The sequence below is a fragment of the Pygocentrus nattereri genome, chromosome 18, assembly GCF_015220715.1.
Source record: "Pygocentrus nattereri isolate fPygNat1 chromosome 18, fPygNat1.pri, whole genome shotgun sequence".
NCBI lineage: Eukaryota > Metazoa > Chordata > Actinopteri > Characiformes > Serrasalmidae > Pygocentrus > Pygocentrus nattereri.
Window position 1 is genome coordinate 33,734,939 of NC_051228.1, and position 144,179 is coordinate 33,879,117.

At 39.2% G+C, this 144,179-nt stretch overlaps 4 protein-coding genes across 6 annotated transcripts; 2 read left to right on the forward strand and 2 right to left on the reverse strand.

The window, feature by feature from the left end:
- The first annotated feature begins 5,160 nt into the window (after window positions 1-5,160).
- LOC108412265 (myb/SANT-like DNA-binding domain-containing protein 2) lies at window positions 5,161-11,030 on the forward strand. Its single transcript, XM_017684218.2, has 4 exons — window positions 5,161-5,622; window positions 7,118-7,373; window positions 7,844-7,907; window positions 9,203-11,030. Exons 1-4 carry the CDS (start codon window positions 5,173-5,175, stop codon window positions 10,056-10,058), a joined length of 1,626 nt encoding a protein of 541 aa, XP_017539707.1. The 5' UTR covers window positions 5,161-5,172; the 3' UTR covers window positions 10,059-11,030.
- Window positions 11,031-16,859: 5,829 nt separating this feature from the next.
- esama (endothelial cell adhesion molecule a) lies at window positions 16,860-86,302 on the forward strand. Of its 2 annotated transcripts, XM_017684214.2 has the most exons (8): window positions 16,860-17,116; window positions 17,201-17,376; window positions 76,558-76,697; window positions 77,226-77,424; window positions 78,664-78,819; window positions 78,959-79,081; window positions 80,222-80,351; window positions 83,132-86,302. In XM_017684214.2, exons 2-8 carry the CDS (start codon window positions 17,307-17,309, stop codon window positions 83,592-83,594), a joined length of 1,281 nt encoding a protein of 426 aa, XP_017539703.1. In that variant the 5' UTR covers window positions 16,860-17,116; window positions 17,201-17,306; the 3' UTR covers window positions 83,595-86,302. The 2 variants fall into 2 exon arrangements, with proteins under 2 accessions (XP_017539703.1, XP_017539702.1); XM_017684213.2 differs by having other exon boundaries at window positions 16,860-17,376.
- On the reverse strand, window positions 86,132-114,507 carry fez1 (fasciculation and elongation protein zeta 1 (zygin I)). 2 transcript variants are annotated; one of them, XM_017684216.2, is made up of 10 exons: window positions 114,214-114,507; window positions 107,529-107,895; window positions 100,002-100,053; window positions 98,118-98,204; window positions 94,504-94,669; window positions 91,605-91,879; window positions 88,899-88,979; window positions 88,683-88,758; window positions 87,323-87,388; window positions 86,132-87,005 (listed from the first exon to the last, which is right to left on the reverse strand). In XM_017684216.2, the coding sequence occupies exons 2-10, from the start codon at window positions 107,843-107,845 to the stop codon at window positions 86,989-86,991; spliced, it is 1,137 nt and encodes a 378-aa protein (XP_017539705.1). In that variant the 5' UTR covers window positions 107,846-107,895; window positions 114,214-114,507; the 3' UTR covers window positions 86,132-86,988. The 2 variants fall into 2 exon arrangements, with proteins under 2 accessions (XP_017539705.1, XP_017539704.1); XM_017684215.2 differs by having other exon boundaries at window positions 100,002-100,101; window positions 114,214-114,506.
- An 11,147-nt stretch (window positions 114,508-125,654) lies between these two features.
- On the reverse strand, window positions 125,655-135,874 carry vps26bl (vacuolar protein sorting 26 homolog B, like). The gene is made up of 6 exons (XM_017691337.2): window positions 135,397-135,874; window positions 133,518-133,674; window positions 133,144-133,308; window positions 132,261-132,436; window positions 131,414-131,556; window positions 125,655-128,348 (listed from the first exon to the last, which is right to left on the reverse strand). Exons 1-6 carry the CDS (start codon window positions 135,617-135,619, stop codon window positions 128,214-128,216), a joined length of 999 nt encoding a protein of 332 aa, XP_017546826.1. The 5' UTR covers window positions 135,620-135,874; the 3' UTR covers window positions 125,655-128,213.
- Between the last annotated feature and the right edge of the window lie 8,305 nt (window positions 135,875-144,179).

The window sequence follows — 144,179 nt, forward strand, 5'->3', positions numbered from 1 at the left end:
CACATTTAACCCATCCGTGAAGTGAAAAACCACATACACACATAGTAGGGGCAGTGAGCGGAAGGTTGGGTTACAAATATGGGGGTTGGGTGTCTTGCTCAAGGACACCTCAGTCATGGATTGTCAGCACTGGGGATCGAATCAGCGACCTTCGGTCAGTCACAGGGACAGTTCCCTAACCTCCAGCCCACAAAGGTTGCCGGTTTCATCCCCTCGGCTGACAGCCCATGACTGAAGTGCCCTTGAGCAAGGCACCTAACCCCCAATTGTTCAAGGCAAGTGTGCTCACTGCCCCCTAGTGTGTGTGTTCACTAGCGTGCATGTATGTGGGTGTTTCACTGCACGGATGGGTTAAATGCAGAGGTCTAATTTCACAGTGTCAAATGGTTCTAATAAAAGATAAAAAGAAATAGTAGATTCATTTCATTTTGGTCTTTCATAGACACTGATATGTTGCAGTATCTGCGAGGCCCTCAAAACCAGCTCTTCTCATCACAGCTGCCCACCAAGGAAAGATCTTCAGTCCTTAAAGGTTACCTTGTCTCTTGATTTCTTATATCTAACCTTTAGCAGACACAAAACACATGGAAGTTGTCAGTGCACACTACACACATGCACGCACACGGATATATTGGGCCAGGTCGTGACCTCTGGCCTTATAAGAGCTAACTGGTGGACAGCTGGTGAAGCCGCCGCTGAATTGAGCTGTACTCCCTCTAGGATGACAAATGACAGTCCTTCACCTCAAAAAAATGAACTCAAAAGCACTATTACACTCCTTAATTGCCACATAAGGGAAGTGCATGCAGGGAAAGATCTGTTACCCATCACTCTACCCACACAGCAGCTCGAATGTGGCCAACTATTATCTAACTGAAATACTGATGAGCAACACAGAAGCACATTTATACAAAGCACATAAAAACACATTAGCAAAATATTCATTCACAAGTCTCGGAGTAAAAAGTGATATTATAGTGATTCTTCAGAAAGATATAAGAGCTATTAGAGACTAAAATGTATAACCTTAAAGAGGAACCCTGCCGCTTTTTTCCAAATTCTTTATAGTTAATTATTTTTAGGATGTATACAAAGTAATTCATGTTGGTTTGATGTGAAATGATCAGTTCTAGAGAATCTTAGTCCGAATTGTTCACAGTAGTGTGGATAGGAACCAGACGTCCAAAGCATTTGATACCTCTTAAAGCTACAATAAAAAAAGTTATTATGAGAAATGGTTATGAATATGTTGCCTGATGCCTGAGACATTGTTTTAGGATAAGCTTTTAACCTTGAGCTTTTTTTTGTTTCATTTATTCATGGTGTAGTGGTACACGTAGTAGCTTTACCAATGTTTCACCATCATCAACATCACATGTAAAAAATATGAAGAAGCATTTCATACCAAAACACTGTGAATGATTTTGTTTAGATCTTAATGACTAAATTATGCAGAAAATGTTGTAAAGTCGGTGGAATCCCCCTTTAAGTTGTAAAAGTTGACAGTAACGTTATCGGGTATTTTATTTGTATGAAAAGCAATGAATGGAAAGATGTTAAAATATGAAACTGTTCATTCCAAAGAGCTCTTTCATAAAAAGTAAATGAAACGTCTACACATATCTGTAAACAACATTTACTGCTAGTTGTAGGATGTTCTACCGAAATGCACCACAGAGTGCCACAGGAAGTCATTCTTACCTGTAGCCATTAAACTCTATAACTCCTCCCTCAATATACAATAACTCAGAGGTGCAATCATTTCAACTGTTTTATACAGCATGTTTCATATTTATTATCACAGCCACTGCCACTTACTGTATTTGTAAGAATTTAAACTTGTACATATTGGAGCTACTGGACACGGAGCTACTTATTGCAGAGACGGTACTGATCTCCTGCTGTCTGAACTGTGCTGAACCTCATCACTGTATCTCCTCTCACTGTGCGATATACTACAACTATTACTGTAATGACACTTTTCACTGTGCTCTTTACACCACAATACTGATGCAACTCAAAGTTGTCATGTCTATAACATGTGCTGTTAGACTACCTCATATCACAATACAGCTAATCGGCCTCATATGCCATGTAAATATGTAAATATATATACTTTTATACTTTATTGTATTTCTCTTGCCCTGCGATGGACTGGCGACCTGTCCAGGGTGTATCCTGCCTTCCACCCGATGACTGCTGGGATAGGCTCCAGCAGCCTCTAAAAGACAGGAGGCTGAGCTGGAGGTGGCGGAGATGAAGATGCTGAGATTTTCGTTGGGAGTGACAAGGATGGACAAGATTAGAAATGAGCAGATCAGAGGGACGGTGAAGGTGGAGTAGTTTAGAGATAAAGCCAGAGAGGCCAGGTTGAGATGGTTTGGACATGTGTTGAGGAGGAATCGTTTATATATTGGTCAAAGAATGTTGGAGATGGAGCTGCCGGGTAGAAGGAGAAGAGGTAGACCTCAGAGAAGGTTTATGGATGTAGTGAAGGTGGACATGGAGATGGTTGGTGTAAAAGTAGAGGAGGCAGTGGATAGGGCAAGATGGAGGCAGATGATCCGCTGTGGCGACCCCCAAAGGGAGCAGCCGAAAGAAGAAGAAGATATGTCTTGCTACTGAAACACTGCAATTTCCCCCCGGGATCAATAAAGTTCTATCCATCTATTGCAAATTTCTCTTTTTTGTCTTAAATTATTAAAGTGTTTATTCTTTTACTTAAATGGTTGCAACTGTAACAACTGCAATTTCACTCTGGGATCAATAAAGTATTGATTCTGATTCTGATCCTGCCAGTTTAATGCTGAGTTTAATGCCCACCTCACCTGCTGCTTGCAAAAGAGATTTGCAGCGCCGCCTAGAGGACAAAGGGCGAAATGAAGTCAGAATCTTCACTCGGTTAATATCAAAGCAATGAAAATGAGAAGTAGGCTACGCGTGGCCGTACAGCCGGCAGATCTAGTCAGTCGTCTCACGGCTTCGTTTTCATGTTGGAACACTTTAGGAAGACCGAGTAAATGCCACACCAAAGCTTCACTGCTCAGCTTTCTCCAGCTTCCCAAAGCCGCCGTGAGCCTCTGACACCAATTTCTGCGGAAGTGATGTTTGACTCGCGAAAGAATCGTTCGTCGGAATCGGTTCTTCTCGACTGTTCGAACCGATACACAAACCCAAATAACTGTGAGACCATCTTTCTTTGATTATTTTCATCTCATAAAATTATAAAGTAACTCAAGATAACAATTAAAAAAAAAACCTCTTAAAACTGCTCGCGCTTTCTGTCTGTAGGTGGTAGATTCACTTCTTTTGTTGTGCTTAAGTCCAGTGGTGGACAGTAGCTGAGTAACTGTAATTCGTTACTTTGTACTTAAGTATTTTTCCGTGTATCTGTACTGAAGTTTCTTCATTCTGGGCGACTTTTTACTTTCACTCCACTACATTTCAGAGTCTAATATCCGACTTTTTCCTCCTACATTTTGAGAAATCTGTCGTTCCTTTTGGTTTCTGTGTGTATAAAAACGTAACATGTCAAAACAAAAGAAGCGCAAAGCCAGAGCACCAATCAGGGCCCAGCGGTCACTTTGTTCAGAGCTGGTTTTGACCTGTTGGTCATACCGACCCAGTGCAGCACACGGTTCAACGTCAGCGCAACAGCGTAAAACTTTGGGAGAGTCTGTTCAACATAAATGATGAACTAACCTAACTTTGTGTAAATAGAGCACAATATAGAAATATGTCCACATATGCAGTCGAGACTGATGCAGCTTTTTTCTGAATTTCTACAAACACCATTTCATTTTATAGTAAATTAGTTTGGGCTGGTTTATGTTTATGAACAGAGGCCTACAGATCAACATAGTAAAGGAGCTCATCTGTGATCCTGAGTTTAAAGCCAGTTTTTATTCAACTGAAACTTGGAACTAAGTTGTAAATAAATCTGAAACTGAAACTTTGCTTGTGTGTAAAAAGTGATTTCAGAGCCACTCGGTTCTCCCTGATGGAAACCGTTTACCTTCAGTGTTTTGTGCTTATGATCATTTTAATAGACGTCAGCGTCACTAATTAATGACGTTCTATTAAAAGACTGGTTTACCAAGAGAAACGCTGGAGGACTTTCACCTGAAATGAGTTCATGAAGCCAGTCTGGTTATAAAAATGATAACAGGACATCAGAGCCAGAATTACTCTTTTAGTACTTTTACTTTAGATACTTAAGTACATTTGAAGGCAAATATTCTTGTACTTTTACTCACGTTGAGGTCTAGAGTAAGGACTTCTACTTTTACTGGAGTGATATTTTAACTTGGGGATCTCTACTTTAACTCAAGTACATGGTTTGTGCACTTCATCCACCACTGCTTATGTCACTGCGCTTACTGGCACTGACTTCATAGGACACTGCACACTGTTCCAGTGTTCCACTCCACCTCTGCTCTATTTACAATTCACTGTGCTATTTGTTCTCGAGTGTGTATACATTCTTTCTGTGCAATAATTCTTAAGATGCGCAATATTATATAACTCTATAAGCTATCCAAGGAATGTGGAATAACAACACTACCCCACTTGTCTATTGTCTGTTTAGTATATATAGTTTTATAGTGCTTTTTCCTTTTTATTATTTTAAATCTGCAAATATATTTTTGGTTGGTTAGTGTAGTGGGTAACACCTCTGCCTTCTACGCTGTAGAGTGTATAATAAGAGTCCTTGGGCAAGACTCCTAACACCGCCTTCGCCTACCTGTGTAAAATGATCAAATTGTAAGTCGCTCTGGATAAGAGCGTCAGCCGAATGCCGTAAAAAAAAAAAAAAAAAAAAAATATATATATATATATATATATATATATATATATATATATATATTAGCCTTATGTTTAATGATTTTGTGTGTTGGATTGCTGCTCCATTTCACTGTGCAATGACAATAAAGGCATCTCATCTTATGTCAGTCAGACTGCTTAGATAAGTCAGAAGCCTCCTTCGGGCCTAGATCTAAATGAGAACCGAGCTGGGCTGCGGGTCCGTGGGATCTGAATCGACCCTTTGAATCACTGAAAGTTTTTCTTGTGAATTGAATCGAAGTGACGCGTCACCAGGACGGTCGCGCGCGCCTACGTCACCCTTTCCCCCCTCCCCCTCCCTCCCCTTAGCAACAGAGCGACAGCAAGATGGCGGCCCCCAGTAACGCGGAGCGCTCTCCTGAGCCCTCGGCGCCGCTGAAGGCCCCCAAAACGGAGGCTCCGTCGCCGGATTCGGAGGACCTGAGTGACGGTAACCCGTACCACTCGAACTCCTCCACGCCCAGCCGCTTCTCCCCTCTGAACGTGGGCGTGTCGGCCCCGGGGGCGTCGGGCCGGAGCGGCGCGGCCTCGGCCGCCTCCAACAGCAACAGCTTCACTGTGTGCCGCGGCATGTCGTGGACGCCGTCCGAGACCAACGCGCTCATCGCCGTGTGGGGCAACGAGAGGCTGGCCGAAGCGAGGATGCAGCAGCTGGAGGTGGCGGGCACCGTGTTCTCCGGGAAGGCGCCTGGACCAGCCATGTATGAGCGGGTGTCGAGAGCTCTGGCGGAGCTGGGCTACGAGAGGACCCCGTCTCAGTGCCGGGAGAGGATGAAGGTAAAGCGGTGAAGCGTCTTCCTCGCCACGGAGGAGCGCCGATGCTTTCACTCCGGTGCTCGGCTGAGTTATGCAGCTGGATCACCGGGACGCCGGAGTCCAGTCATCATCTTAGCCAGCTTTGCCTCGTGTTTTGCTGCTGACTGAGCGGGAGGCAGATTTGCCTTTCGCTTTTCATTAAGCTGAAAGGAGCGAAACGCAGCGGCAGTGAACGGTGTAGCGTGTTACTAGCGTGCGGTTAGACCTCCTCTGAGCCGAGTTACCTTACATTACCTGGCTGTTTTATAGTAACTATTTCTGTTTATTCAGTTCGATGTACTTGGGCGAAATTTTGAAGGTTTTGTACTTCTCAAATAATAAGACCTCTATAAACTCGGATGTAGTTCTGGGGACAGAAACCCACTTCTCACTCAGCTCTTTTACAGTCGTTCAGTTTTAGTTCCTAATTCCTTTTCCAGGTTTAATTCCGTTCTCCTTATTTGGCCACAGCATGTCAGCTTTGCTTTTGCTTTAGAGCTTACAAGAGTAGGACAGGGAAACCGTCTTCTGTGTAATTACAGTGTGACTAATGTAAATAACATTTTCTTTGTATTTAAGTTTTTTTTTTGGACACATACTTGGCATATATTGTTTTCATGGTAGATATTTATTTCATGTTATTTCACTGAAGTAGTTATACTTGTCCTTGAGGATACGATTAGGCTACACTACCTATGTCTGGGGCGGCACAGTGGTGGGTAGCGCTGTCGCCTCACAGCAAGGGGGGCCTGGGTTCGAGTCCCCAGCCGGGCGACCAGAGTCCTCTCTGTGTGGAGTTTGCATGTTCTGCTTGGGTTTCCTCCCACAGTACAAAGACATGCAGTCAGGCCATGCTACATTGCCCCTATGAGTGTGTGTGTGTGTGTGTGTGTGTGTGTGTGTGTGTGTGTGTGTGATTGTGTCTGTCTGTCTGCCCTGTGATGGACTGCCGACCTGTCCAGGGTCCACCCAAAACCTTTTTTTAATAAGTTGTGCCATCTATGTGGTCTAAATGTTTGTAACAGCCCTTACATGTATGTAAACAAGGACAACAAATGCACAAGAGACTGATGGTATAAATATATCTGGGGTCCTTCCTCCAGTCACACAATTCGAAGTGGCTACTGGAGACGTGTTCGAGACCCGTGGAAATGGCAATTGTAGACGCTTATACATCTTGCTGTCCACTCGCAATCAGATCACTTGAAATGGATGTTAATGCCAGACGTGAACAGGGCCTAACTGTCTCAGGCAGCTGGTTGTAACACTGTATGTGTTTAAAATAAAAACTTGCCTCCATCAGTAACATAAGTCAGTGCCTCTAGGTGAGCTGATCATTTGCTCATTGCCACAGCTGACATAATACCGTGTTATATGTGTGCATATGTGCTTGTGTAGCAATTTATATTACTATATTACTTCATGGCATCCTAATACAGTGCTACCCAAATCTGACAGTTGTCATTGTTGTCTGCAGACCCTGCGGCGTTGCTACAGCCGTGTGAAGGAGCATGGCATTGGGAAGCGAAAGAGCAGCTACTCCATTGAGCAGCTGGAGAAGGTGTTTGGGCAGGGAGGCTGGGACTCCCAGAGCTGCCAGCCGGTCCTGATTAACAGCAGCGGTCTGTATCAGGAGATGGAGTCAGATGGCAGCACGATGGAGGACTACCCACAGGAGGACTGGTGTAACCAGGACCTGTCTGCTGTTTTCCAGGAGGGAGAAATAGAGGCCGGTGAGCAGGCACAGCTGTTGTAGTGCTTGAAAAGAAACACTGCTGACCCTACTGTTGAAACCAGAGTTTACCAGATCAGCTAAAACTGAGCTGTGCCTCTAGAGGGCAGGAGTGCCTGTGAAGATACATATAACACAATTACTGCCAGTGGGCACACAAAATAATACATGCCTGCTCCACATATTACACTACGCCTAGTTCTGTGGGTGGCTGATGCGATATTGCAACAAGAGATTGGAGTCTTTAATAGAATGATTTCCAATTAGACAAGGCACTGATTATCTGATTATTCTACTTCTAATCCTTTTTTTACTTCAAGGCTTATTGCCACATTTAAGGTACTAATAAATAATCTATATCCCTTTTAATTTTATTATACCATAACAGCCAGTCAACATTTTGAAGTATTTTTTAACTACGGATGTATATTTTTAGTGTTGATTTAAAGTTCACCTTTTTATTCTTCACAGAGGAGATTCAGCTTCCAAAGAACAGAGTTCTACAGTTAAGGCCAGAGACTTCTGAGCAGGCCCAGTAAGTGCTGATGTGCACTACATTGTGATGTCAAAATAAAGAGGATCTCTTTCCTCACTAGTGGAAAAAAAAGAATACCTTTGGGAGACTTCATCATTGTTTTATTCAAACTTAATTGTACTATTGTTTTGGCACATTGTATTTGCACCATGTTGAATACTTTTGTATATAATCTGGTTTCCAAGAAAGTTAAGACATTGTGCAAAATGTAAATGAAAAGGCAACAGAAAAACAGTGCAAATAATTAACTGTATTTTATTCAAAATAGTACAAAGACAGAGTTGAATTTGAATTTAATGGCAGCACCACATTAAAAAAAGTTGGGATCGGGCAATAAATGATTGATAAAATTGTGTAATGCCAACAAATAATAATAATAATAATAATAATAATAGTAAACCTGGTTGTTAATTGGCAACAGGTCAGTAACACCCAGTTGGGTGTCAAAAGAGCATCACAGAGAGGCTTTTCAGAAGTCTTTCCGAAGTAAAGAAACCATATATAAACTGGATCCAGAAACGCTGGCGCCTTCTCTGGGCCCAAGCTCATTTAGGATGGACTGAGGCAAAGGAGAAAAGTTTCCTGTGGTCTGATGAGTCAAAGTCGCCGTGTCCTCCAGGCTAAAGACCACCCAGCTTGTTATCAGAGCACAGTTCCAAAGTCAGCATCCGTAAGGATATGGGAGTGCATTAGTGCACATGGCACTGGTAACTTGCACATCTATGAAGGCACCATTAATGCTGAACGATACATATACAGGTTTTGGCAACATATCAATGTCAAACCACATTCTACACATTATAACAACATGGGTCTGTAGTAAAAGAGACCAGGTGCTAAACTGGCCTGCCTGCAGTCCAGACCTGTCATCACTGACAACATTTGGTGCATTAGAAAATTAAGAATACAGTAAAGGAGATCATGAAATGTTGACCAGCTGAAATTCTATTTCAAGCAAGAACAGGAAAATATTACAAAATTACAGCAGTTAGTCTCCTCCAGTTCTCATACACTTAGAGTTGATGTCCTTGTCCCAGTTTTTTTCTGGAACATGTTGCTGCATTAAATTTAAAATGGGCATTTACTTCTTAAACAATACAATTTCTAATTTTTAGTGTTTGATATGTTGTCTTTGTACTATTTTTAATTAAAAACAGGATTCCCATGATTTGCTTATCATTGCATTCTATATTTATTTACATATTGTTTATTCATTTATTAGTCCTATTTTGATGAGTGTTATGATGGATGACATTTTGGCTTGTGTGGTTTTACTGTTGTGTGATTTGCTGCAGGCGTCAAGAAGTGATGCGGAACGTGATGCGCATTCTTGAGTCTGTAGAGGTCAAATGGGAGCACTTCCAGACCTGGACGGATTTCTCGCGGCTTCACCTCTCCAACAAGCTGGCCATCTTTGGTGTGGGCTACAACACTCGATGGCGCGAGGAGATCCGCTACCACTACGCAGAGATCAGCTCTCAGGTGCCTCTGGGGAAGCGCCTACGGGAATACTTCAACCCCGAAAAGACAGAAGGAAGGGTCATCATGACCAAGGTGCAGAAGATGAACTGGAAGAATGTGTATTATAAGTTTCTAGACATCACAATCAGCGAAGCACGCTGCCTGGAGCTCCATATGGAGGTGGACTGGATTCGTATTGCACAAACCAGCAGTTCAGGCTGCATCAATGGCTCACAGTACCTCTTGCCAGGCGGCATACCGAAAACATACGGCCTCTATGCTATTGGGTATGAGGAAAGGACAGGAACTGGTATCTCTGGTGCAGAGGATAACGGTTCCTCCTCTGGAGAACCAGAGACGGGCGAGAAAAGGCGAAATAGTAAGTCAGCCAAAGTGACTTATTGCTACCTCGGCATAGCGGAGGACCGCACACTGCAGCAGAGTTTGGTCCAACACTTTCAAAGTTCAGGCAAGTACTGCGGTCGCGGTGAGCCATCCGCCGTTACCAAGTTTCTACAGGAGAACAGCTCTGGCCGGCCCAAGGATGAGGCCTCCTCTTCTTCCGGTTTACCCATTTACATTAAATTCATTGAGGTGGAGCTGGACTTTCTCTCTGCTGGATCCCTGGTGGAATGTTTAGAAATCGCAGTCGGGTATCCCTTAAAGTTCAATAAGAAGGACAGCTTGTAACTGCATAATTTCTGTTGACTTGGCCTAAAACATGTACTTGACTAAAGTCTGTGTTGCACAACCATGTTAAAGAAATCTAGACACTAGTCACCTCGTAATCTAGACTTTGCAGTCAGAAGAAAAAACTGGTTAAGACACTGTAGAACTCTGACTGAGGAAAATCTAGCTTGTTTCAGTCTGGTCAGTCCAGTTGTGTTTTCAGTCTGGTTGCCTGGGTTGAAAATGTTCAGGAAGGCGGATTTTTCTCCCTTGCAGTATCGCTTTATCAGGGAGCCTTGGGCCTTTTCAGGTTGAAATAAGGGAGAGAGTGGCATCTCGAGGATGCCCTTTCCATTTTAAAACTGCCTTTATTTTTGTCTACCAATGCATCAGAAGTCAAATGATACAAGTGTATGTTGGGACAAGGGCACTTTTAATTTCCCATCAAAAACTGGGAAGAAATGAACTGAATATAAAGTTTATCGCTACAGAAGTCTATATATATATTTAAGAATATTGATGTTGTCAAGCATTCCAGCATTGAAAAGATGCTTTCAGAGTATCAATATTTGTTTATATTTGTTTTTATTTGTGAACTCACACGGTGTCTTTATGTATAATTGTTTCCAGATCACAGTATTGTTTACATGTTTGGGAGGAAAAAAAAATAAATGGGGCACTATTCACTCATCTGCCATTTAATAGCGATGTGAACAGAGAAAGTGTTTCACCGATATTTTTTATTCTTTATTATTATTCAACGTTAAAACAAAAATTGATAGGGATGCACCACAGATTTTTCTTAAAGATACAATAAGATTAAATTCAGTTAACCATAATGTCAAAATATAGCTCATTGATCATTTCAGTGGTGATGATGCTGAGAAATAGTTGAAAAGATAAAAGATGCTGTTTCCTTTGTTTTCTTGCACCAGTCATTGCTGATGAGTTCAAACAGCATGTTCAAAGAAAAAAATAAATCACTGTAATTTATTCTGTGTATAATCTAAATGGTTTTTGGTTTCAGGTTTTGTTCCAGGCTTCGGATTTCCTCAATTTTAGATTTGGCCAAGAGTTTGCATTTTAGTGCAAATCATTACGCCCTGCTTCTTAGACTAGGCAACAAGCCGTCTGTGCGATGTCTGTATTTTATTCTCTTTATTTTCTTTGCTACTATTTTCTTAACACTTTCTTGCTATTTGAGATTGGCAAAGTTACAAAAGGGATTTTTGGGAAACTGCTCACTTTGCAAATATTGTTTTCTTCAACATCCTACCAAGAGATGGCAGTAGAAACCCAGAAAGCCAGATGTGTTGCGCCAGTCCCTGTGAACAAATTGTGTGTAATGTTACATAGTGCAGTAGTGAATAATTAAGTAACTGTACGTATGGCTGCCTATGGATCGGTGTAGTGTGTTAAATGTGCCTGTCAACCTGTCAGAGTGCAGCTTCATGGATCACAGAAGTGTATTAATTGAGCCCAAAAGGCCTGTAGAGCCTGTGCACTTTCATGTATGATTCTGGTCAGTGTGATGTTATACGTATATGTTATACACCCCTGATGTAAAAGTGACCGAAAGCCTTGCAGACAGAAAATGGAGGCAGCGCAGATCTTGCTTCAAACACGTGCGAAGAGAATGAATTATTAAAACTAAGAGTCTACTTTCCCTACTAACTGTACCACATGAGGCGTGAGGTAACTGCACTGCCCAAGAAAAAGTTCACAGCTCTCCGAGAACGCAGGAAACGATTGTATTACATTGCATTGCGTCCTGTATTGAATAACGGGTTAATAAGACTTTTAATGCTGAAAGTTAGATCGAGTGAAAGTTTTGACATTTATCAGGCCTCATTTTACAAAAATAAATATACCTTAGCTTTGACTGTGCAATTCCTACAGATGTACAGGGTGTCCCAAAACATTGACATTCTTTCATAGTCTAATAACATTGCCAATTCTCCCTCAAATTATCTCAAATATTAACAAAATGTGTGAAAACGAAGCAATTTTGTGTGTTAGAATAGGCTCGAACACAGTCAACCAAGAGTGCAGCGCGCATATTTGAGAAAATTCAGTAAAAATGCACCAACTGGGAGCACAGAGTGTTTGGCAGGAGTTGGACTACCGACTTGACGTGTGACGTGTTAGAGGCGGTGCGCATATTGAACGTTTGTGAAGCTTTGTGAAATCGGTTATAAAATCTACATCACTCAGATTTGTTTGAATTTTGATCTTTCGTGTGTTGTTGAACATGAAGCCTATTTAATTTCGTTTGCCTGCACTGACATGTAGTTACTCAGATATTCACGTCTCAAATTATGCCAATTTCTTTGGGACACCCTGCATATCGCTGTTGTCGGAAGAAAACCTTGCATCTCCAAAATAGTAACTTTACAGGAGAAGGAAAAAACATACTTTACTTTCAATGTAAGTCAATGGAACCAGAATTTTTCCTATGTCATTTTGGGTCATTTCTTTTAGGCCATTCATCATAAAATTTACAAACAATGTAAAGAGTAACAGATACTTTCAAATGATGCCAAAAACTGAAAAATGCCAAAAATGGAGATACAAGGTTTTCTTCCGATGTTCGAATGATATGGTGCTGTGATATGGCCTGGCATCCTTTGTATTGATGGTTCATCTGTACTTGCACTGTAAAACGGTTGTGTTTTCCTTTGCTCAGACACACACGCACAGAGGCAGGTGATCGGTGCCGCTGCTCTGGACTCTGCTTCAACATTACATTGTGAATGTTTATGACTGGGAAGAACTGGGAGTACAAACACCTAAATGTCTCTGGAGTAATAAAATAGACAGAGGTGCATGTTCAACACTCTGTACTGTACCATTCACATTAAACATAGCTTGCAAATTCACACATATGCAGAGGTGTGTAGTGACTAGTTAAAAGAGGTGGTTCTTCAAGGGTTCTTTAGTAAAGAAAATGGTTCTGTAAAAAACTTTGTACACTCCAAGAACACTTTGCATGATTAAAGGGTTCTTTGCATCATGGAAGGGAGGGGTTCCTCAGCTTGATGGAAGAATGTGTTGTAGATGGTTCTTTGTACAACCTTTTTGAAAAGGGTTCTATATGGCACATAGAGAGCACCCAAATGGGTTCTTCTATTGTTACAAACTTGACGTCATAACAACCGGAGAACACTTTTGGCTGCTCTATAGAACCCTTAGCGAAAAGGTTCTGTGTAGAAACATCAACACATTCTCCATCAATTCTTCATTAATCCTTCATGATGCAGAGAACCATTTAATCATGCAAAGAGTTCTTTGAGTGTTCAAAGGTTCTTTATAGAAGCTTCTTCTTTACTAAAGAACCTTTGAGAACCATCTTTTCTAAGAGTGTAGCCTAAACCGAGTAAGTAAAAGTATTGTTACTTCAGTGAAAGTACCTTTCCAGAACAACTTAATTGAGCAGAAGTACAAAAGTACGAGCTCAATAAACTACTTACGTGCTGCGTTACTTACAGCATTGCGCTGGACCTTTGTAATAAATCCAGCATCTGCCAGCGTAAAAAAATGAAGTTTTTAAGTTCTATTCTTCTGTTTTATTGATTCTTTTGGTCTAAAATAAAATGGTAAAGCCCAACAGTCAAATGTGTGACCAAATACAAAGCAGTACAGAAGCTGTTGCCAATGTAGCATCATAAACACACAAAAAAGCAATTAATAACAAAGAAATAATAATTAAAAGTAAAAAAATGTATTTCATCACAAACGTGCTTCAGGATTGGTAAAAAATATCATTTGAAAATTGGGAAAATACAGATCCATCAACATTTAATTCAGTAGAAATATACATGTAACTGCATAACCTCTACCTATAGTGACCTTTACTAGCAGCTGCTATTTAAGCAACAGAACACGGAGTTCGTCGTCACAGCTGCGATGTTATTCGGCATTTATAAAACAGTTAAGTAAGAAATTAATAAACTGAGCCATAAATATGGCATTTCATATGTTTTAATATTCAGTTCCTTCCGCCAAATTATAGCTCCTTAACGAGCAGCTTGTTGCTATGTCAGAGTAAGGAGCTCCGCCCACTCGCTGCTCAGCCGGCAGTTTGTTCTCCAGCTCCAGACAGACTGACGGACAGTTTGGGAATTTAGCGTCGTCTCATCTTCAGAGTCGGACCAAATCGGCTGTCGGTCAAATGTGATCTTGAAAGTGTCCGTTTTCTGTTTGTGATCAAAGTAAGAAGTGAAAACGTTCAAATGGCTTGAGCGTCTCCTACAGCTGTCAGAGTCGTTGCTTAGCAACGGCATCTCAGCGGAGTGATACAGTGTGAAAAAACGTCATGTTATGGCGAAATAGCAGAAATTAGAACGCTTCTCAACCAATCAGCTTGCGTGACCGGAACTAATGTATAATCCGGTGTAAAGTACATAGCCGACTGACCCTTCTGTGTATTGTCAGATGATAATATGTTCACAAATGCACTATTTTTATGAGGAAAGGCATTTACTTCTTACTCAGTTCATCACTTTTTTGTTGTTCAGTGTTTAATTCTGTTGGTTCAGCGCCTCGATTTTCGCTAGTTGCCTTTTCTTCCGGTTGAGTCCTTATTTACTACTTTTTTCCAAGAGGAAATTCGGAGAGAATCGGTTATATGTTCTAGGATACTCTACCCACCGCTGCACTTATCCGTTATTAAGTTGTTACTTGGCACCTCCCTGTCAGCGCGAGTCTCCCGCTGTGTGGAAGCTGTGTGAAGCCTCACACAATTTTCTGGTGAACATAAGCCGGACCCGGAGGCACATTTTCACCCACATATTGCTTTCCTGTCACTCTCGGCTCGCTCTTCGTGTTTTCGTGAGCTGCTCCTGAGGAAGTGAGTAGCCTACATTGCAGACACGAGCTGAAAAGCTCGAGGTATTAATCGCAAGACGGAGCTCATCCGCCGCTAATAACCGGCCGAATCACACCGCATCAGCCTCAGCGCTGTTTCCATGGGAACCAACCAGCCTGGGGGCGGAGGACTGAAAACACAGCCGACCGAGTGTACGGCTCCGCAGCCAATGAAGAGGCGCGCAGCCATAAGCCCCGCCCCCTCGTCTGCTTTATTAGCTCAGTATTTTCCAGTCTCGCTGCTGGAGCGTCTCTGCAATGTATATTTCACTACTCTCCCTGCTTTAACCCTCAGGGAAGGGTTCTGTGATGAGCGGATGGGTTCAGCCAGGTGTGATAGAATGGAGAAAACACTAAAGTGTGCAGTACCAGGTTTTCCGCTCTGGAGCTTGTGTAGTCGGTGACAGGAGCGCAGGGACAGAGCATCAAAGTGTTGATCCTCACTGTCAAGATTTCTGAAAGCAGAGCAGAGGTTGACTAAAAACAGGCTCAGAAATAGGCCTAGAGTTTGCAGCGAACAGTCTCATTGTTATTATTATTATTATTATTAGTAGTAGTAGTAGTAATAGTAGTAGTAGTAGAAGTAGTAGTAGTAGTAGTAGTAGAAGTAGAAGTAGTAGTAGTAGTAGTAGTAGAAGTAGTAGTAGAAGTAGTAGAAGTAGTAGTAGGAGTAGTAGTAGTAGAAGTAGTAGTAGTAGAAGTAGTAGTAGTAGTAGTAGTAGAAGTAGAAGTAGTAGAAGTAGTAGTAGTAGTAGTAGTAGTAGTAGTAGTCGTAGAAGTAGTAGTAGTAGTAGAAGTAACACTATTATTCTTGACAATAAAATCACCATTATTAATGTTAGGTTATTTTCAGCTATATTATTGTTATTATTTACATTTATGGCATTTGGCTAAAGCTCTTATCCAGAGCGACTTACAATTTGATCATTTTACACAGGTAGGCCAAGGCAGTGTTAGGAGTCTTGCCCAAGGACTATTATTGGTATAGTGTAGGGTGTTTGCCCAGGTGGAAATTGAACCCCAATCTATAGCATAGAAGGCAGATGTGTTAACCACTACAGTAACCAATCACCATTATGATTTCATTTGAGTTATTATGATTATTATACTATATAATATTATTATACCATTATTATGATTACTATTATAACTCCTACTATTTCCGTCATAATACATCATTATTTATAGCATATAGGCCTAAAGGTTTTGTTTTTCAGTGTCCATCTGAAAACATCTTCCTTTTTTGGGCAAAATGTCTGGAATAGAGCTATAAAATGAGGTATTATTTGGGTGGCGTATCATTCTCAACACTGCAATGACACTGACATGGTGGTGGTGTGTTAGTGTGTGTTACGCTGGTACGAGTGGATCAGACACAGCAGGGCTGCTGGAGTTTTTAAACACCTCAGTGTCACTGCTGGACTGAGAATAGTCCACCAACCAAAAACATCCAGCCAACAGCGTGACCACTGATAAAGGACGAGAGTATGACCTACACAAAGGATGCAGCTCAGATCTGATTTAACGTCTACAAGGTGGACGGACAAGGCAGGAGCGTCTATTAGACTGGTGAGTGAGTGGACGCAGTGTTTGAAAACTCCAGCAACACTGCTGTGTCTGATCTGATCCACTTGCACCAGCACGACACACACTAACACCCCACCACCCAAATAATACCTGCTCTGTGGTGGTCCTGACCACTGAAGAAGGTGAAAAGGGATGAACAGTGTGTGCAGAGAAACAATGGACTGCAGGCTTTAATTCTAGAGCTGTGAGGTATGTATAATTGAGGCGCCCCTTGTGTATGTGATTTTTTTTTCCCCACCCGTTTTCGGTGTTAGTAGTTCAAACTCACGAGCAGCCCGCCAATCATAGCGCAGAGGGGCGGGGCTTGTGTGAATACAGGTGGTGGTGGGGTGAGCGCGCAGGCCATATTCACCTGTAGAAGAGGCGGTGACGTGTCACCTATTGTAGAGGGGAGGGGGGGCGTTTCTGTTGCAGGTGCAACAGCCAGCTCAGTCTAACTGTACCGAGCAGAGCGAGTCGCTGTGGTCGCTCCAGCTCCGCTCACCTCGCACAGAGCTCAGCACGAGGTCGAAGTGCAACCTGAAAAAACTCGCTCACTTTAAGTCCATGGCACTTCGAGAAGTTTCCGTCTCGCTGTGTGGACCAAGGAGTCGAGCGTGAGTCCCGAGTCGTTTCCAGCGCTGAGGGTCAGTGCGCTTTTTGAAGAGGGTCGTGTTTGTAGGGAAAGAGCACTTGAAAGACGCCGCTAACCGGCTCTGCCTTCGCCACAGGCGGTGCGTGTGTAGATAACGGGAGTCTTTCAGAGGACTAAGAGGAAACGTGAGGAGTCAGAAGCGAGAGAAGAGAGGAGAGCGGACAGGCTTCGTATGCTGAGGAATGGAGCTCCGAGTCGGAGAGAAACTTGGCACCTTGCTGCCAGCTTTCACGTTTCTGTGGCTTTTCTCAGGTAGGTTAGCAGAGAGCACTGTTTACTACTTTCAAGCCTGCCTTTGTACCGAGTATCTTCAGTAGGCTTCTGCTATTTTAGTGATTAAGTGGGTCGTATTTTACTGGAGCAGCATATTAGCATATTAGTAAGTTTCAGAATGACGAATAAACATCCACAGTGATTAAGTTGTGAAGTGCAAGGCGGTGTTTTTAGGAGAAAATTTCAGAACACCTGCTCTTTCCCTCATTTATTCTCAAACCAGGTAGGCTTTTGTGTGGTAATGTTTTGAATTGAGTTGGGACGAAGCCTTTTTGGTGCAACATAGAACAATTTTCCATAGGGTTCTGTACAGAACCACATAAAACACAGCTAAAATGCCATTTCACCACGCAAAGAACCATTTAAGAATGAGGTGGTTCTATATCAAACTCGTGGTTCTGAACTGAACAGTGCCATTGCCTTGACTAAAGAACCCTTGAAGAAGTGTGTAGTGGATCTTGTGTTGCACCAGAAAAGGTTCTATGACGTGTAACAATGCCGGAACCCATAGAACCCTTTTTCATCATGTTTACATGTACATCAGGTTTTCCGTCATAGAGAAAAACCATACGGAGAACCATTTACGCATTCGAAAGGTACTTTCATTGTTCACGGCTCTATGCATATTGACATTACATTGCTGTTTCCTTTACTAAAGAACCCTCAAAGAACCTTCTTTTTAAGTGTGTAGTGGATCTTTCAGTCACATGAAAACTCCCCTTTTGTTATGAGTGACATTTAGAGATACACCCTTGATGAAAAAGGTTCTGTATTGTGGCAGACAGGGTTCTATGACTTGTAACAACAGCGGAACCCTGTTTTAGTGCTGCGTAGAACCGTTTTTCATCATGTTTGCATGTGCATCAGGTTTTCTGTCATAGAGAAAAACCATACAAAGAACCATTTACGCACTCAAAAGGCACTTTCAGTGTTTACGGCTCTGTGTGTGTTGCCATTACTTTGCCGTTTACTGAAGAACCCTTGAAGAAGCACTTTTTAAATGGGTGCATTGAAGTATGACTTGAGATGACCATGTAAATGGGGTCTTTCCAAGCTGTGCTTTTTCACACGCACACGAAAGTATTACACATGTGTGTGTTTTCCTATGCATGAGAGAACTGTGTCACTCTCTGAGCTCACTTGTCTGACAGTGTATGGCCACCTGAGCTGTAGGCGCCCTCATGGGAAGCCTGTTTCCAAAACACGCCAATGTACAAATGACCAAAGCACTATATCATACTAGGTTTCATGACGGTGTGGGAAAGAACTGCTTAAGAAGTCATCTACAGAGCCTGCCTGAAGGACATAACACAGTGCACTACCATTTGAAGCTGCTGAGAGTCATTACAGTGCAATTGAGTGGCTATTGTTCATTCTTCTGGGCTCAAACGCATTGAATGTTGAGTGTTTAGTAGGTGGTAAGTTGTATCTAAAGGTCTAACTTTGGCTGCAGTTGTGCACTGACGCACACTGAAACCTGCAGGTGTGTCCTCCTGTGTACTCTGCTGTTATTGCAGAGGAAACACGAGAGAATAGTGTTTTGTGAAGCAGGGGGAAGGCAGCAGAGCCTTGCCGTGATGAATGTAGCGGTGCAGGAAATTGGTGGAAAAATGGCTGGCTATTTTTGATTACGAGATGAAGTAATGGCTTTTCAGTAGCTCAGAGAGGTGGGGAAAGCTCGCTTCTTGTCGCGTTTCTTTTAGAGCATCATTTCAGTTTTTTCGTCAGAACAGTTTCAATAAGGCAGCTGACGCCTTATTTATTACACACATAATAAGAAGTTGCTTTTAATTGTTCAGCTTAATCTCTGCAATCTGCACATGAGAAAACGATGCTGTTGTAATTTTCAGTACATTCACACAGTTCCTTGCTGTTACTGATTGGCAGGTTTCTTCCTGTAATTCTTTTGTTTACATTTTAATTTAAACCGAAGTTGCAAAGTTCTCAACAACAGCCCCCCCCATTTAAATTACACATGTGGTGTTGGGCTGAACCTGAGAGGAGTAAAAGTGTGGAGGTGCTATGTCATTCACTCTGTTCTCCTCCTACATGGCCTGCTGTTACAATATGTGTGTTGGGGGGGACCTCATGGATAGGCTGCTGACTGGCTACAGCTGCTAAAGGAGAACCCAACGCTGGCCACTTGTTATATTTTAAACATCTGGTATTTTTGCATAAATTGTTGTGGATGTATTAATAAGCAGTTAATTAATAAGTATTGATCCAGCAGACCACATCAGCACCACATAAGGGTTAATGATGTATTTGTAACTTGCCATAAAATGCATTCAGGAGTTCAGTACAATGCTGATGCTAAGCTATCACTCATGATCATGTTCACTACTGAGCAGACTCTCATCAGAATCATGTCACAAGTGAGTTTAGTAAAGCTGAGATTAATAACTGGATCACAATATTGATTTATCAGTCTACTCAGGCTTTAGGAGGAACAGGTGTTTATAAAGTGGTTGGTGTAGTGTAGTGGTTAACACCTCTGCCTTCTACGCTGTAGACTGAGGTTCAATCCCCTGCCTGAGTGAACACCTTACGCTATACCAATAAGAGTCCTTGGGCAAAACTCCTAACACTACCTTCACCTACCTGTGTAAAAAATGATCAAGTTGTAAGTCGCTCTGGATGAGAGCGTCAGCCAAATGCTGAAAATGTAAATGCAGTATTTGAGTTCTTCTTTAGAAAACGTCTATACACACACTGATTTTAAAATAGTTAAAGGAGAATTCCACCAACTTGTTCAAAGTGTTGACTCTGTTACCAAGATGTGAGCAGTGTCATTGAAAGTGGTTTGATGTTAAATGTTCCATTTTAGAGAAACTTAACTAGTTAAATGTTTTTTCAGTGGTGGTGATAAGAACCAAGGGTCACAACGCCCACATTTTATTTAGTATCCAACATAACCAGTGAACCTACACTTGACTTCTTGAGTTTTTACATGTAAAGTTGATGATGGTAAAAATCTCAAAAGAAAAATATTTTCATTGAGAACTCTTTTGCCTTCCAGGGTCCCCCCATGTAACTGTCTGCCATAAAATTTATTTTTACAAAGCGGTTAAGACCAAACTCCCCTGCCATTAAAAGGTTTGGACACACCTGACTGAATATGCATTTTTCACAATCTTAGACATTCTGATCTAAAGACTAATGTTTGAATTCAAATCAATAATGACATTGATGCTTATGGACTATTTCTTACATCGAAATGAAAAACACATCATGCAGAGAGTAAGTTATGGTTTTGGACTTATTTTTTGGATGGAGATTTTATTCCTACAGCAATGGAATATATAAGTATAGGTCTTAGCATATGTGTATTTTCCTCAGTCCTACTGGAAGAAGTTGCTTTAGGAAATGCCAAGAGTGTGTAAAGCCATATCACGGCAAAGGGGCTAATTTCTAAAATAATAAAAAAAAAAGGAATGTAGTTGTTTAGCACTGTTTTGGTGTCTGAATAATTCCATATGTAATTGTTTTGATTGTTTAGTTATATTACTGTAGGTTGCTGTTTCCAAACCTTTGACTGACAATGTCTTGGGCATCAGTCAGTGCTTTTGTAATCAATTTTAGGGTTTTTTTTGTGATGTAGCTTTTAAAGGCGGTTAAACTCTTCAGACATCAGGTTCTTATCATCACCATTGTAAGTAATTCTGCCTTGAAGAGCTTCCCTGGAGTGGAGCGCTTCACAGCAAACCACTTGAAATGTATTTGTTTGCATCTTAACCTTTCAATCATATAGACATTTTGAAAATTGATGCCATTTCTCTTTAGTAAACAATCATTGAGTGTGTTTCTTTTAAAGGTGGTATATATTTTTAACATGTAGTGGGAAAGTATCCTCAAAGTGTTCTCCTAAAGCTTTAGAAAGTAACTATTCTGAATACTGCCTTAACAGACACTTCATTTCTGTGACTATATATTCCCAATACTTGTATTCTGTTGCATCACAGCATTTATGGTTGATTACCATTGACAATAGTTTTAACACTTTTCCTTTTACTTAGTACAGTCACAACAGTTAGAGGTTAGACTAAAAATGCTGGAATATTCCTTTAACAAGATTTAAAAGGCCTATAAATGATCTCACACTGTGTATGAAGAATATGAAATTGTTTTGGTAATATATGTAGACAGATGGATGATAAATTCAAGGTGCGGCCATTCTCAAGGTAGCTCACTGAATAGAGATGTGTGTGTGTAGTGTGTGTGTAGTGTGTGTGTAGTGTGTGTGTGTGTGTGTGTGTGTGTGTGTGTGTGTGTGTGTGTACGCCTGATAAGGAAAAGTAACATGCTTTGTGTTATCTCATATACTATTTGCATTCATGGTGCTAAACAAACCTTATCTAGCGGTGGACTCACGATTAGTCTCTCACTACAGACACTGAACTTTTCCACAAGTTGTCAAGATCAGAACCACTGGTGAAGGTCAGCGCCAGTTTTATAATCCCATATATAAGGTAGAATGTTTGAAGATGAGAATGCTGACTGAGGTTCAGAATTTGTTTGTTCTGGTTACAGTCAGCATGAGCTTACAGCCAAGCTGGTCCTAGTGCAAGGCTCCTGTTCTTAACTCGATCTGTCAAGTTTGCTTCATACGTTAAGGCTTTTAAGAAGCTGCAGTACCACTGTCCTGCAGTTATCTATAACATTCAAATACTTGGTCCTAGGGATGGGATGATATGAAACTTTCTCATCATGATATTGTGTTTTACGATATTATCATTAAAATTGTTAATCATTAATTTAAAAAAAGTTTTAAAATCACAAATGACTATTTCATCACAGCTATCATTGATGAGCTTCTACTGAATCTCTGGTGTTTCATCATAATGCTGTATATGGGAACGTTGGCTGTAATGTGATGGTATATGATGAATTGTCTCTTATAGCTGAAGGGACATGAATTAGCAAGGCATTAAAATCTCAATTTTAATTTTAGGTGGACTTAAAAGCCTATAACTGTCCCATCCCTGCTTAGTCTGATGACTATTCACAGATTGATTTTTCCAGATTTTAATATTCCCTTGTTCTGTTGTCGTTTCAAAGTGGTCAGTTTCTTCACTGCTTCTTTATCAAGATAACTGCCATGCTCTTTTCAGAACAATTTCATTTTGCAGTTTGTCTCAATATATTGTGACTTTGTCAGTCATGTGTCCCAAAATACCAAACTGTCTGCTGTGGGAGGGCCTGGAATGCACTCCCTCAGACCCGTACCAGCCTCTCCTTATCTATAATTACTCATTTCTTAAGATAATATTAACTGGATGCTTGCCCAAGGCCAGACCCTGTATTAGGAATCCAGGCCATGACTGCAGTTGGTGGCTGTTGGTTTCGCTTTGGGACTTTTACAGTTCCAACAGTGAAGCTGCCGAGCCTATTGGAATATAGAAAAGCAGAAACACTCGGGGTGTTTTGTTGGAGCCAGGTGGCTTGGGTATTTTTAAACCTCTATCGAAATGAACATCGCTGACTGTTGTAATCCTTCATGTTGCTCTGTCAGTATTTATGATATGACATGGTTTTGAGCAAAAGCCCTTATTGGCCGCCTGGGAACATCAAATGAACAAAATGGCATCAGAATGAATGTTTTTGATGGACATTTTATATTTCCATTTATGTTTATATATATATATATATATATATATATATATTATAAAAATTGGTTTATAGACATTAGATAAAATGAATTTAGAAAGAACACTTGAATCCAATGTACCCTACCAGTCAAAAGTTTGGACACATCTAACTGAATATGCATTTTTCACAATCTTAACATTTTGATCTAATGATTAATGTTTAAAGGCACATTTGTTTGTAAGATGACTATAAATAATGACATTGTGAAAAAAATAGTAAGTTGTTATTTTGGACTTTTTTTGTACTGAGATTTTGTTCCTACAGCGTCGACATATGTGTATAAAACAAGGTCTTAGTATATGTGTATCGTCTTTGATCCTATTGGAAGAAGTTGCTTTAGAAAATGCCATATCAAGGCAAAGGGGGACTAATTTCTATTAAATATAAAGTGATCCAAAAAGTGTGCCTTTACTGTTACTCTAAAACATAAACTATTGATAATAGCTATCCTACTGTATGTTGCTGTATGTCCAAACTTCTGACTGGTGGTGTGATTGGAGTTCTAAAATTAAGCTGAAAATTAATTTGCTGTCTCAGAGTCAAAGGCTTGATCGAGGATCTGAGGTCAAAGATAAATTGACCTTGGGTTTCATATGTATCACACTGAGTGAGCGTATAACTGCAGTCATTTTGTGAAGGGTAAGGACTGGTCTTGGATCAGCATCCTTTCTTTTTAGAGTTCATATATAGACCTTGAGCATTCCTGAACTGTGATACTGTTTGACTTCAGGCCACATGAGTTAGTTCTGTCTGACTGTGCGGCACAGGCTTGATGATGCTGATGGTGTGTGTAATGTCGATGTCGTTTCGGGGGCCTAGAGCGTTCCCTGTGTCATGTTGCGGGAGAAGGAGTGTCTAAGTCCACTGACAGGATGTTTCGTGTACGTATGTGTGAGAACTCTCTCTCTCTCTCTCTCTCTCTCTCTCTCTCTCTCTCTCTCTCGCTCTCGCTCTCGCTCTCGCTGTCTGTCCCTCTCTCTCTGCTGTCTGTCCCTAGAGGAACATGCTCAGTATGGGTTAGGGGTCATGAGAAAACTAGTGGGCTACTTTCCCAACACTCTTCCTGGACTATGAACACACATATACACACGTCTTTTTTTTTTAAAAATAGTTTTCTTCTTCCATTTTTAAACAGTGAACTAAACAATAAAATCATGAAGCGGTGACTGCAATATATGGACAGAATATCATATTGTGATTATATTGCTGCATATTATGGTGTAGCTTGCAATATATTAAAAACACCCTGTTAAATAGGTGTGCGTAAATGAACTGATTCACAAAACATCATAATTAGATTTTTACACTGCCACTGCATTTCTCTACTGTAAAATACTCTCACATGCAGCCAGACTTCATAAAATATGACACTTTAGCATAGTTCTGTTTGGAGAAGGAAAGAAATGGAAAAATCTCCCTAATGCATGCCTGTTTGTAGTCAAAAAGTGGTGCCAATTCCATGTTTTTGAAATAAAAGGCCCAAAACAGTAGTAAACATGGCCACACATTAATGCATGCCATTATTTAAAAACCTCTTCAGCAGGTTCCTAAACGGCTAATCCAGTAATATTTATAGTTAGACCAGATTAACAGTTAAACTGTAGCATACAAAGTAAACAGTTTTACTTGACATTTTTTCACATTTTTGTTTAAACCTATTAGATGAAACCGCCCCATAGATGTGTTGAATGTAGGCTATATTGAAATTCAATATATTGTTTAAATATATTGTTAATGGTAAATAGAGAAAAATAACTTGGGCCAGAAGTGTCCAGTCTTAACTGCAGCAGGCTGGTGTGGCTGCAGATTTTCATTTCAACAAAGTAGGAGCTCACATGATCAGTTGTTTGAAGACTGACCAATTGATTAAACAAGTGGAATTAGGTGTGCTCCTGCGTCTTTGGAATGAAAACCTACAGGCACACTGGCACCTTCAGGATAAGATTTAACACAGCTGACTTGGGCTGAAATTGAGATGCATTGAGAATTGTTTTGTAATCGCGGCTTGGCAATCTGAATCAAGATTTAATAAACCTTATGGCATGGTTGAAGACGGCCTGCATTATTTTGACCAAAACTGGCTGATCTGTGCTTCATCTACAAACTCTGTTGTGAGATTGGATGTGTTTGGGATTACGTAGATCATGAGCAGCAGAAAATGCAAGCAACCTTTATGACTTCACTATAAAATATGGATGAAATGAAAAAATATCTGGATATTCAGTTTCTTTGAAAAAATCAAAGCAAGTTTCCATAATAAAAATTATGCTGTAACAAAGACACATTAAGTACTAAAAATTTTTTTTGGTTATTCTGGCTTCTATGTAATTTTCTGTTAATTATGTTGTCTGTTTTTTCCTAATGCTGTAAAATGAAGTAGTTGTGCTTAATAGCCATTTTGACAGAAAAAAGTAATCTCTGACATCTTGCCTTTTACTGTATGTTACAGTACATATCGCTGATGTTGGAAGAAAACTTTGTGTCTCCAGTTTTTGGCATAATTTGAAAATGCCATTTGTCTTTTACATTGTTTGTAAATTTCATGAAGAATGGACCAAAAGAAACGGCCCAAAATGACTTGGAAAAATGTCCGTTTCCGTTGACTTACATTAAAAATAATGTTTTTTTCCTTCTCCTGTAAAGTTGCCATTTTGGAGATACAAGGTTTTCTTCTGACAACAGTGACATGCTAAAATAAAACTTTGGACTCCTGACCAAGTAATTATGAAAGAACATTTATAGCAAATGTTTTTCTTCTCCACTTGTTTCCCAAAGTTTCCTTGACACCGGCATTGTGCCTTCTTGTTGGCAAAACAAACTTGCAGCATGCACTTTATGAACAGCTGCTCTGCATACTTGCACATATGCTCATGTAATTTTAATTTACTTTCAAATTTGCACATGTAACTGTACTTTTTACTATTGTTTTTAGTGTTATTCTTATTTTTTCTCTCTGTGTGGAGTTTGCATGTTCTCCCCGTGTCTGCGTGGGTTTCCTCCGGGTTCTCCGGTTTCCTCCCACAGTCCAAAGACATGCAGTCAGGCCAATTGGACATGCTGAATTACCCCTAGGTGTGAGTGTGTGAGTGACTGTCTGTGTCTGTCTGTCTGCCCTGTGATGGACTGGCGGCCTGTCCAGGGTGTATCCTGCCTTCCGCCCGAAGACTGCTGGGATAGGCTCCAGCATCCCCCCGCGACCCTGACGGAGAAGCGGCTTAGAAAATGGATGGATGGATGGATGGATTCTTATTTTTTCTGTTTTTTTTTATTTTCTTCTAAGATCATATTAAGATTATATTTGGTGAATGGAGGAAGAGCAAAGTTAGAATGTCACTGTACAGTGGAACTGCCTGTTCTGCTGTGTATATGTCAATAAAACTCTTGAATCTTGAAATTCAAGTAATTTGAAGTAATTGGAGTTCCTGAGAGTTTCTATGTCTGCCAGAGATGAGATGCCAATTACACACAGTCACAGTGTAGCAGAACTACTACTCTATGTGTTTTACGCTAACTATGCACTTTCTCCATAATGCATGGTCAAGCATGTCCCATTTGAATCATCCTTTGCCTTAGAGGACTTTACGTCAGTTGCTGTATTAATTGGTGTCTGTATGTGTGGTGACATGCTGTGCTGTCTTGTAGTTTTTTATGACAATGTGCTGATGCCTCCACTCTTCTGTACTGAAGCCAGCTCTGAGAGGGAGAGAGAGAGAGAGTGAGAATGAGAAAATGAGAGACAGATAAAGAAAGAAAGGGGGAGAGAGAGTCTTGCTGACTGGTGTTTGCAATCTGTGAGCTGAAGTAACCCGCAGGTCATCAGCCAACACATGGCTGACAGATGCTGTAGCAACATCGCAGTCGACCCTTAAAGACAGACACTGACACGATATACACTGAATTTTCAGTTTATTATTACACCTACATTGCAGCTACATTAATTGTCAATTTTGGCAGAAACAGTTTTGGTGCGCTTTGTCGGTTTACGATCACAGAATATCTGCTGCATTTGTTAGTCACTGTCTACTTCATCTATCCATGGAAAGGGACCACCAAAAGACCAGATATTATTTAGGTGGTGAGCTAGTCTCAGCACAGCGGTGACATGTTAGTGGCAAGGTAGTATATTTTGTGCTGGTACAAGTGCATCAAACTGTCGCTGGAGTTTTTAAACACCACAGTGTCACTTCTGGGTGGAGCATGGACCTGTTAGAGTTATTGCATAATCATCCAATCACAATTATTCGAACCAACTGCAATTATTTAAGATAAGGCAAATTGCTTTGAACAGTTTTTTCATTTTCACAATCACAGTCATATCCAAAAGTCTTTCGCATATCGGGGTGAAAAAATAGTTTTTAAAAAGTTGCCAGTGAAAAATTATTAAACAAAATAAAAGATGAGAAGCCACAAGTTGAGTTCATGCAAATCTTTTTATTCTTCTTTTAAGTTCTGTCTTGCAACAAAAAGTTTTGAGCGTTCATCATCTGACAATTAGGGGTGTGACGAGATCTCGTGTCACGAGATCTCGCGAGATGTATCTCAGCGATATTTCTCGTCGCGCGGGATTTGTGATCCAGCAAGCAGCCAGAATGACGTCGGAAAATACAGGTATTACTATTGAAGATGCCCCCGCCACTTTCAAATCGTTTGTTTGGCAGCATTTTGGGTACCCGGCGGAAATGATAAATGGCAAGAGAGTGACTGATAAGACACGGACCATATGCAAACATTGTATGAAAACAGTGCCGTACACCGCGGCTAATACGAGCACGATGCAGAGACATTTACAGCACCACCACAGCACAGTACTCAAATCAACAACTGCACCTGTGAAGAAAACAAGCCAGACAACGCTGACAAACACATTCGGACCTCAACTTCCACAGTCAAGCGTCAGAGCCACAGCAATCACTAGAGACATTGGTGTTTTCATCGCAGCAGATATGAGGCCATTTTCTGTGGTAGAAAATCAAGGATTTCGGCGACTCCTTTAGTTTTCTTAAAATCTCGTCTCGTCTCGTTCTCGTGAAACCAATATCTCGTCTCGTCTCGTGAGCTGAGTGTATCGTCACATGCCTACTGACAATAGATTATATAGGCACTTCAGAACAGACAGTAAAGCCTTATCAAGTACAATTTTAAAATATTCTTTAAAAGTTGATTACTTTATTTTAATGAACAAACATCAACACTGAGACAGACCCTGTATTATTTCTCTTCTCGCCTTTTAAATGGAGTATCTGCGCCCTGTATGATTTTCCAAAATAAAATTTAAAAATCGTCAATATATCAGGTTAAATGTTTGGCAGGCAGAAAGTTACTATGTTAATTTCTGGGGCCCGTAGTGGAGGGGGGCTCACAGCAACAGGCTCGGACTTCCCATCAAGAGTACCAGGAGGTTTTCCAGTCATTAGTCTGACCTGTCAGTGGGAGCATCCAGGCCAGCTGCACTAAAGATGAACTAAACTAGAGCACAGTGCAGTTACGTCCATTAATGCCCTCCCTCTCCCCACGGTATACACAGAATAAACAGTATTAAATCAGAGACGTGCAATAGAACTAGGTGGCAGCCTAGCTTAGTTAGTCTGCTACCCTACAGCGTTACAATTTTTGTTCCCACAACTTTGCAAAACAGTTAAAGAACGGTGATGGAAGGGAGGAGCTGTTAAGGGGAAGAGAGAATGTACTCAGAATAACCAATTCAGCAGCAAAACAACAGGTCAGCCTTTAGCCTCCTCTCATCTGACCACTCTAGTTAGCTAGCTGGTTACCGATGTAGGCTTTTCCCCTCCGTCAGGAAATATCAGATAAATCCACCACTGACTTGAAATCATCTCCCTTGTTGATTTTCAGACTCTTATCTAACCAGTTTCATTAATGTTGACATGTTTGACATTTGCTTCGAAAAATAACCCAGGTTCTGCTTCTTAGTGTAGCCGTCTTACAAGTGATTACAAACAGAACACCACAGAACCGCATTTAAAAATGTGGAACCCTTTTGTTCAAATAAACTTGCACGAAGGGTAATTAAAGATAATATTAATTTAATGTGTCCAAGTAATTCAAATATACAGCATAGAGCATTATTTATACTTCATGGTATCATAGTTGAGTAGGCTATTTGGTGCTCCATACAGATCAGAAAGTTTCTCTGCTACACGCCTGTACTGTAGCATACAAGAACAAAAAAAGACAAAATTGTTAATCGACATTATTAACATGGCAGTTTATCATCAGCTAAAATTTAATGACTGTGACAGGCCGAGTTGAGAATCATCCAAATTTCCAGCCAGCTTTGGTCCTGTTGACCAAAGATGGGCTTAGCGCAAAGGGCTAGAAGATGATTAACACAAATTTACATTTTACTGTAAAAGTACATGTGTGAACAGGGTAGATTTGTCTCTTGAAGTGGCAGTATGTGTATATCTGAGGACTATTAAAACACTGGGGGAAAGACATTTTGATATGCAGTGTAAAAATCTCTAGATACGCATTAGAGTTCTGGGCGTAATTCAGGCTTATACAGAAATTCAAACCTATGATCCTATGAACCCTGGAATGCTGGTGTGTCTTGGGTCAGCAGTAATCTGGGCACGGTGCCAGAGCTTGTGAGGAATATGTGATGCTAGACTGACCACGGCTGAAATCCCGGGTAATCTCTTAGAGCCGGTGAGTCACTGAGACTCATCCAGCACCTTTACCAGTGCTTATTAAGTCTGCATTATATTAAGTCATGTATTGCAATTATTTTAGCTACATATTGTGCATTATGACATGTCTTGCAATTAATATTAAAACATATTGCTAAACCTTTGATGTGACATGGATAAAGAGATTGGCCTAGATTATTTTGCGCAGATGTATTTACATTAGTTGGATCACATTAATGCCTCGGTTGATCCAGCATCAGAATACTCACTCATAGCTCAAAAATATTTTTTACAAGATATGTGTGTGTATATATATTTCTTTTATTTTATATATATATATATATATATTATTCCAAGTACTTTTAGAATTTCTGTTGGTCTGTTTATTGTGAAATAAATGTAAAGGGCAGCTGTGCTCAAACAATGTAGAAAAACTGAAATGAAAAAAATGGTGAGACTTGTTTTTTTGTCTATGGTGATATGTAGTTAGTTGACATTTTATAAACAGATTTAACAATTTCACATCCAGACTGTTATATTCAACACTTTGCCTTTGCCTTTTACAACTAGAAGTAGTGCTTAACAGTGTTGCCTCTATTGCATGTTACATGTAAAATTCACAGTCACTTGCAAAATGATCAAAATCCAAATCCTGAAAACTAACCCATTTAAGGTCATCAATCGTACGCTTAGCACATTGAAGTTGTACACGGAGGGATATGGGAGTCACTCTGGTGGAAAAAGTGATTGTGTTCACTCAGTTAGATGGAGCCCTGCAGGGCCGCTCACAGCAGTGTGCTCCTCATGCCGCTGATGTTGGCATTCCACTCTTTCACTAATCATGAGGCATTTGGGGTAAAGTGGGCGGCCCTCAGGGTCACTGTGTACTAGTCTGAGGTAAACCTAAAACACAGGAGCTTAGTAAAGCCAGAGAAAGAGAGGACAAGAGAGAGAGAGCGAGAGAGAGAGCGAGAGAGAGAGCGAGAGAGAGAGCGAGAGAGAGAGAGAGAGAGAGAGAGAGAGAGAGAAAAAGAGATGTAGCTCACCTGTCAGGTAATGGGGAACCGAGACACGTCATGGTTTTAGTAGTTCTTTAGCACTTGCCAGGTCATAGAGCTGGCTACATTATTCACAGCCACACACAATTATGTGCTTTACACATAATTACACACACAAACTTAAGTATTGACTGGAGGTTCCTGAGCCTGCGTCTTTGCTCTGGTCTCTAAAACTGTAATTGTAGCTCCATTTTTCATTGTACATTGTCATTATAATACCTCAACCACGACGCCAGTGTTACACCCTGGTGTGTTTGGGACGTATGACTCAGTTATGTCGATTAAAGTTCACCGGTGCAGCCATAGACCCTCACAATAAGGAGTTATTTCTCCTCTTATCACACAAAAGATGATATCATGCTCACACTTGGCTGATTCACAGTCCCAGCTGAAACATATGACACCAAATAGCACTTTTATTTACGTGGTGTTATAATTTCTAGATCCCAAGACAGCTTGAATCATGAGGCCTAAGAGGCAGGGCGTTCTCTAAAAACAGCAGTTTAGTTTAGTCAATAATGTGCAAATGTGATTTCTATGAATGCTGCCAAAACTTTGTGGACAATGACCTAAATGCCTTTAAGCTCAAAGATTTTGAGAATGTGCCATTAGCACTGACCTGAGTCCTTTTTGATAGCATTGGTAGGGATTAAATGCTCCAAAGTGAGATTACCATGTTTAGATTTAAACTCTGTTGTCTAAGGCCACTGGCTCTTGGGGCAGATCCACACAGATACAAAGAGGAAGTCTGACATCAATGTAAGGAAATGGTCCGGACTGCCCTGGAAAACAAGTTTATTGTTTATTTCCTGCACATATTGTGTACAGTAATGTGTGTGTGTGTGTGTGTGTGTGTGTGTGTGCGCTAATGTAGGTCATTGTGGCTGTCCCGCTGCTAAGATGTGTTCCAGTGTCATGTATAGATCTGTACTTGTAAGAGTATTACTCTCCACACCATGTCTTCATGGGGAAAGAGTGAATTCAAAGCAGGATCTATGCGGATTATATCTGGATTTGAAGCAGTCTAGCTTAGCAAGACTAATATTTTTGGTGGAGGAAAAAATGTAAAATACCTCTCACCACGTCAGCCAACTTCAAATAGCATCTTGTGTTTTGCACATTGCTGTGTAAAATTGTCCTCCTCGAAAACGTCAGCATCTCTTTGGTCTTACCGTGGGTTCCCTTGATCAGAATGTGAGAGATTAGGCACTAGAGTGGTGTGCATTAAGTTGCTTGTATTCTGCACCATGGACTGTCACAGAACCATGTTGTTTCCACCCATTAACTGACATTAGATGACTTATTGGTCCCATTCCTTTAACCCTCATTGACATTTTGAAAGTGTAGAGCTTTCTTCATTAGTGACCGATCATTACTGCCATTGACTTTCTCACTTTTGCCATCCAACCATTATGGCAAAGCCTCTGTGCCTCATTTAAAATAGATTCATTATTTCTGGCCATTTTAATTATAGATAATGTCTATTTTTGGTCATTTCAGTACATTGGGCCTTTACCACAAAGGTTTTAGTCTGATCTTTAGTTCAGTGATCATTAGCATTTTGTTATATTTTGAAAAACCTTCTTATGGAAAACGTGTCTGTACTTTTTTGAAAGAAAAGATGAACATGTAGTATGTATGATGTTGCATGCAAACCATGTAAACACAGGTAAAGTTTCAAAACGTACAGTCCTTCAATAAATGAATTCAGATGTGCTGCTGATGGATGTCAGAAACCAAATATGTGTTCTTCAAACTGTATTTATCTCACCTACATTCACTCATAAGTAATATATAGCAGTCCAAGTAGGTATAGCTCCTATATGGAAATTGAAATTGTATTATTTAATGTAATGAAAGTCTATGCATTTAGATTGATTTTGCTCCACCCAATTACATGGACGATATGAGGAGTATTTCAAATCAGGCTAAATTTTGAGGTACAGTCGTATTCAAAAGTTTTTATGTCATATGATGTGCTTTATCATCTCATCATCTCATCTGAAATGGAAATGATTGAACAGGTAGTTTTGGTTTTAAATTGTCACAGAGGTAAGTTTGAAGGCATAAAATACCTGTTATGCACATTTGACTGCACACATATTATAATATTAAGGCGCCAGTTCCTCCATTTTGCAAATACAGTTCGTCACTCAAGGCTATTTGAGGGATTTCATCCTGCTTTGCAAAGTACAAACCCACAGTAATTCAGCGAGTCTCATGGCTTACTGCTCTATTACAGTGGTCACCAATCCTCCTCTTGGGAATCTGCCTTCTCGCAGGTTTCATCTCCAACCCAAATCTACCACACCTTATTCAGTTTATCAAGGATCAGGTGGATCCTTGGATTAGGATTGGAGCAAAAGTCTGCACTAAGGTCGGTGTCCAGGAGACGGGTTGAGGACCACTGCTTCAGTTAAAAAAAAAAAAAGACATAAATAAAACCAACTAGCTCAGACAGAACAGAGAACAGCATGATTCAGAAAAAAACACTATTACAGCATCATAAAATTTGTATCAAGGGAACCAAACTACAAGTGTAATCGCTCCCTGGTTTTTACCCAAAAGACAATAAAATGTGTAATTTGAACTTTTGATTTTGACTGTACAATACAGTCAGTCAGAACAGAAGGGTTGGAAGGAAAATGATCATGTAAAAATGACTTGTGTTTTGGTAAACCCACTAAAGCAGCTGAAATGGACTTCAAGAAAAAAATATTAAATAGAAGAAAAATACAGGATGCGTACCTTAATCAAAAAATTAGCTTTTTCCTGTCAGTTTGACATTCATGACCTGGGATTAGTGAATGTTCTCTCTTGTACTGCTGGATGTTACTATAGTGTACTACCGTATCTGTATCTTATGAGGTCGAGACGCTTGACATGTCACACTGTGTTGAACCTGTCATGCGGACCACTAATATGCGGTGAAGGTGAGGGAAGGTGACAGTGCGGAGAGTCTTTCAGCGCGCAGCGCTGGGCGAGTCGGCTGCAGTGCGAGCAAGTGTGTCTGAGTTGATCTCGTGTGACACCTGAATCTAGGCTTGTGCCTAAAGCAGCTGCTTGGGCTCCTGACTCGCCATATAGTCCCAGCAGTACTACAGCAGGACATGCTCCACATGATGGCATGCTGCTCATATAGCATTGCCCTTTATAAAAATAAACATGATGCAAATTTTATTCAGTGAGCTGTTAACTGAACTTCAGAGTTAACATATAATAGAAGCAAATACCTGATTATACAGTGTCAGAAACCACAGTATGAAGTCTGTGTGAGATGACTTAACAGCTGTTTAACATGATTTGAGGTATGTGATGAATTAGCTCTGTAGTTTGTATGATGCCAGGTGTTTAAAAGCTTCCATTACTTGTGAGCTACATTAGCCTTGAAGCAGACTTTGCTCTCCAGACGTTTACTGATCGACTACATTGAGGATTGGGGGGTGGGTAGATGAATTAGCTTTATTTATTTATTTATTGATTGATTGATTGTTGTTGACTGAGTTGAATTTCTATGAGTCTTAGACTGGTTTCACATGGTGAAGTTTTCATTCTGAGTTGTGTGCAACATGATCTCCATGCAGTTTAACTGTTACACAACACAATTAAAATGCAGTCAAATTAGCAGCCTATTTTTTAATACATAGAATCATTCTCCCTATAAACATCTCAATGTGAATTTTTAAAATGGTGTTTACATTTGCACGTGTGCAGCATTTTGTCATTTTTGTATCATTGTTCCAGCTGTCGTTGCCATTCTATTTTCTAGATCTATTTAAGTTGCATATGTTTATGGTTCTGTACTATATATTTGAGATTTTAATCTGTTTCCTGCATGTTAAGCAGTAGAAAAGTAATGTTTAAGTAGCCATTACAGTTGTACTTGATGCCTTGAGGCCTCACTCATTCTGTCCCAGAAGCACTGCAGATTTTCTTTGTAAAATTGGGGGGCATCAGGAGAGGGGAAAAAAAAGACTAAGTAGATAATGATAGCTGTAGCCAAACAGGGAAGAATACATGCTGGCACAAGCAGCCTTTTAAATAGCTTTCACTGTTAGCTGGCTAGTTAAGCCAGCTGTTTACAGCCGTATTAGCTCTGAGAGTGAACCAGAGGGAAGATGCAGTTTTCAGCCATTCAATACATAATCTTATTTTCTTGTCCAGTAATCTAGTGAAATCATGGCGAAATGATGTCATTCTAACGCATAAAGTTGTCAGGATTATTTGACACAATCACGTGACGATGATCAGCAATTTCATTGGCTGTTTCTTGAAACTTGCTTCACAAAGTCGAGATGCTTGCAGCTGATGTGGATGGGTTTCATGTGAGTTGCGAGATGTTTTACATTATGCAACTGGTATTTAGTTTCATGTGGATTTCAAGCAGCTAAAGTTTATATATAGCTTATACATTTCAGTGTGAAGCCATGTGTAGTTGCATTGTTGCACCGTGAATTCTAGAATGAGATCCTCAAATTTATTCCTCTCTCATTTTCTCTCTCACTCTCCTGTATATGCTTCACATACACATTAGTCATCTTGTCCACTTTTCCACTCATCATCATTTTCTCACTACTAAGGGAATGCCCGTCAGTGTTTTCCCCTCTGTCCATTTCTCTTGACAGTTGCTTGGACATCTTTGAAAACAATAGGGCTGAAGTCCCCAGTGTAGCACTTCATATAAAGCTACATTAGAGCAAACTGGAGAAACATCTCGTCAAAAAGATCCCTCGCGGTATTCCCTCGCTGCTCCACTACCTGTCACTGACTGTTCGTTTCCACGCTCTGATCTGAAATAATCTGCAGGAAGCAGCGCCAGGGAGCTCATCTACTCCTCATCCGTTTAAAAATAGCCACAGCTGTCAGGATCGGGCAGCTCTCTCCCCTGACACTATCGATAATTCAGGCTGTAATTACTGTGTTATACATAATTGAGCACTTGATGAAAATCTGCAAAATGTTCGTTTGAACAGTGTCACCCTTGACCTGCTCCGTCTCAGAAAATGGGCAGCATAGTCGGTCAGTCTTGTTAATGAGATCTTTTTTTCAGCTGAAATGGTTATCAGTATTTTTAAAATATTTTTTGATCATATATTGGGTTTAATGTATTTCCAGGTTTTAATTGAAATACATCATCATTGTCACATCAAAGTTATATTAATTTTTTTAAATATGTTTTTACACCATGTGAAAATGCCAACAGCCCTTTGCATTGTGGGAACACTTCATGACAAGTGGACCAACAGAAATGGTCGAAAACAACAGACAAAGATTTTATTCAATGTACATTAATGTTAAAACTGCTCTTCTGTTTTTGAGATATGAGGTTTTATGACACTGACAGTTTAAAATGTATACATTAATACAGATATTTCCACAAATGCCATGTAGTAATGTTACTACTCTCTAACGTCCAGGCTTATGTTGTCTATCGAGGGATCTGCGGAGAGAAAATAAGGGTTTAAGGAGGTCTTTGCCTTTAATGTTTCTCAGTCGTCTTTACACAGTAGCTGTGAATTTTTTTTCTACAGCCACCAGTAGGTCCTAGAAAGTCAGTCATAACATGTGGACTGTAGACGTGCTGAGGAGAGAGGTGTCTGTTAAAGACCCGGAGTGCTGCTGAGCTCCAGATTTGTCTGTTTAATCGAGCCTACGAGGATTACTGCAGGGATTATTAAGGCAAGGCGAAGTATCAGCAAATTAGCTTGTGGCTTTAATCTGAGAATAGGACAACTCAGCCTGTCTTGAGGGGGAGTTCATTGTGGGTGTGTGCGTATGTGTGTTTGTGCCTGAGTAGGGGGCTGTCTGAAATGTTGTAATATGAGGGCTTTATAGACTCGTCCTCCTCCCTTCCCCCCGCCTGCCCAATCTTTAAGTCACTGGAGCGTTTTGGGGACGAGGGGTTTAATCTCAAATCTCCTCGTTTGTGTCTGCTCTGTTGACACATGTATCGGAGCGGAGTGCGCCTCAGATGCTCGGAGCGTAGAAGTCTCTTTCTTTTGTCCTCTCTAATGCACTGCAAATAGCATCTAAAGGATGGATGTGTAACATGAAAAGTTATCCAGTCTGTTTTTAAAGGGCGTACGCTACACTTTTCTTGGATTTTGTTTTGTTCATTTGATCTTTTTGTGGGTCATGTACCAAAAACTGTCAATGACCACTTTTTCAGGCTGGCTCAAATACTCAAGTATGTATTGGTTAAGTTGGTATTCATTTCTTTGTTTACTGTTCACGGTAAGTATCCACACTAATAGACATAATATGCACTTTTATTAACCCTATAAGACCCCATCTGAATTTTAGAGCACCCTTGTGAATACATGATATTTTTTCAGAGTGGCACCCCCCCCCCCCAATATCTTAACAAATAAAGCAAATAAACAGTGGTTGTGCAATAAAATGTGATCATTCTCCACCAGGGGCACCCACAACTGTAAATGAACTGTTGGGATTGGCTGTCTTGTTTAAAAAGTACTGAATTACTGCCTATAACTTCAGCATAAATTGCCATAAACCGCTGTTGTTTGAATGGGTAGATACGTATAAATGTGGTGTTTTTTGTTACTTTTTAGCTTGATTTCCATAAATGAATCGTTAGACTGCGAAGCGAACAGTACATTTTAAAACTTCAACAGTGTTTACCTGTTACATCTTTCTTGAAAGTGAGGCTATTTGTTTTTCAGTGATAAGTGCCCTTTAAATACTACTTATTATTGCAGCGTTTCCAAGTGTGAATTCTTTTCAGAATCTCACTCTTTCTTATATGATGACAAGACAGAGGTGACATTGCAATTAATCTTTATTATAAAGATCTTTTCAGGGCTGAAATACATGGATTACACCAAAGCTCGAGGACATTGTACCACCCCACATTATATTACCTAATATGTCACCAAGGTAGCTGAGATTTGATAAAGCGGCATGTAGAGTATTTTTTGCCACGTGAGACGGTGGCTTTAGAATTCCATTATTCAGCCTGAATACATTAGCTATGATATCTATTTTCATGTTACGTCTCTGTTTGAAGCGCTGAGGTTTGGGCCGTGTCTGATAGTTCTGGCTCCAGCTGCGACACAGGCTCTGAAAAACCTGCTGGAAGGTGATAAAGTCATGTGGCTGCAAACGGCCGGCACCATTCCCCGAGTGAGCTTTCTATTTCTGGGGGACAGAATTAAAGCAAAGCTCATGCCACTTGATCCACACGCACCGACTGAGCTTAGCCTAACCCTTCTGTTTAAAATAAATAAATAAATAAATAAAAGATAAATAAATCAATTAAACACCTTAAAGTAGAACATCTGAAATATGATTTATTGATGTTGTAAAGCGGTGCGAGGAACTTGCTTGCCCAAGTTCTTTCGACATGGCACCCGGGTTCATGAATTTGTCCTCAGCTGTCTGTTCGAATCGAAATAAGGCGGCGAATTTGGAGACTGTTCCGCAGGAGAAGGAGGTAAACAGACTGTAGTGATCACTTCACATTTACGCAATGCACAGTTCAGCCCTGGACCGCAGGGCTGTGCACATATGTGTGTGTGTGTGTGTGTGTTCTAATATGGCACTCTCTACAATAGGCGTAGAGCCATCATCACACAGTTCACTGCAGTCCCATCAACACGCTGCTCATTTCTGAGGTTCACATTTGTTTGATAGAATATCCCATAATTTTTTTAACTAATCTCTGTGTACTACATCTGTATTGTTTAGTCAGTTACCACAGACGGTAATTTCAACATAATTCTGTGTACACAGTAAAAGAACAGAATCCAGCAACTGCCCATTGGCTTCTTTTGTAAAAGAGTGTTTACAAGTACCCTGTTTGGTGGTCATATATATATATGAAGGCTACTTCCATCTTAACTTTAACAATAATCCTGCAGTTATCAAAATTGTTCAAATTTGAAACTTTAAAACTTAAGAAATGTGATATATCACTGAAATCAGTTACCGTAACATTCCTAACATGCACAGAGCAAGTCAGATGAATGCATGTATTCAGTTTGAGGGTTCTTTCAGTGGAGTGCTCTTGTATACATGTGAGAGTCTAAGATGAAGGATGGATCTGCAGTCCCTCAGGGACGGAGTGCAAACCTCTGAGGGTCTCCTCTCATCTTCCCATATATATGCACACACACACACACACACACACACACACACACACACACCCTATCATATCTCTTTCATAATTGCTGTTGTTGATCAAAGGCTTGATCTCTGTGATCAGTCATTGTTTATTATGTAGATTGCATGCAAGGCAAACAGGACCAGGGCCTTTAAGGCGTCCTGCTTTAGACATCCATCTGGCGTGACCATGTTGTCAGCAAGAGGTGATCCTCTGGTCATCTAAGCAATAATGGCTACATAATTCCTCGTGGGAATGGACACAGTGGTAATGGTTTTGTTGTATGTTGATGAGAGCATACAGTTCGGCTTTTCTAACGGTTCATTCTGTCAGCCTTGGAGTTGTAAGACCACTTAGCAGCATAAATAAAGCTTGTGCAGTCAAAATTGTAGGTAGGTGCTTCATGCATTATTTACAAGCAGAGTGACAAAGTACAGAGAGAGAGAGAGAACAGGAGTCTGTGATCATAATATTAGATGTCGTTAACAGTTGAATAGTCTAGATTTAAAATAATAAAAAAAAATGGTTAGTGAACCTAAATAATACATACCATGCACATGCCGTCACCATTAATCTACAGAGGTGGGCGAGCATTTGATCCCCCAGTGTACTGAAGTACAACCTTTTTAACTGAGTTCAGCACACATCAAAAATAAAAATGTCCCAAATAATTTAAGGACTTTTCCCAAACAACACAATGTTTTTTTGAGTTTGTATTTAGTGAAAGGAGCTCCAGATCCCTAATCTGTTAAAATACTTTAATCTATGGAATATTATACTTGGTCACAGCTTGTGTTGAAACACTATGTGGAATTTAGTAAATATCTTTTTGGGTTTTTTTGGGTTTGTTTTTTTTTAATTGCTTGAAAGAACATGTTTTTTTTTTCAGTTTGATCTGGCTACTGTGCATGTGCATATCCCCACAACGAAGGAAGGCTTTTCCTCTGCTTGTGGCTTTAACAGCAAGCCAGGTAGTTCTTTTTATTAAAGGGCAGAGTCTTTCAGATCCCACATTGAGTGTTACCAGCTATCTCATTCATTTTTCCACCAGCGAACCGAGAAATTTGTCATTTGTCCATCCTTACACATGCTTCCTTTTTCTTTTTTACTTAGTACTATTGGAAATTGTCCCTTAATATTGCATGTGCTAGGCACCAGTAGTGTTTGCAGTCTATGTAGTAGTGTAAACCTTATTGAATTAGTTTAATAACATGCTGTGGTGTACAGGAAATTGGTTAGAGTAAGAGTACATTTCCATTATGTAAAGGTCTTAAACCTCAGAACCCATTTCTAAAGCACTAGTATGGATGTACCTTAAATGCCACCATCACTGAGTGTTATTGCCTCCACAGTCTGCTGCTCATTTTCTGTGCTTTAGATCAGGTGACAGCATTGTAACCTGATCTTATGTCACCTGATATTTCTGACCTCATTATTAGAAGCTCCACTGCAGCTAGTGTTTTGTGTTGGGTGCTGTTATAACCTTGTATGAGTATGACATAGGGGGATTGTTTTCACACGTAGGTCTTCAGTTGTAATTCAGCAGTATAATAAAGCTGTATAGATTACAGGACACTCATGGTGTGTTTGGAGAACCTGAAATTTGAAGTTGTTTCAAACTTTAAGCCAGAGCGAACGAACATTATTACCTGTGATGGATTATCATTGGTCCACTTCACAGAGGAGCAAAAAACATTAAAAAAATGCATTTAGTGTATGTCACCATCTACTCTGCACTCAAACAATGCAGATTGAAATTACTGGGGTTAAATTAAGCCTTATGGGGATGTTTTTTTTAGCCACAAAATGGCTATTTCTACACATTTTGAAGATCCTGCCATTAAACTGTGCACTTTTTTTTTGAATAACTGATGTTTTTTAAGTAAATGTATATGACATACAAAACTGGAAGTGAACTAGATTTTCAGCATTTAAAATTTGTGTATTTTATTGTGTTTAAATGCCCTTTTATTATTCTGGAAGTTATACATGATTTTTTATTATATCAAGAAAGTCACAGTTATGCTATCCATTTTATCTCAGCAGATTTGTGGAGTGGTGTGATCATTTTCACAGCAAGGAGTTCACGGACCTTGTTGACGGCTCGCAGCTCAACATAGAGCCACAATATTTGAAGCACAGAGAGCCAACATTATTCTAGTTACTCTGATAAGAGTTACAGGAGAAATATTTAATTTGATTATAATATTTAAAAATATCTAAGTAAATTTCCATCTCGCTAGTGTGGAATAGCCATTAGGCGGCCTGCAGAAAGAGGCTACAAAGTAAACCTTGACTACAAAGGATTTTCATGTGTAATCGCTGGTATAGCAATTTAGGCCAAGACTAGGAACCTGACTGATGGTGTTTAGTAAACACTAAATTCTAAATGTGTTTGATACCTAATGCAGGACAGGTTGACAATGACATTTGTAAATAATGGTGAGCTTTGTACAAATATGTTGGCTCAATTTAGACACCAACTGCAGGAAGCAAATGCCAATGAGTTATAGAGAGAGAAAGAGAGCGAGGTGACTGAGCTAAGCTTTTGGCTAATCTAATGTCCCTTTTGGGTGTTTGTTTTGAATTGTTCTATATTGTTTTATTTTGGCTCAGTTTGTCTGTTGTATAGCGCTTTCTACAACTAACACTGTCATTGCAGAAATCAGAGTATAGATGGCTAATTTTAAAACATAGGGTGGCATTGGCGAAGACTAAGCTGCCAGTCTGCCTGAGGCAGAAAGCTTGAGACGAGCAACATCTCAGAAAGGAAGCAACATTGGATAATGGAGTGAAAGTCAAAGCAGGATTAAAAACCATGACCGTACCAGTGACTGTTCACTTTATCGCTGCTACTGCAACTCGCTTTTGTCAGTATTGTGCTTTTGATTGTTCCGCCTAAAGTTTTTCACGGAACCAAACCCTCAAAAGTGCCACAGTATTAACATCATCTTAAGTACTAAAAAGAGTGTTCAAAGAGAGAAAAAAAGATGGGAAAATATAGAGAGACACAGAATGGAGGGTATACAGACATCCGGTCCTTTTGTTATGATCATATGCTAGAATAGAACTATAACACACAAATGAAAAAGGCGAAGGTGTTTTTATGTATTTATACCTGCTGACATTGTCTGGGAGGGATAGTAGGACACCATGTGTTCAAACCCACTGCATTTCTCTCCCTAATGTGCAGAACGTCTCTAAATCGCATCATTTCAGCAGCATTTTTTGAAACTTGTTTTCTTTTAAAGTTAGAGGGGGAGAGGGAGAGAGAGATTGATTACAGACTGCAGCAGATCTGCAGGAAGCGTGTCCGTTTGGGCTTTTCCTCTCCTCTCTTCTCCACTTCCCCTCCCAGCTGCCTGCCACTCCCTGATAAGCTCTGGCATTCTTGCGCCCAGCAATTCCACTGCGCCCAGATCACCTCGATAATGCCACAAAATAAATAAATACATTTCTCAAACCCTGGGTCGCACGGTTCCTCTTTCAGCCTGAGGCCTAGTAATTCATTTAGAAGGAAGACTCACACAGGCCATGAACTGAGATAAAGGAAGTGTCCACACTGATGGATTAATGCTTTGAAGTCGACTGTTGCAGAGTGTGTTTGTGTCTGTATGCTATGTATTCAGCTTACCTTTGTGTCTCTTTTGCTAGTTTGAGTCATTCTGTAGGCAGTGATTCAGTGCACCAATGTATGTTGACTGATTGCCTACAGAATCCAGATGCCTATGGAAAATTTTACAAACCCAGTTCTATCCTGGTCTAAGAAAGCTTCTGTTCCATGTATCATGAATTAGCCACAGGAATCTGCCTCAAGTCAGTTCAGTTAAAGAGGAATTTCTCCTATTTTTTCAAAATAATGTGAAAATTAAAATTTTCAAAGAGGTCTGTGTGAATGTGCTTCTGGAGAAGCTTACCAAGTCAGAGTTTTTGGCACCACTGTGTATAGGAACTGAGCATCTGGAGTGGTTAATGCCTCTGAAAGCTACATCACAGAAAACTGTGTAAATTATGAATGCATTGCCTGATGTCTGATGCTTTATTTTGAAAGTTTTAAGTTCAGTTTACCAGCATAGCATATAAAAACTAAGATGACACATGTAGGTTATAAAATGGATAGAAAATACAAAACTATATTTGCATGATGGATATCATCCTATCACCACTATTGTAAACAAATGTAAGTCTGTAAGTTATTCTACAGTTTAATTTTCACATTAAACTGCACTGAGTGACATTTTCAGTCTCAATATGTTAGTTACGCAGAAATTTTGAGAATCTGCAGAATTCGCCCTTAAATCAGGCCAGTTTGAGTTGTCACACTGGACAAAGCTCCTCCAGGACAAGTGTTCCTCAAAGCTGCTCTTTCTTATTTCATTTTATGAGAAGTTTATTATGCAGTTATGTGATTTACACTGAATTGCTGCTTGTGAGACCCCATTTAGTAAACTAGGAAAAGGTCTTTCTCAGATTATTGTTGGTTGGTTTGTGGTCAAATCTCCACAGTATGGAGGGGAAATGTGACTCTGTAGGCCAGGCCTCCACCCATCCTTCCTGTTACTGGATCCCTGTTAGACACAGAGCGGTAAAGAGGCGCTTTGTAAGGTCCAGGAGACCGCTGCTATTGTCTACTGTCTCATGGGACCCAGTGTTACAGAACTACAGAGGAAAGCCGTGCTAGTGCTCCTGCTACTGGTTAATGCACTCCTGCTAGCAATGCAGTGGCTACGTGTGTTAAATAATGTAGAAGAGTGAGCAGAACAATGACAACGAGTTAAACAGAGCCACAGGTCAGGATGTTTCTCTTGGCAGTTTGAATGTGTATTAGTGACTGAATTACTTCGGTTGAAGCTGCTATGTCCTGTTTGTGGTACAGAATCACTCCACAGATAAAATAGCCTAGGCCTCATTTTTAAAAAATGCCTTAATGTCTTAACAGCTTGACCCTTTTAAATGAACCAGCATAGCTACTTGATGCTAATTTTGTCTAGTTAAATCCTTTATTTACTGCGTTATTTTGTTCAGGAACAATTGTCGATATTTTTTCTTCTTTCTTTCACAGATTTATAGGTTCACAGATCTAAATTTCTCTATTTTTCAATAAACGTAAAATCACTCGGGGTGCTTTGATGTGAAATGTTCCAGTCTAGAGAAATTTAGAGAGATTATCACAACAGTGATGATGAGAACCAGATATCTGGAGTGATCAAAAGCTCTGAAGGGTACTTTAAATGGTTAATAATACATTGTATGATGCCTGAGATGCTGTTTTCTGCTAGTTTTGTGGTAATATTTTGGCCCACACTGTATTTTTTTACTTTTTTTTACTTTTTTATTTTTGCCATAAGGCAAAATAGTAATTAAAGAAAAATTACTTTTCACCATTGTCAATGTTGCATTTAAAGGGTGAAGGCACATGTAGGTACACTGGTCACCACTATATAACATAAATTTTATGTAGTTACTTTTTTACCTTAATTTATGCATTGTAGACTGGAGTTGATGAGATGGTGGCGTGGTAACATGCAGTGGCCTCTCTGGGTCCATTTCACTGAAATACTTCATTTGATATGAATGAAGATCCGAATACTTGCATTTTTGCACATTTGACTTCACTTTAACAGCGTTAGCTGCTAGAATTACTGTGTCAGCCAAATACTGTATACCATTGCTGTTCTGGTTGCTACCTCAATTACTGCTGTGCTCATATATGCTAGGCTATCTGCTAAGCTGCTAATATGTCATATGTCACATCCTCCTTTGCACAGCTCCACATACTCTCAGTACCGTGTACTGCCTGTGTTCTGTTTTGTATTTATTGTAAATCTTTCATATTTATTTATTGCAGTGTATTGTCTGCACTGGGTATATTGTATTGTTTCGCACTTGTGCTCCAGTGTTGGTTCGGGAGGAATGTGTACTTGTATACAGCTGAAATGACAATAAAGCCTGACTTGACTTGACTCGATAAGTTTTTCATTTTCCATTTCATTTAAAGTTTAAATTACTTTTTTCTTTTTTATTTTTTACACGTTAGCAGTTGAAGTATGCATTAATTTTGGATAATCTGTCAAATTTCCCTTTAAACACAAACAGTTTTTTGAAAATATGCTTTAACAATCAGATCCTCCTGAACTACTGTAAATAGTTATATATATATATATATATATATATATATATATATATATATATATATATATATATATATATATATATATATATATAGGCTAAATAGAGTTTGTGGCTGTAAGGCACAGCTTTTGTTTCAAATATTATTGTACTATCAAATTGAATGACGCAATGGGAAGAGGATGGATTAGGATAGATTAGAGGATAGATTAGGTCTGAATCTTGTATGCTAACTCAGGTTTATTTTGTCTCTCAGTCTTGTGTTGTGTGACTGATACTGGCAGCTAAATTTGCTTCTGGATCAATAAAGTACCTATCTATCTTTTGTCTATCTGAGCTATGAGTCTTGTAAATTGTTGCATCTCTAAAAACTAGCTGTCTGTATCTGTTGCTCTGAAATCTTGGCCTGGTCTCAGTGTTTCAGTCAGAAGTGTGCATAGACATTTCACGTGTTTCTCCAGAAGTGACCAGTCCACTGTGGGTCTGAGGCTTAATGAAAATGGTCAGGAGGTGTGTTGTGTTTAATTCGTTGCGTCTAAAGGCAGCTTTGAGGCTGGAGGAGGATCAGAAAGAGGCGATCCGGTTTAGCACCTGCTAAAGGAGAGCAAGCCCAATGGCAGCGTAGTGTAGAACAGTCTCAGCATGGCAGGAGCCAGGAGCCAGAGTCTTATCTCACTTCCTGCTAATCATCTTACACAACAATTAGCAAAACACCTCTACACCTACTTATACTCCCACACCTGCATCATCATCTCCCTCACCTCTTTGGGTTCTGGCTTTTTTGTGGGAGAAGGATGTGGATCCTGTCACAGACTGAGCTTTGCAAGGTTTGTGGTCAGCAGATAAGACTGCTTCACGGAAACCAGGGTCACTGACCTGCATCTCCATGACCACACATCCTGTCAGTCTGACCGCTCTTCAGCTTCTCCACAACCATGAGTCGGGGGTTTTGAAGCCATGGATTAGTAAGGGAGGAACGGAATTTATATAGCAGGCTTACATTTTTTAAAGCTTTCCAGGAAAAATACAAACACTAGATAGAGTGAATGAGAATATTATTGTTGTCATATCAGAACTGACTTAAAAACACTGGCTGCCCTTTACACTGTATGAACATTTCATGCTAAATGGGCCAATAGAAAGTTATCAGAGATGCAAGATTTTCTTTGAGATTTTTGTTATAAATTGTAAATACAATAATTGTGTATACAATAAAATGTGTCTTTTTTCTGCTCATTTGAATGCACAGTCTCTACCTATTTGCTGAATTTAACATATTGGACAAAAAAAACATGTCACATTTTATGTTTTATTTTCTTTGTGTTAAAGTAAGCAAAAATGGGGTGCTCAAACATTTGCAAATGGCTCTGTGTATCATATAAAAGAAAATCCTGAAAACGTGGTGCGTGACTGGTACTAAAGATTTTATCAGCCTGCACTTTCATCCTCGAGTGCATGGCCTTTAAACAGCAAGCGGTTCCAAAGTAATAAAAATGAAATTGCACTGAATATCTAAGTATCAGGTTGTGCACTTTCTTCATATTAAATGAAGAGTTAGTTTAAATTTTAATCAGCAAGTATGTACACTTGTGGAGTTTTTATGAAGGAATAGCTGAAATAGAATATCAGTGGAGAAATTACTGCACTAGAGAAAGAGAAAAAATATTTAAAAATAGTGAGTCACAAAAGTACACAATATTTGAGTGGCTTTAGAGCAGGTCATAGGAAGTAGGTGTTGTATGAAGGTGTCTTCTCTCAGGAGATATGCTATAATAATGTGATGTGCACACACGAACAGGTATGTGTGCATATTAATATTGTATGACCAGCCTGAATGGAGCTGTTGGCAGTGACTGATAGAGTTTGCAGTAGGAGTAATAGGGTGTCTTGCTAGGCTGGTTAGGGGTTATAGAAGGGCCATGAGGAGCATTAGATTGGATTGGGGTGTTATACACTGTATGGCATTGGAGGGGTTATGGATTGGCTGGGTTTTGGGGGGCTTGTAGATTGGATTATTTTATAGGGTGTTTATGGTGACAGCAGGTGTTAAGTCTTGTAAGGTGGTTGGGGTTACGGTGTAAAGCCTGACTGAAATTGGGGGTAGTTGAAGTGCAGTGTTAGTCTAATCAGGAGGTTATGAAACGGAGACTGAGAGGTTGGGCTTATAGAGAGGACTGACTTATGTGTTGAAGTCTAGGGTGGGGTTTGAGTGTTTATGTTTCAGCTGGGCTGTTATGACAGAATGATGGTGACCTAGTGGTTAAGTCTGACGTCAGTGAATGGTGGACTGACCCTTCAGAGGGCACAAGCTGAAACACACACACACACACACACACACACACACACAAACACACACATACTAGGACTCTGCAATATGGACACATTATTAGTACTGCAATTTCAGTACTATAAAATAGCCAGTGACCACAGTGTTCAGTATTATTAATTGTAATGTTCTAGATGCTTTACTGTCATTTCAGCCATATGCAGTACATATAAGTACAGAGTAAAATCAACAACATTTCTCTAGGACCATGGTGCAACACTGGGAGAAAGTGCAAAACAATACAATGTACACAGTGTAGACAATATTGCAATAAATACAAAAGACGTATAATAAATACAAAACAGAACACAGGCAGCACACAGTACTGAGAGTACGTAAGGCTAAAATGTGCAAAATTGCAAGTAGTCAGATATATGAAATAATGTGTATTAATGAATGAAATATATCGCTGTTGTTGGAAGAAAACCTCGCATCTCCATTTTTGATGTTTATCAGTTTTTGACATCATTTGAAAATACCCATTACCCTTTACATTGTATGTAAATTTCATGATGAATGGACTAAAAGAAATGACCTAAAATTACTTGGGGGGGGGTGAAGTCTGGTTTCATTGATTTACATTAAAAGTAAAATAGGTTTTTTGGTTCTCCTGTAAAGTTGTCATTTTGGAGGTACAAGATTTTCTTCCGACAGCAGCGATATATTATATTGTGTCCACAACCTCCATTCTTTTCAGGATACTTGCTTTCAGTTGTTCAGTTTTTCAAAGAAATCTGCTTGGATATTTTTTTTTCACACCTGCAAAGTTCAGTCTTAGGAGTTGGTTGTATTTTCTGCTTCTCATGATCCAAAAAATAACACATTCGGTGATGTTGAGGTCTGGGCACTGGGATGGCCAGTCCATTGTTCTAAGACCACCAACAGCTTCTTTGTTTGAGTTATTTCTTCTTTGTTGTCTGTCCTTTTCTCAGTAACTGCATCTTGACAGCTAAACCTCCTTTCATGTCATTGATTCGTCTTCTCACAGTGGAAGCATTGACAGAAACACGTGCAGACTTTTCAGATAAGAAGAAGCTTGATTTTCTCCAGTTTTGTTTTCGGAATTACCCGAAGGGAATTATCTTATATCTAATGTCCTCATCTGCTGACTAATTAATCACTTGTACTTGCTTTTGAGTTTAATATTATATAAATAAAGGGTGATTTCTGACTTTTGCACAGTCCTGTACAGTACTTAACTGTGCCTTTCAGCATTGAAAAACACACTGGCAAAGCAATAAAATGATTTGATTAAAGCTTGGCCTGCGTTATTTTGATCAAAATAATTTTTTAAACATGTCCTTGCTTCATTAAAACTTCTGCATTTACTCATGTTTAACTATGATTGGCCAAAATGTTCAGAGCACACAGTAAAATTATTAATTATTTATATTGGAGCTTTCTGCAATATCAGTATTCCAAAGCTCAATGTCACGATAATAATTAACAAGCTATGTGTTGTGCAACCTTAGTTTACATTAGTGCAAAGTAAGTATGTGTGAGAATATGTTAAGTAAGCTTTAAATACCCCCTGCAGTGCCAGCAGATGTTATGTGCCACATCTTTGCATGCATTGTGTATCGGGGAGGTGTCAGAGTGGGTTGGAATGAGACTTCATGTAAATGATTTGCTAAGTCATTCAGTACAGTAAGGTGCCACACGACACTTTAATCGCTATGACATTAGTGTGGAACATGCTTTGGCATGCTTGGCAATCTGGAAATTAAACTAGAATATGTTGATAAAAATAGCTTATTTAGCATGTGACAGCAGAGTGAGAATTGAGGAATCTTCATTTGAGTCTGTTTCCCTTAGAGCATAAGTAATGCAGCACACCATTGCACCTTAAATTTATCTTTTGGTGGTGCATAACCTGTAATTTTATTGATTAATTCTTTTTAAGCTATTGTGTACAACACATTCATAGACTTTAGTTGCGCCCCCTTTAAATTATTAAAATCTATCATCAGAGTAGTTGGGCCATGTTCATGTCCACATTTGGCATAGTAAAAGGTTTGGCCTGGATCACTGTGCTAAATTGGAGCTTTCTGTGTGCTATTGAGTTTTCTATGACTATATAAGAGACATGTAATGCTGTTTGTATTATTGGATGCATTGCAGGTACTTCTGAGTGAACATGAGCTCGTTCAGATCAGAATTCTGATCACTATGGGACTATTATTGGTATGATCCTCGAGAGTGATGACAAAATGCAGTTGAAATGTGAAGTATATTTCTGCTCACTTGGGTGCATGATCAGAATTTTAAGACATACAGTAATTTACATTAGCCAGGGAATACATGCTGCATTTGAATACTGTTGTTATACCTGTATCTATACCACACCTGTACCATAAAGCAGATTATGCAAATGTCATAGCATGAGTCATTGTGCTAAACAGCCAGTTACCTCTTACTTTTGAAGTTGTTGTTATGTCAAATAGGAAACTGTAGCTTTGTCTAATAAAAAAAGAACTGGAGATGTGATAGTATGTTTTAGCTTGCATGGTGTGAGCTTTGGTTTTAAAAAATAGTGAATAAATTTTCAGAAAAGAAAATGGACAAAGGAGAAGAATTGGACTAGAATACTGAAACTGGACAACAGGGATGTGCAGTAAGGGTTTATGGGCTGATGAGTCTAAATTTGTAATTAGGATTACTTGAATCATCATCAAGTATGTTTGAAACTGACCAAATTTAAAAATGAGCTCAATGCTGGTGAATTTTAAAAAGCAAATATCGTCCAAAACAGATGTGTATCCCTATTTATTACATGCTGAGGCTTATTATTCAGTAGCTACATGGACTACAGTGCAAGTTTAAGTTATAGAAAATTTAAATAAATGCAAGTATGGTGTCTGACTTTTCACAGTAGTGTAGGTACTTTTAAGCCTATATGTAAAAGGGTTAATCTATAATATTGGTGAATTACCTCATTATCTTTTCTTATTATTAATTGTATTCAGCAAAGCTATAAATGTTGGCTTGTGAAGGTTTTTCTTCGCTTGCTTTATATTCATGCTTTCTTTGAGAAGTGAAACTAGAATTGTTAGAAACTTCATGCATGCTGCTGGTACTCTCTTCTTGTGTCCTTATGGATACATGGTTGACCACAGAGCAGGCAAATAACATCAGGGTGTGGATGTTTCAGACATGTCTTTTCTTCTTTGTGTTCAATCATATTCACTCAGGAAGAGGTAGCATCCAGCAGTGGCTCCATTCGTGAGAGTGAAATGGTTCAGATAGCCAGAATAAAATAACCTGAAATGATACATAATAGAGCATAAAAATCACAATCTTGGGTTATTATCTGGAAATAAGGCTGGTGTCCTACATAGCTGACCATTATAAGAAGATAGATTGAAAATAGCCCTACTCACAGCTGTGTATCCCCCAGTAACACACCCACTCACACACCCACAGACATATATGCGTCTCACAGCGTGTTTAGAAGGGTGTAATAGAAATCCAACCCTCCTTAGCGCTGGCTGAGAAAGCTGTCCCTTGGCCACTCCAAGCAGACCCAGATTTCTGTTTGTGTGAAGCTTCTCCTGTGTGCACATGCAGTGCTCTTCAAGGACAAAGTTGTGCAAATTCACTTTTGGGGGGGGGTATCCACCCTAGAAGACCTTCTTTTGACATACGTGATGATAAAGGCAGCCTCAAAACAGAAGCCAGTTCACTTTAAAATTTATGAGGAATTTTGCATTATAATGTAAATATAAATAAAGGTTCTTTTTTGTTTTATCAAGGTACAAACAATGTAAATGTTCCCTCAATGGTACAACAGTGGTTTTAAGGTCCAACTGTGAACCTTTAAATGAGTTTTTATAGGTGAAAAGATCGTATTTGTAGCTTTTATAACCTTCATGTTTTAAAACAAAACATTAAAATAAAAAGCCTGGAAACGAGACGGGGTGTGGAGTCAGTACAGCTTAGAAAATATCATTTCAATGGATTATAGTACAGTTATGTTCCTTGATTAAAGTTACTGAGATGTGCCCCTGCAGGTACCACCACAGTGACAACAGGGGTACTTCCCCAGTGATGGTGTACTACCTTTATTTCTGAGAGTAAGCAAATGTTAGTGGATTATTTGTGACATGAGCTTAACAGAGTGGTTTGCCTGGCTTTATATTTTGGGCAGTCTTCATCCTCGGAAACTCTCTGCTGCTTACTTGCTAGCAATCTCACCTTAGTAAATGACATGGGCAATTTATGACCGTTTAAGTTCCACTGAAGCAGCAGGAGGCAGAAATGTTCAGTTATTACTGTGCGCAATACCATCAAAATAAGACACACCGGTTTTAAGCTACACACTTTAAAGCACAGGTTTCCTAAATGGTTCTTATAAAGGATGTATGGCTGCAGGAAAAAGCTTTCACTGGTCTTGAATTGGAACGTTTGTGTGTACGTTGCACTCTCAGGAAAAAAAGGTATAAAACCGTCACTGGGGCAGTTCTGCTCTTGTCGCTGGGATGGTACCCTCAAGGGTAATATCATAATCTATTGAAATTTTTATTTTCCAAGTCATATTGACTCTAGGCCTTTTATTTTATTGTTCTGTTTTAAAACATTTGGTTATGAAAAGATACAAATACGTACGTTCCACCTGGAAAAACTTATTTAAGGTTCACAGTTGGGCCTTAAAACCATAGATGTACCTTTTGAGGACACATTTACATTGTATGTACCTTGAAGAATGAAAAATGCACCTGCACAGAATCTTTATTTCTAACAGTGTACTTACACTTTAACCCTATATATAACCCAGCAGACCTGAAATGTGGCTATTTCTGCAGTTTAATTTGCTCTTCTCTGTTAATAACATGATTTCTCACTGTTGTTGCATATATTTGAAGCTGAAATTTTGTGATATTTGTTCAGTTTTTCTCTCAAGCTACATTTTAAAATAAGCAGTCAGGTACATTTTAGTGTCACTCTGACAAACATTGAGTCAATGATAATTGCTTACCAGTCCAAATTGCAATAATCACAGTACAGTAGATAAAAGAAGCCTTGTGCATCTTCTGTACAGTGGTAGGAAACGTGGTAACACAGAAACCTCCAATTCAATGCGCCATTACCTTTCACTTTGGGGTATCACGTCACACCTTTTGGCATGTATATTTTTGTGTATTTTGTGAAGGCCTCCTGTATAAATGTCTCTTTTTAGAAATTTCATTTGAATTTGCATTTATTTCAATGTGTTTGTATGAGATCCAAAGTGGAAAGGTATCATTTTCAAGGACTGCTATCATTTTTTGTCTGTGTTTGAATAGAAATTGTCTGATTCTGTTCAATCCCAGCTGTGATGAGCAATTTTTTTACTATTAACAAATAGCACTATGACTCTACTCTCTATTCATAGAGTAGCAGCAAAAGCAATAATAAGAAGAATAGCAGACACTAAGATCAGCAGTGTCTGATCAGTGCTGCTATCCTGAGCTGCTTTATGTTTTATGAATGCAGGCCCTGGTGTACTTATTTTCCTGTTCTGTATGTATAGAGTGCCTGAAAAGTTATTAAGTTGTGATGAAAAGCCTGAAGCATCTTTGAAAGGTTTTGAATACAGCAGTGTCGTATGTTATAAAGTGGAAAGCATTTGACATACAGACCACCTGGCACTGATTGGCGCCTGGTGATGTCATGAGGGTGACATCTCTGATGATCACTAACAATCAGGGCCTAATAAGTAGTAGTAAGGTCATCTTTTCTGGTGGAGAGAGTGTCCAGGGTGTTGCTCACTCTGGCATGTAAGAATCAACTTTGTTCTGAGATGCTTTTGGGGAAAAAACCCAGTATGGGTAGTAAGCAATGATTAAAAGGGAAAGCAAGATTAAAGCAAGATTAAAAGGGATTTTTTTTTTACAATGTCTGTATGATTATATCATTGAGATGTTTGGTGTGAAATGGTTAACTGTAGTGAAAGTAACCCACTCTGATTTCTTTACAGTGGTGGTGATAGGAACCAGGGGTCGTAATGTCTTTAATGCACATATAGGTATTTTATTTGCTGTTCAGTGCGATCAGTAAACATACACGTCTTCTGAGTTTTTGTATGTAATGTTGATAATGATAAAATGGCAGTAATTAAAAAAAAAAAAAGGTTTTTTGGATACCACTGTTTTCTAGTATCCTGCATTTGTCTGCCCATGAGAAATGCATTTTAAAATCATTTTTTATTCCTAAAGTTTATCATTAAACCATCGGAAAACACTGTCTTAGACATCTTCTAACCATTTCATGTCATAGCTTTCTCTGATGTGGCATTTCGAGAGGTAAATGCTGCAGACGTCTGGTTCCCATCACCACTTTTGTAAACAATTCTAAACAAATATGTTTCATTAGATCAAAGCATTTTTATCAAAACTCTCTGAATGACTGCATGAACTGAAAGGATGCGACAAGTTCACACAGTAAACAATGAAAAGTCAAAACATTCAAATTTAAAGTGTTTTCTTTCTGTCTTTTCTGGTAGTTTCTTATTTGATGCCTTGCCTATGAATACCATACACAATAAAAAATCAAATCATGACCTTGGTCATAGTTTAATGTATGTGTAGATTTTAATTGTAGCCTTTAAGTGCATATTTAAATGGTTGCATATTGAAACATGTTGATACTGATGTTTGAATTTTGGATCGTTGTATATTGAGACATGCTATACATGGTTTTGACCATGCTTTCAACATGTAGTTGGAGCATGAGAGGAGAGTGTGAGTGTAGGAGTTAATAGAACTTGGGGTGCACTTATGGGCAGTTCCTAGGACCGAGGAACAGGCAGGGAATGGGAGGTGTGAAAACTTATAGAAACTTAGAAGCATTGCCCTCCTCTCAAAATTTAGATATTCATAACATTTTGTATGTACTTCTGTGTTTTTGTGTCATTTATAGCTTTCAGTGTTTTATAAGATCACTAATTTGTACAAGAACACAGTTCTTTGTATTCATCTTTTGAAGTAAAATGTGTTTTTCTGAGCCAAAATATGTGTATTATATAATTGAGGCTCTGTAGAATCAATACATTTTAAATGTCCACAAAGTTGACAATTGAATCACATCTTGAGCTCAGGATTGAAAATAGAGTGTGGACTTGGCATCTAACTATGCTTTCATGTTCTTCATCCTAGGTCCATACTCCTTTTACACAGCGGTATCTCTGCATATTTGTCGATGTTTTAGTGTGTCCAAGTTTAAATTGCATTATTAGGTCAGGCCAGACTGTTTTTGTTATTGCTTTATTTCATTGCTTGTGCTACAGGGAGTTCTTTCTGACTGAAGTTGTCCCTTTAGGAAATCAGCCAAGAATCGTGACACTTAACATATTGGTATTTTTCCATAAACAGTTCTTCATTGTCCAGAGGAGCAATGTTGTCATAGCCTCTCTTTTTTCCAGAACAAATAGTTTTCCTTTAAAGTTCAAATACTTTGTATTTTGTTTTTTGTTTTTCTCCACTGAAGTGAAACTATATGGTAAATTGACTCATTCATTCTGGGAAAAGGGATTAAAAATAGCTGTGAAAATCACAGATGTGTGTGTGTATGTATGGGGGGGACGTGCTACAGGACTCACATCCTCTCTGCTTCTGTTTGTCTCTGATGACCTTTGAGCTGATCACAACTCACAGCTCGGCAGCTTCAAAGACAGCCACTTATGATTATTTAAACCCAAATACACTATCCTAATTCCAGCGATCTCCTCACTGCTGAAATACAACGTCCTCTTTCCATCCTGCCACCTTTGACTCCTCCTCAGTGTCTATTGTGGTCTGCTTTTTGAACTCTTTTATCAGCTGTTTGGTCACTTGCTGATGAGGGATTGGCTTAACAATGGATTTGCACTGCTCAATCCAGGCTGGGTGTTTTAGCAAGAGCGTCACTAAATTTATTTGACAGTGTGTGGGAGACAGTAACCCTCTGAGATTAAGAATAAATGTAATCCATCTCCATAATGCCAGACCTGTGTTTAGGCATTGCTAATTTTGTCACATATTAAGCTATATTGTTTTATTTTTGGCCTAAACTGTTTTTTTTTTTTTGTGTTGTTGTTGTATGCATAAAAGCAGGGTTTAACTTCTTGAAATACCAGTCTTGTTACATGCTTAGCCTTATTATTCAGTAACTACAGGGACTTCAGTGCAAGGTGGTTAAGATATTCATAGGTTATATTGTTGTATAATAAATCTTTAGGCCTGCTGCCAGGCCCTGCGCATTTAAGGGGTTCATTTGTAAAGCATGAGGTCCCTGGTGGATATAGGTTGATGCGGTTAGGTGCGGTCTCAGACACAAAATAATGCTATAAGGGTGAATCAAAAATGTATCTTGGTGTGAGGTTTTTCTATAACTTTGAATCTTAGAACTAACAACTGTGTTGAAACACTTCGTAGGCAACAAATATATGGGTTTCTCAAACTCAAACAGCTTATAGAGTTGCATTTGTGAGTGATAAACAGTGTCACTGTTGTTTTTCTTAACATCCCTGTCATTTGTTGACTTTTTCACATTACATTGTTTTCATAATAAAAAAATATATGTATAGATCTATATGTGTGTGTGTGTGTGTGTGTGTGTGTGTGTGTATGTATATATGTGTGTGTATACACACACTATATTGCCAAAAGTTTTCACTCACCCATCCAAATCATTGAATTCAGGTGTTCCAATCACTTCCATGGCCACAGGTGTATAAAACCATGCACCTAGGTCTGCAGACTGTTTCTACAGACATTAATGAAAGAATGGGTCGCTCTCAGGAGCTCAGTGAATTCCAGCGTGGTTCCCTGATGGAACGCCATCTGTGCAGTAAGTCCAGTTGTGAAATTTCCTCCCTACTAAATATTCCACAGTCAGCTGTCAGTGGTATTATAACAAAGTGGACGCGACTCCTCCACGAAGTGGTAGGCTATGTAAAATGACAGAGCAGGGTCAGCGGATGCTGAGGTGCATAGTGCACAAAGTTCGCCAACTTTCTGCAGAGTCAATCACTACAGACCTCCAAACTTCATATGGCCTCCATATTAGCTCAAGAACAGCGTAGAGAGCTTCATGGAATGAGTTTCCATGGCCGAGCAGCTGCAGCCCAGCCTTACATCACCAAGCACAATGTAAAGCGTTGAATGCAGTGGTGTAAAGTGCCACCACTGGACTCCAGATTATACGCTAGCTTCATTGCATTTGATTTTCAAATTTAATAATATTTTTAAGATCACAAGAAGTCATATACACACGTCTACCTTTGTCTTTTGAGACTCCTCCCAGAGTTGTTGTGCTGTGATGTGTGTGATTCATCCAATAACGCTGCAAACGTGACCAGAAGCCGTGTTCAGGATGGGGAATGATTAGACTCCACATTCAGTCTGAGAGGTGCCAGGCTTGGATTCGACTTGTTCTGACACAGATTAGGTCCTGCATAAAAGAACATGTATTAGTTCTAATGATAATGAGTAAGATTAATGCGTAATTCACCATGTTAAAGGTATTCAGTTCCTCTGTTCTTATCTTGTACATTGGCTGAGTAACTGATTTTAAATCTAATATATATGCTAATTTTAACAAGCCTTACTTGAAGTTCCTCAAGTATGTACCTTCTTTGAAATTTGAAGGTGTTCTAGTAATTTGCAGCTGGTCTGAAAATGTTTGAAATCCTTCCATCCATCCGTCCTTTCCTCCATCCTTCTGTCCATCCCTGTATCTATCCCTCTACCTATACATCCATGTATCTATTAGTGCTGCATGCACAAAAAAGTTTATATGATATTAATGTTGCAAAGGCAAATATTGTGCAAATGAACAAACAATATATAGTGCAACCTTACAAAATGTGATACTTTGAGCAAATAATGGTAGCTTTCCATCATCTCGCACAACACCGGTCTGGACCAACCCTGTCATGATGATTCTGTCACACTGTCTCATAAGATCTTTCTGCCTTTCGTATTACTTGGTTACCTCCTTTGCCCCTGCCGCTGCCTCACTTTTATCCGTGGCATAAACCTGACATCTGGCAAATGTGAGGAAGATGATTAACATGCCCTTAAGCACAGCTAGGCCGATGCAAGCGATAAACAATGCCTCCTCTGGCAGATCAGATAGATGTGAGGCATGAGGTTTGTGTGTCTGAGATGATCACATTTTGCAGGTCATGTAATATATGGCATAATCCAGGCAGAACTCATCATGTTAATCCAGGGCGCCCTGAACAGATTGCGTCACCTGCCGGTCTCCAGGGCTCCACAGATTGAGCTCACAGCTGTCAGGCAGACGTGGACACATATGTATCAAGTATCTGCTGACCTAAGATCAGCTACTTACCATGCAGATGGTTGTATATATTAGTATGTGAAAGAAAAACCTTGATCTTAGTTCAACTCCAAACTCTGAGAGCTTTTGAGTTTAATACATGTCTAATGTAAATTATTTAAGCCTGTATGGGGGAATAGATGAATATGTAATATTTGGAAGTATGTTTGAAAGGATGATGACATGATAAATGTATTCAATTGAATCATGGCCAAATATACTCCAAATCATTTCATATACCATCTCTATGCGAAAGTGTTTTGGTTTCAGAAGGACGCTTGGCTATTTTAGAGCTATTTTAGACATTTTATTTTTTTGATTTCCAGTCAAAACGGCCATTTAGTACAAGTTGTTCAGTTTGCAGCATAAGCATACTTATGTTCTGCTTCTCACAAACCAAGTGATCCCAAAGTGATCCCAAGCACATGCTGAGGTTCTAGACTCTAAGATGGTCAGTCCATTATTCTGAAAACCCATCAGTGTCTTTGTTTGATTTGCAGTCCATTTCCATTTTTTGATCTTTCCTTTGCTCACATCTCGTCAGACTCATAGCATTGAGTCTCATAGTATTTTCATGTTTGAAAGATGAAATACCTGTGGATTTTTCAGATCTGAAGCAAGAGTGGAGCTTAATTTTCTCCTCTTTCTCAAAGATAAAAGCTTTAAGCACTGCTTATCTGATGGTGACGGTTTTGGTGGTCTTGCACAGTTGTTTGGTGGTCTTGCACAGTTGTTGGGAATCCCATTTTTTTCTATATCTTTATGTTCTATATCTATTTTTTTTATATAGTTATTTTTGGGCTTAGTTTTTGAAAACTCCTCTTTTTTCATTTCACTTTTCCCTTAAATAAACTTACGAAAGTTTATTTTGTATGTAATCTGCTCAAAATACATCTTGAAAGGTTAAAATCTGTGCTTACTGGCTGTTTTGATTGAAAATTACAGCAACAACAGCATTTATTTGTATAGCGTTTTTTACTGCTAGTTTTACTTTAAATCAGCTTTACAGGAAAGCAGAAAGTTTTGATAAATGAAGGGACTTTTTCTTACCATGGCTCCTAGGTATGTAACTTTAGCTATAGGAGCTAGCTCACTGGCTCATACCATCTAATATTAATGTTAACACCAGCTAATTTTAGGTAACTAACTCATTTCTCTATGCATCAGGTAATATATAACTATTAAAATGTAATTACGTTGAAGGTAACACTGACAGAATGGATTATCCCCTTATCAAATCCTTTCTTCTTCTTCTTCAGCTTGGTGGCTTTGAATATTTCAAACAAATTTCTTTTGCTTTTCATCTTCACTGTAGTATCATTCAGTCAGTAATAGGGCGGGTCTTCTCAGAAATTACTACTCTTAGCATAACCATGGAAATGGATGTGGCTGCTGATGCATATAACAGCGGTCTAACCTTGTTCAGAAGGCTTTTTATCAAACAGCCCATGTTCTATAACCTGGGCAGCAACTGTAGACCTGAAATGTAACTTTATTGAAATGTGTGGTTTCCATAGTTAGCAATTTCCCCCCACATCCTCCAGCTTTGTTGTTGATTGTGAAGGTAGGAAAAAATAGAGAATGCCAGTGGTCACATGTGGGTCTTTCAGATGATTTACAGCACTGTGACACTGTAAATCAGCGTGTTAGAATGCTACTGCAGTAGTAAGCTCTGTCTGTGCGTACGTGTCTATGTTTGTGTGTGTGTGTGTGTGTGTGTGTGTGTGCTGTTTGCTAATGTTGGAACGTGCCCCAGTCTTTGTTTTTATCTCTAAGCACAGGTCTTTCCTGTCTCTTCTGCGTGGATAAAGCAAAGGAAGCATGAAGGAGGGGTCGGAACACATAGAGAGAGGCTTAAGGTTCTCTCACTGTTGGTCTTCACTTCCAGCTGTATGTAGAAATCGCCGTTACCAAAAATGTTTGGTAACTTACGTTATCACAGTGTTGCCAGGTTTAAGGAAACTGGACATGTACTGGATGGCTTTAGGTTATTAAAGGGGAATTCCACCCGTTATTTCTGATTGGGTATACGTGATTAAATGGTTGGGATGTAAACAAAGTCATTCAGAGTGGTTTGATGTGAAATGCTCTGTTCTGCAGAATCTTACCGAATCAGAATTGTTCACAGAGGTGGTGATAGGAGCCATCTGAAAACCCCTCCTCACAAAAAGTTATTACATAAAAATGGTTCTAAATATGTTGCTTGATGTCTGAGAAGTTGGTTTATAATTGTTTTAAAATTTTAGCATAAAACTAAAAATTTGTTACTGGTGGACAGGTACGCAATGATCTGCAAACATGTAGGTTCACTGGTCGTTTTGGATAGTAAATAAAGTGGCTATATTTTTATTAGACATTTATTAGACATTGAGACACCGGTTCTTATCACCACCACTGTAAAGAAATCTGAGGCAAGTGCATCATTTCTCCAGTTTATCATTTCACATCAAAACACTCTCAATGACTTCATCTCAATGATATATTTATACCGAAATTTTTAAAAATCTGTTAAAAAGAATCTGTGCATATGTGCAAATTCCTTCTGCAGTTCTGCTCTGGATTCCTGCACTGTTTCAACAGTGTAGAACCACTGCTTCCTCCATCATTCTTGAGGAGTACATCTTTGAACAAAGCTTAAAATATGTTCATGTGCTTGTATTAGAAGAGCATCAACATCAGTCTAAGATCAGCCTAATGTATCTAGATTTTTTGGGTTAAATGTTATGCTGTAGATTAAGGGTGGGAGATATAGCAAAAATATAACACTGTTAGGGGTGTAAGGATTCTGAAACTGAGACTGAAACCACGATGCAAACGTCTGCGGTCTCGTGTCATATTTTCAGGAGATGAAACTGTGATTCCCTCCCACCAGCCCAAACTCGCTGCTGGTACAACCTAATGAGCTCTGATTATGCTACTTGTGTACTTTTTTTAATTTATTTTTTTATTTCACCATTATAACTAGTAGTGGGCAATATTCTAGTTGAAATGCTTGCACAGAAATTCAGACAACACAATGTACACACAGTGCAAAACACACTGATTCCCTCATGCCTCATGTAATGAGTTGCTTTCAGAGGTAAATCAGTCCAAGTTATTGTCAAAGCATCAGACATCAGATTGTAAGGAGTCAGTGAGTTAACTGAGTGAAAAGAGAGTGGAAGTAAAAGCCAGTCTTGGCTGAGAGACTCCACAGTTTCTTAACTGAAACTGATGGTGTGATTGCGAGCCAGGTCTTCTCGTCCAACATCAGTGTCTGACCTCACAAATGTGCTTCTGGAAGAATGGTAAAAATTTCCCATAAACACACTCCTAAACCTTGTGGAAAGCCTTCCCAGAAGAGTTGAAGCTGTTATAGCTGCAAAGGGTGGGTGGACATATTAAAACCTATGGATTAAGAATGTCACTCAAGTTCATATGCCTGTGAAGGCAGATGACCGAATACTTTTGGAAATATAGTGTATATTTAAATGAGTTGGCTCTCATGACATCATAGAAATGGTGAATTTAAAGCAATCTGTTTTTGCAGTTTAGTTTCCTTATATGGGCTGTATGGACTTATAAGTGAAAAGTGTGGTATTTGCATATGTTGTCAAATTGTTTTATTTCAAACAAGTGAGAAATTATGTAAATTTTATATAAATTTTGACATTTTTCAGTTTTTGACATAATATGAAAATGCCTGTTGTCCTTTACCTTGTGTGTAAATTCCATGATGAAGGGATCAAACGAAATGGCCCAAAATGACTTGTAAGAAGTCTGGTTCCGTTGACTTACATTCAAAGTAAAGTAGGTTTTTTCTTTTTCCTGTAAAGTTCTTATTTTGGAGATGCGAGGTTTTGTTCTAACAGCAGCGAGAAGTAAATTAATAACATAATGGACTGACATCCAGTCAGGTACTAGTCATTATACAGTTTTTGCAGTTATTGTACACTGGTTGCTGCTGTGTACAGACTCTCTGTATTTGGTCTAAATATGTACTTTTTATGAAATATGTGTTTGTGTAGTGTTGTAGAAGTACTGACTTTACCCATATCCTCAGAAAGTGTATTGTGACATATTTTATCATGATAATGATCACATATAGCCATATTGTCCAGCTCTGTTGATGGTAAGAGCTGTTTCATGGTTGATCAGTACTAAAGTCCACATGAATCAGAAGTCATAATATATTCTCATTCCATACCGTGATGGGAAAAACTGTATCAGGGAGGGCCTCCTCAGGGAGCTAGCTCAGTATTTTTGCTCAGCAATGCATGTGGGTGGTGGGTGAGGGATATTATTGGTCCATTTTAGTTTTCCCTGCCCACAGGTGCTTTGCAACATTATCAAAAACAGTGGTGGACAGTAACTAAGGAAATGTAATTGGTTACTGTACTGAAGTCGTTTTTTCATGTATCTGTACTGAAGTTTTTCCATTTTGGGCGACTTTTTACTTTCACTCCACTACATTTCAAAATCTTTCTTCTTACTCCACTACATTTTGAGAAATCTGTCTGTCCTTTTGGTTTCTGTGTGTATAAAAATGTAACATCAAAACGAAAGAAGCACAAAGCTAAAGCACCAATCATGGCCCAGCGGTCACTTTGTTTTGAGCTTGTTTTGACCTGTTGGTCATACCGACCCAGTGCAGCACACAGTTCAACGTCAGCGCAGCAGCGTAAAACTTTGGGAGAGTCTGTTCAACATAAATGATGAACTAACCTAACTTTGTGTAAATAGAGCACAATATAGAAATATGTCCACATATGCAGTCGAGACTGACGCGGCTTTTTCCTGAATTTCTACAAACACCATTTCATTTTATAGTAAATTAGTTTGGGCTGGTTTGTGTTTATGAACAGAGGCCGACAGATCAACATAGTAAAGGAGCTCATCTGTGATCCTGAGTTTAAAGCCAGTTTTTATTAAACTTAAACTTGGAACTAAGTTGTAAATAAATCTGAAACTGAAACTTTGCTTTTGTGTAAAAAGTGATTTCAGAGCCACTCGGTTCTCCCTGATGGAAACTGTTTACCTTCAGTGTTTTGTGCTTCTGATCATTTTAATAGACGTCAGCGTCACTAATTAATGACGTTCTATTAAAAGACTGGTTTACCAAGAGAGACGCTGGAGGACTTTCACCTGAAATGAGTTCATGAAGCGAGTCTTGTTATGAAAATGATAACAGGACATCAGAGCCAGAATTACTCTTTTAGTACTTGTACATTTGATAATGAAGTAATTAAGGAGGTAAATACTCTTGTACTTTTACTGAAGTGGAGGTCTAAAGGGAGGAACTTCTACTTTTACTGGAGTAATATTTTACCTTGGGTATCTCTAACTCAAGTACATGGTTTGCATACTTCATCCACCACTGATCAAAAATCATATATTTTAGGGAATGTAAACAGGAATTTATCTTTTAAATGGTAAGGTATAATGAATCAGGTAAAAAAAAGGTAAAAAAGGTTAAATGTGGTTTCAGGTTTACTTTAAACGTGCTCCAAATTTGGCTTCATGTTAGTGTGGTTTGCAGGACTTGTGCAGTGCTTAATCTGATCTTGGTGCACACTCATTACGGCTTCAATTAACCTCCAGCTTCTCAATTCCTCTAAAGCTGAGCATTGGGAGACGGTTATCAGCTCTCTGTAATGTCAAATCCATCTTTTGCTGCCATGCACACACATACGCACAGTCTTAAGCTCCGATGCAAATCCAGCACACACACACACACACACACACACGTCGACATACACTCTTACATGTCACACCACACACATACTCTGATCCTCTTGAAAAGGCTCATCCTCCACCAGCAATTAAACTAAAGCTTTATAAATACATCTCGACTGAACTGTCTCAGCATGATAGTACAGTTACATTCTATCCTCTGTTGTCTGTGATTACCGTCTTTTTATGTATCTGTGGGGGGGGGGGGGGTAGCAATGAGTCTCTTTTGTTTATCTCATAATTAGCATATTTGCTCTGTTTATTTCAGTAGATTTGGCTGTTATCAGTGCAGCAGTCAGTTTTCTTGTCTTAGACCTTTAGGGGGTGACATCATGAGGGCAGCTTGATGACTCCACTGTTGAGCATGTCTTTGCCATAGCCATATTGTTTTTTTTTTTTTGTTTTTTTTGGAAAAACCTATAGTTCAGGACTTGTAGTTTACAGGCTGAAAGACTAAATATATAATTATGTGAATATCATTCCAGCCTGACAAAGTCAAAGCACCCACTGTGTAAAGTGATTAAGGCTTCATTTTCAGTAATGTGATGCAAATCACATGATGGTCATAAATAAAGGAGTCATCTCTGAGATCATTTCTTACTCTGTACTGTGAATACCAGCGCAGAGTAGGGCTGAACAATTTGGAGAATTTATATCTAATTACAATTTTTACTGACCGATACTGAGATTGCAGTGGAAATGCAGTAATTTTCTTTTAAATTGTTTTCCAGTCCTGTTTTTTGGCCAAGAACAGCAGAATACCCACTTTTTCTGGCATGATTCATGAACAAAAGTATGTCAGACTACCAGTTACTTGCGATTGTTCGTGATGTCATGGGTGCTTTGTTCCCTCTGATTGGTCTAACTCATCTACAGGCAGTTCACAAGTTTTGAGTTATTAGGTTTTTTTTTCCCCATTTTTGAATTCAATATAAAAACGAATAATCTCTCAGCCCTAGCACAGAGTACAAGCACATGCAAAGTTGAAGTATAATGTTGAGTCCCAGTGAAAGCATCCTAATAGTTTTAAAGCATTTAAGCAGTCTAACTAATTCCCACTTAATGGTATATGCTTTTTGAATGTTAAGTGTTTGAATATTGAAACTTCAGTTTACTCCCCTTTGCCCACAGGTTCAGAAATTGTCACTGCAACTGCCGTTAATATCCCGTCCCATGACTACTACTTTGCTGTGCAAATAAGCATTGTGTTACAGAGGAGTAACTGTAATACAGTTTGGGAGGATTGTTTGGTTTAGTTTAAGTGTGAGGTGTCCCCTGTGGTTAATGAGTGCCACAGATGTGGGGAAGAAGCTATAAACATGTCTGGTTGTGCTGGTTTTGATGACCCTGAACATTTATATGATCTTATGGAGAGACTCTATAAATGAACAGTATGTGGGAGCATTTTTAGAACAATGAGTGAATCTTGCTTTTTCTACTTCTAAATTTTGTTTTGCTTTACTAAAGAACATACTGCAGTGAGATGCGCAAAGTGTAAACTTTTCTTCTGCTTTCTTTGAGGGGCAGTCGTGGGCTGGAGGTTAGGGAACCGGCCCTGTGACCGGAAGATTGCCGGTTCGATCCCCTTGCCTGACAGTTCATGACTGAAGTGCCCTTGAGCAAGGCACCTAACCCCCAATTGCTCCCCGGGCGCCGTGGATAGGGCTGCCCACTGCTCCGGGCAAGTGTGCTCACTGCCCCCTAGTGTGTGTCTTTACTAGCGTGCATGTATTTGGTGTTTCACTGCACGCATGGGTTAAATGCACAGTGTGCAAACCCAGTGACAAATGGGTCTTAATTCTAATTCTAGAGGTAGAATTTACTGTCAAAAGTAAAAATATATATATAATTAAGCACATCACAAACTTTAACAAAAGGTAATAGAACCATATCACTGTGAGATGGTATCATAGGGCCCACTGTTAATTTCCACCTCTAGTGTCGTCACTCTCTAGCCTTTCTGTCTCTGCTAGAAATAAGCCTTGAGCTGATGGATGGAGCCTTTTAACCACATCCAGTCACTGATCTTCCTCAGCATCCAGTTAGCTATCACTCACTGTGTCATTGCTTCAGAGACATTCAGCGCAGTACACGTTTGTCTCCTGCCCAAGGGAACGTGCTGAAGACTTGATTGTCTAGATTAGAAACCTAGCTTTGAGTTTGCCAATCACTCTATTGCATCAGTTATCTTGTTGGGTGTGAACCAGATTTCAAAGCAGTGACTATGTTTCAAACTCTTGGAAGTCAAAGGCCTGGAAAAGGACATGGTGTTTTGAGGTAACTGTGGTTTTGATAGAGGTCTGGGAGGAAGTGCTGCCCTCCACCCAACCTTAGGTGTGGACATAATGCGTCAAAGAGCTCCTCTGGCCACTCTGTCACAACTGGAGAATAAACACACTAATCTGGAACCTTCCTGCAATTATAGCTGTTTATAGCTCTGTCCACCTCTCACACACATTCTCTAAAAGTGTAAGGGTGCTATCTGCTGTAGGCACACATGCTGTACAAACTATGGGTGAAATAATATAGAGGAATGGCCAGCTTAATTCTGAAGTATTGATACTTCTAATCCTGATGTTTCCTGTTGAGAATTGATGCTTACATAAAAGTGTTGATGAGCAGGGATGCACCGATATGGAAGTTGTAGGCCGATGCTGATATATGATATTTTTCTTATACATAACTGCAAGTTTTAATTCAAATACATAAACATTTCTAAAATTGAGACTAAATCCACACAGAATAGCATTACAGAGAAACATAACATTTATTTGCAGTAAAATCAATAGAATGCAAATATTTTAGCACAGCAGTCCAAAATCACCTAAAGGGAGGGTGTCCAAAGTCCGGTCCCAGGGTCAAATGTGGCCCACAGGCAGATTTTAATTGGCCTCTGGCTTTGGTTTTACAGCGTATTTTAAGCGGCTCCCCAGCTCAGTGCATTGCCGTTCTTTCTTTCACCTAGTGGTGACAGCTGACCAGACCTGCAGCTTCATTTACTGAACTACATTTAGACAAGACTACAGACATAAAGCTAATTAAACTAAACATCAAGAACTGGCAATCTTGTTGAGACTGAAAACTTCTTATCAGACCAATTTCAGTAGTTTGGTAAATATTAACCCTTTAAGGTCGAACAACAATGTGGCTACACTTGTATCATAAAGTACATTTTTCAGCAAGTAAACACTTGTCTGAGGTATTATTCATATTCCTAGACATGTTGTATTGTTACTCCTAAACAGTTTAAGTGCTTATTGATACAAACGGTTCTGAATGTACAGTCCAACAATAAAAGAAGCCTCATGCATCTTTTATGCAGTGATAGGAAACACAGTAGCTCACAGAATGCTCTGTTTCTACGTGCTGATATTTTGAAAACATAATATTTTTAATCATTTGTGAATAATAGTTCAGCCCTCAGGTATTTTCACACAGTACAGTCAGGCCCTCTTTGAAAAAAGTTTGGATACCACTGACCTAAAGTTTCTGCTCTTCTGGAGCACAATAATTTTATCATCATATATTGGTTTAACATATTGGCCAAATGTAAATATTTGTGAACCCACATGATGTACCATTTTTGTACTTTCCCTCATCTTGTACACCTGATTCTGTGAATTCCTTGTGTGTTGGTTGAGATGTGTTGGAGTTGCAGAAACACAAACATCTTTTTGCAGTAGATATATGTTGTGTTGTGCATTTAAAAGAGTACCATCGCATGTAATGTAAACCTTGAGCGAGCCAATATCGGAGAGCGCCATTTAATATTCTGGGAGCTTTGAGAGATAAGTGATATAAAAAGCAATGTTTAACAGACTTTGTCAGCTGTGCAAATGTGAGGTGGACATGAAGTGGTGCTCATGATGCCTCCCGAAGGGTTTGATCAATGTTAGCCACAGGGCTTTCAGGATAGCACAACCCGTTCTCATTTGCATTTTCTTACTGCCTGTGTAGTAAAAGAACAGCTCCCAGTGCATAAAATTCACCTCACATATACTCACCCCTCTGTATTCTGCATGTGTTAAGCACAGTTTAATAAATGTTTTTAAAAGTTGACCTTTCAATGTTAAAGGAATATTCTGTGTCTCAGCACAATCGCTATTTGACAAATCTTGGATACCCCTGGTCAGATGACATGCTTTGATGTGAAAATAAGCAAAAACATCCTCTACAGCCGGAGTGTCGCACTCAACCAGAAAAAGGGACATATTAAAAAATCTCATCAAATCTGTGGGCCAGAGAAAAAAAAAATTCTATAATAATAAATAATAAATAATTATTTCTTTTTTAATTAATGTTGTGTTGCAACCCGAACTGACCATTGTTTATTAAAAATATTAAAAACATCAACAGTAAAATACACTAGACTCTAAAATATTACATGGACACTTGAAATATTCAAAATTTAAATGTCCCCAGGAGTCTTTTAAACCGACCTGCTCGCTTGATCTAGACACCTGGCATCTTTTCTTTGGTGCAAGTTCTTTAAGACTTGGGCTCAGTTTCTGATCTGCTAAGCTGACATTAAGTGTTTATGTTGATTGAACTGCAGCTGAAATGCATTTTTGTGATTTGACTGGTGTGGATTTGGTATAATTGTGTAGAACTGAGGTGTAACCACTGTGCCATAGACTGTTGTTGGGGTAAGACAGTCGAGCGCACATAATGTTGCAAAACATTAAAATACGATTGCAGGCCGGATAGGATTGCATGGCCTGATCTGGCACACATGCCTTGTGTTTGACACAGGGACTTGACAGGTATCTTAAACATATGCACATGTTTGTGCATGATTTTTATTTCTTTGCTGAGCTTAACATATTGGGAAAAAAAATATGATTAATCCTAAACTTTTAAATGTGCCTTAACTTTTGCACAGGCCACATTTTATCCTTGTTTAAATATCTGAAACTCTATTAAGCTAAATAACCAGTAATTGTGCATTAAAATATGAGAAAAAATGTTTTCTGACTTAGTTAGTTGATGGCTTGGTTGACTACTGTGCACAAAAACTTCAACACATTTCCATGTACTTCGTAAAAGAACTGTATATCCATTCACTTAATGGAAGTCAATGGGCAGCTGAAAAACAGTGTTGCTTTAAGTAAAGTTTCAGAAAATTAGCAGTCAGTACTAATGCATCATTTCCTCGAGAGTAGTGCTACTGAAGTGAGATTAACAGATCACATGTTTTAGATTCCACCCCAGCAGTCCTTCCTTAAAGCCACTCTCTGGTGTATATATAATTCAAATCTGACCCAGACGCTGCTGTGAGTGGATTTATAACCATAGATCAGAAGGAGGAAGGACAGATAGTAATGTTTCTCCTCTCTCTCCTCTCTCTCTCCTCTCTCTCTCCTCTCTCTCTCCTCTCTCTCTCTCTCTCTCTCTCTCTCTCTCTCTCTCTCTCTCTCTGTGTGTCTAGTGTAGCTAAGGGCAGGCCCTCTCTCTCTCTCTCTCTCTCTCTCTCTGTGTGTCTAGTGTAGCTAAGGGCAGGCCCTCCATTATGCAGGAGATTACTTTAGTGTGAAAAGTTCTTCATTCCACATTAATTACCAGGCTCCATATCACCCTGCATCAGACATGGTCTCACCCTCAGCTCTGGCCTCCCTCATTCATCTCCGTCTTCATCTTTAAATCCCCTCTGCTGTCTCCAGGAGCCTCTGGAGCTTCTTATGGGCCCTCTCTTTCCATCTTTCTGTCTTTTTATTTCATATCTCATATCTTAAAATCAATTGCAGTTTTTCTCTGTTGTTCTGTTGTTGAAACAGAATTGGACATTTCATTTAGCCACAGTTTCAGACGTTTAGAAATGTCCCTCAGTCATTTCGATCACAACAGCCTTCTGTGATCATGTTGTTCGTGAGGGTGGTTTGAGCCCAGTTTTGGCATTTGAACTGTACCCATGAGGAAAGGTTTCAGTGTAACAAATGTGTTTTGTACAAGTTAGAAGAATGTAGGTTATAAAGGATGCAAGTGTTATGATAAATTAGCATTTTGTGAGCTTCATTTAAACAAATGAGATATGAATTTGATGTGATACAGCAAAACAAAAGAAAACTTATTTCCAGCAGTGGTGTTATTGAGAAGCTGGCATGCCAGAAGTCATTTTGTGGGTCATTAGATGAGCTAATGTGAAGAAATAGAGTAAATGAGATTGGTACTTAGGCTGATGGGGACTGTCATTAGAGAGCTGTGATAATGGCTGATGATTATCAGCTTTAGGGATGTCTGTCTTGCCCTTGATTTCTGAACAGTTCCCCATTATAAATGTCCAATTAACACTAACACTATAGTTGGATGAATTTACACTTTCCTCTCCTGTTTTGCTGTTTTCTGCATTTGGCTGGATTATGACTCAGGTGTCTCTCATGGCAGGTGAGACGTCTATATCTGAGCCACAAGTGTGAGTCACCTTCACTCGAATAGAGCTGGTTTTATCAGAAGAGTCAGGGCTGTGTGCAACTTCTCAGAAAAGAGTGCTTATCTATGATTAGTTTTAGTGTAAAAAAATAAATGCATTTATTTGGACACAGGGTCTGATTGAAGAAGCTTGAAAAGTGTGTATTTGCATAAAGTTTTGTGTTGAAGAGGTGACTACAAAGCAAGTGTTTTGATGTCGACACATTGCGTGGATTCACATTGCACGTTCATGATGAATGGATGAATGGACCTAAAGAAACAGGACAAAATGACTTGTAAAGCCTGGGTCCATTGGCTTACTTTAAAAGTAAATGGGTTTTTTCTTTCTCCTGTATAGTTATCATGCATAACCATTTCACTGTAGTCGGAACAAAACCTTGTATCTCCAAAATGGTAATTTAACAGTAGAAGGAAATAATCTACTTTACTTTTAATGTAAGTCAATGGAACCAGACGTCTTTCTAAGTCAATATTTGGGCTGTTTTTTTGGTCCATTCATCATGAAACTTATATGCTATGTAGAGGGTAACAGGTATTTTCAAATGATGTAAAAAATGGAGATATGAGGTTTTCTTCAGACAACAGCAATATGCATTCCTACACAAAAAATTGTGTAATATTTAAACTGAACCTTTTTTCTAGAGTGAACCAATGATGTGTAATTTAACAGCAATACAATGAACAAGACAAAAGCAAGTAAAAGTCATTGTTAACTATTTGCTGCCCCCATTTGGTGATGGATGGGTAATGCTGCTCATTTTTTCAGTGGTGGACTAGTGGTCAACATCCCTAATGTTGGAGATCAAAACTGTCAGAAAAAAGACAAGTTTGTTCACCAATGTCTTCAGAGCGATTCTGTGTTTATTAGAATGGATCTATATGCGAATGTGCTGTGTTTTCATGACACACAGGCTATTTTAATTTCCTTATACTGTACATACTGGTGAATAAATGGTACCTTTCGAAGCTTTAACCCTTTAAGGCTGATACGAAAAGGTAGCTGACGAGTTTTTTAACAAGAGATTTTTCTTCAGTTTGTCTTCTAAACTACAATTTTAAACAATGCATAAATAGGAATATAGTTCATACATCAGTCACTCTTCATCATTACTCTGATGAAACAAATCAGTGAGCACTTATTGGGCTGAATTCTGTTTTGAATGAATGTAGACACTCTGAAAAAGCAGTGTATCCAAAAAAAAAAAAAAAAGGGTAGCAGACAGCACAGAAAGATTATATGTGATATGTACTACCTTTATTTCTGAGAGTGTATGGGCCCTTTAAAAATGATGTGATCATGGATTTTCTTGTATTATTGTAAATCCTAGATTAAGGATTGCTTGGAAAAGGGGAGTTTGAAGCAACTGTTGTAACCTACACTGATTATAGAAGTGCTGAGGGAGAAAGAGAAGGCTGCTGGGAGGCAAACATGTGGCTATAAGCCTTCCATAATGGGGAGAAATGGTGGAGAGAGTGCAGGCCACATCTTGTTTAAGGATTAAAGCGCTTAGATTTAGTAATGAGAATTCTGGGTAAAGATGTCCGAGAGGGCCCTATGGTGAGTCATATTTTAGGGATGCAGTCTCTCGCTCTCTCTCTCTCTCTCTCTCTCTCTCTCTCTCTCTCAGGCTATTTTTTTTGTTCTCTTCTTACAATTAGTGTTGTTAGAGCCTCCACTGTTAAAAACGCATAAGCTACTAAAAAAATTGAGAATTAATTGAGTAATCATGGTTTAAAAGAAAGATAATATGTAGATCATTTAGACTTATTTTCGGACTTTTAACTTAAGCACTATTCAGAATGGATTAGTTTTCCATAGGGAGATAATGCCAGTTTACCCCAGGACATCTGTAATGTTAGTGACCGTTTTGAAAGGGATAATAAATCTCAGTATAAATGACAGAGATGGGAGTGGCTACTTGCTTTTGCACCAACTTTACTCCAGAAAAGAGTAGAAATCATCTAATTTAGCAATTTGTTCTTGCTGTGTTAAGTGAATGCTGCATCATTGGCACTGCTATTAGTTTGGGAATTCACAACAAACAGTCAGCTTCACTTCATAAAATCAGGCTTTTTTCTGTAATTCTTATATGGTAGGAGTTGCACGTATGAAAAACGGACCGTAGTATTACATATTTGCTTGACTTGAGCCAAAGAGAACAAAGTAGGCGCATCTTTAAGTGCCTCCGTAGTTAAGAAACAAGGTATGCTGGCATTTTTACCCACTGGTCAGTTCGTGCAGGATCAGTTCTATAGACAGTAAAAGGCACCAGAATTTTTATTGAAGCAGGAGTTCGCAGTCTGTAAAAATGACTGATGTGGCGCATTCAGACAGGACTAGGACACTGAGAAATGTTGGTATACTTTATTTGTTTATTTTATTAAAACAAATGACTTAACATTCCTACCAAAAAAAAGCGCTGAAACTTTACCAAATGTTTCAGTACTGACTGTTTCAGTAGTGAGTTTTACCTCATTTTGAAACAAAAATGTGCTGTCATGGGCTGGAGGTCAGGGAACCAGCCTCGTGACTGGAAGGTCGCCGGTTTGATCCCCAGAGCCGACAGTACCTGACTGAGGTGTCCTTGAGCAAGACACCTAACCCCCAACTGCTCCCCGGGCACTGCGAATTGGACTGCCCACTGCTCCGGGCAAGTGTGCTCACTGCCCCCTAGTGTGTGTGTGCTCACTAGAGTGTATGTGGTGTTTCACTTCACGGATGGGTTAAATGCGGAGGTGAAATTTCCCCATTGTGGGATGAATAAGGGTTTATTAATCTAAATCTTAAAAAACACTAGCGAGTGCAAGACTAGCAAACACAGAACAGTTGTACACACATAACATTCAAGGCTGAAAGATGTAAAATTATCATAAGGTTAAATTTAAAAAAAAAAAACCTTTTTTATTTAAAGAATGCTGTTCCATGTTGTTCTCCCATGGACCCACCACCCATGGGAGAGGCGCTTATGGGGGTCCGGTGCAATGTGGATTGGGTGGCGGCGTTCCGATCCTCGTCTACTGACACTGGCTCTCGGAGCATGGAACGTGACCTCCCTGGCAGGGAAAGAGCCGGAGCTAGTGTATTAGGCTGAGAGATACAACATGGATATAGTTGGGCTCACCTCAACACATGACAGGGGCTCTGGAACAGACTCTGTTGAGAGGGGTTGAATATTATTCTATTCTGGAGTTGTCCAGGATGAGAGGCGTCGAGCAGGAGTGGGCTTACTCATAGCTCCTCGGCTCAGCGCCTGTACGTTGGGGTTTTCTCCAGTGGACTAGAGGGTTAGATGGATCAGATGGCGGGTGAAAATACCGGACAGACCTGGCAGACCCAAATGAGTTGTGAGGATTTGTTGGGAACATCTGGCAGAGGAACCTACCAGAAAGATCTTCAACTCCCACATCTGTCAAAGCTTCGACCGCGTACTGAGGGAGGCCGATGACATAGAGTCCGAGTGGGGTGTCAATGCAGCGGTTCAGAGCTGTGGCCGCAAGGTCATAGGTGCCTGTTGTGGTGGCAATCCCCGAACCCGTTGGTGGACACCTCGGGTAAAGGAAGCCATCAAGCTGAAGAAAGAGTCCTATCAGGCCTGTTTGCATTGTGGGTCTCTGGAGGCAAAAGATGGGTACTGAAGGGCCAAGCAGCTCGCAGCTTCAGTGGTTGCTGAGGCAAAAACTCGGGTGTGGGAGGAGTTTGGTGAGGCCATGGAGAAAGACTTTCGACAGACACCGAGAAGATTCTGGCAAACCATCAGGCGCCTCAGGAGAGGAAAGTGGTTCCCGACCAACACTGTATACACTCAGGCTGGGGGGCTGCTGACTAAGACTGGGGACCTCATTGGACGGTGGAAGGAATACTTCAAGGATCTTCTCAATCCCACCAACGATCCTTCCCCAGAGGAGGCAGAGCTTGGAGATCCAAGCGAGGGTCCGTCCATCACTCGGGCTGAGGTAGCCAAGGTGGTTGGAAAACTCCTTGGTGGTTCGTATAGCTGGCAGTAAGTCGGATTGGTTTCCAGTCAGGGTTGGACTCCGGCAGGGCTGTCCGTTGTCAGCGATTCTGTTCATAACTTTTATGGACAGAATTTCTCGGAACAGCCAAGTGGCGGAGAGTGTCCAGTATGGTAGTATCTCCCATAGAGATAGGGTGAGAAGTTTGTCGATTCGGGAGAGGCTCGGAGTAGAGCCACTGCTCCTCAACGTTGAGAGAAGCCAGTTGAGGTGGTTCAGGCATCTGGTAAGGATGGCCTCTGGACACCTCCCTAGGGCGGTGGTGGTGGGGGAGAGGGAGGCCTGGGCCTCTTTGCTTAGGCTGCTGCCCCCGAGACCCGGACCTGAATAAGTGGTTGAGGATGGATGGATGGATGTTCCATGTTGTGTTGTCACTACCGAAACACAAAGTTTTAGTCTATAGGCAGAGACTTGTTTTAGCCACACAAAGTGAGAACACATCCCTGTCCCTTGTGGCCAAATTATATGCAGTTAGATATCGTTGTTTTGAAGTAAATTGTAAAAATCTCTGTGTAACCTTAAGAATTGTCACTACCGTAATGTAATGCTTGAGTTGAAGAAAAATTCTTTATTCCCCCCCGCCGTGCTGTTCACTAAATCTGAAAGATGCCTGTAGCTTACGTCACCAGGTTTATTTTAATTTCCTCCAGCTGAATGCGCTTAAAGCTTTTGAAAGAATAGAGGATTTGTAGAGGGATTCTATCTCGCAGTCTGTCATTGTCCATAGGCGGGGGGCGACTGTTTTTCTGCAAGGTCTTGCTGAGGACTGGGAGATAAGCTGGAGGCTATGGAGGCGAAAGAGGAGGGCTGGATACAGCTTGGCTATCTCCACCTGGGGGAATGTGAGTTCTTCAGGAGTTTTAGAGGAAGGATGCTAGTCTATAATCGCTCACTTTCAAAATCAACTGGGTAGGCTTTTTGTCTTTTTCATTTGATTGGCACAACTATTAAAAGGTAAAACAGAGTGTAATACTTTAATACTTTTTCAAAACATGTTATTGCAGTTTGAGGCCAATCCAGATATTTGTGACGTTGAACATGTAAAATGTGCAAATTTACAGAAGAGAAATTTGATTTAATATACAGCTATATGTATGCCAAATTACACATTTTGTTGATTTTTAAAGCGATGAGAAGTAAACAAGCAAACTGAGTTTAAAAATAATATTTTACAAATGTTAATGCATAGTAACTTAATTTAATTAACTTAAAAAAAAAAAAATGGTAATTATGACTTGCAAAAGTGAGGACACATTACTTAACGCTTTCAGTTATGGAATATTCTTGGGCCATCTTGCATGCATAACATGTTTAAGACCTACCTTGAGATTTTAAGTGATGTTTATTTAGGGGACATTGAGGGCCATTTCAAAAGTTTCAGCATGTGTTTCTTGAAGTAGTTCATGGTGGACTTTGTGATGTGTTTTGGCTCATTGCCCTGTTGTAGAAGCTTCATTTCAGATTCAGTTTTTTAAGACATCACATTTGCTTCCTGAATTTGCTGATATTTAATGAAAACCCATGTATTGTTTTCTGTGCCGCAAGCTGCCGCACTACCATACACTAGACTCACCCCATGCTTAACAGTTGGCACATTGTTCTTTTCATCAAATGATGCTTCATTTTTTTGTATCCAACCAAACTTTTTGTGGTTGTGGCCAAAGAGTTGCAGTTAGTTCACAACACTCCAAATGCCAAATGCTTTGTGAGCATATTGTGGATATCATCAGTGTTTAACATTGAACAACTGCATGTTGATTAAAAAGAGCAAAATTAGTCCTATTTAATTGATTTTATTGCAGGACAGAATGAAGCCGAATAAAATAGCTTGAGATGACCGTTTTTAAATGTGGTCCTACTAGTGCATTGTGTCTGTGTGTCAGAATATTGTGATATGTATCATATTTCACAAAATGTCTATCAGTATTCTGAATTTTGGTGTAAATGTTTTTTCTTACATGCTTGAAATCTAAAAGAAATTCTTCTAAAAGAAATACAAATAGCAAAGTGTATGTCTGTGTATTACTTTTTTTCCAAAGCTCAAATTTTAAGTGTTAAATATCGTCGCTGTCCAAAGAAAACAAAGTATCTCCAAAATAGTAACTTTACAGTAGAAGACAAAAATACTCTTATCTTTCAATGTAAGTTCATGTAAAGAGATTTTTGCCCAAGTGATTTTAAGACATTTCTATTGGCCCATTCATCATGAAATTTTCACATGACATAAAGGACAGCTGGTGTGTTGAAATGATGTACAAAAATAAAAATTGACAAAAATGGAGACACATGGAGTTTCTTTGGACAGCGATAATATATTTTTTGAAATGCCTCTCAGCAGGTAGCTTTTATTTTGAAGTCTGAACAGCCTGGTTTGGTAGAAGACAAATGTTTTATATATAAAGTCAGTAAGTATTGGAGTTTTATTGATACCAGTGTATCCCATTAGTGTCCATCTTAAAGCCCTTTTACTGTGATTAATTCTTCCCATTGTTTCGCAGGTTCTCTTTAAGGTTGAATTTTATTAGAGCCATTGCTGATATTTACTACTACAAATGGGTCTGAATTCTCCTGTACTGGATGATAAAGCTGAAAATCTCTTTTGTGTAGGTCTGCTCTGACTCTGGAACTGCCCCTCTCCACCACCGCTGTTACATAATCCATTTTTTTCCTACTGTAATTTCATCTGTTCGTTTCTGCGGCCCAGTATTTTGTTAGTGAATGCAAACAGCTTATCCTAAACTCTCTCTGTCATCCTCTCTCTTCTTTCTGTAGGTGTACTAGCCCAGCTACAGATGCCCCAGTCAAATGTGGAGGTGATTCAGGGGCAGATGGCGGTCCTCCAAGCCTACTACGTAGGGGGCAACATCAAGCAAGCCACTGTTATCTGGAACATGTTAGACAAACCCATTATGGTGGGTGCTTTATGACACTGTTGTATATGTCAAGTGACGAGTCCTTTGCAATTTCCTCTGCAGTGGACCCAAATGAAGTTGGCAGCCAAAAGGAGAACCGCCAGAATTCAGTGCACTGGCATATTCAGACACTAGACCCAGCCACCTTTTGGTTATCCAATTAAATAAAAAATTGCCATTAGAAATTTCAAACAAAAAAATTTCAGTGCCATTATGAAATAACCTACACCATTCATTAGCACTGCTTAGATATTTTCCCTGTATTTTCATCCCTGATCCAACTCATCTAATATCAATCATCACACTGTAGTTATTTTCCACACATGACTTTTCTCAGTAGTTTATGGTCAAGTGATAAAAAAATAATAAAATAATAATAATGTTATTTGTTACTATGTTGTTGGATACTGTGTGAAGCACAGTGATTGAATAAATCTTTAATTGATTATGACAGATATCATTGAATGTACTGCATAGATTTTTCCAAGATCATTCATTGCTTCTCTCTCTCTCTCTCTCTCTCTGTAGATTATTTCCTATATGAACGGTATTATAAACCAAGACGAACAGTTTAGAGACAGAGTGGGTTTTGTCAATCAAATGCCCAACAACAACTTGTCAATCTACATGAATAACACTGTGGAGTCGGATTCAGGCAAATATATGTGCCAGGTTGTCATGCCAGGTTACTCTGGACCTCCCAAGGAGCTGACGCTTGATGTGAAGGGTAATTACACAATGGGAAAAATGCCCAAAACACGTACACATACACTCTCACACACACAAACACCTTCTAACAACGTAACTTTGATTTTACTATTAGAGGATGAGAGGAGAGCTGATCCTGAATTCATGTAGAGCTCTTGGACTGTACAGTATAGGCAGTTAGTGAGTGCACTAATGTCTCTGAACATTGCAAGAAATTTGGCAAGTGAAGTTATCTTAAATCTAGTTAATATATCTAGTATTTCAGATTTTTAGATTGACATGAGAAAATGATCAGGTTATGTGGACTTGTTAAAGTCATTTTATTAGTGAAATTGCTTTGATAAGTTTGCTTATTTCAAGCATTATGTCTACTTAAAAAGGCCAATAGAAAGCTTGCCAGAAAAGTAAGGCATACAATGTTTAAAACGAGTAACAAACATCTAAAAATAGGTTGAATAATCTTATAGTATTCTTAAAACAGTTATTCAATGGAGTACAAAAAGTGCTGCCCTCACGTTGTTAATAAACCAGACACAAAATGAGCAAACGTTTCAGCTTCTCTCTATCATCAGTGCTCATGAAGCAATTCTCTCAACCTCCTTCTTTTTTAAGACTCAGACAACTTGCCTTCACCCGTGTAGGTTCTGCCAAGTGCTTCTTAAAGTGACCATAGACCAGCAAGAGGATATGCTTGGATGCAGAAACATCAAGTACATCAAAAACAAACTATTTCAAAATAATACATTAATCAAAAACATTCTTCATTACAGAAAACAATTTAGATTAATATCCTTGTTTGTACCATTAGGAAACCATTTGTACCATTTTCCTACAGAAAAGACAGAGTGGAGGATTTATAAAAAGATATGATAGATCATCACTTTGTAAAATGTGCCAAAGATTGGAGTCTTTAATGGTGTGAAGCATGTGCCTCCTTTAAAGCAGAGTCAAGGCAAAACTGGGTAGCCATAAATACGAAAGTCCTTATATAAAGTCTGGGCCCTAGCCTCCAAATCAGATGCATCTGAGCAAACATGAGAGTCTTGTAAACTGACTATAGGGCAGGTCATGTTTTCAAAGAAAGCAGTTATTTGTAAAATTTCTAGCATTCATAAACTAAGCTGGAATGCCAAAGCAGGGCAAGAACAAAATAATTCCAAAGGTGGATTTGAAGCTGATACTATGCTTATGTCATGTAGAGAACCCTATATTATTTGGTTTAGAGTTGGCACTCATGCTTTGTGTTTCTCTCTTGCAGTCCCTCCTGCCCTGCCTGTGTGTGTGCTGCAGGGGAAGCCAGTACTCAAAGCCAATGTCACACTCTCCTGCCACTCCAGCACTGGAAAACCTGCACCCAAATACAAGTGGTCCAAAACCAGCCCGTCCTCAGAGGTCTTCTTCTCTCCCATGCTTAGTAAGTCATTCATACCCATCAGCCTGATCACTGTCAATAATAATCATTGACAGTAGACTAGACTGTCTTCTGTAATGTGTGCTTAATTGTTACTTCTGTAATGCATGTTTTTCTCATGCATGCTGTGTGTCTCTTTCAGACGAGACTGCAGGCACTCTGAAGCTCAATAACCTCAGCAGCAACATGACAGGGAAGTACGAATGCACATCCTCCAACTCCGCAGGAGAGGGCAAGTGCTACATCAACCTGGAGGTCATCACCTGTATGTTTTACTCTGTCTTTAAGCCTTTCCTCAGTGACAGATTGCAGTAATCACTTGATAATCATGAATGAAGCTAAATGCATGATCGTCAGTGGTGGACAAAGTATTAAAGTAGACATGCCCAAGGTAAAATATTACTCCAGTAAAAGTAGAAGTTCCTCCCTTTAGACCTCCACTTCAGTAAAAGTACAAAAGTATTTACCCTCAAATGTACTTAAGTATAAAGTAAAAGTACTAAAAGAGTAATTCTGGCTCTGATGTCCTGTTATCATTTTTATAACCAGACTGGCTTCATGAACTCATTTCAGGTGAAAGTCCTCCAGCGTCTCTCTTGGTAAACCAGTCTTTTAATAGAATGTCATTAATTAGTGACACTGACGTCTATTAAAATGATCAGAAGCACAAAACACTGAAGGTAAACAGTTTCCATCAGGGAGAACCGAGTGGCTCTGAAATCACTTTTACACACAAGCAAAGTTTCAGTTTCAGATTTATTTACAACTTAGTTCCAAGTGTAAGTGTTAATAAAGACTGGCTTTAACCCTTTGCTATATTGATCTATAGGTCTCTGTTCATAAACTAATTTACTATAAAATGAAATGGTGTTTGTATAAATTCAGAAAAAAGCTGCATCAGTCTCGACTGCATATGTGGACATATTTCTATATTGTGCTCTATTTACACAAAGTTAGGTTAGTTCATCATTTATGTTGAACAGACTCTCCCAAAGTTTTACGCTGCTGCACTGACGTTGAACCGTGTGCTGCACTGGGTCGGTATGACCAACAGGTCAAAACCAGCTCTAAACAACCTGACCACTATGCTCTGATTGGTGCTCTGGCTTTGCGCTTCTTTCATTTTGACGTCACGTTTTTATACACACAGAAACCAGAAATGAACGACAGATTTCTCAAAATGTAGTGGAGTAAAAAGTCAGATATTTGACTTTGAAAGTAAAAACTCAAAATGGAAAAACTTCAGTGAAATGCAGATTCACAAACAAACTACTTAAGTACAGTAACCAATTACATTTACTTAGTTACTGTCCACCACTGATAATCATGTTGTACCAATAGAGAGCTGACTGGAGTAACTTGTAATTTGCTTGAATCATAACTGTGTCCTACTCTTGTTGCCTAGCAACGGATGCTGGGGTGATAGCTGGTGCCACAGTGGGTGCAGTGGTGGGCTTTGTCCTCATCGTCCTCTTCATCATTTTCTTATGGACAAGAAGGAAGGACACAGAGGAAGATCTGGCCAATGACATCAAGTAAGACTAAGTTCTATGTTTATGGGGTGTGTGTGTGATATGTGGATACTTCATGTGAACAAAGTACCATCCAAAATTATTATGTGGTTTCATCCCATTTTATAGTCTATACAGAGCATCTTTACTACATGTGAACTATAGTTAAAATATTTTATTTACACTGACAGTTTCAGGCAAATGTGCATTCTAAGTCCAGCCATAGCTTATTCCATGTGGAATATTCACATTATACCACCACCTTCTTACCTGGGGCTTTTATTGTATTTTTATGTGCATGAACCTGATAAGTGATTAACACGTTGATGGGTTTGATGATATTGGTGATTGTGTAAGATTAACCAGAGCTTGCTAGCTGACTAGCATGCTCACGTATTAAATAGTAATAAATGCACCCAAAAGCAGTTTGTGCAGCTTAGGCTCTTATGTTTAATTATTATTCATTTTAGCCTCAAAATTAAGAAATCTACTTGTCACTTTTTGATTCACACTCAGTCTGAGCTGTACCACTGAGCTTAGTCCTTATACTTGTGTTTACATCTGGTATGTGTTTGTATGACAGCAAGTTCTGAACATGTGAAGATCATGTCATGTACCTGATTTGCTGTATTTTCTTTTGCTCATCATTGCCTTATATTATATAATCGCTGTTGTCGGAACAAAACCTCGTATCTCTGAAAATGCTTGTTGCTCTTTACCTTGTGTGTAAATTTCATAATAAATAGACCAAAAGAAATGGCCCCAAATTACTTGGAAAAAAGTCTGGTTGCATCAACTTACTTTACTTATAATACATGTTTATACCTTCTCCTGTAAAATTACCATCTTGGAGATACAAGGTTTTGTTCCGACAGCAGAGTTATATTACTTCCTGTGGTCACTTCTTTATGGGTGTGAGCTGTCATATTTTCATTTTGACAGTTCATGCATAGTCAGCTGTTGGTAACTGACACGTTTACAAATATATCGCCATGCATATTGGACATTTGAATAGCTACACACAGAAATTCTGATTCTTATAACAAAATAAAATATTGAAAATCAGGTAATGAAGTTACAGCGGATTAAATATTGAAACCCATCATATCTCTGTACAGTATTTGTTCACAAATGGATGTTGACCATTTTATGGTGGACCTGCTGACGTGTCGCCTCAGACTGAGAACAGCAGGCAATGTGGCATCCATGTATTTAAAGTTCCCTCTACAATTATTGGCACCTCTGGAGTTTACTTAACTCAACTGGGACATTGACTGGAACTGCACACAACCACGATTACTGGCACTTTGGCATCACATTCAGTGGTCAAACCTCAAGCCAGAATAGGAGCATATTATGGGTTTATTGGCCACAAAAACAAGGCATGAACCTCAATTTAAAAAACATAATTGCAATTTAAATTGCAGCCGCAATATTCCAGCAATTAGATATTTTCCCCAAATCATTCAGCCCTAGGACCATTTCTTTATGTGTGTGTGTGTGTGTGTGTACATATATATATATATATATATATATATATATATATATATATATATATATATATATGTGTATAACGTAACAGTTTTTAAAATGTTTAGTTAAATTGCTAAATCAATCAACATTAACAAATAAAAAACATTCATATTCACCATTAAGTTTTTAAGATGTGCTCTTGTTCACCAGCATAAACACTCAATTAATAAAGGCTAATTAACAGCATGTGTCTCTGTTTGAATAGGAAATGTCCCCATAACCTAGAAAGTCTTTGCATATATATGTGTATATATATATATATATATATATATATATATATATATATATATATATATATATATGTGTGTGTGTGTGTGTGTGTGTGTGTGTGTGTGTGTGTGTGTGTGTGTGTGTGTGTGTGTGTGTGTGTGTGTGTGTGTGTATATATATATGTGTGCAAAGACTTTCTAGGTTACGGGGACATTTCCTATTCAAACAGAGACACATGCTGTTTTTAATTAGCCTTTAATAATTGAGTGTTTATGCTGGTGAACAAGAGCACATCTTAAAAACTTAATGGTGAATATGAATGTTTTTTATTTGTTAATGTTGATTGATTTAGCAGTTTAACTAAACATTTTAAAAACTGTTACGTTTTGAACACTTGGGGAAGGCAACAAGTACTTACCTGTGAATAGACTCCAGAAGAAGGTAGCCATGTTTTCAGCCAGGGAGGAAAACGGTACCTTTTGTCTGCTGAGTTTTTATAGTGAACTCACCCATCCAACCCCCCTGCGCAAAAACGGAAGTGACATCACACCACTTCCTGTTTAGCTCTATAAAAGCCCTAGAGGGAGCAGAATGAGCTAGTCTTGTGGAGGAGTTAATGAAATATGGTTGAAGCCCCAAAACCTCTAAAATTGTGATTAAATAATGGACTATTTATACTAAGTTGTATATACTTGTAAATATTTTCTTTTCTTTGCACTGGATAAGTTGCATTTATTTTTTTTTTTTTTTGGTTTCTTCACTGGGATTCAAAAAACACCGACTTTTGCACCCCAACCTGAAACGTACCCACGTGTCTTTTCCTTCGGACCATCACATTATGACTGGGTGAAAGGTGACACAGTCAAAAGAACTATATTTTTAAGTGTTAGAAATATATTCTTGAGATTTGATGAGGCAATCTATATCCCTTCTCCTGTTACCTTTTTGGACATATGAGGTCTTGTTCCAACTCTAGAACGTTAGAAAATTAATCTCTACTACTGCAGTAGTGAACGCAGTGAATGCCATACTGAACTGTCTGACCCTTCTGTGTGTAACAGGGAGGACGCTCAGGCTCCCAAGCGCGTCTCGTGGGCGAAGAGTGGCACAGGCTCAGACATCATTTCCAAGAATGGCACTCTCTCATCCGTCCACTCCAGCCCTCACCCCCGAGACACCCACAACCACTACCAGCACAACTACCCCCACCCCCACCCCACCTCCGACACGGCCTCCATCATCACTGCCACCGGCAGCATGGCGGGTTACCGTCCCCGTCCCATCGCTAACTTGGCCACCCCAGAGCGCACTCTGCCCGGCTACAACACTGATCCCACCCTGCCCCGGCAGCCCCCTGCTCCCCCTAGCTCCAACGGAGGCTCCCTGCCCCGGACTGAAGCGACCCAGCCGCAGATGCCACACCCACAAGCCCTCCCGACTGGAGTCAGCATCGCCAACGTCTCCCGGATGGGGGGTGTGCCCATCATGGTGCCAGCGCAGAATCAAGCTGGCTCTCTGGTGTAAGGACAGTCTGTTTTAACAGCTTAGAGATATTACAGCGCCCCCTGCTGGACGCTACAGTGGAAAGATTACACTGACCCGTGTCACCTGACAGGCGCCCAGTCGAAGAATGTGCAGTATGATGTAACTTTCTTTACTGCAGTGATGTTTTTTTATGTTTTTATATACTAAATATTAAGAATTTATGTAAAAAAAACTACAAATACATTGTTTCAGTAACCCTAATTCTGTTATTTAATATATTATCATTTATTTTTGTTTTTTTAATACTTTTATGGAGTATTAAAAAAGTGTTGCAGAGAAGTCTAACCTTGATGTACAGTTACTGAAGCACACATTATAATGGACAAGCAACTATTCAGCTTTAGTTAGTTAGAATGACTTTGTATTTGTTGTTATTACTGCAAACACTGTGCTTTAATGATTTGTTCTTTAAAGATGTTGAAACACCTTGTTAAAACTAAACTCAAGGCCCAGTGCACATTATTTAATTTTTCATTGTATGTTTTTGTAATACATTCACCTGCCATTTGTATATAAGCAGCAGCAAAACAGGAGAATTGTTTGTCTTTTTTTCACACCCTCGACATATATTTGCCTTTAAGTGTTCTTTGGCCAAATATAGGAAATAAATGCATAGTAGCTTTTAGAAATGTTGCTGTTGTAGCTCTTTTTCCAACACAGAATGTAGAATTTGGCATATAAAAGTAGTAAAGCAGATATTTTGGTCCTTATTTTCTTGTTTCTAAACAAAAAAGATAGTAGTAATGAACGTTGTAAGCTAAATGGATATCTACCTGAACCTGATTCAACTGGATATCAAACCAAAGATATGCTGTGTTAGTCACTGTTTTGTGAATAGCTCTTAATGATCCAGGTTAAACAAGCAGAACTGGTATATTATGTAGCTTGTGGCCGTTTGTCATTATTATGTTCGGACCTACAGGATTTCCAAAAAATAGAACTGAATGTGGAATAGTGTATTCTAGTGTAGTGTCTTAAGTAACAGCAAAGTAAGATGATCAATAATTATGCTTGCCCGTTAGGTGAAAAGTATTTCCTTTTTCATTTTTCAAATTTGTGAGAACTAAAATAGAAGTCCTTTGCAACCCTCAATGGTTCTGTTAGTGATTCAGCAAACAATGCAATCTGTCCTCACTGGAATTTGGCTGGATAGCCAAGCATTTGATTCTACTAACCTTTTCTTAACAAACTCTCTTCACCAAATGCTGTATTAGTGGTTATGTTTTTTGCTTTTTAATGCATTGAACTGTTTTTGAACTACAAAACATTTCATTGCGTGAATGGATTTTCAAGGCAACACCAACTGAGCCCCTCCAGCGAAAACCATAGTCCATCCTTTCTGGATTATCATTTATTTTGTTTTCTATTATATTTTGTACAACCTTTTCAAATTAAAAAGCCAAATTGTGGCTTATTTACATTTTAATAACCCCTTTATTTTAAATACATGGCATCAAAGTCATACCATGCTTATATGATTATTACAAAAAATGTCACATATACTGTTGTTCATTGCAGGACTGAAGTTATTACACTGAATGTTGCTATATTTTCAGTTCGTGAGCTGAATTGCTGAACTACTCTCCAGCGGGACATATTTGTGTGTTGTGAATGTTGGACAGGCACTTGTATGAGCACATTAATTTACTGTATATGGCCAACCATACTGTGTTTCATGTACAGAAGCCAAACAAAGTATATTAGCTTTTATTAAGGTCCATTGTGTTCTGGAGGATCTGACTATTATGTATATGGGACATTTGCTGTACATGGAAACAGGAAAAAAAACTTTGTATTGATATTTTTAATTAAATGAGAAATGTATTGGTACAATTTTGTTCTAATCTAATGACAGATCTTGTCTCATCGGTTTTGATAGAATTTATTTTATTTTGTTTTCATGTTTATTCATTGATGTTCTCTCACTATAAACACCACTATGCATTATTTAAATACATCACGCAGCCATTGGGAAACCCTGTGGTGTCAACCAATTGAGATTGTTAGCCTAGATCTAATAAGTCTATATTTTAAGGCTATAAATCTGATCTGATAGGCTAATAAATAGCCATAGTGTAACTTACCTTGGTCATCAAACAAAATGATATAGAAAACAGTAAAAATGGTGACCACACATTTTATGCTGAAAAAATATCTTAAACTCAGGAATCTAGATAGTAAGCTGCCTTGCTGTCCTTAGCTTTCAGCTTCCTCCTCATCTGGCAAGTCATTTCAAAACAGTCCCCCAAAAATCCACCCCAAACTGGTTGTAGTGTCTGAAAAGTTCCTCCCACTTTCAAGAAACATTGTTAAAAGGGGGCGTTCCTAGTTTTTAAACAGATGTAGTGATGGTCACATTTTTAATTGGCCTTTAAATGTAGAATTACTGCAAGTGTTTATGGGTTACTGGTGGTTTTAATGTTTTGCAGTGCTGCCATCTCCAGGACTGAAGAGGCATTGCATTTAACATCATCAAGCTGCACCACACCAAGACAAATCCATACAGAGATCTAGTGTTTTCTTCACAGGGTTCGACATTTATTTGAACTTTGACTCAGCCATATTTTGCCTTCCTCCATGCCCCTTAGTAAACAAGAAATATATACATTAAAGATATGAGTGCATTATGGCATAATAAATGAGAGTTACACTAACTCAGTGCAGAAACTGCACACTCTGGTAAGAAATGGTTTTAAAAAAATATCAATGATATCATCAAACAAAAGATTAAAGGTCAAAAAAATAATACATAATAAACAAAATTTTAAAAAGTCGCCTCTGGTTGTCGCCATGGATTTCCCCGTAAATTGGCATTAAATGGTGAACATTACAACATGCTAGCAGCTGAAATGAAGCCACAATACTGAAACAGCAAAAAGCAGAAGGCGATAGATGGACAGACTATTCAATAATGTGCACAAACAATGCATCTAGGCTTGACCATGTCTCTAAATATTGTCCCTCGATATACCTGTAATCTGAACGGATGAGAATGAAGGGAATGTCCTCATGTGTGCTCTGCTTAAAAAAGGAAAATAAAAGAGTATACCTGATCAGAGACTGAGACGGATTGGTATTTACCTGTTTTCCCCCTAACATGCTCCGTATGGCTTTTGGCCCATTGTAAAGTATACGGTAAAAAAAGGTGGAAAGCACCGGGCGCCGCTGTACTGGCCTTGTGGATATGTGCAAGCGCAGGAAGGACAGTGAGATGAGCTGGATTGGCTAAGCGAAGGGGGGATGGTTAGATGTTAAGGGTCCCTCGTTGATAAATGGGTCGGGGGGCTCATGCAGTTGGGACTGGAGCACAGAGCGAGGGATGAAGACCACCAGCCTTCCTCACAGTCCCAAAGACAGGAGAGCACACAGCAGTTTACGTAGGACACAGAACTGAAAAACACACATCACATACCGTCAGTGCAATACTGATTGGCTGCCCTGTATTGAGGCTCATTTAAACACAAATCTGAATTGAAACACTCCTTATAACTTCAACTTTAATGGGCGGGGCTAAACTGCTGTAGCAGAACAGGTGGATACTTGTTAATATGGTGGTTTTCATGACATCATAAATACAATGACAGATTAATTTGCGTTCTAGTTTTTTTCTAGATCTCTATGTCTAATGAACACAGGAATTACTCATAGTGTGATTATTACTAAACCGGTCAAGTGTAGATGAAATGAACAGCTGAATGACTGTTTACCTTTTAGTATATAGTCAGTTAGCAGTGTTGGGACTTTTTCACTGTCCTCCTTCATGGCGTACAGGACTGAGAGGGAGAAGAAAGGAAAGTATGAGAATATCTCTGTGTTTATAAAGTGTTCACATGACAAATCAGTGCTACATTGTATTTACTGTATTCTCCCCACTCGCCAGCCACTTTATCAGAAACACCTGTGTACTTCCACTTTATAAAGCCCACCTTCCTTGCAGGTCATGTACAGTTTGTTATTCGCATTATACCCCATTCATCATTGGTCATTTTTTGACCAGGATCTGCTGTTGACCAATCATTAGGGTGGCATACTGACGTTGATATGTTACTGAATGACCTTACCTGCATGCACCTTTCACCCTCCCGATATGCCCTGGCTGGAGGCCATTATCAGTCCATCATCACTTCCCTGTTTGGGCCACAATCATTTCCTTTCTATTCACAACTCTTATTGCTCTTGTGTTACTGTCTCACTATAAGGCGTTGACCAGAGAAGGACCTGTTCCAACCCAGGCAAGGATTTGTTGTCTTGCTCTTAGGGAGATTTTCCTTACCACTGTAATGCTTGGCTTGTTCACTCTGGGCCTTGACCCAGACTACGCTACGAAAATTGGGTCTCATTTTCGGGTAGTCCATTATAGTCCCCTACAGATTATCTACATATGTTCAAGTTGATAACAAATGATCTGTTGTAACTTGATTCTAATCAGTGGTGGGGTTGGGGTTAGGATTTGGACCAGGGTTAGGGCTAGGACCAGGATGAGGGTTGGGTTTAGGTTTTGAGTTAAGGTTAGAGTTAGGAAAGAAAACTATGGTCAGTTTAGTAAATATTTAGTTAAATGTAACTTAAAAATCTGTCTGCCCTGCGATGGACTGGTGACCTATCCAAGGTGTATCCTGCCATTCGGTCCAATGACAGCTGGGATAGGCTCCAGCACCCCCCATGTCCCAGAAGGTGAAGCAGCTTAGAAGACGTATGTGTAACTTAAAAATAAATTAAGCATCTACAAAGCATTTAAAGTGGACTATCCAAATAGTGTTAGTGAAAATTGTAGTATGGAAGCGTGTGTGGAGCTGGTACGAGTGTCTCAAACACAACAATGTTGGGTAGCAAGGTGTCACTGCTGGGTTGAGAATGACTCAGAAACTGACCAGTGATGAAGGTCTAGAGAGGGACTAATAAAGTGCACAAGCTAATAAAAACCTACAAGACCTACAAGGTGTTCCTGATAAAGTGGCCATGAGTGTAAACGCAAATTTAAAATTTGGAATGAACATTGTGAATATGTAGACCCCCGCTGTTAAGGTCATGTCATGTATCAGTGTTTATACATGAAGGCCCACTTACTTTTTGTGAGCATTTGAAGTTCATCCACAGACGGAGCAGATGCCTTCTTCTCATAGGGGATAACTGTGTTTAGGTACTGCGCCATGCAAGAGAAAACAAAGGCCACGTTCAGAGAAAAGCAGACAATGCTGCAGTCATTCATCCACACAATGAAGCTAATTCTGTCACAGTCGCAACACAGTAATGGCCATATTTTGCTGTGTAATGCTTCCTCACCTGTCTGTCTGTCCCTGAGTTGCCGAACGTCTGTCTAATGCCCGTCTGCAGGATGTTAGACAGCCCCTCCATACTGAAGCGCTGCATGGAGACATCAACAACATGAAATATTAAATGCCTCTTAGGTAACACACCTAGAAGCTCTACAACCAGACTAAAAAAGTCCTCATCTAGGACTCACAGGATTATTATTCGAGAACAGAATGAACATTCCAGAAAAGGCTGAGCATTTTAGAACTAGTCTAGAATTTGAATGGCTATTTCTATTGAGAGGTTGCAAGTTTAGTTCTCATTTGTGCTCTATGGGAAAGCGGCTTTATTCCAGATTTAAATGGCTTTCAAGGACCCTGTGCTTACACTGTGAACTTGGGACCGACTGATATGAAATTTTATCATTGATACCGATACTGATTAGAAAATTTCAGTTAATGTCGGTGATTAAAAGAAAAAAAAAAAGTTAATGACATTGCATTCCCTCACAAATGTTTTGCATTCCCTCACAAAATATATGCTTGTTAAACAGCAAGTAAATGTAGGACCAGAGGTGCCCAACAACATTGCCTATATTAGAGTTTTGTTTTTAGCATAGCTAATGTTTTCCCAGCTTCGCCAGTCTGTGCTGAGTGTTTTCAGCAATTGTTCTCTGCAGTTTCTGTAAATGTAGCTTTTACTGTAGGAGGACACTCAGTCTCAGTTTCAGTTTCAGTTTGTGCTCAATAATAGCATAATCATATCTGATTTTGAGAAGCGACACTGTCTTTATATTTCAATATATTTCCATCCAAGATCAACGTAAATTCAACGAGCTGCTTCATCTCTGAGCTTAAGCAAAGCAAGACTTTTGCAAGCGAGTGCAAACCATTGCATCGTAATGCAAAAGATTAGCAAGGAAACATTTTTTTGCGAGGGAATGCAAAACATTTGCGAGGAATTCAATGTTATTAACTTTTTTCTTTTTATCACGGCCTCTTAGGGCCTCCGTAGTTGATATAGTTTTTATGGTCACAAATTAAATATATTTTAGTAATTTTAGTCAAATAGTTCATCACAGACTGATGTGCATTAACTGACAATGGGAAAGTAATATTACGCCAGTTCACATTTGTCAAATGTCAGCCAATGCAGATAAATCCATGGAACCTTAACGAGGAAATGCTTACAGTGGTTGCAGTAGGAACCAGCCTGAGGTGTTAAATGTCTCTAAAAGCTACTTTACAGAAAGCTGTTACACAAAATTGCTATGAATACTTTGTCAGATGCCTGAAACATTGTTTTACAATAATTCTGAGATAAAGTTTTGGCCTTAAATGTATTAAACCATTATCATTATGTGATGGTTCTTTGCTAATTTTGGATAGTAAATAAAATGGCTTTATTTGTGTTGTAGATATTGTGACCCCGGATCCTATCACTACCACTGTACGTATATCAGTTTCTCTGGAATGGAGCATTTAACTCCATTCTCAATGACTGGTGGCATATCCGTGATTCTGTTACACAGAACTTCTCCAGAGTCCGTGGTCTTTTCCTTTTATATCTGCAATTTTCAGGTGACAAATGAGTTCCTTCCTTGTTTTCTTGAGTTACATTCCTTGTTTCAAATACCAACACAAACAGTGTGAGAAAGCGTGTAAACACAGTCAATGTGACGTGACCACAGTTGGGACATGGAAGTGATTTCATTACAGTAAGACTGCAGACAGCATCAGCGGGATTTCCACCCGATGTGGCTGAGTGTCTGAGAATGCTTCCTCTGCTATTCCAGTAAAGTGCTAAGTGCAGTTTAAGCTAATGGACGAGGTCCATTAAAGAAAGAGAGAGAGCGAGAGAGAGAGAGACAGAGAGAAAGAGAGAGAGAGAGAGAGAGAGAGAGACAGAGAGAAAGAGAGAGAGAGAGAGAGAGACAGACAGAGAAAGAGAGAGAGAGACAGAGAGAAAGAGAGAGCGAGAGAGAGAGAGAGACAGAGAGAAAGAGAGAGAGAGAGAGACAGAGAGACAGAGACAGAGAGAGAGAGAGAGAGAGAGAGACAAAGAGAGAGAGAGAGAGAGAGAGAGAGAGAGAGAGAGAGAGAGAGAGAGAGAGAGAGAGAGACAGAGAGAGAGAGAGAGAGAGAGAGAGACAAAGAGAGAGAGGAGAGAGAGGAGAGAGAATAATCTCTTGCTACTGAAAGCATTTCACACACTTCTACTCACTCATTCTGCTCTTGTGTGTTTTTGTTTTGTATCTGGTGTTGACCAGAGGAAAATGTGCTCCTCATTTGAGTCTTGGTTCCTCTCAATGTTTATTTTCTTGCTCTGAGGGATTCTTTCTTACCACTGTCCCCCTCGTCTTGCTCATTTAGGTATTCTCTCATTCCCTCTCACTAATTCTCTCTCTCTCTATCTATCTATCTCTCTTTCTCTCTCTCTCTCATTTGTTTTTTCTCTCCATTTCTCATTTTCACAATGATTCTCTCTCACTCTTTCTCTTTCTCTGACTCTCTCTCTCACTCTCTGTTCCCTTTTCCTTTTTTTTCTGTCTCTCATTCTTTTTGTAATTCTCTCTTTCTCTCATTTTCTTTTTGTCTCTCAATCTCTTCTCTTCATCTCTCAGTCACTCCAACAGTCAAACCCACTGCCCAACTAACTTTCACTCTCTCTCACTTTCTTTTTCTCTCTCTCCCCCCTTCCCAAGCTAATCTGATGCACTCTTCTTCTCACTCTCACCTTGACCGGCATGCTGCTGATCTTGTCGGAGCGGGTTGACCCCTGCAGGCTCAAGGCCTTGTCTTTGCGGCGGCGCTTGCTGAGCTCGCGCTGCTCCTTCTGCCGGTTCTGCACCTCCATCAGGGCCGTGATGAACGTATTCTTCACCTCCTTCTCGAACTCCAGCTCATCCCGCCGGGCCAGCTGAGCCACCAGCTCCTCCGAGTATTCCCGGATAGCCGTCTCCACACGACACAGCAGTTCCATCAGAGCCGAACTCGGCATCAGACTCAGACCTGCCAGAGAAGTAATACGTCTGAGTTAGTTAAGAAAGAAAACACCCGCTCATAAGCAAGGACAACATATTCGCTTACACTTTTAAGCCTTTAGCAACTTGCAGACCAATTTAACATGTGACTTTGACCAGACATGCTTAAGACATACATTAAAGGAATACTTTGTATCTTTTAACCTCATCTTTATAGCATGTGATCTATTACGATGAACAATAATTTCCTTCTACTTGAAAAAGCAGAAAATCACAAAAGTCACAAAATACACATCTATAATAAGTGAGTTTCAAGTCAATAAGCTCTGTAATCTTTAACCAAGTACAGGGAATTGTAGTTATAGTCATAGGCTATACTGTAGTACTCCTTTAAAACTGGCCGTGAACACCGTTAATGCTGGTTTAGGTCTGTGATTCTTGGCTGAATCCCCTTTTTGTTTCAGAACAAGACTTGATTTGTGTCTCAGTAACAATGCTTGGCACTGATGCAGACAGTGATGTACTGGTCAAGAATTAGTTGTGCTCAATGTCACCACAAGAGGGCATCACTGCGTATGACACTGAGCTGAGGCCACCAACAATTCATTTTAACAGCCAGTGTGATTAAATTAGCCTTAGAAATTAGATTCATAAAAATGTCCTGAGCAATAAGAGCATATCCTCACTGTCGGAACAAAACCTCTCCATTATTTTTTATTTATTTATGTATTTTTCATCATAATTTGAAAACACCAGCTTTCCTTTTAGGGAGTGCTGAAATGTCACTATGACCGGACCATTGGACCATAACATAACATTTTGCATTGACCCAAACCGGCCATCATTTACACAAAATACACCAAAACAGCAATAGCAAAATAGGCACTGAATACTTGAACCATTCAAAATGAACTTCAAATAAAAAGCTACAGATAAACGTTATACCTCTTATTAACCGTTATACCTCTTTTAAATCTGCCTATTTGCTTGAACTAACTGTCCGGGATGTCACGTCAAAATGCATTCTGGGAATTGTGCAGCTCATGGTGAACTGGGCTAATAGTAATAAAAAAATGTAATAATTTCGCAGGCTGGATAGGATTGTGCCATGGGCCTGACTTGGCCTGCAGGCCTTGTATTTGACACATGGGGTATTTACCAATAGCCATGCCTTAATGTACAATGTAAGTAGGTTGCACACCTGGAAATATGCAGCACAAAAGCAAACTGTTAGTTGTTGTTTTGTAAGGTGGGTCAGTAGAAGGGCGTCGCATTTGATATGGCAAGGGGAATCACTGCAAGCAAGGAACAAACTCAGCAGAGGGAATTGCCTGCTCTAATCTTTTGGAGCAGAATGGCACAGGGGAGAGCTTCGTTAATAACTGCATACCAAACAATTCAGCTACAGTGGCATCTGCTCCCCTCACTGGACTATGGGTGACTTGAAAGTCGTGACATGCTTAGTCATGGTATTGCTCTTACTCTAAATGGTGCAGTCCACTCATGTTCTGTGTTCGTTTAAACTACAATTACATGTCATATACATGAGTATAGGAGAATTCCGAATGACAACACGTTCCTTTTTGTGATTCAGGTTCATCCAGAATACAATATTGATACTTCTATTCTCCAGGATGACCACTGTAGGGTGTGTAGGGCCAAATCTGTGTGTGACTGGTTTGAAGAGCTTTTCACTGCAACACGGTGATACTTAAGGCCTGTTTACACCTTCCATCAACATGCATTATTGCTGATCAGATCAAGTTCTAATTTCACTTGACCTCATAAAAAAGCCAGGTGTAAACACCCTCAGGGCGTGTTGTGATGGGATTCCAACTGGATCACTCAAACCACAACCCGAGGTGGTCAGACATGGATCCGGACCACATTTAACACAAGTAAAAACAGAAAGTGTTTTCATCATCCAAATACCATCACCATACGACTCGTATCATAACGAGAAAAAGAAAACCAAGAGATAAACAGACACAATGTATGTGTTGATGTATTTTACCTAGGGTAGTAAAATAGATCTCATCTGGTCACAGTGGGAATGCATTTTAGTTCAAAGTGTAAATACAATCCAGCCAAAGAATATTCAGATATGATCCAGACAAGAAACACATGATAATGCAAGGCCCTTCATGCATCCAATCAGAGTAAAGTGGGTAAAGCTTATGCTTTGCACACACTTGCACTCAAATTACTGGGCTTTAATTCTTTGATTAGCCAAAATCACTGGATATCAGTCCCACAGAAACAGGCACCTACAAACTCTAGCAGCCTAGCTGAAGTGCACATTCAGTAGAATCACAGGTTTAAACTGGCAGGAATTCGCCTCAAGACACCGGTGCACTCCTGACGTGACAGGATTGGCGCTGTTATTAAGGGTTATTTCTGATAATATATGCTTAGTCACTGTCTTATCTCATAGTCTGCACATCTAATTGATCTAATCCTCTAATAGAACATCCTTGTTTAAAGTTTAATCTCATTTCTTTATCAGAATTCTCATCACTCACTTGTCTGAACTGAATCAGACTGTGCTAATTCAGTAGTCATGCTATAATAAGAACTCTTGATCTCCAGCTGAGTTTAAAGTTCCAGCATGTGGGTGTGACCGTGGATCAGATCGGACAGAGATTGACTGACCTTCGTAAGAGCAGTTGTTGTTGGAGGCCTGAGAAAGCATGCGGATCTCCTCCAGGAGAGAGGGGTTGGTTTTAGGGGAGGCAACTCCACTTTCTTCCTCTTCCTCTTCCTCAGTCTCACCTGGGTCTGGAGAATTCTCCATCATCTCCACAATCTCCTCAATCACCTGATGATAACATGCCGAGATGAAGGTGTAAAAGAGATTTACAACATGCGACAGCGATGCACTGAAATCAATACATTGACTTAAAACCAGGACAAAAGAGCGCAGCTCTAATGAACTATTCATTTGACAAACTCCACAGACAACACCTAGACACCCACACTCCCACAAACTCCTACGGTCATTCTGCTGATTTCCACCATAATGTACGGATGATTTTAATTCTTCATGCTGTTTAATGGTGCTTCAGCTGGGTAGCCTAGCTGTAAGGATGTAAGAATTCTAATACAGTACTGAAAATCTGTTCAAAACAAACTGCAAATAAAAATTTGAACACAAATTAAAAACTAATTCATACACTCCTCAGCCTCTTCAGAGGGTTTCTCATTTGCTGTCCTTTGTGCATCCTAACAGAGTAAAGAAGGAGAGGTTTATGCTATGAATTCAGCTGAGCTCAAATTATTGTGCTTAACTTTTATCGCTTATGAATTCAAGGCACTGTGATTTCTAGGGCTTGTGTTTTTATGAGAAGCATTAAAATAGGTAAGCTTGGGATCTGAAAATGGGAGCTTTGTAGAATCAAGACTTTTTTTTAACCTGGAAAGTCACATGGAATCTCAGTTTTGGAAATCGTCCTCAGATTTGAAAATCATATCAATTTTGAAAATATGGGAATCATTGCACCACTATTTTTTAGCCTATACTATCTGGCAGCTGTAGCCTGTTACATCTGAATCCATTCTGATGCATTCTACCAACATAGGTACAGCATACAAGCAGCCATAGCTAGATGAAAACATGTCTTTATACCATAAGCCTTCTTTATACAAACACATGTTTAATAAAGTTGACAGCCAACTTTTGCTATAATCTTTACTGTTTTACCAAACAAGGAGTATTAACAACTTAAGATCCGCCACCAAGTGCATTTAAAGTACACTGTAATTTTTGGGTATCTGGAGACCTATCTGGTGGTAATGTGTATTCTGCTGCTGTTATCATATTTTCAGCAGATACCTTCACTGATTTTGTATTTGCGACCTAAACATCAAGCTAGACCTTCTCTTTCAGCCTGTGTGTGTGACATATAGACATTTAACGTGGTCAGAAAAACTTCTGACTTTTAACAATTATATCAGGCCTTACATGGTGACTTGCCGCAGTGCATGCACATTATATTTTAGCATGTTTTTCCTCCCATTTCAGTAATGCTGCTTCTTTAACAATTTTAACAAAACTGTAAATTTGACTGTTATGACGGAACATTTCTCATATATCACCATAACTCATCCACAACTCACTGGACACAAGGAACAACACTGCTGACACTCATAAAAGAAGAAGGAGGATCCTGATTTATCCCCTTTCTTGACCAAGGCCCAAAGTTTCATTACACACTTCTATAACCTAAGAACAGCTCAACCAGTCTGCACTGAAGTTCCTGTTGTTTCTGACTCATAAGTTTTAGCATGTAATTAGCCTGGGATTTTAAGGGGTTAACATCTGCTTAAAAACAACACGTTCAAGCGCTTAGTGCACTCAATAATTTTAACAGATGCACTTTGAGTAATACATAGAATACATAAAGATCTTTAGAATGCCAACAGCATAAGTTAAACAATTATGGTTGCGAAGATGAGGCTGTTACTTAAGCATGGGCCATCAGCCATAGCATGGCATGTGTTAAACACTGCACACCCTAATTTAAGATCTGTTTCCTGGCTAAACTTGAAGCAGGCTAAATCCATCTAACTCCTCCACACCTACAGCACAAAGACTTGTATGATTAGACTCACTCAATTAGGTTAACTCACCCATTATATATACTCAGCAGACAATTCAGGTTCAAATGCTGACGTTGGGACTTTGTGTAAAACATAAATAAAAACAGAATACGATGATTTGCAAATCCTTTTCAACTTATATTCAACTGAATACACTACAAAGACGAGATATTTAATGTTCAAACGAATAAACTTTGTTTTTTGCAAATATTCACTCATTTTGAATTTTGTAGCGTATTCAGTTGAATATAGGTTGAAAAGGATTTGCAAATCATCGTATTCTGTTTTTATTTTATTTTAGTTTTACACAACGTCCCAACTTCATTGGAATTGGGGTTCTGTCCTAAAATTGTCTTTCAAGCCCCTGGCCAAACCTTTGGAAAGCCACTAAAAGGTATTCACAAAATGATTAGTAAAATTCAATCAGACAGTTAGAAATGGTTGAAAATGAAATCAGTTATTACCACAAACAAGGTGTGTAGAGGGTCCTTACAATTTCTATTTAGTTATGTTGCTTTAGGAAATTATTTCACGTACAATGAAATTTCAAATTTCACCATGATTTGATCTGATTATTTTGGCACTATTCAGATTATTTTTTAAATAGACTGAATACAAAAAAGTGACTAGTGGAAGTATATACACAGAAGTAATTCTACATTGAAGTTTTCATGGACTCCTAGCTGTTACTACTACTAACACTAGTACTATTAATATTAGTAGTATAATCATTTGTAGGTAGTTTGACCAGAGAAGGACGGCTCCCCCCTTGTGAGCCTTGGTTCCTCCCAAGGTTTCTTCCTCAGCTCTGAGGGAGTTTTTCTTTGCTCACCTGGGGGTTTTTACATTTCATGTTAAAACCTTGTCTTTACTGGAATTCTGTGGAGCTGCTTTGTGACAACATCAGTTGTAAAAAGTGCTACAAATAAATTTGATCTGATTTGATTTGAGAAGTGAAATATTAACTTTTTCTACATTTCTGCATAATTCAGCCACTGAGATATAAACAGAGAATTTCAGAGTAGTTTGATGTGAAATGCTCTATACTAGACAAAGTTCTGTCAAAATTGTTCACAATGGTGATGATAGGAACCAGGCATCTGAAGAGTTGAATGCTATAAAAGCTACCTCACTGAAATTTTACTATGATTAGAGGTACATGCAGGGCACTGTAAGGTATACCTGTCCTGAAAGACAGCTTTTTTTATTTCCAACTATTTTACCAATATCAAATTTTAACATAAAAACTCAGAAGACACTTGTAGGTTCACAGGTTGTTTCAGATAGTAATTGAAATTGTGTGATGTGACCCCTGGTTCCTATCACCACCACTGTAAAGAAATAAGAGTCAGAAAGTTTTTCTAAAAGTAATTATTTCACATCAAACCAAAGTCAAGAACTAAATTATACATGTATTTTGAAAAATCAGTAAGACCCCTTTGAATCAATACACAAGCTGATTTGGAATTGATTTAAAATTTGAATTTTCAAACTGAATTTAAAAAAATGTCCTGAGAAATTCATTTTGGCCAAAATATGAGCAAATTCCTCATTAAATATTATTATAATTCATTAAAATCAGTTCCCCAAAAATCATGTAACTGACACCTTCAGCTGAAATCATTTTCACACGCCTAGCAGAAGCTGAGGATGTTAGAGCTGCTCACCTGGTCGGCAGTGATGAGAGGCTCCTCACTCAGACAGTTGCCATTTTCATTCTTTTCATTCATCTCCTCCTCCTCTTTTTCGTGGATCTGTACAAAGGTAAATAAGTATCAGGGTCATTCAGACAACCTTCACTGCGAGTCTGATACTATTAGCGTCATGCTAACACGTGATAGAGATCACAGTGGAGCAGCAAATGACTGTATAGTACTCTATTATACGTCAGCATCTACAGCTGATGTGTCAAGTGCTGCTGGACTGGTGTAAGTATGATGAACAACCATTTCTGATAGATCTTTTTAGAGCAGGCTGCCTGCTTCAAAAGAGTTAACTGGTACATTTATGGACATTTTTTTCATGTCTAACTACAGCATCTGCATCGTATCTGATTACAAAAAAAACACACTTATAATAGAAGCCAATGGGCAGCTGCTTATTACAATAAACCTGGTAATATATCTACATTTGAGGGCTGTATGTTCCAGAACGGGCCAAACTATGAGGCTGTATTCCAAATCCAGAAAGGGCAGAGAACACTGTGATGTCAGGCTATCAGCTGGAAATCGTCCCAGACGTGGCTGATGGAAGATTCAGAGCACTTTAGGGGATTTTTGCTGCTTATTATTATCTGTCTGAACAGAGCATGTCTAGGGTAGAGCCTGGCTCTGGCTAGAGAGAGACAGAAAGAGAGAGAGAGAGAGAGAGAGAGAGACAGAGAGACAGAGAGACAGAGAGAGAGAGACAGAGAGACAGAGAGACAGAGAGAGAGAGACAGAGACAGAGAGAGAGAGAGAGAGAGAGAGAGAGAGAGAGACAGAGAGGGAGAGAGGTAAGGCAGACGTTGTGTTGCCCACATCCTATTGCCAGTAACACTGTATTCAGACAGATATCTGTAGAGCAGAAGTTTTGTTGATTTTCTGTTTGAAAATACGTTAACACATCCTCTACAGAGAACACACTTTAACATGGCACTTTTCTGGAAATTGTACTGCATAATTTCTATTTTATTTGATGAATTTACATATTGCACATTGCTCAGATCCGATCTCTCTGACACGATGGTTCACACTCATTTAGGCAAGTGACCCAAATCTGTCATTAATGTGAACAAACGTCCTGAAATGACACATCCTACTCAGTAACGTCATGGGAATGAATGAAACTAACGAGTTTTGCTAAGAAGGTAATTAACTCTGATCAGCTCTCGGCATCAATTTTAGAGCGAGACGAAGGCGAAAAAGGTACGATGTGTTGCTTTTTCACCGTTTACAGGCTTTAACTTCTGTTCGGTGCTGTTGCCATGGTAACACTGAATGATGGCGCACACGCAGTGGGAAAAAAAGCACATGAATGCCAATCTGAGCGTCACATTAAGGTCACATGACCACAAATCGGATATGTAGGACGACATATGAAAGTGGCTCTGGTCAAATTTGAAAAGATCAGATTTGTGTTCACACAGCCCTGAAAACATCAGATCTGAGTCACATTAGGGCAAAAAATCAGATTTGTGCCACTTCAATCTGGTAACTTGAACGTAGCCTTCAACCTGGTAATGTTAATATATTCATCGGGAATCTAAGCTGCAACAACGGCTTTGTTAAATAACTGTTTTTTGTTATTTGTTCATGCAAAGGTTTTTGTGCACATGGTCAAATGTCATTGCTTGATTTTTTAAGAGAAAATAAATGAACACACCCTCTACAGAGAACACATTTAAATACGGTGTATAAATGTACTATAACCATTGCACAGGGCACATTTTATGTTTAATATAGTATATTGATTATAGCTCTTTATATATTTATATTAATATTTAATATAGTATAGTTACGCCATAAAAGCTTTGTTTGAGGAGATGACTGTTTCGGGCATTAGTCACTTACCTCGTCATCTGAGATGTTGCCATTCAGCGTCTCTGAGTTGGGGCCGTCCCAGCTGGACACAGAAGACGGCATGTAGTTATCAGTCAGAGCGTCCCACACACTACAAACACAAACCCAAGCACACACATTTATATACACAAACAGCTGCACACTAAACCACACAACACAGACAGCCCTACATTTATATTCTGTATATGTACTAAAGAAATGTGGCCTACAAATCACAAACAACAAACACGGATACATCAACATCAGCACTCAACTGAACAACTGAGAGTCCATTTCAGATTTAAGCAGATAATGGTTTAATGAAACAGTCAACATTTTAGAAAATTTAGAAATTGTTGGAATTTGGACCCTAAATTATCAAATCAGCCGTAAACAAAAGCTTTCACACAAAAGCCTTTGAGATATCTTGAGCTCAGAATGTTTACAAAATTATTAGCAGCTTTCCATGTTTATATAACAGATTATGTAAGAAGAATAATACATTTATTCTTCTGTTTTCTGTCTGTATGCGAATCGGTGTGGGTCTTTCCATAACTTTCCAGTGTCACTAGCCAACCAGTCAGAGAACAAGCACTCATTCAGAAGTGCTCTGACCACAAACAACCAAAAAAATGCCTCCAGCACCACACTGCAACAGGAACACACTGGTACTGACCCATTGTCTGTCCACAGCCCAGTGTCTGGAACCATCAGACTGCCTCACAGCCAGACAAAACAAATCTTAGGTCATCCTGGTTATACAACAGACCTGCTCATGCTCCGCCCACAAATGTGTTATTTATTATTATACAACAGTTTCTTCTGGACACGCAAGCTGATTGGTTGAGAAGTGTTCTAACTGTACCGTTATTTCACCATTTACTTTGCCACAAACAGAAAACAGACACTGTTAAGATCACCTTTGACCAACAGCCGATTTTGGTCAGACTACATGTTTGGCGAATGGTATTGGGTTCATTTCTGGCTGATTCCAGGTTGTTTAGCTGTTCTTCTGCCCAGTGGTGACAAAAGTTTGGGAATTTAGTGTCGTCTCATCTTCAGAGTTGGACCAAACCAGCTGTCGGGCAGATGTGATCTTAAAAGTGTCCGTTTTCTGTTTGTGGCAAAGTAAGAAGTAAAAATGTTCAAATGGCTTGAGCGTCTCCTACAGCTGTCAGAGTCGTTGCTTAGCAACGGCGTCTCAGAGGAGTGCTACAGTGTTTGTGACTGAGCCATGAAACTGCCGCAATAAAAAACAAAGTTGCTCAGGGGTGACGACAGTTTGGGAATTTAGTATAAGGAGTTGAACAAACTGCCGGCTGAGCAGTGAGTGGGCGGAGCTCGTTACTCTGACACAGCAACAGGCTGCTTGTTAACTATAATTTGGTGGAAGGAATCGCAAACATTAAAACATATTAAACGACGCATTCACGGCCCAGTTTATTAATTTCATACTTTATTTATTTCATTGTTATATAAAAACAATAGAACCCTCGAGGCCATGTGTTATCGCTATAACATCACGGCTGTTATGATCTACAGCGAACAAATCACAGCCGTGATATTATTTCGTGATAACACACTCCCTCTCGAGTTCTATTGCTCAAGCAACTGATACCAGGCTGGAGCTTGACTGAACACAGTGAAAAAGACCTTAGGAGAAACAGCAGCACACTGTAAGCAAGCTTGATCAAAATACACTACAATACAACGTTAGTGTAATGGTACATTCTTCAAACTCTGATATTGTTGTTTCCAACAACTGCCTAGTTCTGCCACCAAGAGGCCATTCTGACGGTGGAATGAAACCATCCATCCATCCATTTTCTAAGCCGCTTCTCCGTCAGGGTCGCGGGGGGTGCTGGAGCCTATCCCAGCAGTCTTCAGGTGGAAAGCAGGATACGCCCTGGACAGGTCGCCAGTCCATCACAGGGCAGACAGACAGACACAGACAGCCACACACACATGGGTAATTTAGCATGCCCAATCGGCCTGACTGCATGTCTTTGGACTGTGGGAGGAAACCGGAGAACCTGGAGAGAACATGCAAACTCCACACAGAGAGGACCCAGGTCACCCGGCCGGGGAATCGAACCCAGGCCCTCCTCGCTGTAAGGCGACAGCGCTACCCACCACGCCACCGTGCCGACCGGAATGAAACTCTCTTATCAGATGAGCTCGGACTCTGTTGGCTCTCTGTATGACATGCTGTGACTCTGTGTTGAGCTGCTAGTGCGCAATGAGGGTTGAAAACAATTCACACCTCTCCACAAACATGTCCATGCCACGATAAAACAGAAAGCAGGTTTCAGCTTCTTCATATCAAAAAAAAATGTGTAACTGCCACAATAAAAACAGCATTTAAATATAATAAAACTTCATAAACACTGGCGTGCTTGCTTACCTACAAAGACAAAAACCCTTGTTCTCTTCCTAAAACAACAGATTTCCATCAAAATAACTGAAGAAAAGTCCCAGAAGAGGAGGACATGGAGTTTTAGAACTAGTGTGAAAAATAATTTACTACAGCGTCATACAGTTTGTTAGTGTAGCATTTTAAACTGGAAGGTCAAAGCTATTTATTCACACCAAACTCTGTTTTGATAAAAACTGACGTTTCATGAGGCTTGACCAACGTTTGCAAAGAACAAATATTTGCGAACAGACCATGAATGGATCCGTCATCAACCAACCATGTAAACCACGCTGCAATTTCAGGAATCATACTAGAGATAATTGTGGAATTGAGGCACAGATTTTTTTGTTGAACTCTGGAAAAAGGGCAGAATGAATTTGGGCCAGGAACAGTCGCTGTGGGGAAGAAGAACACATCACAGCAGGAGCGTCTGTGTAAAACCATATCATGCTGGCCCACAAACTGACTCACAGCAAAACAAGCCTTCAAACGAGCCTTCTGTGCTCAACAACTGCAAATTCCCTTAGACACGAACATACGGCCAGAGCCAAGAGTCTGTGGAACTAGTAATGATTCCTAGAAAGAGTCATAACAAAACAAGATATTAGACTGGGGAAGTGCAAAAGATGGAATTACGTCGATTGAAGAGAAAATAAATACCCATCTTTCACAGGGAAAAAGAGGGGGCCATATCAAAAAAACACAACAAATCTATGGGCCAGAGAACGGCTGTTTTTATTTCATTTTTATTTAACATTTTGTTAATTAAACCTAAACTAGCCATTGTTAATTCAAAATACGTCAAATTGTCAGCAGTAAAGTATAGACATTTGTAGTAGACCTTGAAATATTGCATGAATACATTCAAAATTTCAATGTCCCTAAGAGCTCAGTCTTTTAAACCTACCTACTTGCATGAGCTAAACCCCTGGCATCCTTTCTTTGCTTCAAGCTCATTAATACTTGGGCTGTTTCTGAGCTGCTGAGCTGATATTAAGTGTTTATTGTGGTTGAACTGCAGCTGAACTGCAGCTAGTGTGTCTGGTGATATGACTGGTGTGGGCTTGGGTAGTATTGAGGTGTAGCCACTGTCCCATAGACTGCTGTTGGGGTAGGAGAATCAGAGCGCATGTTACGTTGCAGTGCATGTTGTTGACTGCAGTGCAGCGCATTGTAAAACGAGCTAATATTAATAGAAAAATTAATTTTGTGAACAGGATTGCGTCGTGGGCCTGATCTAGCCCTTGGGCCTGATATAGCATGTGGGCCTCGTGTTTGACACATGAGATGTAGAAGATGTGTTAACCTATTTCCCTTAGAAAATCATGAAAACAGGACCGGGCGCACCCAAACGTTTGCATATGACTGTACCTATTGTGTCTCAGCAGCAATTAGCAAGTCAAGTAGCTAATATGCTTCAAATTTACTCGGTTCAAATAAAATGTAAAATAAGTAATTATGTAATGATTTTATCTTTCAGTTTATTTATTTTGTTAATAATTGTAGTGATGCAATGTTTTGTACTCAAGTGGAAAAATACGTACACAATCAAATCAAGTAAATTCAGTGCATGTTTGAGGATAAACAGGTTTGGATGCACACTGTAACGTGAGGAGATGAAGAGATAATCTGTCATTTAATGAACTGCTTTTCCTTTTCTTGCTGACAAAGCATAGTTCGGAAATAGGCCACGGTGTCCGTTCTCACTGACGTAGTTATCGGTATGGTCCATTGATACATGGTGTGCCCTCTGTGAGGCTGGATCAATAAGAATACCCGAAAGCACCTCTGCACCACTGAGCTATATTTAGACGGAGGATTTTTATATTCCAAACTCTCCCATCTGGAAAGCAGTGTGGTGACAACCAGCCGACAGAGAGAGTCTCGTACAAACAAAAGCTCTGAGGCGTATAAAAATATGCTAAATAATTCAGGGCCAAAGTGCACGCACACGCACACATACACGCACAGTGAAGCCATGGACTGAGAGCGTTCTCGTGTTGCTCGACAGACACATCAACTGGCAGAGACGTCACACATCAGTGGCTAACTGTAAGACTAGCTGCAGCTTCTGAAGGCGGAGTGCATTTCACAAGCTGCAATTAGGTGACACACACCTAAAGAGTCATTTGAAGATTACAGATTGTTTCTGGGGAACATCAAGGCTTTTAGCTGTGGTTATTTATAGCTTCTTGTTATGATTAGAGCTGGGCGATATGGCAAAAATGCAATATCACAATACTTCAGGAACTCTTCAGGATGCATGATATGTCACAATATTTCTCTCTGATATATCTGATGCAGACTAGCAGACAAAACAGTGTCACATTAAAAAAAAACACAATAAAATTAAGCATACAATGATTTGAATGTAAGATTTTATATACTGTGCTGCACAAAAGCCAATTAAAGAGGACTAAATATCCTGTCGTTGCAAGCAAATATATAGTTGGGAACTGTTTTTATACTTGAAGAAGCATATTGTGACATCAATTATCACAATTATGATAATTACTGTCACATCGCTCAGCTCTAATTACAGTTGTATCCACGATACACTACTGTTCAAAAGTTCAGAACAACTTGTCATGTTTATCATTTATCTATTTCTTTAATAATAGCTTGCACACACATATAAATATTATAAAGTACTAAAATGTGTTTTTAGATGTTTCATGTTTCATTCATCAAGTAATGAAATGATAATGTACTGTAATTATTTATTTATAGTAATGATACAGTAGAAAAGTGGTATAGTAATTGCATACTAAAGGTATAGTAGTTTAAAGTTGTACTTGCCAAGTTACAGCCATTGCAAAAAGTATTTGGACGCTTGTGCCATCCCTGAAAACTTATTCTGCATGTTGCACCGATACCACATCTGTATCATACGGCACTTAACCCCAAAAATCCACACTAAGTCTTCTTGTTCATTTTTACAGCATTTGGCTGACGCTCTTATCCAGAGCGACTTACAATTTGATCATTTTACACAATTTTGCCTGACTGCATGTCTTTGAACTGTGGGAGGAAACCAGAGAACCCAGAGGAAACCCACGCAGACACGGGGAAAACATGCAAACTCCACACAGAGAGGACCCTAGTCGCCCGGCCGGGGAATCGAACCCAAGCCCTCCTTGCTGTGAGGCGACAGCGCTACCCACCACGCCACCGTGCCGCTGTTCAATAAGTACAAGGACTTCAGTGCAAAACGAGTTGAGCTATTATTAGATTACCGAAGTGTATCACAAATATTTGGGCCTGCTGGTGGGCCCTGGCCATTTAAGGGGTTAAATACAGTATCTGCATCTACAACACAGAATACTGAGCAATTTCTGATGTGAATACATTCTACTGAGTGACGTTTGCCTGTGCCAGCAGTTGCAGCTTAACTGAAGCAAGCAATATGTCAGTGGTGCTGGATTACATCATGCTTAAGATAAGCAGTGTTATAAATGTTCAGTGCCAAATCTGTAATGTCAGTATTTCAAGGGGAGAAAGGATTTCAATACATCACATTGATTAAAATAAACCATTTCAAAGAGCACAGTGACTTTTTGTAGCTCTGAAGACATTCAAATATTCAGCTATCCAGCCAGTAAATTTAATTCAGGTTTAGTAAGTTTTATTTGACGCAAACAACGATTTTACCAAAATAAAATATTTTTAAAGTGAAATGGTATAAATATCAGGATTTACACGCTCTTAAAATATGGTTCTTCGGGGGGTCCTTAGAAAAGGGAGTGGTTCTATTTAGCCATTTTATTTCATAACCATTTCACGTTTAAATGGTTCTTTGCATGGTGAAATGGTTCTTCATATTGATGGAGAATATGTTGTATATGATGATCTTTTAACAATAGAAGAACTCTTTTGGTTCTATATAGAACCATTTCCAGAAAGATTTTATATAGAACCCATTATCCATCTATCCAAAGAACCATGTAAAGAACCATTTAAGCATGCAAACAGTTCTATATAGAACCATTCCTTTCACTAGAAACACTTAAGAGCGTAGGCACCTAACAAGTAACTAGGATTTGTATTGGCGGATGTTTGAAGGTCATTGTATTGGTATCCAAAGGGAAAAATAATACTGGTGCATCCATAGTATTAAGTTCACGGTGTTAGGAGACCAAATGTCAAGTGATGCGCATTTATTATAAAGAGACCATTACAAAGCTTACATTTTCTTTTTGGCACAGCATTTTTCCAAACGGTTGATGGTCTGTTTCAGATTGATATTGTATTTACATTTATGGCATTTGGCTGACGCTCTTATCCAGAGCGACTTACAGTTTGATCATTTTACAGGTAGGCCAAAGCGGTGTTAGGAGTCTTGCCCAAGGACTCTTATTGGTATAGTGTAGGGTATTTACCCAGGTGGGGATTGAACCCCAATCTACAGCGTAGAAGGCAGAGGTGTTACCCACTACACTAGCCAACCACCTTTGTATTGTATGAGCAGTTTCTTTGAAGAGTTCTGCAGTTTACATAGACAATGTCTTCATGATCCCACCAATGAACTGAAGCTCACTTGCACTGTAAGAAAAACAGCCCCAGACCCTGACGATACCATCTCTGTCCTTTATGGTACTCTTAGAGCAGTCTGGTTGGAATTTTCCTCCAAGGTTTCTCCACATGAGCCTACGGTCAGTTTGAGGTTGTGCTGTAAGTGTGTCTCACTGAAGCAAATATCATTTTATTATTAAACATTTTATGAAGTAACATAAAGAACTTCATGAAGGTTTACCAAGGTTTAAATGGTTCAAGCGGCCAGACGCTTATCTGCTTTGACTGCTTCCCAATACTTTATTTTTAGTGTTATACAGCTTTCTAATTCATTTCAAAATAATCTACAGCTCTTTCCATCATTCTGGTCACATCAAAAGTATTTTCACTTTTTAGAGCCTTCTACAAATTATTTGAGACTTGAGTATCAGTTTAGAATCATCTTACATTTAAATATTGGCTTTATATTATTGAACATATATGTTATCAGTTACATGGTTCATTAAGAATATTACTATTTATGTCATTTTATAACTATCAATAAAATAATGCATTAGTCTGAAAGATAAAACATCTAGCACACTGAACCAAGAGAGGGAAAAAACACTCACTCTTCATCCTGAAGCCTCTCCTCGTCCTCCTCAGCGTGTGATTGATTGCGCACTGGGGCCAGGCCCTCCGTCTTGGTGTTGTAGTTGTGGAAGCAGACGTTCAGCTTCTCATCAAACTCGTTCACCAGATCCTCCATGGACTTGAAGCTCATCATCTCTGAGAAGTTCTCCAGCTCAGAGAAGTCTTCCCGGCCAAGAGGGGCCAGAGGGACCGTCCCGTAAGGCCGACGGGGTGATTGCTCTGGTTCCAGCTCATCTATTTTACAGGGCCGGAGGTCTTCAAACTCCTCATCGAGACAGACCAACGGAGCCTCCATACTGATGCTTTTACTTAGACAGCCACTTCAAGATCAGCTCGATCACAACCCTGGCCAGCCCAGCAAAAACAAAACATAGACATTTATCAATGGATGTATTACAAACTCTGCAAAGCTGCTAAAACATTAGGTTTGGCAAAGAAATCTAGTTTACACTTGATGTATTTTCCCCAGATCTACTTAGCCAAGACACCTCTGGTGTCCAAAATGTGTTGCTTTAGTTTTGTGCTGGAGCTACAAGGCTAATGTAGCTAACATGGAATGGAAGGTTGCAATTTAGCATCTTCACCATCACATTTGCCTTAAACCACATGACATTATTCCCAGACAGACCTAAGTGGTTGCTGATATCATAGGACATACTGTCATCTATAAAATGGATAAAATGCAAATGCTTAGGGTGTCAACAGCCATTACTTGTTAGCTACGTTATCCTCACAGCTTTTGGGCCAAATTAAAGAACCAAACTTTAGAAACCAAACGCGACTTGGCCGATTACCAACATTTAAGCTAAAGGGAAATACTGTGCAATTTGATTGTTCATCAGACTATCAGTTCAAGTCTTCAGTTAGGAGTGGAAGATCCCCATAAAAAAAGAAAATTCAAGGCAGAGATCTCCTTAAAGGGGAATTCCACTCATTTCTCAAAACCTCTGCATAACAATTGCTGAGATGTAAACAAAGTTATTCTGAGTGGTTTCATGTGAAATGGTTCACTGAAAAGACACTTGCTGATTTCTTCACAGTGGTGGTGATAGGAACCAGGGGTGGCAATGGGAAAAACACTAATATAGCTATTTTATTTACTCTTCCAAACAACAGTGGAACCTACATGTATCTTTGTAGCCCCTAACCCTAACCTTGTGACTACATGTGGTTTTATATGCACTGTTAATCATGTTAAAATAGTTATAAATCTGGAAAAGTACATTTTGGGGGAACTGTTTGGACTTCTAATGTTTGTGTGTACCTTTCTGCCATGAATGGCTTTTATAAAACACTTTTTAGGCTTAAAGCTTTTCTCAAAGGTAATGTAAAACTCTGACTTTATCAAGGCATCAAGCAGTGTATTTGAAACCATTTTATGTAATAACTTTCTGTGATGTAGCTTTCAGGGGCATTAAATGCTTCGGATGTCTGATTCCTATCACCACCAGTGTGAACACCAATGGTGCACTTCACGGCAAACCACTCTGAATTATTTTGCATTTCAAACTGTTCCATTACACAAATTTTTACAAATCTGTGGAATTCTCCTTTCATATCTCTAGATCAGGTGGAAAGATCCCAGTGATCTTGTGTCTCCTCTTGAGTTCTAATAGAGACATCAATAGTCACACACTACAGTCAGATTCAGCTACAGTCAGGTAACAATCATATTTATCTGCCCCTGAGCTAAAGACAAGAACCTCAATATGAATTCAATGTTTTCTCCTCCAAGACTAAGAGCCTTCTCAGTAACTATTATATTGTTTATCTGGGGGGAATTATCTTATTTCTCCTTTTTGTCTAGTGCTATGTCTCCTCCAGAGCCATCAAAGTGCAATAACACTCTCCTCCAGGGAAGCAGGCAAATTTGTGTAGAAATAAAGACTTAAAAACTTGAACAAATTTGTTAACAAGACTTCACTATTGGTTACACAGATTACACAGTGTGCAAAGTTTTAAGCAAGTTGTGGTATCTGCCAAAAAAACGTGTTACTAAGTACTGGCTTGGTAGGATGTCCAGACTTTTGCACATGCCACAATTACTATTTTTTCCTCACTTTAAAGCAATTAGAATACACTTGCCTCACTCTCTCTCTGGGTGGGTAGGATGCTCTCCACCCACCACTCAGTGTGATACCAGCCAACATCAGAGTTTGTTAGCTGATGGAACTGAATTAGGAGGTTAGCATTCTCCTTCAAGTGTGTTGATCTGTCCAATTACGTTGCATTAGCAGCAGCTCAAAAAGATGCAGCGTCACTTTCACATGACTATAATAATTAACAGTAACTCTGCATTCACATGTGCAAAAATCATGTTGTTGGAATGGTTTGCTGCAGAGGTTGTGTTGACTTATTTTCACTTCACTCTCCAAAAAAGAAAACAGTTATCCCCAAAACAGAATTTACAGGAGAGGGCAAAAACATTCTGCCTTCAACGTATGTTAATGAAAACAGCTTTAATTCTAAGCAATTCTGGAGCATTTCTATCGGTCCAGTCATCATGATGGATGCATGTTTTCCATCGGACTGCGACAATATGCAATTTGGCTGTGGGTGCCAAAACTTTTGCACACAACCGTATATTTACACTACTTTACACCAGAGGATTGTGTTCTAAAATACGGCCCTATTAGATGTCACACACCCAAAAACAAGCTAACTAGCTAAATGCTACACCGACATAAGCACATAATTCAACTCGGCCCACACAGAGAACAGCTCTATTCAGCATTTTAGTCTAGGAGTAATGACTCATGCTATATCTACACCAAAGGGTTGCAATTATTGTGACCATAGCAGTCAAAGCATTTTCCCTACCTATCTTAAGAATGGCTCAAAATATCTAATCTAATAAGGCAACACATCTGAGAAACCATCACATTTTCTTCCCTGTCCAAGTGACTAATCACTTTATATTTACAGAAAATATAGCAAGACTTAACTTGACTCTGCCGGCTCCACTACTTTGTGTTTTATTCACATTCTGGCTAATTCAGCTGGGCTGTGGGGAACTCACTGATGAACTCTGGGACTCAGGGACACAGACTAGCAAGAAGTGATTACATACACCTAACACAACGTGCTTCTCAAACAAAAGAAGACTCCTTAACATTAACGCACACATTCACACAGCTGAGTCCGATGTCTGAGGAGCATTATGTGCTCTCTCAAAAATAAAGCTGAGAAAAAGGGTTCTGTACATAACCAGATGTCAAGAACCACATACGATTCCAAAAGAACCTTTTAATGAACAGCTCATTAAAGTATCATTTGTATGCATGAGATTTTTGAGTGGGGAGAATCTTTTTTAAAGTTTGAACCGCATCCATATTATGTAAAGGTTCTCACCAATTACACCTTTTCCCTCGAACATGCATCCTAGCCAAGAACTTTTATTTATAATGATGCATGTTTTTCCTCCCTGAGAGACCTAAGAGGTTCTGCATGCTGAAATATTCATGCTTGATTCAGCACTTGCAGAACACGATTAAATTTGAATAGGTTATTCATGCTTTCTTGCATGATGTCATCTTGTCATCATAACTTGGCCACATTCCTTAGGCAGTGGTGCAATGGAAGAATACAAAAGAAGGCCAGAGATATTAGAACATCTGTCATCTGATGCATTATGAAGTAAACTGAACATGTTATTTTGCACTTTCCAGCAATTCACCCCATCGTTCACATCAATAAGCCTGTATAGACTAATAATAGACTTAATGCACATATATATATATATATATATATATATATATGTACTGTAGATATACTGTACCCTTGAGAATTATTGCCAATCTTAGTAGAGATGAAAAAAAAAGGCTAAATAACTAAGAAAAACGCTTGTTTTTTATCAGCTTGATGTTCTTCTGGGAAAAACCTGGCCTTTTTCCTGCTAATTTTGGTGCACATTTTGCCACATTTTGCTTTTTTTCTCCTTCTAATACATTGAGTTAACAGTAATTGTGCATTAAAATGTATTCTTACCAAAGGTGCCCAAACCTTTGCATATTTATGTACTGCAAAAGTCAGTCAAAACTGCCTTTAAGTGCAAGTTATTCATTTCTTAGCAAAAATTACACAAAAAAATTACATAAAATATTTCAGCATTTAGTGGCCACTCTTTGCCTTTATTACAGTTTCTTTGGTTCAGGGTTTTAAAGAAACCTACAGAGAGATGTTTCATTTTCTGCTCCTTACAATCCTAATAATCACAAATGCATTCAGTGATGTTGAGGTCTGGACTCTGGGGTGGTCAGTAAGGGCTCCTTGGCAGCTACACATCCTTTCAACCATCCATCCAACTTTATCAGTCAAAACAGCTATCAAGTACAAACTATTCATTTTTCTGATTAGATATGAAATAATCCATGTTCATAATGACGGAGAAAGTCAAAGGAAAATATCTGAAATTCTGAAGATGTTAATAAAATGGGACTCCTTGTTGTTTTCTTCTGACAGTGGAAGAACATAAAAACCTGTGATTTTTTTGTTTTTTCAGATCTGAAGTGAGAGTGAAGCTTAACTGTCTTCACTCTCAAAGATAAAAGTGCTGTTTATTTGATAGTGACAGTTTTGGTGCTCTACCAGGTCTTGTATGGTCATTAGGAATCCCATTTTAACTTCTTTTAACACATTTTTGGAATTCCAGTTTTGGAAACTTTCTCCTTCATTATGAAAGTGGAGCTAACCTTACATCTAACCTAACATCTCCAGAAAAACGAAAAATTTGCACTTAATGGTTGTTTTGGCTGATAAAGATGGATGCATATTTGATTGGATGGATGGATGGATGGATGGATGGATGGATGGATGGATGGATGGATGGATGGATGGATGGATGGATGGATGGATGGATGGTTGATTGGATGAATGGATGGATGGATGGATAACATATCATAAGATACCCCTAATTTTAGAGGTCTATTTGCACCTGCACCTACATTTACACCAGCAGTAGAACAAATCAAGTAAAGAAAATTGCAGGAAAAAACAAAGTTAAAAAGGGAAGGGAAATAAAAACAAGTTTAACTAAGTATTTTACGAGGTAAAAGTAAAAGAAAGCATCACAGCAAGAGGTTATTTTCCTACAAAGTTTCTTAAACGCAGCCTGTTTTGTCTCCATGAATGAGGCCCGGGGGGTGTGTGGAACTTTAACAACACTAGGCAAATAACAATTGGATCAAAATCCATTTAAATCAGCCTGACAGAAGCCTTTCCCTCTGCAATGCATTACTCAGCAGAATGCCAGGCCACTAATGCTTTACTGTCTTACTGTACTGTTACAGTGTAAGTGTATGTCTGGGCTATATTAAAGCTGAACCTTTGCTCTTCACATTTCTTCAGGTCTGAACTCCTGCGGGACGTATCTCTCTCCTTACTTCCATGCCTGAAGCCACAACCAGGCAAAAAAGAAATACAAACAAGGCCAAATTTAAACTACAGCCGATAATCAGGACACCAAGCTGAGGTCATGAAGTGACAGGGTAGCGAGTCGTTGGCGTGGATTCATTCAGCCAGTGAGGGGAAAAAAAACAGCTTTGTGCTGGATTGTAAATTGACTGTTGACAAGTGAGGGATCAATGGAACACAAACATCACGGCTGGAAAAAAAAAATCACTGAACACTTTCCATAGCTGAATTATACAATAGTGGAACAAATAATCAATTCCAAATCACTCAAACAACATAATGGAATTATTGCAACTGAATATCACTATTCAAATAGATATGAGTAAGTTTATAATAAGTATATTGTCTATTATTGTCATACAAAGTAAAATATCATTCTGGGGAACAAATATTTAATTACAAATCGCTGCAACAAAATACAGCAGACGCAGTTATAGAAATAACTAAATATCGGTATTTAAACAGGTATCATTATATATTCCATTTTATTGCCATACAGTTGCTTGAACGTAATTAACCCAAGGGCTCGGATATGTTTATAATACATATACACTGCCATTCAGACATTTCTATATTTTCTGTTTGTGTCACAAATAATGGATAGATCCCTAGCTGGTCTCCACACCTGGTTCCACCTGCCTGACACAACATTAGCATCATAAGGATGCTAACAGGCCACGAGCGTCGAGCTGAGAAAAAATATGGCGGCACGAGACGGCAGCAAAAAACATGAGTGAGAAAGGAAGCCACCATAAATCAATCCTGCTGTAGACTGAGGGAGCATCTTCCTGAATTATGTCAAACAGAATGGACTAAATTCCATTCACCAGCCAAATTTAACAGAATAAATGTACATGTAGATATACATACACATATACGTATATATATAGTTATATATACGTGTGTGTGTGTGTGTGTGTGTGTGTGTGTGTGTGTGTGTGTGTGTGTGTGTGTGTGTGTGTGTGTGTGTGTGTGTGAATTATGTTGTATGCTGGTAATATGACATTGTCTAAATACACAAAATTACATGTGGAATCTGCTGTAGACACAAAAGCTGGGTGAGGTGAAAGATGAGGAACAAAAACAATAGATGGATGGAGAGGATGGATGAAGGAAGAATGAAGATCAAGGTTATATATTCCCTAGAGAAAGAGATGCTGGGAAAACAATGAGGACCTGGAGATGAAGGGAGGGAGAAAGAGAGACAGAGAGAGAGAGACAGAGAGAGAGAGAGAGGAAGACATGCATTACCTGCAGTCGAATCTCTCCTTGTTGTGCAGCAGGCTAGAGAGAGCCCCTCCTTAAGTGCAAGCAGGTCAGAACCAGACCACCATCATGCACCATGAAATGATGGCTGACACTTTCATTTCTCTCGTTCTTCCCCCCTCTCTCTCACACACATACACACAAACACACACTACCAGACTCGCTCACAATGGCCGTGCCGCTCTATTCCACAGCCTACACCAAGCCCAACACACAGGCGCTTGTCTTCTGATCAATAAGCAGCAGCCTTCTCACGGAGCCTGCGCATCACTACGGCAACTGACCAAATCACCACCCCCTCGGCCCCTCCCCCTTCCGCTGCTCTTCTCTTCTACCTCATCGTTTGTTCACTTTGGCCACACCTCCCTTCCTCCCTCCCTCCTTCCTTCTCTGTCTGGCACAGGCTGTATGGCCTCCATATTCATGAGAAAGAGAGAGGGAGGAGAGGGAACGAGGGTAAAAAGAAGGATGCTGTGAGGTTTCATTCACACCTTGCTGTCATTTGTCACCCACCATGTGTTTGGGCCCCTTTCTGCCCCGCTTCTGCCCCCCTTTTCCTCTATTCTTAGTATACAGAACGGCTCAATGGTGCAATACATACTGATGACTCAAATAAAACGTATATTTCTTTAACAGAAACAAAAGAGGTTATCACTACTGACTTGCATATGTTGTCTGAAGGTCAATTAGCTGAATTTTATTCACCATTGTCTTGTCGTTTTTGGAGGGAGGCAAGAAGAACCACTCTCTAGTTCTAGAAGTCTAGGAATATTCAAGGATTTGCTTTGTGAACAGCTTCCACTGCTTTTTGTATTTTATTTCTATTTGTTTTAAAATATATTAGTGACTCCCTCTTAAAAACAAATGCGCCCAAAGGGTTCTTTAGTGTGATAATACACTGAAGGGTTCCAACGGAGGAGCAATGCATAATCGTTATCTGACTGGAAGACAGCATCCATTTTTTTGAACTGAAACAAAAGATATTTTATAAACAAAGAAATGCATTTTTATTTTTCTACATTATTTGAGTACAGCTGCTGTCTTCTATGATATATTAAAATTTCATGATGAATGGATGTTTTTTTTTTGGCATAAATTTCATATTAGATTTACTGTAAAATAAAATGTCCCAAGATTTTTTTTTTAGAGTGACTGTTCTTTAAAAGAATACTTCGCTGTTTTTCAACCTCAGCTCTTTCTGCAGCATCTGTAGCACCCAGTCAATTACCACAAAACAACATTTAGACACTTTGCACCGTATGTAATAAAAGAACAAAACTTATTGAATCAATTGCTCACTGGCTTCTATGTTTGAGTCTACATATTGTTATTTTATAAATATAGGGAAAATTGTCTGTGGGAATAAATTGCAGATGCAGAGCCATCCACTGGAAGGAATGATCAATAAAATTACATTATTGAAAAGAAGCGTGATCATATCAACAACAATAGCAGCCATGCAGACGCTTCTGATCATTTTAACGTCGGTTTTACTTACATGTGGATTACAGTAGCATAGTAAGTGAACACTGTTCAATTTATATGCAGATACACACTTCTAATAAGAGCATAGATGCACTGTGTTTGTGATTGAGGGACACAGCTAATATGAAGCGACAGAGCATAAAGAGTCTATGCCCATTCAGACCAGCCATCAAATCTCCTCCATCACACACACACACACACACACACACACACACATTGGTGACGCCACATCTCCTGCTTGCCCCTAATCCCTGACTGGGCTTAATCTGAGCTTCATGCTTTAAAAAGCACCGTGCACACACACGCTCACACAGACGGAGAGAAAGACAGACACTCTTACACACACACACAAACACACACACACATGCTCACACAGACGGAGAGAAAGACAGACACTCTTACACACACACACACAAACACACAGACACTCTCCCTCTTCTGAATAGAAACACAGCCATGTAACTGTGCAGGGTTGTGTGTCCAGACTGCTGAGTATCGTGCATATGCGACGGATTAGCATCTGATCTAGCAGATTATAGACAAAGCTCTCTCAAATTCACACTCTCACAATACAGAGCAAGGGACAGAGGAAAAGAGAGGAGAAGCATCACTGTGGCCATTAATAGCACTGAAGCATCAAAGGCTGCTACATCTTACTGTGGCCAGCACAATGCAACATGCTCTGTATTAGTACTGAGTAATAAATTAAAAAATATATATATATAAAAGTAAGGTGTGTATTACTACATTACTTATATAATAAATTACATTATATTCAACTAAAAAAAAAAGTACAATAGTATATCACTAATGTAATAAATGACATTATATTCAACTAAATAAGAGTATGGTATTACATTACTAATGTAATAAATTACACTATGTACTAAATAAGAGTATACTACTACATTACAAATGTAACAAATTACATTATATTAAACTAAATAAGAATGCAGCACTACATTACTAATGTACTAAATGACATCATTTTCAACTGAATAAGAGTATAGTACTACAATACTAATGTAACAAATTACATTATATCAAACTAAATAAGAGTATAGTACTACATTAATCATGTGACAAATTACACTGTATTCAACCAAATAAAAGTACAGTATAAATTATTAATGTAATAAATTACAATGTATTTGCTAATATAAGAATAAAATACTACAATACTCATGTCACAAATTACACTATATACTAAATAACACCACAGTACTACTTTACTAATGTAATAAATTACACTATATTCAAGCAAATAAGAGCACAGTACTACATTATTTTAATAAATTATACTACATACAAAAAAAGTGTATAGTAATACATTACTAATGTAATAAATTACACTCAACATTATAAACGTTGAATACTTGTTAGGCCCCAACTAATACACCAGCAAAAAGCTAAATGGTAAATTTAGAATGGTTAATTGTTATGTCACAAGTATTAATATGTTAATATGTTGTTCACGCATCAGAACCATAATGTACTGCTTGTTTGTTTATTTATTTATTATAATGTTGGGATTTCTTTTCCAGAAGAACGTTTACTACCAAGATAAGCAGTTGTAAATACTATGGGAGACAAACCACACTGGTTCTTTATTGAGAGCAAGAAACACTCTGCCAAGCTGAAATGACATCATCCATCTCTCATGGGAACCCACCCACTAAATATACTGTATTCTAACCACAATTAGTACACTGGTTTCTTTTTCTATCACACATTGAGAAAGAAAGGTGAAAAGTGCAGCTCTTTGTGCAAAATGTAATGATGCCAATAAACGCATAATGCAGTTCTTCTCAAAGATTGTCTAATTTCCTTGGTTTAAATTTCCGCCTTCAGTGCCTGATCTCTAATAAGGAAGTGAGTGGGATAAACTAGTAAGCCTACTCAAGGACAAACTGTAACGACCTGATTTTTCCTCAATAAGGACAGCCCCCCCACCAACCCCACCCCCTTTCACACACACACACATTCAGCCCCCTCTACAGTCTAAAAGAGTTGGAGGGGCCCCCGTTGCTATAGGAACCACAGTAGCACAGCTGAGCATTGCACTTGAAGCAGTTGCCGTGGTTATCACTGAAAGCCCGTTTTCTCCTCACTGTAATAGCTTCATAAAAAGAGCCAGTGACGACGTCTGTTTACACGATCAGTCTGATAATAAAGGCCTGTGCAATGGTCCAGCCTACAAAAGCACAGGACACATTCTTGGTCACATACGTCAGTTTTTAAAAATACATAAGCACCAGTGCAGCACCCACCCACTGCTATGCTGAGAAAGGTCCACTACCTAGATCACGGGTCAGCAACCCACATGTTAAGAACAGTTATTCTGTCCTTTCAACAAAAATTAAAGCCAAAACATTTGATGTCCATTTCACCATCTTGGCTCCAAATATGTCTCAGTATATGCTGATGTACTAATGCAAAATAAAAATAGCAATACAATATAAACAAAATGCAGGCTTATTTAGCTCTGCTTTACTTTCAGCTCAGCCGTAGCCGCTTTTCTTGCATCTCTGGCAGGAAACTTTTCCTCAAAAGTGGAACAGTTTCTTGTAAATTGTCTCTGTACATTAGATTTTTTTATGAGGCTGATGCCAGCTTCTCATTTGCCAGCTTGTTGTCCGAATTTTCCCATTCCACCTTTAAAGGTGCCAGAATGTAACTGCCGCACCATTTAAGGCGGAATGGGAGAACCGAACAAGAAGCTGGCGAATGAGAAGCTGGCGAATGAGAAGCTGGCGAATGAGAAGCTGGCATCAGCCTCACAACTTTTTAGTGTTTGTCAGTGTCTCGCTGCACATTAAACGTATCAGACAACAGCTGAGTGCTTATAAATGCAAATAAGCGCCATTGTCTCTAAATTATTGACGCTCGTCTTAATTCTCTCTTTGTCGTTTCGTTATCTGCTAGACTGTTGTGTGCACTGCGTCTGTGCACCAACCTTCAGGGTTATAGGGTGAATTCGCAGTTCTACATTAACTCAAGGGTTTAAGACCATACTGTTAAAACTCTGGTAGAATGATCAGCAGAGCTTTATTTTACAGCAAAAGAAGGTTATTTTATTTTTACCTAAAAATTTACTTCAGCTAAGGAGCCACAACAGGGCAGTAAAAGAGTCGCATGTTGCCGACCCCAGGCCTAGATAATATGTGGTCAAATATCTTGTCATTTACCGGTTTGGTATAATGAAGTGCGTGACACTGCTGCTCACCATGTAGTAGACTGGGGTTTCATTTCCCACCAGGGCAAAAGCACCACACTACACTAATAAGAGTCCTTGGGCAAGACTCCTAATGCTACGTTTGCTTACCTGTAAAGAACAAATAAAAGCATCTGCCAAATGCTATAGATGGACGGTGGTTCCTTTTCATTGGTGGATGGGATAGAAAGTGGTTGATAAATTGCTCAACAGATGAGTTACAGTCAGTTAATGTAAACTTACAAAAATGCACATACATGCTAGGTGTTTCCTATAAATTGGCCAACAAGCATAGATACAAGCTTGGTACATAATAATAATACCTAATACCTTTATTAGTACCTAATAAACTGGCATCTCATTGCACATCATATAAATTCCATATCTGTAGTTTCTGTGGTGTGAAATTCTGAACTATCCATCTACACCTACAACTACCTGGCAAAAAGCTTTAGACACATGGCATTATCTACCAAACTGTCCAGCAAAAAAGAGAAAGACTGTGAACAACTTATACATTTCACAATATGATATCAATTGTGGTTGTTGCACCATGATATAACACGTTATGATAAATTTTGATTTATCTTTAGTCATGTCCGATTGCTAGAGCCTACTGAAGCTGACACTGATACTAGTCTGATATTTTTTGTAAAAAAGGGCTATATGTGATTTTTGATGTGCTTAGAAAGCTGCAAGTTGTAGGACAAATGAAATAATGCACCAATGAGAGAAAATATCTATAATATTTATTAAAAGGACAATTTGCTGTTTAAATGTTCATTTTGTGAAATGTACATAATTCATTTACTTGGATTTCCCACAAGAGACAACTATTAGCAGTGTTTTTCTCCGTCATTAAAAGAGAGAAATCTGACACATGAACCCACACCAGCAGGCAGCTGTCAGAGATTTCAAAACGTTATGCAAAATAGCTCCATAAAGGTAAGGATCACCTTCACAATATGTCAGTATTAAAGTCTGTCTAAATTAAATGTACAGGTTTGCTTCTAAACATGCTGTACAAGTTATACATTTTCTGATAGTCTGACTGTATTGGCCTAGGTTATGCTTTTCAGTAATACCTATGGCTAACTTGCAGAAATGGGAGAAGAATATTACCATTTTGCTGCAGACAGAGAGAAGCGAGGGTGATTCTCCTGTAGGTCCATGTCTTCTGGCTCTGAAGTGACTTCTGGCTCTGGTGACTCAAATATCTAACTGTACAGGTCCAGTAAAGCTGCTAGGCAGAGCATCATTTTTCAGATCGTGGTGTTAATGAGAGAGGCTGCACTGAAAGTGAGCTCTGTGTGTTGGTGTCAGTTGAAGCGCTGCTTTCGGCTTCATGTCAGTCCAAGAAAGGCTTTGCTGAAGCTGAAGTTGACTTCATATTCCAATTTTCACGTTCCACCTTAAATGCTGCAGAATTTCCCCCATTTCATCTTAAATGGTGGAGCAGTTACATTCTGAACCACTTAAGGTGGAACTGGAAAATTCAAGCAAGCAGCTGGTGAAAAACAAGCTGACTACAGTTTCATAGGAAGTTGAAAGGCATGAAATAAGCTGCTTGGCAGCTGAGTGACATTAACGTATTGCTGAGGACTGTTTCACAGAACCAACAGGGGAGTGTTTTTGTCCCGTTTGCTAATGTTTGTGACAGCTGCTGCACCATATAAGGTGGAACGGGGACATTCAAACAAGAAGTTGTCAAAAAAGAAGCGAAATCCAGTCTTGTAATTTTAACACTGGTAGTATTTTTAATAAGGAGTTTTAGGCTATCAAAAAATCCTACCTAGAGGTTTTATTTACATGTATACGTGTAAAAAAGTGCTACTGTAGCGTTATTGACAATAAACTGGACTGGGCTAAGAACACTGACACCCTCTACAGGAAGGGCCAAAGCCGTCTCTATTTTCTGAGGCGTCTGAGGTCCTTCAACATCTGCCGGACTATGCTCAGGATCTTCTATGAGTCTGTGGTGGCGAGTGCTATCCTCTATGCTGTTGCATGCTGGGGAAGCAGGCTGAGGGTGGCAGATGCCAACAGACTCAACAGACTGATCCGCAAGGCCGGTGATGTTGTGGGTGTGGAGCTGGACTCGCTGACGGCAGTGTCGGAGAGGAGGACGCTGTCTAAGCTGCGGGCCATTATGAACAATGGCTCCCACCCACTCTACGATACGGTGATGAGACACAAGAGCTCATTCAGCTCAAGAGTCATCATACCAAAATGCACCACAGAGCGCCACAGGAAGTCATTCTTACCAGTGGCCATCAAACTCCATAACTCCTCCCTCAGTGTGTGACTCAAAAAACTGTTCATATGTGCAATAACAACAATTGTGTGTGTAGAGTACTTAAATCTGGTGCACATACATACGGTAAATTCTATATATTGTTTTAAATTATACATACTGTAAATTCTATATATTGTTTTAAATTATTAGTAAAGTGTTTATTTTTACATAAATGGCTGCAACTGTAACAACTGCAATTTCCCCCTGGGATCAATAAAGGAATCTGAATCTGAATCTGAATAGTATTCTGAGAAGGTAGCACAAGTAGTTAGAACCATAGAACTTGTGGAGAGAATTGTCGCTCTGTAATGTCTTCTTGGTTTCTCAAGCGAGTCCAAAGTAGACCACTGTGGTCGTGTCTTTATTTTGTAGTCGGTGCTATGTTCAAAGTGATGTGCGTTAGCTCACATGCAGCAATATTAGTATTATAGCTCTTTAACGACCTTGTAATTCAGAGGATCCAGTGGTATTCAGGAGATAAATGTTCACAGGACAAAAAAATCCGGGTTCAGAACATTTTTACTTAACACAGGGGGCGATAGAGGTAATTTTTTGAAAACCCTATTCTGTCTGGCCCATTGAGAAATGGGGCTTAGACCCGGAGTTCCTAATATGGGCAATACGAGTACTACAGAATGACGCACAACTACCGTGGTCTATGAATTGGGTTAAGATGCAGCATTTAAATAAAAGCATAGTTTATAAATGCTTAAACATTTTTCATGAATACATTCATTTCCTGAACACAAAACAGCATAAAACATTTTAAAACTGCTGTTATGTTTTTAACAGGCAGGTACATCCATAATGTCAGTGAGCGCAAACAGCCAGTGAGTTGCTCCATCGCCAACCAATGAGCCCTTAGTAGCAGTAATGCCAACCAATCAGCACTCAGTAGCAGTAATGCCAACCTTTAGCGTCTTTTTTCCCCAAAACCTGTTTACTGAAGAAAAAGGAAATATATAGGTAAGCTTTCTTTGCTTCTTCTTTGCAGTGAAATACATCTTACTGTTCTGGGCAAATGATTAGAAACTATTTTAACTTTTCTTTTTCATATTTTAGCCAGTGAGCTCCATTTACTCCCATTCATTGAGGACTCGTTTACGGCCTCTGCAGTCATATTTTTGATATAACAGGGGAAATAAGAAGTGGCCATGCTCCTCATAAACCAGCCCTGGCTGGACCTTTCCAGTGATTGGGCGTGGTTTCTGTGCCTTCAGTGGACACAACCCCCAGTGAACAGAGAACGATTCTTAATTTTTAAATTAATTAACATTGGCTCTCCGTGCTCACTGACATTATGGATGTACATGAGGTGCCGTTTTAAACTCATAACCTGTTGTTCTGTGTTTGGGGGAAAAAAATATTTTACATTAAAATGTTTAATCCTTCATAAATTATGATTTTACTCAAATGTTCCATTTTAACCCATTCATTTTGGACTCGAGAGCGCCCTCTAGTGTTTGAGAAACCTGGAAGACATAACAGAGGGGTAATTCTCCTCTCTGTAAGTTCTCTAGTTTTGCTCCAATTGTTGCTGCTGTTTTTCTATCAGAAAAGCTCCAAATTGGCATATATACTTGCCGAGTGGTTAATAACACATTTTTCTATGGAGGACAAGCTCAGATCACGTATTTATTATTGCTTTACAATGACTTAAAACAAAGTCTCAGATACTGTATCATGCAATACATGATGCATGCAATATGATGCATTAAATTTGCGGCATGTTTTGATACAGGAACACCATCGCAGTTTTAAAAGAGCTGAATAACAGAAAACTAACTCTTTCAGGCAGCATTTCTTCTTCTGCAGATCAGGCCTGCATTCAGCAGCCTGAAATTGGATGGACCCTCCTCTGTCTGTGATCGATAGTGAGAGCAGCAGCTCTTCTGGCTACTTCAGTCTTCAGCCTGAAAAACACAGCCGTCAGCACCACTCTCACGCTGATCAATACTGATACATCCTCTCCCAGCCACAGCACTACTGTAACAGAGACACCACACCTTTCACAACATGCTGCTGAAGCCAAACAGGCTGATGGAGATTTCACATATGGAATATGATACAGATCCAAAGCACCATCCAAAGTCATAAAGACTCCATATGCCTTTGGATTCTATGGAGCAACCTTGGTGGAATTAAAAAGGTAGTAAAATCACTTCAATCTTCATTGAAACTGCTATTTTATGCTGATATACTGTAGTATTAACTGCATTTGACATTAATGGTTGGCATATACAGCAGCCATGAATCCAACTAGAGTAGTTGTGCCATCTAGTGGTCATCAGCACTTACTGCAGAAGAGCAAGCATAATTTTTAGGGCTAGTGAAGAAAGAGGATGTATTTTCACATTAAAGGGTCATTTAAACTGGAAAAAAGATATTTCCCACAATAACCCATTGGTTAAGGCACAGGAGGGAACACAGAAAGTTAGTACACAAAACATTCAGCATTTAATGGTCTTAACAAATTATTAATGTCAGTAAATGAGCAAGGAGTAAACAAATATTAACGTAACTTAGTCTGGGATACTACTGGGATACCCTGATTTCTTTAAATCATAAAAAAAGACTTGTGGGTAAACTTGCCGAGACCCTTTTACAGAAAGAATCAGTACTTTTCCACTCAGCATTGACTGTTTCAAACAGTTGAAAAACATTGCCAGTGTACATTGTATGTAATGTGAGGCCAAATATTCTCCACCGGTTTGAAATCTGGACCATGACCAGGCCAAAGTCATCAGTAAAGACCACTGGGCTAGCCTCATTTGTTTTGCATGAGCGCGTATACTTATTTACAGGCATTTTCAGACACTAGGAAAGACAGGGGCACAATCTAACATGTGGCGAAATGTAAGATATTTTTATGTAGCTTTGGAGTTTGAGTAGAATCTACTTTTGATAATTTCACAGCCACTGGGCCAATATTTTTCAAGATTCACACCAAATCTTTTTTAGCATACAATTCTCAATAATATGTTTTTTTTTATTATTCAGCTGTACTTCTATGTCAAATACTTCACATTCATAGGCCTGAATTATTTTAATCTCCCTCTGTACAGTTTCAAAAAATGTACACAACTCACAGTGAGAGCTAACCCGGCGGAAGTACTTGTGATGGTAGAAAAGAGCAAGACAATCTCAAATGTCTGATTCTTTTAAACGTCTAAGGATTGAAATTGAATTTCCCCCTGAGCATCTGTTCACACCAAATATTCATACATTCCTAACACCATTTTTTCCAGTACACGACATCAGGCCACGTTCCATATTCGGGTTTTGAAACTTTGAATTAGATCTGAGCTCAAAGATTTTGGATAATTAAGAATAAGCATCAATAAAAGTTCAGCCTCCACACAGCAGGGTTAGTTTTGGCGTTACAACCAAAGCCTTCATAAATAAACACTGAGAGGCCTATACATATAAATTAAAAACAGTTCATATTTTCAAAGTGTTTACCCACAGAACAAAAATGTCGAAAACATACTACAGATATCATGTAAATTAAATACATTTCAGTTTTATTGTGCTAGTATTGGCTCTGTTATGTAGTGAAAAGTTAGCCATGCCTTACACAGCAGCTTTTTTATGAATGATGTTAGGATATTTCTGTGTATTCAGGTTTGAGACTTGTCTAGTTCAAAAAACAGAACTGTAATGAACTGTTTTCAGTGAATCTGGATACCTTAGTGCTCAATTTTCCAGTTAAACCAATGAAGGAAATATCTACGTTCAGCGTCAGTGTGAAGTTTACAGAAGTCCTGAAAGGTAAAATGAAATAAAAAGAATGTCACTCCTCCTGTTCAGATGCATACAGGCAGACAGGTAACGTACAAAGGTGGCTTACCATGTTACACCACCTTCAACCAGCAGGGGGCAGCTACCCCCCACCCCCACTCTTTAGTCTTTCAGGTAAAAAATAAATAAATAAATAAAATATTGGAGTAGCTCCAATGGATAACAATTAGGATGCTAACAGTAAGTATTTTTTTTCCACCTGGTCCCTGAAGAGTAAGTGGGAAAAACAGCAGGAATTACATGCTAACGGTTAGCCACTTGGCTCCCCAGTATTTTTCTTTCACCTGGTTCCTGAATACCTGCACCCCCCTCCTCCTCCTCCTCCACCCCCATGCAAAGCATTAGCCAATGTTAGCCATTTTTAAATGCAATACTGAGAAAGAAAATCGAGAAAGGGAAAAAAAGTGATGTTTTTGATGGCTGAAATTGTGTGAAAAGTGATGCTAGACAGTTTCTTGGCTGTTTGTGGGATGTTATACAGGGAGAGAAAATAAATATAGCTGAACGTCGACTCCAGAATACACTTTTAACGTTTTCCAGATCTCATCCTTTCGGCCTTCTGTGGAAGTGAGATGAGTCGGATCAGGGCAGGCGCTGCAGATGAAATGGACATTACACAGAAGCAAACAATGAAAATTTCAGAGGGCTGTTTTAATCAGGGCAATCTGACTAAAAACACATTTTCATTTTACAGAACATGGGATACAAGCAGTGACAGCACTGTCAGTGTTGGTGTACTGCAGACTTTATATTAGCATCGAGCACATTACAGGATTCTCAAAGTCCCTTTTCACTAAGTACCTTAAAGCTGGTCATAAGCAATTTCTAAAGACTTTTTTTCAAATCATATATACCTTTATATCTGTAAATTATTTTTGTACATACATAATATTAATATAGAAGTATACTTTTTTTTGTCTGATGCTGTTCAAAGCACTATTTGTTTGCACACAATGCTATACGATTAGGAGGTTAGGAACTGGATCCTACTGCAAGCAAATAAAGGACATTTTTCTCCTCACTCTCTGAAAAAGACAAAACAATGATCACCTTAAACATGTACATAAGAAATGGACAGCACGACTGGCATACTAAACCATGGCCTCCACAGAACTTTGAGCAAAATAATCCACACTGGTTTCAATGATGACTTAAAGCTTTGGCCAAGTAAGCCAACCTGTGCTTGATGGTCACTATTTGTCATCAGCCAGACCACTTACCCTTAAAGGGGAGTTCCACCAATTTTCAGTCTAATTTTGTGTAAACAAAGTCATTCAGAGTGGTTTGATATAAATGGGTACACTGTGGAGAAAGTCAGATTTTATTTATTTATTTATTTATTTATTTTTATATGTGATGGGGGTGGGGGGTGGGGTTAGTTTATTTGGGGACTACTTTGCCTTATAAAGCTCTGGATGCATCTCTGCCTTCAACGCATTTAAGAAAACACATGCTAGGCCAAAACCTTCTCTTAAAACTGCTGTAAAACAATGTCTAATTTTTCAAGCCATCACTTCAGACATCTGGTTCCCATCACCACTGAGAACAATTATGATCTTAGTGGTTTCTCTTCAACATTTCACATCAGATCACTCTAAATGACTGTTTACATATCATTAATTATGTAAAAGTTTTGAAAATATCGTCAGTTATTCGAGTCAAATCTGTCCTCAAATGCTAGAAGCCAACAGCAGGGCTGGGCCAAAAGACCAGTATCAAGACACTACTGCTGCACCCAGGGCAGATAAGATGTCTTGGGTGTGTTTGAGAGTAAACATGAAATGCCCTCAAGGCCTTATACATGAAAATGATCATGAAAGAGATTTTAACAGCTCCAGAACTCAATAAAAATCCATGGAAGGACCAAACTTTATAATCAACCCAATCATGAAAGACAAGTATTTCATAGGTTTTCTTAAGTGCACTGTTAAGAGTTCTCTGTGCAATGACACAGAACAACCATTACTGGTTGCCTAAAGAACCTTTCAAAGTATGATTCGCTAAAGTATCATTCTTGTAACTGAGCTGTGCGAGTGTGAAGATTTTTTTTTTTTTAAAAGCTGAAAAAGCCTCCACAGCGTGTAAAGATTAAATGCCAGCTAAAGGTTTTTCCTAGAACCTTACGTCCAAGCCAGGAGCCATTTAAGAACCTTTATTTTCAAGGGTCATGAATTATGCTTCACTATCATGTACACACTGATGATATTATAAGCTCTTCGATTGACTAAGAATTCACACTGCACTTAAAGCTGTTACAGTTACAGATTTCTATCAAATAGCAAATTCCATGAGAGTTAGTTAACGGGAAGGTTTTTCATGAGGCAGAAAGAAAAGATCTTATTTCCAGTACTACAGAAGGTGAAAACTGGTAGTCGACAATTAGGCACAAGAATTAAGACATGACTCTAGTAAAGCCTCAGAAACTGTGGCATCACACTTACAGAACAATAAGAAACACTGGATGAAGATGAGGCATGCCTACAAAACAGGCCCTAAATAAAAGCATCTCTTAATAAAACGCCCTTAGAAGACGGACATGAATATATCAGCTGACCTTTAATACTGAACTCGCAGCCTCGAAGTGTGATCGCTTCACTATAAATGTTATAAAAGTCACAATTAAATCGAAGGTTTGGTCCTGCTCACTGCTACATTTAACCTGCAAGCAGCATCCTCCTTAAAATTCACTTAAAATCTCAAAGTGCTTTGAAAAGACATGGGAATGGCAGCAAATTCAAAGGAAGAAGGCATGTACTTTGAATGCATAAAAGCAGACAGAACTAACTTTTTGAAAATGTACTAAAACTGGAACAGTTACAGTAAAAACAGAAATATCAAAATATCTGAAAAAGAAGTTAAAAAAAATGTGTCTTACTAGGAAACAGATTGGAATGTGGTGGGACTTTTTAGATGCGCTGCACAAACGGGGAAAAAAACTGGAATTAATCAATGTATTGGCAGATGTTTGTTTCACTGTTAATAAACATTTAATTTTTCATCTCTCGCTTCCCTTTTTAAAAAGCCACTTTTACAGCTTTTTCACAAAATCCAACGTTGAGGAATGGTGAAGATCATCATGCCGTAGCTGCACGTCCATAAACATACATTCAAAGCCTCTGCTCACACATACACACACACGCAGACACAGACTTCTCTCTGTTGTGAGGTCTTGAGATGACGTGGTTGGGTTCAGTCGTTGTCCTCTTTAGCCTGGGCGAGGGCTCTCTCTGCAGAAGCTGATCCCTCAAAGCGCTGGGAGGCGATGGCAGCTTGATGAGACATGCTCTTCCTCACGATGTCACCCTTCCTCCATAATATGATCTCCTGCAAAATCAGCCGTTTTGGACATCAGTGCACAGTAATCAGCGTGTATAGTTACGTTGAACGCTTCGAACAGAGTTTTGAATCAATTTCACAGAACTGCCGTCATTCCTTCAGGTCACGCATGGTGCAAATAAACGCAGCTAAACTTTTAATGGTCAATGTTCTTAGATGGCTTATTATTAGGGATGAACCATTCATGAATCTTTTATGGCCAATTTTGATTTCTTTGAGTCAAATGAGCAAATTAGCTGAATTTTTTGGACTGATTTCATCAGCCTTTTATTTCTTTAACCCAAGGCTCACACTGTATGGTCTAAATGATCACACAAAACTCACTGGCACATTCCCAGTGCTTTCTAAAAAACACTGAGTGTGTTTACATGCACTCAATAATCCGATCATTACTGATTTCTGCAGTTATCCGATTGCTCAAATGGTCATGTAAAACACCATCCGACCTAGAACTCCCAAAAAGAGGCTGGATTTTAGCTCAGTAATCAGATTTCTCAGTGCATCTAAACTCTGATTTTTATCAGATTTCTCAGTCTGCACATGCACAAGCAATGGCAGCAGCAAAAAAAAAAAAAAAAAAAAAAAAACACTTTTGGAGTGACGCTGAAACCAAGCACGAAATTAAGGATGATATTCTTCATCTTCCGGATGATGTATGTTCATATTTTCAGGAAAAGCAAAGTGATGTTTTAAAAAAAAAAGCCACGTTTACGTCACGTCGTCTTCTGTGAGTTTATTGGCTGGTTGCAACATAGAAATCTGATTCCTGTCCAAGTCATGTCAACTCGGAGTTTCCCCATTATCTGATTACTCAAGAGCATATAACCATGTTGATAGGATTACTGATAAAATCTGATATTCTGCAGTTATCGGATTATTAAGTGCATGTAAACGACACTGATGATTTGCTAAATTGGCATTTATGTTCTTAAATGGAATTTGGAGACTCTCTGGTGGAAATGCATAATTGAATGCAATGTGCAAAAGAACACTTTATGTCTGTGGTGTTTTGGACCTTTCCCGGCTGGAGGAATATGATGATTTTGAGCACAGTGAACGAGTATTCAAAGAAAACTGTCACAATTTGGTGAAGAACTTGTCTCCCAAGTCAGGGGTGTCCAGTCTCATCCACAAAGGATTTCATTCCAACAAAGCAGATGCACACTTGTTTGTTTAATGTCAGTTATTCATACACTGAGCAACTTATTAAGCAAGTGGAATCAGGTGTGCTCCTGTTCGTTTACAATGAAATCCTGCGGCCGTGCTGGCCCATATCTTCATCCATACGATGTTGATCTTAGCTCCTCCTCCTAAATATGAGGCTGGAGCTTGTTTTGAGCCTGTGTGTAAGACATTAACATGTAAAGATGTAAAGAAATCTGCAAAATCCTACCTGACAACCATCGCTTTGAAATGACCATTTAAAGCTTTACAGCGTGACTTGCATCATCTGCCTCAAGTTATTAATGTCATAAAAGTCCATAAAACTGTAATGATGTGCGTCTTCTGAGCAAAAATCAAGTGTTCAGTCAATTCTGACCTCTTGGCCAGCGCATCTCTACTTTTCATGATTATATAAATAGGAATTTGGGACAAATGTGCACATGAAACACACAAGCACTTTCCAGTACTTTCTATAAACGATCCCCTTACAAACAGGTTCTCTCAGTACTTCTATAAAAAACTAATTACGAAAATAAATGAATAAATGAATGAAAGAACTGGTTAAACAAACACATTAACACATCACTGTTATCAGAAGAAAACCTTGTATCTCCAAAATGGTCACTTCACAGAAGATGGAGGAAAAAAAAACAACAAAAAAAAAAACAAACCATAATTTACTTTTAATGTAAGTCAATGGAACCAACCAAATTTTTATTGATTAATATGATAATACTATATTAATTAATATGATTAATATAGTACAAAATTAAAGAAGAATTTCTTATTTTCAAAAAAGCAGCTGCTATTTTATGGGCTGGTTAGAAGAACACAAGTTTGGTTCCAGATGTCTCTGCGGGCATCGCATGGATTTGTTCAATTTCATCACTTGATTTAACTTTAACATTGATTAGCCAAACGAGGGCAGTTCTGGGCTGGAGGTTAGGGAACAAGCCGTGTGACCGGAAGATCGCTGGTTCGATCCCCAGCGCCAACAGCACATGACTGAGGTGTCCTTGAGCAAGACACCTAACCCCCACCTGCTCCCCGGGCACCATGGATAGGGCTGCCCACCGCTCCGGGCAAGTGTGCTCACTAGTGTGTATGTGGTGTTTCCCTTCACGGATGGGTTAAATGCGGAAGTGAAATTTAACCGTTGTTGGACTAATAAGCATCACTTAAACTTAACTTAGATTTTGAAGGATAACTACAAACAATACCAGACTGCCTTAAAAGCTTATTTGGAACGAGTTAAAGAAACGAATACATACATTCTTTACTTATTGTGATCATTTTGTTTCTATTTATTCAAATGTTTTTTTTTTTGAGCACATAAATTATTACTGCCCATTACTGCTTTTTAAAAATCATGTCATTTTGCACAGTACTGTATATTTGTGGTGCTCTACGTCACAAATAAGCTTGAACCCATCACAGTCCATTACACTACAATATGCTAATGAGAGAATACGGACATGGTGATTATCAAAATTATAGCCACAGAACTTGTGAGCGCTAATGTTCATGATGCTTGGACAATGCAGTTAGCAGCTGGCTGAAATAAATAAATGAGAACTGTTAATTAACATTATGCTAATTATTTACCATTGTGCAAACTGCATGGCCACCAGACTATTCCTTTAAAGCAGATAGGAAGTGACTTGCCCAATGTGTTGCAGAAATAGAGCTGAAATTTAAAAGCCGAGGGAGAAAACTGTTGAGCTTGCGCTTTCTGGAAACCCAACACATTTCAGTTCTTTCACTGTTCTTTAAAACCACTTTACATCAGCTAATCACTGATGACACTCCATACCACCGCAACAGTGTGTTGTTAATGATTACAAGTCAAGAAATAAGGTTAAAATACATAATTAAAACCAAACATGTACCTGCTGTTTGAAGTAGCGCCTTTCCTCTTCATCAATGAGCACAAGGTTGAGGTAATAGCGAACAGAGAACTTCTTATTAATGTCTCTCATGGTAGGAGTCATCTCATAGCCAGCCAAGAAGAGTCGGATCGGGATCGATTCACCTGCACACACAAACATGGAAAACTAAGAACAAGGCTTCAGATGATGCTCTGTTGTGCTGTGACATACGCAAGTGTTTCCCTCCCAGCTGTTAGGTAAATCAACAAGTTACTGGATATACTTTAGCCAGTACATGTACTTGATATTTGCAAAACCTCGCAGCACTTTGATTTCCATCTTTTTAGAGGTCTAAATCTTTCTCATATCACTCCTTGGCAAATTTCTTGACAAAACTAAGTCATCTTTAACACTACAAGCAAATTCTGTACACGCCAGCAATCTAGAAGTATGCACATACAAATTGTGCTTCACATAATGATCACTTATATGTGTTGCCCACAAGAAATAACTTCAATTAAATTACTTTATTTAAAGGAAACACATTACTAAAACATCAAATGCATCTTCAATAAAAGGTAAACCATTTCCGAAACATGAAATATGACGCTGTTGTCGGAAGAAAATCTCGTATCTCCAAAACGGTAAATTTACAGGAGAAGGGAAAAAGCTACTTTACCTTCAATGTAAGTATTTTGAGTCATTTCTTTTAGTCCATCAATCATGAAATTTATTCACAGTCTAATAGGCAGGAGTTACTTTCAAATTAGGTAAAAACTTTATATAAGGTTTTCTTCCAACAACAGCAATAATCTAAAGTTAAAACTTTCCAAATCTTAGCATCATCCAACTTTGGCCACTTTTGTACCTCTGACCGGCGCTCCATCCATGATTTCGTACTTAGCAATAGTGTCATTTTCATGGTAAACATTGGGCCCAGTCCCTGTCGTCTCCCTCTTGATGATGTCTATCTCCATGTGCTTGATTTTAATCCGCACTAGCAGGAAATAGATCTTACCCACTATCACATCCTTCAGATGGTACCTGAGGGGGAAAAAAGATGGGAATATATGTAAATAATATACACACACACACACACACACATACATACATATGAGAAACTCAGGTTTTATAACTACACATAATCCAATAATACAACCATAATATATAATTATAAGTGAACAGATAACATTTTCCAAGTCTGTCATATTTGCCAAGCATTATGCAAATCTAATACACACCACGAGCCATAATGTTTGCAGACACCTGCTTATCCCACATTTCCTCTGAAATCAAGGGCATAAATAGAGAGTCCTTCCTTCATTTGTCTCTACACTTCTGAGAAGGCTTTATACTAGAGGTGGGAAGAGGCTGCTGTGAGAATGTGATTGTATTCAGTCACATGAGCATTAGTGAGGTCAGGTACTGATGTTGGATGGTTAGGTCTGGATCACAAATGCCAACTCAACCCTTAAGTAGTTCCATCTCTCCAGAGAACACAGTTCCACTGCTTCACAGGTCAATGCTGAGGGCTTTCAACCCTCTACCTGACGTGTGGCACTGAGCACGGTGACCTTGTGCAGCTTCTCCAGAGCATCCCATTCTACTGTCAATGCTTTTCTACAGAGATGACACACTGTGTGAGGAACTAAACACCTGTGTCAGCAATGGGTGCACCTTAGAGTAGCTGGATTCCAAAGAATTAGAAAGAATGTCTGCATACAGACATTACATGCACATGTAAGACTTACTTGGACTTGTTGTACTCAAACTCGATGTGTAGGCAGTCCTCGATTCCCACTTCCATCTTAATGGAAGAGTTCAGCTCTGGATATGTGCTGAGTGTGTGAACAACAATGTCCATCTCTTTGCTGATGTCGTTTAGCCTTCTGCTGACCGTCGCTCGTAGAAAATATCTTGGGGCAAAAATACCATTCTGATGAAGCATCACATGATTACAGTAGACAGAAATTAGATGAAAGACTTAATGAAATTACAAACAACATAGCAAACAAATGTAATAATCTTTTGTTAAGTCTTCCGCACTCAAGAAACACTGCGACTTTTCTTCTTACATGAATCAGATCACGACACATGAAGTTATTCTATAAGAGGACATACATACCGGAGTTTAACGTTCTGGCCCGTGTAAGACTCGTACGGTTTCTCCACATGTGTGAACTCAAAGTCAAACGTCTGAGACTGGGTCATTTCTCCTGGCCGAGCCAGGTCCTTCACCAAAGACACAAACTCATGATGGTTCCCTCTGTCATAGTACAGCTCTGGGGGGGAGAGAGGGAGAGAGAGAGAAAGAAAGAGAGAGAAAGAGAAAGAGAGAGAGAGAGAAAGAGAGAGAGAAAGAAAGAAAGAGAGAGAGAAAGAGAGAGAAAGAAAGAGAGAGAGAAAGAAAGAGAGAGAAAAAGAAAGAGAGAGAAAAAGAAAGAGAGAGAAAGAAAGAGAGAGAAAGAAAGAGAGAGAAAGAAAGAGAGAGAAAGAAAGAGAGAGAGAGAGAGAGAGAGAGAGAGAAAGAAAGAAAGAAAGAAAGAAACTACAAGTTCACAACATAAATCAGTAGGGGTTTTTTTAAGGGTAATGGGTTTCCACAGTCACACATAGACATATACAAATCTTTACATATTTTCCTAATACTTTTAGCCCCACCTCAGCCCCCTGGATTCAGGTATATTGGGCCATCATAGCGCACTATTGTTTATCCCACTTTCAGTCGATGCTTAATAGTGAATTATTTCTAAATGAATATAAAAAAAATGATAACATACAGAGGCTAACTAAATTATTACAATATTTTACATTAAATTAAACATAAATTCTGGCACTGTCATTCGGATTTGGGTTTCCCAAAAGGATCTTAGTCTTAATATCATATTAACTGGTAGAGAGAGTGTTAAGTGTGATGCTCACTCTACGATGACACTAATCTTTGTACCGAGATGCATTCAGTAAAACCCAGCCCAGGATTCATAACACATAAATCCATCTGATATAGTTGTGTGTGGGTGCATTTGGACCATTTATTAACTTTTCACCCCTCCAACCCCCCCCCCCCACTTTTTCTAATTCCATATAGCACACCGTTTTCAATAAGAAAAAGGCAGTTATTTTCATTTATATTTCCCAATTGATATAGTAAAGTGTTAAGGGAGTAACAAATTTGATCTAGTATGGAAAAAGTCAAAAATGAACGTGTACTGAATTTTAGAACTGCTCGCTCATTCGCCCGGTGATTTTTTCAGAGCATCGCTCAGCTTAATCTTTTATCGAAACCATTGATTGATCAAACCTGGAAATCTGGATTCATCCTGGCTGGTGGAGGGGGGGTGGGGTATTCTATACATATGCTATCTAGCACATTATATATATATATATATATATATATATATATATATATATATATGTATGTGTGTGTGTGTGTGTGTGTGTGTGTGTGTGTGTGTGTGTGTGTGTATATATATATATATATATATATATATATATATATATATATATATATATATATATATATATATATATATATATATATATAGCTGCAAACACTCCATGCAGACATATATACACACACACATATACACACACACACACACATATATATATGTGTGTGTATATATGTCTGCATGGAGTGTTTGCAGCTCCACTGAGGGAAGCGGCACTCGTCACGTGCTACAGGGCCAAAGGGCACCAGATAAAAGCTCCTCTTTCTCCACCGGATGTCACATATGTCACGAGACTAGAGCAGTAGTGATGTTGAAGTCATGTAAATGAATGAAATCTCGACATAAACCTCCATCTCTGATCCTCCCTCTACACCCAGAACGCAGTAAATAAGTCAACTGAGTAGCCAGTAATTCTTGCTTGCGTCATTCCCAAATAAACACAGGCAGATCTGAGCTGCTCTCTGTAGTCGTGTGTGTGTGTGTGTGTGTGTGTGTGTGTGTTGGGCTACACTGTTAAAACACCGTGAGATGTTGTTTTGAGATGTTACTCACCGATCTGTCCTATAAACTCTATCTTGATTCCCTGGTGCTCCAGTCTCTTGCCCGGGTTCTTCAGCGTTATGTTGACTTTTCCCGACACCGTCTCTCCGTCGTAGAATAAAAAATATTTGTCCTTTTTCCCATCTTCCGTCTTGTGTTCCACCTTCTTCCTCGTTTCGGCGTCATTCAAAACTATGTCGATTTCAGCACTTTGACCAAAACTGAAGAAGCTCATTCCGGCACCTTTACGCACTGAAGATCCTTCTGTATTAACACCTGATCCAGTTCAACATCTAGACAGCGCCGCCGCTCTGACTCACGACCCGACCCGCTCCAGCTTCCTCACTGCCGGCAGCTGCGCGAATGACTATATTAAACACAGAGCACAGCTGGTTTAATTCCGACGACGAGCAGCGACTGAACACAGGATTTCTCTGCAACAGACGCCGTGAACACGGAGACGTTAGGCGACTGTCGACGAAGGCCACAGCAAGCAGTTTTTTCCAAAATAAAAGTCCTCAGCCGTCACTAGAGCCGGTTTCTCCTCTTCCTGTTTCTCCCGTTATATGATTGAAAAAAGCCAGAGGGCGCGCGCGTGCGAGCCTAAAATGAATGTTGGTGAAGAGAGAGCTCAACGGCTAAAAACCAAACGTTAAAATAGTTTCTAAACAATTTTATAGGACTTTTCTTTAATTTTGTAAAGTAGGATAATGTTTTAAACTGAAAAGAACAAAAAAAGTCCCTGTTTATGTCTTTTTTCTATAACAAACAAGCTTTGGGCAGTAGGATGCTGGCATTACTGCTACTGAGCGCTGATTGGTTAACGTTACTGCTACTGAGCGCTGATTGGTTAACGTTATTGCTACTGAGAGCTAATTGGTTAGCGTTACTGCTACTGAGCTCTGATTGGCTGTTGTTACTGCTACTGAGCACTGATTGGTTAGCGTTACTGCTACTGAGCGCTGATTGGTTAGCATTACTGCTACTGAGCGCTGATTGGCTGTTGTTACTGCTACTGAGCGCTGATTGGTTAGCGTTACTGCTACTGAGAGCTGATTGGTTAGCATTTCTGCTACTGAGCGCTGATTGGCTGTTACTGCTACTGAGCGCTGATTGGTTAGCGTTACTGCTACTGAGAGCTAATTGGTTAGCATTACTGTTACTGAGAGAGCTAATTAGTTGTCTTACTGGTACTGAACGTTAATTTGTTGGCGTTACTGCTAATGAGAGCTGATTGGATAGTGTTACTGCTACTGAATGCTAATTTGTTTGCATTACTGCTACTGAGTGCTGATTTAAGTAGGGGTGTATTTAGTAGTTCTGGGGTCTTAGGCAAAAGATGGGAAGGGGCAGGGTGACGAAGCATCCCAGCATAATAATTGCGGACCCCTCTCATGCTGAGGTGCGACTTCCCTCTGGTAGAATGTCCTGGGCCGTCAAAGCCAGCACAACCAGACATGCTACAGATTATTCCCTATAGTAAAATGTTAACACAGCTGGTGAAAAATGATGAAGTGGAAGATTTCAGTTCTTGCTAGTAGGAATTCAAGACTTTTTTCATTTCATTTTAATGGAAGGAATTCACACCTGAAAATAATATTTTGACATTATTAAATTCTTTACTTTTTAAATTTGTTCTAGTCAAGTCAATCAAAATATTATGATAGTAATCATTAGAATTGTGTATGTCAGAATTAACTTCAGAATCAGAATAAGAATTGATTTATTTCACCGGGTATGATACACATACAAGGAAATTTGTCTTTGTAAGTGCACACATTAACAACTATTACCAAGTACGCAGCCAAAGGGAAAAAAGAAAAAAAATAAAAGTACATGTAAGATAGAATAGAGACTAATAATAAAAAATGACAAAAACAGCTAACATGAAAGGAGCGTAGGAGATACATGTAAGATGTGTGGAAATCTGTACATATGCAAGTTTCAAGTTTATTTGTCATTTGCACAACATGTCAGGACATTTATGCATTGAAATGCTTGAGGTGAGGCTCAGATAATCACTCTACAGAAAGTAAATAAGTAAAAATAAAATATAAGGAAAACAAACTGAAATATATTAAATATACACAAAATATGGAGATGTGATGATGCTAGCTGGTCTAGCACATCACCAACAGCCATGACCAAGACTAAAAGGGACAAAGGTGTGACAAAGCCTTTTATTTTAATTAACGTAAAGAGACAGTTACTTACCCGTTTCCTGGAAAGAGTGACCGCACAGGTCGGCCTGGGGAGAAAGAAAGACAAAACTGTTAATGAACTAATGGCAAATATTGAACACTGGCTATGAATGACATTTGTAGATATATTTATTTGAAGTATATGCTGAATATGAATGGGAATGTAACTGTTTTGCCTTATGAATACCTGAATTTAATTTTGGTTTAGTCCACTGGGAGGGGCTATAGGTATTTAAGGTCAGGCCCAGTCTTGTTGGGGCAAACTGCTCTCACTGCCGATACCCACCCTGAGTTAGAAAGGGAACTTAAGTGAGAATAGGCAAGGAAACATGCCAACACGGTAACCTCCAAGCCACTTCGAGTCCACTCTACCACAAGAGACAATATATACTCACTGGCCACTTTATTAGGTAGTGCTAGTGTTGGACCCCCTTTTGCCTTCAGAACTGCCTTAATTATTCGAGGCATACTTTCAACAAGGTGTTGGAAACGTGCCTCAGAGATTTTGGTTGGTTATTTGAGTTAATGTTGCCTTTCTATCATCTGGAACCAGTCTGCCCATTCTCCTCTGACCTCTCACATCAACAAGGCATTTTCGTCCACACAACTGACCGCTCACTGGATATTTCCTGTTTTTCGGACCGTTCTCTGTAAACCCTAGAGATGGTTGTGTGTGAAAATCCCAGTAGATCAGCAGTTTCTGAAATACTCAGACCAGCCCGTCTGACACCAACAACCACGCCACGTTCAAAGTCCCTTAAATCCCCTTTCTTCCCCGTTCTGATGCTCGGTCTGCACTTCAGCAAGTTGTCTTGACCACCTCTACATGCCTAAATGCACTAAGTTGAGGCCATGTGATTGGCTGATCAGCTATTTGTGTTAACAAGCAACTGATAAAGTGGCCAGTGAGTGTACATTTTAAAGTGACTTGAGTGACTATTTATTGTTTTTTAAAGTGGCTTAGTGTTAAGGTGTTATTGTCCATAGCAGAGATGATATGATACAATAATAATGCTGGACAGAGTGACTGGGTGAAATGGTAACTGGGGAAGGACTCACAGCTTCACAGCTTGTTCAGAAACCTGACAGCCTGTGGGTAGAAACTGTTCATTAACTGGGTTGTTCTAGCCTGGATGCTGCGAAATCTCCTGATTTCGGATGGTGAACAGGCTGTGTGCTGGGTGAGGCTTTCTGACCGGATCTTTATGATCTTCCTGAGGCAGCGGGACTGGCACATGTCCCGTAAGGCTGGTAGTTTTTAGCCTGTGATGGCTTCTGCCGTCCTCACCACTCCTCTAAGGGCTTTGCGGTCGCAGGCGGTGCAGCTGCTGTACCAGACAGTGATGCAGCCCATGAGGATGCTCTCTATGGTGCACCTGGTGAGGATCTGAGGAGGCAGACCAAACTTCCTGAGCCCACGCAGGAAGAAGAGACGCTGACGGGCAGGTCTCACAATAGTGTTGGTGTGGTGGGTCCAGGTGAGGTCATCAGTGAGGTGTACGCCGAGAAACTTCACACTGCTGACTCTCTCCACTTCAGCTCCATCTCCATCAGTGATGAGGCCTAGGATGGTAGTATCATCAGCAAACTTGAAGATGATGTTAGACATGTGTTTGGCTACACTAATGTATACAGGGAGTACAGGAGGGGGCTGAGCACACATCACTGGCGATCCCCTGTGCTCAGAGTTAGTGTGGAGGAGAAACTGTTCCCTTTCACCACTTGAGGTCTGCTCATCAGGAAGACCAGTATCCAGTTGCAGAGATGAGAGTTCAAACCCAAGTCTGTGAGCTTAGGAATGAGTTTGGCCACGATGATTGTGTTGAATGCTGAGCTGTAATCTATGAACAGCAGTACACATGTGTTCTTTCTGTCCAGGTGTGTGAGAGCTCAACTTCCCACTGTATCCCACATTCTTCGGTATTACAAAGGAGAGTCGCTAATTTGATTTGGCAGGTCTGGTACACATCGAGGTCAGCGGTCTGTCAGAGTGGGGCCATGACAGCAATCTCTGTCTCAACATCAGCAAAATAAAGGACATGATTATGGACTACGGGAAGGTGGGTGGTCACTCTCCCCTATAATTAGACATATGCTATAAAATATACTATAAAAACTGTTATATAGAGAATATAACAGAGTAATACAGACATTTGTAAAAATGTACTTGTACAGTAGTGCAAGGGAGGAGTTACTCTGTAATACTGTAAGGCTTTGTTGGTTCAGTTTAAGTTTAAAGTGTCAGGTATCCACTGTGCTTGATGAGAGCTGCAGCTAGAAACACTCTACAGAAACTGAATTCTATATTCAGGAAACTAAATTAAAAGCTAAAACAGCTTTCCATGGTTCTCCACCTCATTCATTATGAGAGAAAATTTCCCCAGACACCCAATGTGTGCCAGACCACCCAAATCAAATTAGCGACTCTCCTTTGTAATGCCAAACAATACGGGATACATTGGGAAGTTGAGCCAAGGAGAAGAAAGCTAAAGTAACTGAATTATTGAACTTAGAAATCTAAATAACAATCTGGAAAATTCTGGCAGCAACTGTATCTGATCTACAGAAATAACTGCATAAAATGAATGAAGTGAAAGAACACACTGGAGAAAAGACCAGAAGATATTTTTTTCAATCTTGAAATAATGAGAGGTGAACTGAATTTGATCAGGGAGCTCATGATTAATGGAAATCACTATGATGATGATGATGATGATGATGATGATGATAAGACAGTCACAAACTTTATTACTGATTATTCTAGAAAACTGCATCTGTCTCTGACAATTCCTTTGACAACCCAGATGAGTTCTTCATATTCTTAATGAAAATAAAATGATCACAGATGACTTTAATATCCAAAAGTTACACACACACACACACACACACGCACACACGCGCACACACGCACGCACGCACGCACGCACGCACGCACACACGCACACACACACACACACAAATATGTAAGCCCAAAAGTTAAAACCTATATATTTTAACTACATGTCAATTTTCCGTTCAGTTTATATACATAAATCCGATGGGAAAATGGTATGAAAGTTTGTTTCTCCATCATGTTCAATAAACCTGAATGAATGAACTAATGTTTAAATAGAAGTGCTTGTGGGATTTATGTGATTCTTTTCCATAACATTTATGTAACTCTAAAGAGTTAATAGTGTCTTCTGTGTTCACAGCACAATTACTCAATGTATTAAATGTATTAAATAAGAAAACATGTTAAATTCACAAACTTTTACTGTTTTTACTAGTTAAAGTTACTGTTCTTTTACAAACTGTATTAAACACTATTTGCTGATTCTCTTTACAGACACATGTAAGTCTGATGTGAAAGAAATAAACAGAACTTTATAGATTTCAGCTCAAATTCCCTGCTTTAGAATTTCTATTCACTCCCAACTGAACTACTAATTAAAGCAGATGTTTGTGTACAACGTTCCTATTGGCCATCATGCAGGTTAGCCAGCTAACGCTATCAGTCACTTCATGCCATGCTAACATGTCGAGGTCACCTACAGTTACAGAAACCACGAGCTGTTGATTTGAATATTACTTGAATACAACTTTATATACAGCTTCACACTAAATCACTGCCATCGTTTATTTAATCCACCTTTAGTAGCCGTTACAATGACAGCAGGCCTAGCAAGGATGCTAGCTAGCTAGTTTGCTGGTGTTTGTCTAGAGTTTCTCTCAAAATAAGCAAAATGAAACATTAATATTTGGTCAAAAACATTAAAAACACATACTAGGTTAATCTGCATCACTGTTTCACTGCAGTGGCACTGAATAACAAAGGATGGCGGAGATTGTAAGAATAAAAAGAGCCGTTTCATGTCCACCATGCCAGCTGAAGCAGTTTCCTGGATGATGATGTGTTTCCTGTTACTATTGCACATCAGCTCAGCCTCCTAACGAGATTCAGTGGAAAAATCTAAAAGGTCTTATACAATTCAATTAAATCAGTTTTGGATTTATCCAAATTGGGCTACTAATATAAATAGGTAAAGTATATATTTGTTTTTTAAATAAGTTTTATGTAAAATATTTGCTTAATGTTTATGATGGCCATAAATCATTTTTGTGCACACACACACACACACACACACACTAAGCCGCTCATCCCTCTGGGTTATGGGGGTAGCAACAGCGCTACCCACTGAGCTACCGTGCCACCCTCCAAAAGTTAAACATAGATTAAATTAAAGAAGCAATTTAAAATCTGAAAATTGCAAAATTCTGCATATTGCTTTGGCAAAGGGCTACAATTTAGAGTTAATGAGTACATTGATGAATCCCAGTCAGGTTTTCTGATACATCATATGTTCAATGACATTAGACTCCTGTCGGATCTCTGGTAGACAATTAAACCTGCTTAATGGCAAACTGTTGGTTAAGTTAAGTTAAGTTAAGTTAAGTTAAGTTAAGTTAAGTTAAGTTAAGTTAAGTTAAGTTAAGTTAAGTTGGCAAACTGTTGGTGATTTGATAATGATTCTTTTTAGATTTTCAAAAAGCATTCGACAGAATTAGTCATACATTTATATGGGAAACAGTGACATGCTTTCAGTTTGACTCTGTATAGGGAAGGTAAGAGCTCAGTTCAGCTGCTTCAGAGAGCTGCACTAAGATTTGACATAAAGCTAACAGGTATTTGTCAAGTTTGCCCACTATCACCTCTATCATTCCTCTTAACAGCTCAGATTTGAAGTTTAATCAAAAATCAGATCAAAGGAATAAACCTTAACTTAACTGGCCGATGACAACACTGTCTTTATTAAAAATGCAAATGAAATCCCCAAGGCTTTAGATATGATAACAAGATTCCCCAAACTACCAGGATAAAAATTAATACTGAATTACTGGCTTTAAAGTTATGCGATCAAATCAGAATCTGTGAAATCTGTGATACCACCAGTTACTTTGGCTTTATGATTACTAAGAACTCAAAAGAACTGAGTATCCTAAACTTAAAATAGATTACTGATTCCATTAGGAAGAAATGTATCTCCTGGTTGACAAGAGATCTCAGTCATTCAATTCATTCAATCATTCAATCATTCAATCAATTTCCCCGTTGTGGGACTAATAAGGGTTACTTAAACTTAATCTTAATCGTAATTTTTCTCCTCTCTAGATATCGTTTGAGGCCCTCTTCATTAAATATAATTCAGATTTAATGGAAAGAATAAGCCTTACAAAATTAAAAAAGGAAAAAGAAGGATAAAGTAGAAGATAGTGGACTAAATGTATTTGACTTAACAACATTTGATAAAATAATGAAAGTGAACTGGAGTAAAAGATCCTAATAGCCAATGGGATATTAAACTAAACCTCTTACTTCATAAAATTGGTGGACTGAACTTTCTGTTGCGGTGTCCTTACGCAGCAGAGAAACTGCCAGTCAAACTAGTGAATATCCATAAGCAGTCACTGTTGCTCTGGTCTCGTATTTATGAACACATCTGTTCTCATCAATATTACTTTTTTTGGAGTACGAGAGACGTCAGTCACAGAAAAGATCTTTAATGTTCCTTAAAATGGTGCAGGGGCAATGTTTAATTGGTAAGTCAACTGCTAAGTGATAGTGGTCAACAGGGGGATTGCTAGAACTTTAACCTCTTCAACTCCTTGAGACCACCAGTGGGTCCAAAACGCACATCATATTCTTCATATCTTTCCTATTTCATAAGCTCCATTCAGAAGCTGGGCGTCGTGTGAGGCTGTCTAATAGACGGTGATGTCATTTTAAATCCTTATAACAAAAGAAGCTGAACTCTGTTTTTCTACTGAAAGTCGACCCGTTTTTCCCCAAATCTGGGCCATAAACTATAAACAGACGGCGTCTCTTCAGTGATCTGCTCTGGAAACATGACTTTTATCAAACAACACAAAGAGCGTCTGAGAATTTTGGCTTTCAGCAGTAAATTGTAAATATATAGCAACATGTAGATCATCAAACACATGTTCTGTTAATCTGAGGGGAGCTTTTACAAACAAACAAATAAATAAAAATGTACATTTATTTCATGCAGTTACTGAATACCTTGCCTTATGATTTGGTCACGTAAATTCAGATGGGCAAACCAAAATATGCCCTGGTGAAGGGGTGGCCAGAGATTTTTACATTAGCCTTACTGTGTTGAAATGACAAACACTGATGCATGTTTTTTTCCTCTATACATAATTAAATCTGTCAATTATTTCCATATTTATAAAACATTACATCAACACAACAACTGCCGAAAGTAAACTGAACTAAATGCATCACTGTTTTCAGTGCACAACACAAATTTTAAGAAAAACATTTCATATAAACAGACCATAGAAGGTATTAATATAGGCTGCTCTCTCTACAGGTTATGCATCTAATGAGTCTAAGGATTAGAAAACAGGCAGCACTCTAGACGGTAATGCACAAATGCATTAAAAATCAGAATAAGAAATCAGCATAAGAAATGATTATACCTCACTCATTTTTGATAGTTTTCGTCTTTATTTCACATAGCCTTCATAATGTCCTCACAGTGCACCCAGTGCACATTCACTCACCAGTTTGCTGAGCAAATGAACCTCTCA

What these genes read in the sequence shown, in the direction of transcription:
- LOC108412265 (XM_017684218.2), top strand. Translation starts at nt 5,173, where the DNA reads ATGGCGGCCCCCAGTAACGCGGAGCGCTCTCCTGAGCCCTCGGCGCCG. An exon ending in GGAGGGAGAAATAGAGGCCG is followed by an intron (nt 7,374 to 7,843) that starts GTGAGCAGGCAC and finishes TATTCTTCACAG; the next exon opens with AGGAGATTCAGCTTCCAAAG. An exon ending in GAGACTTCTGAGCAGGCCCA is followed by an intron (nt 7,908 to 9,202) that starts GTAAGTGCTGAT and finishes GATTTGCTGCAG; the next exon opens with GCGTCAAGAAGTGATGCGGA.
- esama (XM_017684213.2), top strand. Translation starts at nt 17,307, where the DNA reads ATGGAGCTCCGAGTCGGAGAGAAACTTGGCACCTTGCTGCCAGCTTTC. An exon ending in TGTTAGACAAACCCATTATG is followed by an intron (nt 76,698 to 77,225) that starts GTGGGTGCTTTA and finishes CTCTCTCTGTAG; the next exon opens with ATTATTTCCTATATGAACGG. An exon ending in GATCTGGCCAATGACATCAA is followed by an intron (nt 80,352 to 83,131) that starts GTAAGACTAAGT and finishes TGTGTGTAACAG; the next exon opens with GGAGGACGCTCAGGCTCCCA.
- fez1 (XM_017684215.2), bottom strand. Translation starts at nt 107,845, where the DNA reads ATGGAGGCTCCGTTGGTCTGTCTCGATGAGGAGTTTGAAGACCTCCGG. An exon ending in GCAACATCTCAGATGACGAG is followed by an intron (nt 98,205 to 100,001) that starts GTAAGTGACTAA and finishes ACCTTTGTACAG; the next exon opens with ATCCACGAAAAAGAGGAGGA. An exon ending in CTCTCATCACTGCCGACCAG is followed by an intron (nt 94,670 to 98,117) that starts GTGAGCAGCTCT and finishes TGTTATCATCAG; the next exon opens with GTGATTGAGGAGATTGTGGA.
- vps26bl (XM_017691337.2), bottom strand. Translation starts at nt 135,619, where the DNA reads ATGAGCTTCTTCAGTTTTGGTCAAAGTGCTGAAATCGACATAGTTTTG. An exon ending in AGAGTTTATAGGACAGATCG is followed by an intron (nt 133,675 to 135,396) that starts GTGAGTAACATC and finishes TCTCCCCCCCAG; the next exon opens with AGCTGTACTATGACAGAGGG. An exon ending in TTTGAGTACAACAAGTCCAA is followed by an intron (nt 132,437 to 133,143) that starts GTAAGTCTTACA and finishes TTTCCCCCTCAG; the next exon opens with GTACCATCTGAAGGATGTGA.